Source organism: Panthera leo, chromosome C2, assembly GCF_018350215.1.
Source record: "Panthera leo isolate Ple1 chromosome C2, P.leo_Ple1_pat1.1, whole genome shotgun sequence".
In the NCBI taxonomy this organism is placed as follows: Eukaryota; Metazoa; Chordata; class Mammalia; order Carnivora; family Felidae; genus Panthera; species Panthera leo.
The window spans coordinates 1788405-1916681 of NC_056687.1; the positions used below are offsets into that span (position 1 = coordinate 1788405).

The 128277-nt window shown below is 56.5% G+C and overlaps 5 protein-coding genes across 7 annotated transcripts; 3 read left to right on the plus strand and 2 right to left on the minus strand.

The window, feature by feature from the left end:
• The first annotated feature begins 8803 nt into the window (after positions 1-8803).
• On the plus strand, positions 8804-20586 carry SUMO3 (small ubiquitin like modifier 3). Its single transcript, XM_042954730.1, has 4 exons — positions 8804-8904; positions 13491-13619; positions 17218-17289; positions 19223-20586. The coding sequence occupies exons 1-4, from the start codon at positions 8884-8886 to the stop codon at positions 19298-19300; spliced, it is 300 nt and encodes a 99-aa protein (XP_042810664.1). The 5' UTR covers positions 8804-8883; the 3' UTR covers positions 19301-20586.
• A 2206-nt stretch (positions 20587-22792) lies between these two features.
• UBE2G2 (ubiquitin conjugating enzyme E2 G2) lies at positions 22793-62948 on the plus strand. 3 transcript variants are annotated; one of them, XM_042954727.1, is made up of 6 exons: positions 22793-22921; positions 40320-40355; positions 40450-40495; positions 55088-55206; positions 58737-58877; positions 61308-62948. In XM_042954727.1, the coding sequence occupies exons 1-6, from the start codon at positions 22879-22881 to the stop codon at positions 61418-61420; spliced, it is 498 nt and encodes a 165-aa protein (XP_042810661.1). In that variant the 5' UTR covers positions 22793-22878; the 3' UTR covers positions 61421-62948. The 3 variants fall into 3 exon arrangements, with proteins under 3 accessions (XP_042810661.1, XP_042810663.1, XP_042810662.1); XM_042954728.1 differs by lacking the exon at positions 22793-22921 and adding an exon at positions 23571-23820; XM_042954729.1 differs by lacking the exons at positions 40320-40355; positions 40450-40495 and having other exon boundaries at positions 22847-22921.
• Positions 62949-107300: 44352 nt separating this feature from the next.
• Positions 107301-108062, minus strand: LOC122198587 (keratin-associated protein 10-7-like). The gene has a single exon (XM_042903293.1). It carries the CDS (start codon positions 108060-108062, stop codon positions 107301-107303), a length of 762 nt encoding a protein of 253 aa, XP_042759227.1.
• A 4020-nt stretch (positions 108063-112082) lies between these two features.
• LOC122198578 (keratin-associated protein 10-7-like) lies at positions 112083-113288 on the minus strand. The gene is made up of 3 exons (XM_042903280.1): positions 112771-113288; positions 112359-112698; positions 112083-112286 (listed from the first exon to the last, which is right to left on the minus strand). Exons 1-3 carry the CDS (start codon positions 113271-113273, stop codon positions 112083-112085), a joined length of 1047 nt encoding a protein of 348 aa, XP_042759214.1. The 5' UTR covers positions 113274-113288.
• A 10445-nt stretch (positions 113289-123733) lies between these two features.
• On the plus strand, positions 123734-124220 carry LOC122198588 (keratin-associated protein 12-1-like). Its single transcript, XM_042903294.1, has one exon. It carries the CDS (start codon positions 123795-123797, stop codon positions 124218-124220), a length of 426 nt encoding a protein of 141 aa, XP_042759228.1. The 5' UTR covers positions 123734-123794.
• Positions 124221-128277: the final 4057 nt, after the last annotated feature.

The following is a 128277-nucleotide window of genomic DNA, read 5'->3' on the forward strand; positions in this document are numbered from 1 at the left end:
CACTCATCCACCCATCCACTCACCCATCCACTCGTTCATCCATCCATCCACTCATCCATCCATCCATCCATCCACCCACTCACCCATCCATCCACTCATCCACCCACCCACTCGTCCATCCATCCATCCACTCATCCATCCATCCATCCATCCATCCACTCACCCATCCACCCACCTACCCACTATGTACCTGTCTACCTCCTACTACCTCCCATCCATTCATTCATCAACCCATCCATCCACCAACCTAGTCCACTCACCCACCCACCCACCCACTCGTTCATCCATCCCTCCATCCACTCATCCACTCATCCATCCATCCATCCATCCCTCCACCCACTCATCCATCCATCCCTCCATCCACTCATCCATCCATCCATCTACCCACCCACCTACCCACTATCTACCTATTTACCCCCTACTACCTCCTATCCTTTCATTCATCAACCCATCCATCCACCAATCCAGTCCACTCATCCACCCATCCACTCACCCATCCACCCACCCACCCACTCGTTCATCCATCCATCCATCCATGCACCCACTCATCCATCCACTCATTCATCCCTCCACCCACCCATCCATCCATCCCTACATCCACTCATCCATCCATCCACTCACCCATCCACCCACCCACTCATTCATCCATCCATCCACCCACTCGTCCATCCATCCATCCACCCACTCGTCCATCCATCCATCCACCTATCCATCCATCCATCCGTCCATCCATCCATCCATCCATCCATCTATCCATCCTCCCATCCATCCATCCATCCACCCACCCACCCACCTACCCACTATCTACCTATCTACCCCTTACTACCTCCCATCCATTCATTCATTCAACCCATCCATCCACCAATCCAGTCCACTCATCCACCCATCCACTCACCCATCCATCCACCCACTCATTCATCCGTCCATCCACTCACTATTCACCCACCCATGCATCCATCAACCCACCTTCATCTATCCATCCATTCATTTCACAAATGCTTTTGTCATGAAGAAATCTTGGATTCTTATGTAGTCAAACATCAGACTTCCTTTATGGCTTTTGGGTGGCTCTATTTGGCCTTTCTTCATTCCAAAATTATGAAGCTACATTGCCTATGTTTTTTCGAGAGACTTTTTAATTTGGATCCTGCGTCTAAGTTTTTCATCTCTCTGGAATTTTCATTGGTGTAGGTGTAAAGTATGAATCCATTCGTATGTTTTTCCAAGTGGCTCCCCAGTGTCTCAGCATAACTCAGTCTGGGTCTGGAAAGAAGCCCCTCTTGGACTTGCTTCCTCTGGGGACGTGCACCCTCCTTCAGGCACGTCAAAAACCCCAGGAGAGGGGAGAGGGATGTGTGCTGCTGCAGGTGTGGGGGCCGGGCACGGACATGAGCGTTCCTCCGTTGTGGGGCCTGCCACCATCTGCCCACAGAGCCTGGCGGGAGAGAACAGCTCTGCCTGTGACCTTCACCCCCGAGTCACCCCGATGGAATCTGCTCGGGTTAGTCCCAAGTCCCCAGTGCAGCTGGGCCCATGGGACGGTGCTTGTGTTGGGCACTGCACGGACGCATCTCCAGAACCTTCTAGGCCTGGTCAGGAACAGAGACAAAGAGTCTGGCTGGGGAATGCCAGGCGTCCAGGCAAGTCGGGACATACTGGGAGGGAGCAGGCCAGGGCAAGAAGGCAAGGGTTGTTCCAGAAGAGGCCTGTCAGAGGATGGCCACCTGTGTCTTCTCTAGGTATGACCACCGTCATCTGTGAGGCTTCCTGGAGGACCGTGGTGGCTGCCCTCTCTCCTGGCCCCTTTCAAAGGTGATAGAGCAGAGAAGATGAGGTCTGGAGGGCGGCTGGGTCAGAGGCTGCGACCAGGTGACCTGGGTGTGGGTGTCCAGGTGGGTGGCCGGCTGGGCATTGAGAGAGAGCGGGCAGCACTCAAGGGTAGACACTTGGGGCCCCGTGGCCCAGCTGATGGTTTGAGGACTGGCCACTCCAGTGAGAATCGTTGGGCTCTGGGCAAATGACCTGACCACTTGGCTGTTGAGTCCCAGCTCTCTGGAACGACGCCAGCACCAGCTGGATGCCCACACGACGTCACCTGCTTGCGGCTTCTGGCCCAGTCTCTCCAGGGAGGTCTGTGAGTGATGTGGGCTGCGGCCAGTACACCTGCCTGTCCTTTTCCCCAAGGCCACCCCAGCATGGCTTCTCTGAGGGTGTCACAGTGGCCAGGAGCTGCGGTACAGCCGGACCCAGAGGTGCAGCCAGACCGGCAGGTAGCGCTGGCCGTGCCCCAGGCCCAGGGCAGCCCCTCCCTTGCTGTCCCGTGGGCCACGCCACACAGCTGGGTGGGCTTTGTCATCCCCGCGTGTTAGCACCACATCAAACACCCAGTCCCTCAGTTTGCTTTGGTGAGGCTGGTTGGGAGAGGAAAGGGCTCCCCCGTGAAATCTCAGAGCAGTGGGAGGGGGTCCTCTTGGGAGTCTGTGGTCCCGCACTCCACACCAGGACCGTGTTTCCTTTGGGTGAGCTGCAGAGTGACGCGGGGGCAGAACGGTTAGGGTTCCTTTTCAGCACACTGAGCGTGCTGCCCCAGGCCTCTGACAGCTAGAAGGACGTGACCCCTGCCTGGTGGGGGTGACGCTGGTGCCCCTGGGCCTGGAGGGCAGAGCATCCGACCAGTGGGAGGTTCGAGCCTCAAGGACTAAGGGAATCTGCCTTGCTGGGTCTGGACGTGTTCGGGACCTGCTGTCCCATTCTTCCTGGCCCCGAGGCATGTGCGTTTGGTGACCGGCTGATCAGGTAATACACGATCCATGACGGGCAGTTGAGGCAGGGACCCTGTGCCCAGATCAGGCAAGGAGCCACTTTCCAAGTAGAGAATCGTCCACACAGGGCGCAGCCTTCCTCCCAAGGACTAGACAGGGGCTGCGTGTGGTTCTTCTCTTGGGGCCTGCCAGAAGGCTCACACGCTTCCTGTATCACGGGCTCTGCTGGGTCACCAGGCCCTGGGCGGGCAGCCCCGGCCTCTCCGTGCTTCAGGTGCTCCAGGCCCCACTCAGTCGTGGTGGCCTTAAGGACAATCCCACACGTGGGTCTGAGCAGCACATCCACACGTGGACCACGTCACCTCTAAAACCCTAAAAGGCCCAGGTGTGCAGCACACCCTTCACGGGGCCCAGCGCATCGTGCAGTGACCGTCCTCTCTGGAGGGACAGTCTGATGTGTTCCCGGCAGCCCCCTCCCCAGGAAGGCCCCCAGGCGGCATGACCCCAAGCGGGGTGGGGTTCAGCCCCCACCCTGGGGCGCACAGTTACTGACTAAGCTTCCAGCCTTCTCCCTGTCCCCATCGGCCTAATGAGCTTAGTGTGAGGTCACCGTCACCTCGGCCTGAGGACAGTGACAAAGTGGACCCACCCTGAGGTCAAAGTGAAGGCATTCTGCTCCGCAGCCGCGCGAAGGCAAAGGCAGGATCTGGAGACACGGAAGCAGCCTGTGTCGGGCCAGTGGGTACAGCCTGGGGGCCAGGGCCTCGGTGCCTTGGCTGCATCACCTTCACGTAAGGCTTTGGTTCCTGCAGCCCGCCTGGCTTCAGCGGGTTGGGGGAGCACCGGCCTGCTTTGGCCACCACGACAAAGTGCCACAGCGGGGCGATTTGGACAGCGGGCACTCATCTCTCATGGTGCCGGACGCAGGACGCCCCCGACGCAGGCGTGGGCAGGCCGGGTTCCCCCCGAGGCCGGTACACGGCCATCTTCTCCCGTGTCCTCACACGGCCCCTCCTCTGTGCCCACATTTCTCCCATCTCTGTGTCCCAATGTCCTCTCGTTAGAAGAGCCCAGCCACCTGGGGTTAGGGCCCACCAAGACGGGCTCTTTTAACCTAACCACCTCGTTAAGGGCCCCGTCTCCAAATAAGGCCACGTTCCCAGGTGCTGGTGGTAGGGCTTCTGCGTTCAAGTTCCGGGGGTCACGCTCGAGCTCCTAGCGTCGGGGGAACACGGGGTCTCCCAAGCCTTGGATGGTGCCTCCCGGCGCCGCCTGCTCCCGGCAGCAGGTTCGCCAGGTCGTTAGCGGGGCGGGCGTGCAGGTGCCCGGGCCTCACTCTGCCCGCCTCCAGCCACAGATGTCCCTCCTGCAGCCCGTGGGGACACTGTCTGCGGCCCCTGGCTCCCACCCGGCCCGCTGTGAGCCGGATTCGGGGCAAGACCCTTTCTCCTCTGCCTCCGTAAGCCCGCTCCAAGAAGCGCGCCTCCGTGGCTGAATGGGGCCTCTTCAGAGCCTGTGTGGAATACCCCGGAAGGTCCAGGAGCTCCCTCTGCTCCAGGACGCGGCAACCCTTGAGAATGGCCACAGGCGCCTCTTAAGAAGGTTTCAGGGCCACTTCATGGTCTACACCTGTGTCCAAATTGCAGGGCCCTTCCTTACCAGCCCCAGGGACCGGGGAAGAGGTCAGGAGGCCCCATTATGGCGGCTAGAATTGTCCTACTGTAGCTTAGCTGTGTGCCGACGTCCTTCCTAGGCTCCCCGTGATCACTTAGCCCGCACGATCCCCGTGGCTCAAAGAATTCGGATTCCCTCTCCCCCTGGGTGACTTGTGGTGTGCTCTTTGCTCCCTCTCTGCATCCAGCGTTAGGTGCTGACATCGGTACCTGGCGCACGGGGTGACCTTCACCTGTGCACTTCTTAGCCGCTCGGTGCAGAGTGTCCTCACTGCGGCTCGGGAGAGGTGGGCAGGGTGCACGTGATAGACCCGCTCCAGCACTCAGCCCCGGGGGCCTCAGGCTTTTCCTCCACACCCACACTGGTGATCCTCCGCTGTCCCTGCACCTTAGGAATCATGCTTGTTTAGAGAGGGGCAGAGAGAGAGAGAATCTTTTTCTTAAGTTTGAGAAAGAGCGAGCGAGCAGGCGAGCGCACACACGTGAGCAGGGGAGGGGCAGAGAGAGAGAGAGAGAGAGAGAGAGAGAGAATCCCAATCCACTCACAGCGCGGAGCCTGATGCAGGGCTTAGTCCCACAAACCTTGAGATCGTGACCCGAGCTGCAATCAAGAGTTGGATGCTTAACCGAGCCCCTCAGGCGCCCTGAGACATTTTTAAGCCCATCGATGCCAGACTTCATGGGTGCAAGAGGGTCGCTTCCGAAATGCACCTGGTGACTCAGGCACTGCCGAAGCAGGAGGGAGGGTGGCGTGGCCCAAGATCTAGCAGACTGTCCTCACCAGGGGGCTGGAAGAGAATGCAGAATGTCAGCCCCTCCCCCTCCGGCCGCACCGGGACCTGGGGCTTGACCAGATTGCTGACGATTCGTCCAGGCAGCTTTGCCTGTCCAGCTCCCAAACGCTAGCAGCACCGGAATCACCCGGCGGGCTTGTGAAGACAGGCTGCCGGGCCCCGCCAGTTTCTGATCCAGCAGGTCTGGAAGGGGCCCAAGAAAGTGTATTTGTAACACGCTCCTAGGTGATGTGGATGCCGCTGGTCCAGGGACCAGATTTTGAGAACCACCGCTCTACAGAACGCAGAGGACGTTTGTCATTTCAAGCTAACCGACCACGGCGAAGTTCAAGATTCTGTGAGCGGGGGCGCCTGGGGGGCGCTCAGTCAGCGAGCGGCCGATTTCGGCTCAGGTCATGATCTCACGGTTCATGGGATTGAGCCCCACGTCAGGCTCTGTGCTGAGAGCACAGAGCCTGCTTGGGATTCTCACTCTCCCTCTCTGAGGAAGAGGGGGACAGAAGATCTGCACTGACAGCAGAGACCCATGCAGGGCTTGAACTCACAAACCACAAGATCATGACCCGAGTGGAAAGCGGACGCTCGCCAACTGAGCCACCCAGGTGCCCCTTCTTTTTTTAAACGTTCACTTATTTATGTTGGGAGAGAGGAGCGAGAGAGAAAGAGAGCACAAGTGAGGGAGGGGCAGAGAGAGGGAGGGAGGGAAAGAATCCCGAGCAGGCTGCACACTCAGTGTGGAGCTGACACAGGGCTGCATCTTGCGAACCGTGAGCTCCTGATCTGAGCCGTAACCAAGAGTCAGACACTTATGCGACTGAGCCACCCAGGTGCCCCAGGATGTTTTATGTTTGGTTTTTGCCAGCTTAGACAGGGCTCCCAGTGTGCCTGGTACATGTAGAAATCCCAGGTGAGTTTTCTGAATCTGGATCTGTGCCATGATGTCTTAATTTTTAGAAAAACTGAGCCACTATTATTACTTTTTAAAGTTTCTTTAGAGAGAAACAGAGGGTGTGAGTGAAGGAGGGGCAGAGAAGGGGACACAGCACCCGAAGTGGGCTCTGAGCCCAACAGCAGAGGTTCGGGACAGAGCCCGACAGCAGAGAGCCTGATGCGGGGCTTGAACTCCCGAAGTGTGCCATCATGACCTGAGCCAAGTCAGATGCTCAACTAACTGACTGAGCCACCCAGGCGCCCCCAGCCCTTATTTCTACAAATATTTCTTCTGCCCCTTTTCTCTTCTTCTGTTCCTCCAGTGACACACATTAGACCGTGTGAAATGACTCATTCCAGGGCTTCTGTTTGCTGTGTTCTCTTGGGTTCTCAGGGGTTCCCACCTGTTTCCCTCTGTTTAGTTCGGGTGATTTCTACGCACTTATCTGGAAGTTCACGGCGTCTGTGTTGACTGCGTTCGTGAGCTGGTTGAGAGCAACTTCTCCGTCATGCTGCTCTCTGTTTCCAGCATTTCCGTTGGACTCCCTCACGGCCTCCATCTTTGTGCTGGCATTCCCCACCTTTTCCTTCACGTCACTTACCTTTTGTGCCAGAGCCTTCACGCAAATCCTGTTGGACAATCCTAGCTTCTAGGTCGTATCTGGATCTGGTTCTGCTGATTGTCGTGTCTTGATTATGGGTGTTCTCCTCTGTGTGTGCGTCTTGTAGAACACCGATATTGCCCGCCGGACAACAGAGACTGAGGTTACTGGTATTTCTATCTGGAAATGGACATCCCTCCTCTGTTCGGCTGCCTCCGTAGGGGGTGAGTGAAGCAGGTGGGAGTCGAGTGAGTCTGGGCTCGGTGGCCGTTACGGTTTCTTTAGTGTTCACCGACCTCAGATTCCTTTGGCGTCCCCTGTGCTGCAGGATAAACTCACGCTTGCTTCTTGGTGCTGTCCTGGCACAGGGTGTGTGTATGCGGTGGGCAACGGGGAGACTCTATCGCCGAGGTCCGGCCCCATGTCCTTGGATCTTGGCTGGGACTTCTGTGGGGACCCCGTTTCCTTTCCAGGGACAGGAGACCTCCAGAGGGCCGGGCCCAGGATGTATTCCGACAATGTGGACAATGAAGGGACACCTTCAAAGACTTTAAGCTCAGATTTCTAGACCTAGAAAAATATCTTCCCAAACTGAAGGAGAGACGTGAGGTGCAGGCAGAGTGGGCGGCCGTCCAAGGACTCTGAGAGTCCCCGAGAGCAGGCAGATTGGAGGGGCCCGGACTCAAAGACGGGGAAGCTGCAATCCCAGCTCGCCGATAGTTTAAGGAAAGCTATGGTTTTATAGGTTTTCCAGCTTCTCGTTTTCAGACCGGGATAATTATTGTTCCAGCTTTCTGCGTCCTCAGCGGAACCCTCCCCCTGTATGATTTCTTACAACTTAATGACCTTCTCTTAGAGACCTAATATGTAATTAATCGTGTTGTTCAGATTCTCTATGCACTCGGTTTCTGTTATGTAGCGTGCATTCCACAAACCTCAGGAAAGCGGTCACAAGACAGCCTCCTGCACCCACCCCACCAGCGCCCCCAGGGGCTGGGCCTCCACTCACCAGACTCAGAAGGCCGTGATGGGGACTGGTAAGGGGAGAAGGGGGACGCAGCTAGGGGTGAAGCCTGGCTCCACCAGGAGATAAGTGGCCATAGGAGAAGGCCCTCCACACGCCTCTGTCCATCCTCTGTCCCGGTGAAGGGCGCAGGCTCTGGGGTGCGTGGGGGCTTGCTGAATGAACGCCTGCAGGCGGTCTCTAGCGGTGGCGCAGAGAGGTGGCTCAGCCTTGGGTCTCCTTCCTTCCCCTGCGGCTCCTCTTAACTGGACGCGTGGCTCCTCACCTTATCCAGGAGTGGGGCTGCCTTGTGAGGCAACACTCACTCACCAGGTCCCCTGTGGTCACCAGAGATGGTTCACCAGACTGGCCTTTGCTTCCTTTCCCTCTGAAAAACCGTGCTGCACTAGCGAAACGAGTGGGCGTGCCTGGGCCTGGCCGGCTGAGCAGAAGCAGGCCAAGGACCAGGTCGATGGACGAGGGCACCGAGGAGGCGGAGAGGCCCTTCTCAGGCGCCAAGACAACGTGTCCATCCTGGTCCCTGACCCCTGCCTGTGGGCGTTCCCCTGGGCGCCCCCGCGCTCCCGTGTGTGCCCTCGGAGCCCCTCGGTGCCTTGTGCTCGCCCCTCCCTTTCCTGTGCGCCCGGGGCCCCTGCGTGTCCTGGGCGTCCCCCTTCCCTGTGCGCCCCCGGAGCCTCCCCCCAGCCCCCCCCCCCCCCCCCCCCCCCGGTCTTGTGCTCGCCCTCCCCTTTCTGTGCGCCCCAGGGCCCCTCAGTATCCTGGGCGCGCCCGCCTTTCCCGTGCGCCCCCGGGCCCCTCGGTGCCCCGTGCTGTCCCGCTGTCGGAACGGCCGGATGGCGCGGGGCCGCTCCGTGACGCATTTCCAACCACCAGGAACCTCGGCCCGGCCGAGCGCGCGCCCGACGCCTCGGGGCACGCGCCTCGTGCACGCGCGCCTCCACGTGACCCCCGCGCCGGCCAACCGGCACGCAGGGATTTGGGGGGCAAAGCGCGGCCCCGCGAGCAGTTGCGGCGGGAGAGCGGCGGGCCGAGAGCGTGACTCGCCCGCTCCGGCGCTGCCTGCTTCCCCGCCGCCGCCTCCCGCCGCCGCGCGCAGCCATGTCCGAGGAAAAGCCCAAGGTAAGGGCCGGCGGGCGCGGGGCCGGGGCCCCTGGGTCGGCCCCGCGCTCGCGCCGTCCCCGCCGCCCCCCGCCCCGGTCCGCGCCCGGCACCCTCCGCCACCTCGGGATGGAGGGGGAAGGGGAGGCGGTGTCTGCGGGGTTTCCCCGCGCCCTGGGCCTCCTGCCCCTCCCCCCGCACGCCGCGCCGCTCCCCTCCCCCTCCTACACGGCTCCGCCCCGCCCAGGCCCCGCCCTGCTGCTGCTCCGCCCCGTCCAGGCTCCGCCCCGGCCCGGCCCCGCCCCGGCCCCGCCCCGAGGCGCTCCTCGCCCCACCCAGGGTCCGCCCTGACGGTCCGGGTCCCGCCCCTCGGCTCGTGGGCGCCTTGCCGTTCTCGGAGCCTCGCTCGGGCGGACCTTGGACACAGCGGCGGGGGGCGCGTCCCCTTACCGGACCCTCCCCGCCGGGACCCCTGAGCCACCTCCGGATTCACCCTCCCTCTCCTCCCATCCGCGACCCTATCCGGGACCTACCCCTAGCCTTGACCTTTGCCCCACTACCCCTTTCTCTCCGGGGCCGTGCTTTCCCAGGACCTTTCTCGCTGAGCCCTTTCCCGGCTGCTGCCCTTTCGGACCCCGCGGTCCGCGCCTCCTCCCTGCGGGGTCTGGACGATCCCCTTTATGTCTTCGTAGGGCGCGGAGAGGGCGCACGCTGGGTACCCGCGGCGAGCCCGCCCCAGCCGCGTCCTGCTGCGCCCTCCAGTGTGTGCCCTCCCTTATTCATCGACGTCCTCGGAGTGTGTGCCCGCCCACCTCTCCATCACCTCCTCCGGTGTGCGCTCCGCCCTCCCCGTCGCGTTCTCTACTGTGCACCTCCCCCTTACCTACCGCGTCGGGGTCGCTGTCCTGTCCTCCTCCCCATCACACCCTCTGACGTGTGCTCCCCCCCTTCCCGTCGCGCCCTCTGCGGTGTGCTCCCCATCCTTTTGGGGCTCCCTGGTGTTGGCCCCTCACTTCGGTGCGTTGGCAGTCAGTTCTTAGGAAGATCCGACGTTATGTTACCTGCTCTTATTGTGTGTGTGTGTGTATTTTTTGTCTGCACTGTTGGGGTCTATTTTTTTTTGCCCAAGTGGAAGATCAGCTGAGCTGAGTGCTTTGCATATAGGCAGCCTGTTTGGTACTGGAGATGGCACCCCCTCTGCACAGAGACCGGAGCCCAGCCTCCGTACACACAGGAGGCAGAGCTGGGGTTGGGTGGACCCTCCCGGAGCCCCCGTCAGGCCTTGGTGGAAGCTCGCACCGTCCTCGCTGTGACTTGAGAAGAGGTCACACTCCCGCACAGCCTCCTCGTTCCAGATGTGGTCGGAGCCTTTGCTTTTTACCAGCTCAGCCTTTATACCAGTTTCCCATCTTGGGCGGATTGTCTTCAGTGAGGCAAATATTAAAGGCCTTTACGGTTCTCTGGGGCTTCCTCTGACTGACGCGTAAATACGTGCGGCACTCGGTGGCTTTGCTGTACTTAAACTTTACTGTTAGGTGGTCGCCTTCTATGTTCCAGTTCAGTTGAGTGAACTTGTTTTAACTACTACTTTAAAGAAAAGATGTTTACTTATTTATTTTGAGACAGAGCATGCAGGGGAGGGGCAGAGAGAGAGGGAGAGAGAGGACCCCAAGCCGGCTCCGCACTGTCAGCACAGAGCCGGACACGGGGCTCAAACCCATGAACTATGAGATCGTGACCTGAGCCGAAATCAAGAGTCGGATGCTCAGCTGACTGAGCCCGCCAGGTGCTCCTGTTTTCACTACTTCTGAACTGAGGCGGGGCTGTGCCCTGTGAGCCTGGAGAGGGCAGGAGGCACGCTCCCGAGCCATCACGGTGCTGGGATAAAACCTTGTGGGTCAGTTGGGAAAACAGCCCCCTCTGGTTGAGGCAGAGGGTTGACCTTAGTGATTTGAGGTCATTGTTTCTTTTCTTTCACTCCTGTTTACTAGGAACTCGCTAGGGGTCTGGGACAGGCCATTGGTTTAAGCAGGGAGAGGGGCTTGTGACCTTCCCTGCCCCCACAGCCCCCGAGGGAGCTGGTGCCCCCAGCACCCTCCCCGAGCCCCTCCTGCCATGTTCCTCCACCTGGACTTGCAGCCACCGCCTGGCTTGTTTGCGTCCTGGACGCTGTGTCTGTTTGTTTTGACACGTCGATATCTTTTCGTTAAAAAAGCAAATGAGTTCTCTATCCACATGCAGAAGAATGAAGTTGGACTCTTACCTCACACCATGCACAAAAAAGCAACTTGAACTAGATCGAGGACCCAAATGTAAGACCCGAAACAAAACTCTCAGGAGAAGACCTAGGACGAAAGCTTCCTGACATTGGACTTGGCAACGACTTCCTGGATGTGACAGCACAGACACAGCAACAGAAGAAAAAAATAGACAGATCGCACTATTTGAAAATTAAAAATTGTGTGCATCAAGAGACACCATCCGTAGAGTCCGAAGCACCCCACAGAGTGGGAGAAAATATTTGCAAATCATCTGATAATGGGTTAATATCCAGAATATGTAGATCACCCTTAACAACAGCACCAAAATAGAACCTTATTCAAAAATGGACCAAACTCTTGAATAGACATTTCCCCAAAGAAGATCCACAAATGGCCAAAAAGCACGTGACATATGCTCAGTGTTGCTAACAGGGAAACGCAAATCAAAACCCCAGTGAGATACGCCTCACACCCGCGGGGTGGCCGCTATAAGAAAACAGAAACACGCGTCGCTGGTGAGACCGTGCAGCTGTTGGGACGCTTGTGCCCTGATGGTGGGAATGTAAAATGGGGTGGTCACTGGAGAAACACTATGGGTGTCCCTAAAAAAATTAAAAATAGAACTACCGCATGCCCCTGCGATCCCACTTCAGGGCGTTGGCCCCCAAACCCCGAAAGCAGGGACTCCGAGCCGCCCTTGTTCATCCACGTTCACTGCAGCGTCCTTCGTAATAGCCACAATGTGGAAGCAACCCAAGGGTCCTCAGTTCCACGGGATGAAAAGGGTTCCGGGGATGGATGCGGTGAAGGTTGTAGGACATCAGGAGTGTATTTCATCCCAACCTAAAGTGGTTAAACAGTAGATTTTATGTTCCGTGTATTCTAACACAAGACAAATTGAAAAAAAAAATTCTCTCTCTAAGCAGGTATGAATGCGGTACCCCGGATTGGATCCCAGAACAGAAAAGGACCTTAGTGGGGGCATTGGGAAAATGCCAGGAAAGCTTGGCGTCCCGTTCCTAGAGACGCACGCCAGTGCTGGCTTCTCAGGTGCCAGATGGGTGTGGCGTGTGGGGTGCTGAGGTGAGAGGGAGCCGGCGAGGGGGGTGTGCGGCTGGAGCCCGGTTCTGCACCTTTTCTGTAAATTCCAAAATAAAAGCTCTATTTGAAAAAAAAACAAAAAGCGCTCAACAAATGCATCCTTCGTCTCTGGGGAGAGGGGGATGCTCACGGGAGCGCCCCAGCTCCCACCTTGGACACCCCGCTTGCACTGCCCGCTTGCCCACAGCGGAGTCCATGTTCCGGAGAAGGAGGCCGCCAGTGCGTCCACCTGTGTCCTGGGGCTGCTGCTCTTCCGGAGCCCTCCGTGTCCCCAGCAACCCGCGTGCCTGGGCACCGAGGGAGGGATAGGAACGGCCGTGGAGGCAGAGGCAGTACAGAGGAGCCCTGCCCCCTGCCCTCAGCCCTCGTGGGTCGGATCCCCCCACAGGACGTGCCACAGAGAGGCGGGGGTGTGTGACAGTTGACATTAAACTTTATCTCTGAAAAGGCTCAGGCCAGCTTCGTCATTTTGTTCAAAACAAACGACTCCTGTCTTCCCCGGCAGTACCAGATAAGTGAGGTGGCCCTGTGCCCACAGCACCTGCCGTGGCCGCCCTCCATGGCTCCGGGCAGTGGCTCGGGGACCCAGGCATCCCCAAGAGCCTGCTGCTCAGGGTTCTCCTTCGTTGTCTTGTCTTCGTGAACCTTCGTTGTCTTGTCTTCCCAGTCTGTATAAGTCTGTACAACCTGTGAGTGTGTGGTTTAAGAGTAATCTTATAACAAAGATGGAATTTTTTTCTAGATTTATTAAGCAGATTTTTTCCTTTGAATTTAGAATCTGAAAATTTTTTAGATTTGTGCTGTTTCCTCTCAGATGCTTAACAAATACAAGTTAAAAGTGAATTGTGTGTAAATATGAAACAGTCCTAGGAGTGACTCTAGATCGCAGGAGAACTTTAAGAGTTCAGTTTCATTTATTTATTAAAAAACTTTTTTTAACATTTATTTATTTTTGAGAGACCGAGCGTGAGCAGGGGAGGGGCAGAGTGACAGGGGGAGACATCTGAAGCAGGCTCCAGGCTCCGAGCTGTCAGCACAGAGCCTGACTCAGGGCTCGAGCTCACAATCCGCGAGATCGTGACCTGAGCCGAAGTCGGACGATTAACCGACCGAGCCACCCAGGCGCCCCTAGAATTCTGTTCGTTTTAAAGACTTACACCCCAGCAGTTACCCCCAGACTCGCGTGTGAAAACGGCGGCTATTTGGAGATGTGGTCCTGAGACCCGGTTTTGCGTGTCTTTGCAGGAGGGGGTGAAGACCGAGAACGACCACATCAACCTGAAAGTGGCCGGGCAGGATGGCTCCGTCGTCCAGTTCAAAATCAAGAGACACACGCCGCTGAGCAAGCTGATGAAGGCGTACTGCGAGAGGCAGGTGCGTGCAGCCCTGCCGAGGGCCAGGCCGTGCGGGCGTGTGCAGTGCGTGTGTCTTGTGTGTGCGCGCGGGTGTGTGCAGTGCGTGTGCATGTCCTGTGTGCGCGGGGGTGTGTGCATCGCATGTGCGTGTCATGTGTGTGCATGGGTTTGTGTGTGCGCGTGCCCTGCGTGTGTGCGTGCGCGTGGTCTTCCTCGGGGGCAGGCAGTTATCCGGTGCCCCTGTCGGTCACCGCCATCAGCTCTTCCTCGTGCGCACCTGTCACACCGCCTGCCCTTCCTCCGGAGTCTGGCGGGTCCTCCTGATGCAGCCGGGGTCACGTTCAGCTGCAGAGCAGTGAGCGCGCGTGCGGTTCTGCGGCAGCCGGAACACGTGTGTGCGCACGCCGCCCTCCTCACTGCGGTTTGCGGAAAGTGCTTGATTCCCTCCCTTTGCTCGGCCGTGTGCGCAGCGGAGCGATTGGCCGGCACCCCCCGCGCGGTGGCGGGCCGGCCGCTGTAGCTGTCCTCCGGGTCAGCAGCGTCTCTACAGACTTGGGGCTCACACAACGCTTGTGCTTCCCGCCGCCGTGTCCCGTGTCCTCGTTCTCGCTCGGGGGCTCCCTTCGCCCTGGGGCTCTGCGCCACCCGAGGACCTACGTGGCGGCATCGCTGTGGCATCGCCGTGGCGCGTGGCCCGCCCGGCCTCTGCTCCCTTTGGTGGGAGGCGGCCTTGCTCCAAATGCTTTGCAAATGCTGGTGGTTGGTTGGTTCCCGTCTTGGCTCTGATGATGCCTTGGGCTTGTTCTAAAAAACACTATAAAAATCCTACGTGCCGTCCTCTTTTTCTCCCTTCTTTTCAGACTTGCTCCTCGGAGGCGGTCACTCCCAGCCCCTTCAACTGTTTCTTTCGCTCTTTCTTGGTAAATAGGTTTCTGTTTCTGTTGTTTCATGTTTTTGGCCGTGGAGATTATTTTCCCCCAAGAAGGCTGGAAAGTCATAGCTCTCTGACCCTGCTGTCTGTTCACGTCCCTGCCCCTGTCCTTCCAGTAGATTGCCCTGGAATGTGCCGGGTGCTGCCCCGGGGCCCGGCTCCTGTCCACGTCGGGTTTCTGTTGGTCAGGTGGTGGTTGTGTGTGATTTTCTGGGTGTCCGTCAGTAACGTGTCAGCCACGGTCTCCACAAGTACCGTACCTCCACAGGACCTGGCCTTGGGCACTGTGGGCACATCTTTGGCGTCCGGCCGCCCTCCTGCCCCTTCCTGCCCGGGCCACACCGGTGGCACAGCTGTCATCGTGGAGCCACCCTGGAATCCATCTGGAGGCTTCTTGTGTGTCTTCTGGATGAATCTTCATCCCGTCTCCCAGCATCTTACTCGAAGGGTTATCAAGGGCAGCGTCTTTGAGACTCTGTTCTGAAAATGATTTGCTTTTCATGAACCTTCACGCTTCACTATTTGGCTGCACGTAGATTTCTAGGTTGAATTTCTAGAAAAGTCATTTTCTTTATTTGGAGTTATCACCTCGAGTTCTTCTAATGTTGGTGCGGCGAGTTCGGGGACATTCTGATCCTCTGTCCTTTGAATGCACTTTGCTTTTCTCTGAGAGCTTTTGGGACCTCCTTCTCCTGTCTGGACACTTCGCCCTCATGTGCTTTGAGAGCACGATCGTCCCCTTCACTTTCTCGGTACTTTCTACTTTGTTTTGTCTAAAGTAATTTCTACACCCAACGTGGGGCTTGAACTCACGACCCTGAGATCAGGGGTCACATGCTCCACCGCGCCACCGACTGAGCCAGCCAGGCGCCCCTCCGGTACTTTCCACATAGAAACTTTTCAGTTCAGGAAACACGACTTACGTTGGTTCTTCCGTGACTGGCCTCTCCCGTCCTGTCCCCCGTGTTCGGAACGCCCACGCATGTTGGAGTCACCTCTTCTGGAGCTGTCCCTCGAGATCATCGCTGCCCACCTGGCACTGACCGGGCTTTAGCGTTCCTGACGGTTTTTTTTCTGGAAGCTCCTCTCGACTTTCTGTTCCCACCTTATGCGGACAGACCTGCTTCTGTCATGACGTCTAATTTCCAAATGGTCTTCATTCCTCCCTGTTCTCTGAGGGTTTCTTTCCCCAGTAGTCAGTAACGCTCGTTTTCTGCCTCCCGGAGGATTTCTAGTGTGTGTGACCTCTGGCCCCTCCCTTCCCCTGGGTCTGGTGCTTTCCTTCCTTGCTGGCTGCGTGTCTCACGTGCCTGAGCCTGTCTTCACACGGCCCCCCCGAGTCCTGGTGAACTGCTCATATTTAAGAATGCAGCCCAGACAGCTGCTGACCCACTCGCCACCACGGGGTGACCTGCCAGGACTGGTGGTTTTGTGGGGGGGCTCCCAGGCGTCGCAACCTGTGAGGCAGCAGATCTCCCAGAAGGGGCCCCCCCGGGCTCCTGCCTGTGCCCTGGGGGTGCAGCCGGATGGGCGAAACGGGGCTGGCGTCACTCGTCCCTCGTATCCCGAGTCCAGGGCTCAGCGTTGACCTCTCCAGGAAGTAGACCTTTTGCCCTTGGGAGGTGCCAGCTGCTTGGGGCTTGGGGGGCCCCGATATGGGGGTCCAATAGGAACTTTGAGGCAGTCATCCAAAATCAGCTGCGTGCTACATCTCTGCCTCCGGGTGCCCGTGTGCAGGTCCCTAGGCCTGGGGGGCTCCCTGTCTTGCCCCCACCGCCACCCTGACCTTGGGGTCTGGTGTCCACAGCCCCGCAGCCCCCAGCCAGCAGCCATGTCGTCTGCCTGCTGGCCCGTCTCCTCTCCTGTTTTCTTTGTCCTTCGTTGTTTTATGTCTTCCCAGGAGGTTCAGGGGGAGCAGAGATGCATGTTTTCATGCTGCCTGTTGTGTTCAAGCGAAGTCAGAATTGCTTTTTAAGAGGAGGTGCTTTTTCTCCTCGACCATGTTCGCCGTGCCCTGGGGACGAAGAAAGTCTGCCTGTGCTGCTCCCTGGACAGAAACGCTCTGCTGCAGCCCCTCCGGGCCCGGGGGTCAGGACTGCTTCCCACCCGCACGCGGCCCTTGACCACAGGCCTCATCCTTACCTGACGGCTTCTCTTGGAGGAGTTTAAAAAACATTTTTTTTTTTAAACGTTTATTCGTTTTTGAGAGACAGAGAGCATGAGTGGGGGAGGGGCAGAGAGAGAGGGAGACAGAATCCGAAGCAGGCTCCAGGCTCCGAGCTGTGAGCACAGAGCCCGATGCGGGGCTTGAACCCACGAGCTTCGAGATCATGACCTGAGCCGAAGTCGGAGGCTTAGCTGACAGAGCCCCCCCAGGCGCCCCTCTCAGAAAGTTTTCAGGGCGCCCCTCTCCAACAGTGTAGGATTGTGCTGGCTCCTCGAGGGAAATGAGGGGGTGGGTGGGGCCGGGCACTCGCAGCAGCTGGAGAGTGTCAGAGCAGTGGTTTCTGGAATTATCCCTGCTGGGGCATCACGTGAAAGAGATTGTAGGCCCACTGGCAAGCTTTTATAATCAAGTGGACCAAAACCCTCTATGTTCAGAATTCAGGTGTTTTGAGATAAATGTCTTATTTTTTGGAATTAATGTGTTATCTGGAAATATCTAATAATTGGTTTTCCTTTTCAGGGCTTGTCAATGAGACAGATTAGATTCAGGTTTGACGGGCAGCCGATTAATGAAACAGACACCCCTGCGCAGGTACGAAAGCTCCGTGTGTGTGCGCTTTCTGGCTCCTTCCCGCCGCGCTCGACCCGCTCCTGTTGGGAAGGGCTTGAAAGCTGCTGATGGGTGCTCATGCAGAATACTCTTCATTTCTTAATGGTTTTAGTTATTAGGTTATTTAACTTTTCTTGGTCACGTACATTTCTGAGAGAGAGCGAGAGAGAGACCGAGCGTGAGTGGGGGAGGGGCAGAGAGAGGGAGACACAGAATCCGAAGCAGGCTCCAGGCTCCGAGCTGTCAGCACAGAGCCCTACCTGGGGCTCGAACCTACAAACTGTGAGATCATGACCTGAGCTGAAGTCGGATGCTTAACTGAGCCACCCAGGCCCCCCTAGGTTATTTCATTTTTAAATTCTGAATGTTCTGAAGTTTTTGAAATGAGAAACGTGCACTTGGTCACATAGCATCCTCCACACCGGGGGATGGGGCAGGAGGACCGGGTGCTGAGCGGCTGCGTCCGGGTCATGGACGAGGGTCACGCAGACCCACCTGGCACCTCTCCCGGACGTGGTTTCCACCCACCCCCCGTCTGGACGCCGAACTTGCAGCTCAGTTACCGTCCTGATTCTCGTGCCCTTTCCGTATTTATGCACGCGGGGCATGGGTGCCAAGGACAGGCACAGCCGTCGTTATCAGCCACGCGGTTTCTCCTCCGCGTAGCCCCCACACCCCCGTCCCGTCACCGTGCATCACGCTGCGGTGAGGAGGGCTTCGGCCTTGAGGTCAGCAGGACGGCCTTGTGCTCGAGAGCCACTGACCCTCGCGGAGTCCCCACCTTCTGCGTCTGCAAAGTGGCGAGGGTGCCCGTTTTCTCCCCTTTGCGGAGTCGTGGGAATCGTGGGACTGGTTCGCGTGCGGGGACCGCGCAGCCAGAGGCTGTGCCTCTGCCCGCCCCCGGGTGCCACGCGGCTGGCACCGGGGTCGGGGCCGGAGGCCCTCCCCGCCGGCCCCAGCGCGCCTTCTCTGTGTTTCTGGGAAACGTTACCGCTTCCAGCCAAACAGCCTGTTTCAATTGGCAGAAGCTTCCTTGTGTTCAGAGAAGGGCGGACGAGGCGAGGTGGTCGTGTGCCCTCTGTGGGGGAAAGCAGCAGCAGGCGGGAAACGTTTGTGGCTTCCCTGCCCTGGTCTAGGGGGGAGAGGGAAGGGCCAGAGTGGGGCAGCCAGCGGTGCTCCCGCTTGTGCGGTTTAGATTCAGCCTGCTTTGGAGCTCACGGGCATGACCCCGCTGCGCCTGTCATGAGGTATGTGGTCCTGCTGGTCCCCAGGACTCCGCACCGCTCGTTAGAGGCGTCTGATTGGAAAACGATTTTGCGTCATGTTCAGTAAAAGTTGTATTTATTTCATTTTTTGTCAGAGAGGGGAGAGAGAATCTTAAGCGGGCTCCACGCTCTTGGCACGGAGCCTGACACGGGGCTCGGTCCCGTGACCCCGGGATCACGACCTGAGCTGAAACCAAGAGTCGGACGTTCGCCTGACTGAGCTGCCCAGGCGCCCCTCAGGAAAAATTTTAGACACTTGTTTATGTTTAAATGAGACGCGGTTTTTCTTTCTTTCAAAGGTTCTATTTATTTTTTTAAGTAACCTGGGCACCCAACATGGGGCTCGAACTTACAGCTGAGATCGAGTCTCCTGCTGTACGGACTGAGCCAGCCAGGCGCCCCAGAGTCTTACTTTTTCCACCAGCGTCCTTAGCTTTGCACGTTCTTTTGTAAGTTCCGTCAGGGGAGGCTTGGGGGTGGACAGGGCTTCTTGGAGATCCAAAACCAGCATCTTTTCCCTGCACGGGACACACGAGGACGGGTTTGGGGACGGCGTCCTCCAGGGTGAGGAAGACGGGTCCGTTCTGTGACAGTGAGGAAAGTAACCGCTGTCGCTCTCTCCCCGTGCCCGTCACGCCGCCCCCCGCCAGCTGGAGATGGAGGACGAGGACACCATCGACGTGTTCCAGCAGCAGACGGGAGGCTCGCGGGACAGCCGCTGTCGCTAAGGGCGCCGCCTCTACAAGGACCGTCCCCACCGTGTCTTCGGCCTTGCGTCTGCTGTTGAATAGTGAACAAGTGGCCATGCCAGTCACAAAGGAGTCTGCAGAGACCCGAGGACAGTCACCAAAATTACTTTCCTCTCTGACGTTTTGCGAGGGCAATTCAGAACTCTGTCTGCAGGGGGCCACCGCTGACACCCGGCCAGTCGCACTTGTCTTTGCGTAAGATGAGTTGCGAGGTTTCTTTTGGTTTGTTTTTGCTTTCATTTTCGTCCCCCCTCCCCCCGCCGCCCCAGAACATTGGCCCAAACTGTGGTCTGCAGGTTCAGTTTTCGTCTAGATGGGGATCTTACCCCAGGTATTGAGCGCCACCCCCCCCCCCCCCCGCATATTCCAGCTGAGAACTCCCAGCACCACAGTGGGGATGCTTCCGTTGGACAGGCTTTGGGGGCAATTTGGCGATGGAGACAAAGTGTCACTATTTCGTATAGGCACAGGTTTTTAAAATGCTAAGTGTTGCATTTTAGAATATGGTAAAGTTGAAGGGAAAATACTGGAATGTGTTTTTAAAAGGTAAAATGAAGGATAACCAGGTCCTTCAGTAACATGGCGCTGGGTGCCCCGCTCCTCGAGTGGCCCTGTGGTCGGGGTCTGGGGTCCAGGAGCCATCGCCACCCACTGCCTGGTGCCCGGTGCCACGGCACGGGCAAAGGTCAATGCAGCAAAAACCCTTTTCCCCTGAATAGAGACGAAAGGAACCCCCACATTTCTCACTTGGTAATAGTGCCGTGGCCTCAGATTTCTCCTCGCATTTGCTTCGGACGAATAATTATGGTCTATATATTAAAAAGCAAGATTCAGTATTGCACTTAACGTTTTTGTGTAAAAGACCTGCTTCCAAGTGTGTTGCCAGTGAAGCCCACGGAAAGGTGACCCCGCGTTGCCCTCCTGGACTTGGGCTGTGCTGCTTTGCAAACAGCTACGGGGTTTACGCTTTAGTACGTGATTGCAGTTCTGTGAGATGTTTTGGGATCTGTACCAATTAAGCCCTGATAGATTTCCTCCTGTCGTTCTGTATGGACCCACTGCTGCCTTGTTCTAGTCCCGGAGTGTGACCATGACCGTCCTCTCTTGCTTGCCTGAAATCTTGCTGAAGATGTTCGCATTTCCTTTGTGTTTTGCTGTTTGGGCATGGGTGGGACGTCTGCTGGCTCTGTTGTGTTTATTCCCCAATTTGTACATTATTTGTTGTCCTTTGCTACTGTAAACAGTAAATATAGTTTGGTATTCTGTCTCTTGGCTTGTCTTAAATACTGCGTTTGGCCATTGGGGCCTATGTCACAATTCCGTATCTGTACGGACCGTGCAGCGAGGCACGTACACTTGAAGGCCGGTTATCGAAAAGTAAGTATTCACCTGACGGCTGCCGTCCGCATCCTTGCAGCTAAACCCACTCCAGTCCCGGCATTCTCCTGCCGAGGGGGGCACCCCCTCATTCCTCATGAGCTCTGCCAGTCTGCAGCTGAACCAGCGGCATGGCACTTTTCCTCTCTGGGGTGTCGTGTGTAAAGACAGGGCAGATTTTGGGGGCAGATGAATATGGACGTTGGTCTGGGCTTCTCAAGTTTTTGGTGTTTGAATACAAGGCTACTTTCCTTTGTGCAGTGAACAGCCTACTTACTTACGATACTTTGTATACCCTTACTCTAAAATATGCGTACTTGGGAGGTTTGTTTGCACTGTTTAATTTCATTCAATTCAGTAAATACTGCCATGCCCAGGTACCAAAGCTGCATCCACGAACAAATCAGACAGAAACTCCTTGTCCTCGTGGAACATGTAAACTCTCTATTTACAGGAGACAGATAATAACAATAAATCAATTTTATATTATGCTAATAGATTATATGGGGCATTATATGGCAAGTTCTATAGAATAATAGGTAGGATGTAAATGTGGAGATGAAAACTTGTTTTTTAAAAGGCGTACATGTCTTTGCATGGGAGAGCCATAAAGGAGTAAATGTGTTTACTTTCTCTGAAGCCAGCCAGTGGGGTTCTAAGAAACATAGGTAGATTGCCAAATCACAGTGGGTCATCTGGGAATAGAACCACCATAGCATGAAAAAAAGGGCTGTTTATCCCCATGTTACACAATCGTGCAGAAGCCTGAGAAGCAAGGAGCTGGAAGGGGTGGCTGGAGAAAGCCACTCCTAGCCAATCCCAGCTAGGGCGCCGCTGCCTCAGGGCCACGCTGGTTGGCACGTGGGCAGGTGGGCAGAGGAGGAGTTGCTACTTTTCCCTCTTTGGCCTTCCTGGAGCTCCTCTCTTCGTGGAGGGGTTCCTGTGGGGCCACGCTGATGCAGAAGAAAACCACCCTGGCACCAGTCTTCTTCCAACCTAAGGCCTGTCTGAAGGAAGTCAGGGGGGCATCAAATGCCTTCTTTGTGGATCTTCTTGCTTTCACTGCATTGGGCCTGAAAGTCACTCTGAAATGGTCCTGTGCCACAGATGTAATTTTTTTTAAGTTTATTTTGAGAGAGAGGGAGAGTGCGAGCAGGGGAGGAGCAGAGTATCCTAAGCAGGACCTGCGCTGTCAGTGCAGATTCTGGATGCCGAGGTGGAGTTTGAACTCATGAACCATGAGATCGTGATCTGAGCCGAACTCCAGTCCCACTCTTAATCAACTGAGCCACCCCGGCGCCCCCCCCCCCCCCCCCCCCCCCCCCCCCCCAATGTGTACTTTAACGGATGGGTAGGATCTTCAATTTTTATCTCCGTTCTCTTTAAAGAATATACACCTGGAATGAAATCTGCTCAGGCATCAGTCTACCTGCCCTCGGTTCCCACCGAGTGATGGAGGCAGGATGGAGGCTGCTACCCTCCGTCTCCATACTTTGTCCCCGTCCTGTCCCCCAGGCGCCACCCTCCGTCTCCATGGACGTCCTGTCCCCGTGCTGTCCCCCGCCACGTCCCCCAGGCTCCACCCTCCATCTTCATGGACGTCCTGTCCCCGTGCTGTCCCCCGCCACGTCCCCCAGGCTGCCGTCCTCCGTCTCCATGGACGTCCTGTCCCCGTGCTGTCCCCGTCAAGTCCCCCAGGCGCCACCCTCCGTCTTCATGAACGTCCTGTCCCCGTGCTGTCCCTCGTCAAGTCCCCCAGGCCGCCGTCCTCCGTCTACCCGTCCCTCATTCCAGTTCTCCATCTCCATCCCTGGTCCCGATCCTTTAATCAGACCTTCCTGGGACACCACCGGTAGGATGTAACCCGCTCTGGGCGCCCGCGGCTCCGGGATCTCCCGGAAGACCCAGGCCCTCCAGGAATCTGGATCGCCGGGAGCGACGTTAACCCACAGAGGGGCCGAGGCCCTGGCGTTGGGTAGGAACCTCGGAACCCCGCGATCAGGCCGTCCCGGCCGCCGCGCCTGCGCCGCTCCCCGTGGCGACGGCGCCACCGCGCACGCGCACGCCGCGTCCCGGAAGGGTTTCCGGGTCCCGGCGTCGACCCGGAAGCAGCCCTGCGGTGGGCGGGAGAGGCCGGCGCTTGGGAGGGGAGGTCGCGCAGCATAGCTGTTGCCAGGACGATGGCGGGGACGGCGCTCAAGAGGCTGATGGCCGAGTACAAACGTGAGTGCGGGGTCCGCGCCTCCAGTCTGGGGACCCGCTCCTCCCCCCCCGCCCCGTCCGTCCGCCCCGTGTCCCGCGCGTCCCTCGAGCTCGCGCCCCCCCTCTGCCGACCCCGGGCCCTGCGCCCCCCTCCTCCAGTCCCCGGGCTCCCACCCGGCGGTAGAGTCCCTGCTCGGGGAGGCCCAGGGCGCACACGGCCGTGTGTGGCGGCCTGAGTTGGTGGAGATGTGGGAGCCGTGGACGCCGAAAGCACTGAGTCATGCCCGCTTGTTCCCGCGTAGGCGCGGGGACGGGAGTTTGGTCTTGGGAAACCGTGAGCCCTAACAGTCTGCGGTCCCCTTCCTCCGCTGCGCCCACTGCCTGCTCTTGACTTCATACACGAACTCGTAAAGGGAACCCTTGGAAAAGGACAGTCGGCATCTACTCCACTCCTACTACTCCACGAGTTTAGCAATGCGTCAACAGTTCCACGCAGCCTTTGTTTTTGTCTTTGGCTCCTTTAGTAATTTAGAGGACTCCCTCATTCCAGCCTTGCAGGAAAACCGGAATTGCCTACTGAGAAGCTGAAACCAAAAGCGTATGGAGAAAAAGCGCATTGTGATGCATTTGGGGTGAAAGGTCAGATTTGGCTTTCTCTTTAATAACGGAACAGTTTTTGAGTAGTGCCACCTGTCACGCTTCCTAGGTGGTGCCCAGAGAGCCTCCTTTGTGCTTTCCTCGCCAGGGAAAGGTTTTAATGTTTGGGGAAAGTAAAGGGAGAAACGAAAGACGAAGAACATTCCGTGTTCTGCCTTTTGACAGCCCCGTTGGGAGAGTTGCCAGGAGAGGTCATGGGTGAAACGGATGTGTGGCAGGTGTCGTGAGCTGCTGGTGGAGACGGGGTGGTCGCCCGCGTGTGGGTAAGAGAGGGTCTCTGCAGCCGCAGTCCCGGTTCAGCTGCTGCTTGTTAGCTCTCCGGCCCAGGCCTTGACCTCTGCACTTTGGTCCTCTGGGAAGGTTAATGCTTTTCAGGATACTTGATAGATAACTCTGATTTTGGTAGCTGGTGTTGTTAGGGTGACATTGAGAGTACTTTAGAAGAAAGTTGAGAGTAGGCCAGAATAATGACTGTAATAAAAATAATTGGTAAAAATGCACGGAGCTCAGTCCCGTAACCGGGTTGGTGGCCCTGCACGCGGAGGGTCCGCGTTCGGCGGGAGCACACCAGGGTGATTCACGTGTGGGCTCATGAAAGAAATGTTTAAACACTGCTCGCTGCCAGTGTCCCCTACAGTGGGAGTGTCTTTGAGAGACTTGGGGGCAGAGTATGAACGGAGGGTTGGGTGGGAGCGGGGCACCGTTGCCTGTGTCCTCACGGGAGACCTGGCCGGGGGTCATATGTGTGGGAACACCTGTCATTCCTGCCTTCCCCGTCCGTGCTTCGGTGTCTGTCTTAGGCTGTTTAGCCCTGTTTCTAGACTTCGAGAAAAGGTTATTTTCTTGTGTCTTTAGGGAAGGAATCTGTTAAGCCTGCAAGGGGAATTAAGTTCAGGCTGCTGCTTCAGTCCAGTCTCTTGCATTGTTGAACTTGTGTTTCCTAAGGATATTGGCGGTGGCCAAGGTTACTCTTCCCTTTACTGTACTTGCAGAAACTTCATCCGTTATTTCAACCATGTTGTCATTTTGCAGTAATAAAACACAAATAACACCTGACTTCCAAAGCCGTATCACAGAAGGGTATCGTATGCATTTTTATGTGTTAATGTGACTTCTCAGAGTCCGCGGGAAGGCAGAGCCCTGAGGAGGTCTCCTGAGCTTGCCCCCCTGGTGATCCTGTCGGACGCTAATCTGGGCGCTGCTGTGAAGGCCCCCCCGCAGGTGTCACAGGTTACTAAACAGCCGTCGTGCAGGTAGGGAGATCATCCTGGGTTACTGGGGTACAACCCGTTAACCACACGAGGCCCCGGAACAGAAGAGGCGGGAGAGGAGAGGCAGGAGGGGGCGTCTGAGACGCGCAGAGCACGAGGAGGACTCCACCTGCCGTGGCTGGCTCTGGAGAGGCCAGGAACAGAGGGGCGTGGGTGGCCCGAGAACGTGAGACCCGTCGCTGGCCGACAGCAGTGAGGACCGGGAGCCTCCGTCCCACGGCTACAGGGAACTGGATTCTGCCGCCAACCTGAGTGGATCTGGGCAGTGCCCTGCCTTGACCGCTGCCCTGTGAGAGTAGAACCACCTGCCCCTTCTGACACACGGAAACCGTGAGGTCATCGGTGGGTGTCGTTTTAAGCCGTTGGGTTTGTGGTGATTTGTCCCATCAGCGATAGAAGATGAATGCAGTATGTTACTGAGGGGGTTCTGTGGTTGCTGTATCTTAGAATCATCGTAAATTCCATTTAGTGACTCTCATCTTGTGTGAATGAGCATCCGGTTTGTCTTACCACACCGTAAGGTGACTCATTCATTGTAAAGGTGGACTTTGCAGGAACGACCTTTCTGTGAAATGGGGTTTCAGTGGATTGGGACAGGGTTCAGGCATACTTTATCGTATTTGGGAATAGTCACAGGCCTGCAGAAATTTCGAGGGGCGGAACCTTGGATATGATTCTGTACAGCCCCTGGTTTTCCAAATTGTGTAGGCAATTGAGTGACAGAGGCGAAACGATTGGCCTAGCTCCTTACGGCCAGGAAAAAGGAGAACCAGAAAAAGAACCCAGATATTTTAAACGGGTGTCTTTGCTTGACGTTCTGTCGTCACCCATCACCCAGCCTTCCCGAGAAGGTTCAAAAACAGACAGGTATTGGGTTCTGGGGGTTTCCTCAAGAAGGCTAAGTGGCTAACAACAGAAGTCTGCTCTGTCGCTGTTCTGGAGGCCTGGCGTCCCGACTCCGTGTTGGCCGGGCCACGCTCTGCAAGCTCTAGGGAGGAGTCCCTCTTGGCCTCCTGGAGCTTCCGGTAGTTGCCGGCAATTTTTGCTGCTCCTTGGCTTGTGGCAGCGGAACTCACATCTCTGCCTGTCTTCCCTCTTCTGGAGGTGCCCGTCATAGCTTTAGGACCCACCCCTATCCCATGTGACCCGTTTTAACTGCAGTCCATCTGCAAAGCCCCCATTTCCAGACAGAGTCACATCTGGAGATTCTGGGGGACATTATTCAGCCTAGTTCAGTGTTGAATAAGAACCTCAAACTTGCTCGTGTAAAACTGACCTCCTGCTCCTCCTGCACCATTGCTGCTCCCACAGTCCCCGTGTCTCTGTTGGTGGCAGTCGTGTTCTTCCAAGTTTTGGGGCTCAAACCTTAAATTCACCCTTGATGACTCACTTTTTTTTTTTTTTTTTTTAAGTGTATTTGTTTTGAGAGAGAACACAAACTAAGGAAGAGGCAGGGAGAGAGAGGATCTCAAGCAGGCTCTACAGCACAGACCCCTCCATCTCAGGAACCGTGACACCACAACGTGAGCTGAAATTGAGAGCTGGACGCTTAACCGACTGAGCCACCCAGGCACCCCTGTGTTTAACTTTTTAAAAAAATTTTTTTTATTATTATTATTTTTTTTAACGTTTATTTATTTTTGAGACAGAGACAGAGTGTGAACAGGGGAGGGGCAGAGAGAGAGGGAGACACAGAATCTGAAACAGGCTCCAGGCTCTGAGCCGTCAGCACAGAGCCCGACACGGGGCTCGAACTCACAGACCGTGAGATCATGACCTGAGCCGAAGTTGGACGCTTAACCGACTGAGCCACCCAGGCGCCCCTGTGTTTAACTTTTTTTAAAAAATTTTTTAAATGTTTGTTTATTTCTGAGATAGAGAGAGACCATGAGTGGGGGAGGGGCAGAGAGAGAGAGAGAGAGAGAGAGAGAGAGACAGAGAGACAGAGAGAGAGAGAGAGACAGAGACACACACACACAGAATCCAAGGCAGGCTCCAGGCTCTGAGCTGTCAGCACAGAGCCTGATGCAGGGCTCGAACTCATGGACTGTGAGATCATGACCTGAGCCGAAGTCGGACGCTCAACGGACTGAGCCACCCAGGCACCCCTGTGTTTAACTTTTAAAGGAGCAGCCAAGCTATTTTTCTGACTGGTTGTACCACTTTACGTTTCTGCCAGCAGCGTATTAAGGAGTTCCACTGATTCTGCTCCCCTGTCCACACTTCGTGTGCTGGGTTTTTACATATTTAGCTGTTCTAGAGTGGTATGGTGTCTCATTGTAGTTTTTATTTTAAAACATCTTAATTCTGCCATTTTCTGTCCTTGTTTTTCAAATTCAGTTTTTACCTTAAGTTTATTTACACTAAAAAACAAACAAACCATCACAGTTCACTCATTTCTCCCACCCTCCCACTGCCTTGCCTCTGGCAACCATCAGCCTGTTCTTTGTATCTATGAGCTTATTTTTTTTAATGTGTATATATTTTAGGTATGTATAATACATATATTTTGATATATATATATTTTCTTACCGTATATAACCGATTTTTTTCGGTTTTCCAGTACATATATAAAAGTATGTTTACACTGTACTGTAATCCGTTAAATGTGCAATAACACTATGTCTAAAAAGAACCAATGTACCTACCTGTGTTTGCCCCATCACATATCAGCTGCTTTGTTGTAAGTTGATTTGACCATATATGTGTGGGTTTATTTCTGGGCTGTTTTGTTTCTGTAATCCATGTGTCTGTTTCTATGCCATTTCTACACTGTTTTAACCACTACGGCATTGTATTATAGTTTGAAATCAATGAGCCTGATTCTCCAGCTTTGTTCTTTCTCACATTTGGCTACCCTGGGTATTTAATGGTTCCATGCAAGTTTTTGGAGTGTTCTATTTTTTGAAAAATGTCATTGGAATTTTGATACGGATTGTATTGAATCTATATATTGCTTTGTGTAGTATGGACTTTTTAATAGTATTAATTCTTCCATTCCATGAGCATGAAGTATCTTTCCATTTGTGTCTTCAGTCTTTCATTAATGTCTTGTCATTTTCAACAAACAGGTCAGTCACACTCCTTGGTTAAATATATTCCTGGGTGTTCTATCTTTTTAATGCAATTATAAAAGGGATTTTTTTTTTTTTTTTTTTTTTTTACTTTCTCTTTCTGATAGTTCACTATCAGTGTATAGAAATGCAACAGAGGGGCGCCTGGGTGGCGCAGTCGGTTAAGCGTCCGACTTCAACCAGGTCACGATCTCGCGGTCCGTGAGTTCGAGCCCCGCGTCAGGCTCTGCGCTGATGGCTCGGAGCCTGGAGCCTGTTTCCGATTCTGTGTCTCCCTCTCTCTCTGCCCCTCCCCCGTTCATGCTCTGTCTCTCTCTGTCCCAAAAATAAATAAAAAACGTTGAAAAAAAAAAATTAAAAAAAAAAAAAAAAAAAGAAATGCAACAGATTTTGGGGCACCTGGGTGGCTCACTCGGTTAAGCATCAGACTTCGGCTCAGGTCATGATCTCGCGGTCTGTGAGTTCGAGCCCCGCGTCGGGCTCTGTGCTGACAACGCGGAGCCTGGAACCCGTTTCAGATTCTGTGTCTCCCTCTTTCTCTCTCCTCCCCCACTCATGCTCTGTCTCTCTCTTCTCAAAAATAAATAAACGTTAAAAAAAAATTTTAGAGATGCACCAGATTTTTACGTATTGGTTTTGTACCGCTCAACTGTATTGAACTTATTTTAACGATTTTTGATGCCGTCTTTAGGGTTTTTTAATGTATAATATCTTGTCGGCCTCAGATAGTGACAGTTTTGCTTCTTTTCTTTCCAATTCGGATACTTCTTATTTCTTTCTTTTTTTTTTTTTTTTTTTTTTTTTGCCTAAGTGCTCAGGCAAGGGTTTCAAATACAATGTGGAATAACAGTGGTGAGGATGGGTTTTCTTGTCTTGTTCCTGGTCTTAGAGGAAAGCCTTTCAGCGTTTCACTATCGAGTATGGTGTTGGCTGTTGGATTTTCATCTATGGCCTTTATTATGTTGAAGTATGTTCTGTCTGTACTTACTCTGTGGAGAGTTTTTATCATACGTGGACACTGAATTTTGTCAAATGCCTTTCTGCATCGATTGAGATGATCATACGGTTTTCATCCTTCATTTTGTTAATGTGGTGGATTACATTGATTTGCAGATACTGAACTGTTCTTGAATTCCTGGAATAAATCCCACTTGATCATGGTGTATGATCCATTTAATATATTGTTAAATTCAGTTGCTAATATTTTGCTGAGGATTTTCACATCTGTGTTTACCAGGGATATTGGCCTGTGACTTTCTTGTGGCAATCTTGTGGGTTTGGTATTGTGGTGATCCTAGTTTCATAAAATGTTCCCTTCCTCCCCTCCCGTTTTCTTTCTTTCTTCTTTTCCTTTCCTTTCTTTTCTCTCTCTTTTTTGGGAAGAGTTTGAAAAGAACTGGTATTAGTTAATTCTGTTTTGAACATTTGGTAGAATTCACCAGTGAAGCCATCTGGTCTTGGACTTTTGTTTCTTGGGAGGTTTCTGATTATTGATTCAATCTCCTTACTAGCAATCAGTTCAGATTTTCTATTTCATCATGATTCACTCTTGGTAGGTTATGTGTTTGTGTATCCATTTCTTCTAGATTGTCCAATTTGTTGGCATACGATGGTCCATAGTAGTTTCTTATGGTCCTTTGTGTTTCTGTGGTGTCAGTCGTAACATCTCTTTTGTCACTTCTTTCTTTCTTTCCTTTTTTTTTTAAGTGTGCTCCATGCTAGGCATGGAGCCCAGTGCAGGGCTTGAACTCATGACCCTGAGATCGAGACCTGAGCGGGTGCGAAGAGTTGGACACGTAACTGACTGAGCCATCCAGGCACCCCATCATTTCTGATGTTTCTCTTCTCGAGTCTTGTCTCTGTCTTGGCGAGTCTGGCTAAAGGTTTATCACCATTATCTTTTCAAAGAACAGCTCTTAGCTTCATTGATCACTTCTATTGTCTTTTTAGTCTGTTTCATTTATTTCTGCTCTAATGTTTGTTATTTCTTTCCTTCTACTGACTCTGGGCTTTGTTTTTTTCTTTTTTCTAGTTTCTTGAGTTGTAAAATAAGGTTTAGTTGAGATTTTTCCTGCTTCTTGACAGAGGCATGTATCACTATGAACTTCTCTCTTAGAACTGCTTTTGCTGCATCTATAAATTTTGGTACGTCACATTTCCTTTTTTGGGGGAGGATCATAAGGTATTTTTTTATTTCTCTTGATTTCTTCTTTGACTTATTGGTTATTCAGTAGCATGTTGTTTAATCTCCACGTATTTGTGAATATTCCAGTTTTCTCCACGTAAGTAATTTCTAGTTTCATACCGTTATCAGAAAAGATGCTTTATATGATTTCAGTCCTTTTACATTTGTTAAGACTTATTTTGTGTCCTAACAGGTGATTTGTCTTGGAGAACATTCCACCTGCACTTGTGAAGAATGTGTATTCTGCTTTTGTATGGAATGTTCTGGTTCATCTGGTCTAATGTGTCATTTAAGGCCAGTGCTTTCTTATATTTTTGTACGTCAGTGGGATATTAATGTCCTCTACTGTTGAGTTGCTGTGTCTCCCTTTAGGTCTGTTAACATTTGCTTTGCATATTTAGGCGCTCCTGTGTTGGGTGTGTAAATATTTACAAGTGTATCTTACTGTTGGAATGGCTCCTTTAGCGTTATGTAATGCCTTTCTTTTGTCTCTTTGTTTTAAGTCTATTTTCTCTGATACGAGTATAGCTGCTCCAGATTCCTTTTGGTTTCCATTTGTGTGGAACAGCTTTTTTTTCTTTTCTTTCTTTCTTTTTTTCAATCCCTTCACTTTCTGTGTGTGTGTGTGTGTGTGTGTGTGTGTGTGTGTGTCCTTAAATTTGAAGTGAGTTTCTTATAGGCAACGTATAGTTGGGTCCTATATTTTAATCTGTTCAGCACTCTGTGTCTTCTGATGGGAGAATTGAGTGCATTTACACTTAAAGTAATTACTGACAGGCATGTGCCTGTTGCCATTTTTGTTGTTTTCTGACCGTTTCTGTAGTTTCTCTCTGTTCCTTTCTTCTTTTCTGTTCTCTTTGTGCTTTGATGACTTCGGTGGTATGCTTATGTTCCTTTTCTTTCTTTTTTGTGTATTTGCTACAGGGTTTGGCATTGTGGCTACCACGTGGCTCACATGTGACAACTTCTGTACAGTCTGTTTTCAGTTGATAATAAGTTTGATCCCATTCTAAAGCTCAATACTGTTGTTCTCCCTTCACCCCATATTTGATGTTTTTGATTCACACTTTACATTAAAAAAAAATTTTTTTAATGTTTTATTTATTTTTGACAGAGAGAGAGAGAGACAGAGAGAGAGAGAGAGAGAGAGAGACAGAGCATGAGCTGGGGAGGGGCAGAGAGAGAGGGAGACACAGAATCTGAAGCAGCTCCAGGCTCCAAGCTGTCCGCACAGAGCCCGATGCGGGGCTCAAACTCAACAGCTGTGAGATCATGACCTGAGCTGAAGTCAGACGCTTAACCGACTGAGCCACCCAGGCGCCCTGACACTTTACATTTTTTTAATGTGTGTGTCCTTTAACTAGTTTTTGTACTTACAGTTATGTTTACTACTTACTTTTTTTAACCTTCATGCTAACTTTGTAAGTGATTAACCCCGTACTTTTACTATATACTTAACCTTTGCAGTGAGATTTATTCTTTCACATGTGTTCTCGTGAACACCCTTTCTTTTCAGTTAAAGAATTCCCCGTAACAAGGCCGGGTTAGTGGTGATGAACCCCTTTAGCTTTTGTTTCTCCGGAGAGCCCTTTATCTCTCCTTCACTTCTGAGTCGTAACTTTGCCGGGGAGAGTATTCTTGGTTGGAGATTTTCCTTTCAGTGCTTTGAATGTATCGTGCCTCTGCCTCTGGCCTGAAAAGTTTCTGCCGAAAAGTCTGCCGATAACTTAGCATCACGTACGTGTACATAACAAGTGGTTTTCATCTTGCTGCTTTGAAGATTCTCTCCTGGCTTTTACTTTTTGGTAGGTAATTATAAGGTGTCTTGGTGTGGGTCTCTCTGGGTTCTTCTTCCTTGAAACTCTCTGGGCTTCTTGGATCTAGATGCCTGTTTCCTTCCCCAGATGAGGGAAGTTTTCAGCCATTACTTCTTCAAGAGATTTCTGACCCTTTCTCTCTCCTCCTCTGGAAGCCCCATGATCCAAATATTAGTCTACTTGATGTCTTAGGAGCTCCTAACTGTCTTCACTTTTTTTCATTCTTTTTGCTGCTCTCATTGACTGAGTTCCACTGACCTCGAGTGGCTGATCCTTTCTTCTGCTTCATCTGGTCTGTGTTTCAGTTCAGCCGTTCTGTTGTTCACTCTGCGATTTCTCTTTGGTACGTTCTTATATTTCCCACCTCTGTTGAGGTTTTGTGTCCATCGGTTTTTCTCCTGTTTGGTGAGCGTCTTTGTGACCATCACTTTGAACTCCTTATCGGCAAACTGTCTCCGTCTCACTGAGATCCTTTTTCCTGAGGTTTTATCTTGTTCTTTCCTGGGAACATATTCCTGTTTGTCCATTTCGCTGGACTGTCTGAGTTGGTCTCGATACCAACTGGGAACACCCCCCTCTCCCAGTCTGGAAGGAGCGGCCTCGTGTAGGAGATGAACCTCGTCATTCAGTCCCGTCCCGGCTTTCGGTTGTCACTCAAACCTTCGTGCTGTCCCAGCACCTGTTGTGTCTTTGATACCTCCCGCAGTGGAGGGTGTGCCAAGACTTGTCATTGTCCCGGAGCGGAGGGTCTCAGCACGCAGATTCAGGGTGACTGGAAGCCAGGCCCACTGGCAGCAGCTTTTTAAGGTGTGCAGATATGTACAGTCCTGTGGGGCCTTAAGCATAAGCCCCACTGGTCACCAGAGCTAGGCACTCTGCAGGTGTCCCCAGTATGGCTGTCACAAAAATCGGGACTCCAGATGAGTGTGTAAGTTCTTTTCTGGGCGATGCCAGTGAGCTGAGCTGGTGCAGGGCAGAGGGAGAGTGCCAAGGTGGTGCCATAGCCGTATTTTCGTAGAGAGCAGCTCTGTGGACCGTGGAATGTGTGCCAGACCTGAAGGCTACCTCTCAGCTCCAGGACACGCAGGGAGGCCTCCTTCACGGAAGGATGGGGGAGTGGGCCTCAGCCTGCCCTCTGTGCAGTGCCCTGGGGATGGCAGCCTGCCAAAAACCCTTTCTCCGACTGTGGTAGACCCATCAGACCCGGGAATGCAAGGTCCCCTGGCCACCAGCACCAGACGATCAAGGGACATCTCCCCCCGGTGGCAGCTGTAAAAAGCAGGGTGCCGGCTGTGTGTAAAACTCCCTTCTGGGAGACATCACACTCTGGATTTCGGCGGAAGGTGAACGCGAAGATAGCGGCTGCCCGCTGAGGTCTCTGGAAGGGATCAGGTTGGTCCCAAGATGCACATCTAATCAGAAGCACACCCCGCAGGCTGCAGTCCTCATGGTCAGCTGATAGCCCTCCTGCCCAGAAAGACCGGCCTCTTGCTTTCCCCGGGGGTGGTAGCTGTTTAAGAACTGCTTCTCTATTAGTTAGAGTCCTGTGGGACCCACAGCACGAGTCCGGTGGCCGCCAGAGCCAGGCGATGTGGAGATGTCCCCTGGAAGCAGTCGCAAAATGTGGGGCACCAGATCAGTTTGAGCTCCTCCCTGTGTGACTCTGATTGTCACAGGTTCATGGGACCAGCAGCTCCGGTCTCCCTGGCCTCCAGGGCCAAGCGATCAAGAGGTGTCCCCTAGGTGACAGCCACAGAAATCAGGGCACTAGATACGCGTAAAAGCTGCCTTCAGGTGGATGCTGGTGCCCGGGAGCACAGCGGAGGGAGAGGCAAAGATGACCCCCGGTCTCTGTCCGCAGAGAACAGTGTTCCGCCAGGCTCCCGATGAGTGTGATGAATCAGACGCCTGCGCCCCGGTGGCCACTCTGATGCCAGCAGGCGCACCTCCGTGAGTCTGGGCGTGGTCCACGGGCTGCCTCGGAGCTGGGCCCTGGGGAGGGCCAGTCCCCGCCCCGAGCCCTTGAAGGGAGGTTTCTCACATGGCTCCCGTCTTGGGGGTCTTGGGGGTCTTGGGATGCGAGTCCCATAGGGTCTCAAAGCTAGATGATTTGGAGGCTCGTCTATGCAAGCGTTCGTCTTAAAAGTTGGGGTGCTGCTGTTCAAACCCTTTACTCCTCAAGAAGCAGCTCTGGGTTTTGAGTTTCCTCCTGGTTGTGAGATACTGTGCGGGGGGTCATGGTGAGATTGTGTCCCAGCTTCTGTTGGCCACTTCGGTGTGGTTTTCTTCTCATTTGCTTGATGCGCAGTTATGACCCAGCCGGCCTTAGTGTGCTTTGGGGGGCAGATTGTTCCGTTTGTAGCTGTAGACTCCATGTTCGTGGGAGGAGGGGCGCCGAGGGTCTCACTGCATCGCCATGTTCTCCTTGTGGCTTTGATTTGCGTCTCCCTTGCGACCGATGACATTGAGTGTCGTTTTGTGTGTTTATCTGCCATCATAAGTGTCTTGAGTCTTTTGCTGATTTTTAATCATGTGTATTGTTTCCTTATTAAGTTGTAGGAGTTCTCCATATACTGTAGCTACAAGTCTTTTGTTGGATATTTTGTAAATATTTTCCCTTAAACCATGGCTTGCCTTGTTTTAAAAATTGTGGAAGAAAAACATGATTTTATCTTACCAGTTTGTTTTTTTTTTAGTTTATTTACTTACTTTGAGAGAGACAGAGACAGCGCGAGTGGGGGAAGGGCAGAGAGAGAGGGACAGGGACAGGGAGAGAATCCCAAGCAGGCTCCGTACTGTCAGTCCAGAGCCTGCGGCGGCTACTTTTTAAGCCACTATTAAAAATATGTTTTTAACGAATTAATATTCTCAAGGGGTCAGTGGCATAGTTTTTGCACATTTCTCTGATACTAGGATTTTGTTTTTCTTTTTGAAGCTGTTTTTGTGAGTAGACACCAAGCTGTCTGTGCAGGTGTGTATTTTGGAAATAAAACGAGTGTCGCAGAAACGTCCCCCGTGTTACTGTAACTTCCCTGACCACTAGGTGCCGCTGTCGAATAAGGATGCGGCTGGGACTGCAGCCCGCCGGCTGCCCCTCCCTGGAAGGCCCTGGAAGGAGGGCGCGGGAGGGAGGCTCCAGGGGTGGGTCCACAGATGAAGAACGAAGCAGCCCTTTTTGGAGGGAGCCCCCCCCACCAGATCCCTGGAGGATGAGTCCCCCACCCCCAACAGTTTATCAGTCCTCTGCTTTAATTTGTCAGGTGTTATGCGAAGGTCATTGGCCTGGATTTCAGATGACTGGGCGTGTAGCTCCTGGTGAGCTGGGTTCTGGGCTTCCCTCTCCCGGTGGTCGGCTGTCACGCAGACACCCGAAGGGGGACTGAGACGGTCGGAGTGTGTGTGACTGCGCCCGAGGGGCTCAGCCTTCCTGGCACTCGACCTCCGTTGCACTTGACTGCTGCCTCCTCGCAGTGCTGGCTGCCTCGCCGTTTGTCCCGCGGCACTGGCCTCGCGTTGGGGCCCTCGCTGCCCCTTCCTCTTCCTCCCGCGTGCTGGGCTCTGGTGCCCTTGGCGACAGACGGGGCTCTCCCCGTGCCCGTTCTTGTTTCCTGCTCAGGGTTTCTTAGCAGGTGTTACTGGTGCTTCGAATGAAAGAGTTGTCCTCGTGTGCACTTTCTTTATGGCCCCTTCCCCCTAAATGGCAGTAGCATTCCCCGGTCACCGCGGACACCCGACAGCGGCACCCGAATTTCCCAGTGTCCCCTGGGAAAACTCCAGCAACTGCCACCAGGTCCCCGCGGCTCCACCTGTCCCTGTGCGCACAGCCCCCAAGTTTCTCCTGCTAGTGTCCTCTCTCCCTTGAGCTTCAGACTCGTCTGAGGTCTCTCCGCTGGTGTGTTTTCTAGTCTCCACCTTAATGTGTTTAAATGAGAATTCTTGCCTTCCCCTCAGACCTGGCTCCTTCCCCTCCCGTCCCGGTAATAGTGCTGTTCGCTTAGTTGTTCGGGCCGGGGACCCGGGACCAGTCCTCACATGTCACGCCCATTTCGTCCCTGTCTGCGGGACAGACCCCCAGAGTCGCCACTCTGACTCAGGCTGTCACCTTCCCTGCCTGGACTGTCACAGTAATGGCTTAAAACTGTTTATTAGCCTGAACTACAGCCGGCATAGGGTTCAGGTTCAGGTTCAGGTTCAGCTCGGTGAGCTTCTCAGAGAGAGCATCACCACCCAGGTGAGCAGGAAGGCTGCCAGCCCGCCAGAACCCCACTGTGCGGGGCCCCCACTCCACCAGAGCAGCTCTGTCTTCATGGGGTAATCACTGCTTTGCTCTGCTTCCACCAAAGCACGCATTCTTAAACATTGTCGTTTAGAGTGCCTGTTTTTTAATGGATGTAATCCATCTATAAATGTAGTTACATGTTGTCTATTCTCTTTTTTTTCTTTTTAAAAATTTATTTATTGTTGACAGTGTGAGAGCAGGGGAGGAGCAGAGAGAGAGAGAGAGAGAGAGAGAGAGAGAGAGAGAGAACTTTAAGCAGGCTCCATGCTGTCAGCACAGAGCCCGCTGTGGGGCTTGATCTCAAGAGCTGTGAGATCATGACCTGAGCTGAAACCAGGAGTTGGGCACTTAACTGACTCAGCCACCCAAGCACCCTGTGTTGTGCATATATATCTGGGTGTGTACGCATATGTGTGGTGTATTATGTGTCGTGTGTAGTACGGGGCTGGTTTCTTTTGCATGACTGTGTCGCGTGTAGCTGTGTGTCATTTATTTTCACTTTTGTTCCACTGTATGAATTCACCACGGTTTCTTGACCTCTTCTGTTGCTAGATATTTGGGTGTTTTCATTTTTTTTGGCTGTTACGAGTGATGCTGCTGTAAATATGCAGCAAAGACACGACGGAATATTTCTCAGCCATAAAAATGAAATCTTGTCATTTGTGACAACATGGATGGACCTTGGGAGCATTACGCTAAGTGGGATAAGGCAGAGAAAGACCGATACCAAATGGTCTCACGCATGTATGGAACCTTAAAAACAACTCACAGAAGGAGAGTACAGGTTGGTGTAGCCATGGGGGGTTAGCAGGTGGACAACATGGGCGAAGGGGTCAGAATACAGACTTCCAGTTATAAACTAAGTCCAGGGGATGTCACGTACGGCCTGGCGATGATGGTTAACAGTGCCGTGTTGTGTATTTGAAAGTCGCTAAGGGGCTGGGTGTTAAAAGGTCTCATCAAAAGAGAAATTTGTGATTGTGTGTGGATGGGTGTTAACTTGCTGGACTTTGCTCATTGCAGAATATATACGAACACCGGCTCCCTGTGTTGCACACCTGAGACTAATAGGACAGTGTAAGTCAATTCTGTCTCAGTTGGAGAGAAAGGAGCCCCCCTCCGGCATCACCTTCACCCTGAGGCCTTTCTTGCCTCAGGTGGGCGTGTGTCTTTGTATCACTTTGCCACCTCCCTCACTACGTTCTTCAGTATGTCTTTTCGTGTGTGTTTCCTTACTTACTGGCTGTCTTCCTTCACTGGAACGGAAGGGAAGCCCGTGGAAGGAGGGGCCTTGTCTCTCCTTCACCACTGCGTCTGCGCTGGCCGGAGGAGTGGGGCCTGGCGGCCGCGTGGGTAGCGGCTGGCCCCTTCTAGTCCAGCTGGCCGAGGGGAGTGTGGACACCGCTGCCCCGGGGCTTCGTGCAGCCCCTCAAAGCTTCAGATAGGACCAGAGGGCAAATGTAAGTAAATACCATTTGGATGACTGATTTCTGCGATTAGAATTGTAGCTGGGCACTTTTCAGGACATCAAATTATGTGGCAAAACAGAGACGTGACACGCTTTCAGGCCAGCGGTTAGAGCGATATTTTGATGACACCGGTGAAGTATTTAGTTAGAGTGTCCTGTGTTCACAAGGTGTAGATTCACCGTGGCCCTTCTCTCGGCCTCTCTCGCTTAAGCTTTTACCCACGGGGGGGGAAGTGTGGTCTCTGTCTCTTTAGGGAGAGTGTGAGCTGTTACAGCGTCAGACCCTTACTTCCATCCAGTGACATTTCGTCCCCGTCTTCCTCCGGAGACTGATCCGTAGGGCGGTGGCAGGGGGCTAGAGGCTGCTGCGCATGCGGCCAGGTGGTCGGTACCTGGCTCTGCAGCACTTGTGGTCAGGTGGCAGGTTAACTCCCGGTGCACGCGTGCGCGTGTTTCTGTGTGCTTGTCCTCCGGAGAGGGTCGCGGGCTCCCGGCGACTCCCGGCGGCCTCCTTTCCCACCCGGTGGTCCCAGTTTACATTCGTGCCCGCAGGGTGTGTCTGTGGCTCCTCGGCGGGGGTGGGGGGGAGGCGGCCTTCTGTCCCATCTGGAGGCTCGGGCTCCTGGGCTGCTCCGCTGGGGGCACGGTCATCCCATTGTGGCCTTAGTTTCCCCACAGTTAATGAGTTGAGCACCTTGTGACATGTTCCTTTATTTTGTGACGTGTCTTCAAGTCTTGTGCTTGATTTTCTTTTGGGTGGTTTATGTATTTTTATCGATTCTGAGAAGTTTCGATACTAGCTCTTTGCTGGTTATGTCTGTAGCAAATACCGTCCTCTCTGGGGCTTCCCTTTTCATTCTCTTAAAGGTCTCTTGATAGCAGAGGTTCTTAGTTTCAGCGCTCTTAATTTTACCCATCTTTTCCTTTGATGGTTGGTGCTCTTTGGCTTTACCTTTGTAGTTAGTCTAAATTATTTATTGTTTTATGTTTCATAAAACAACTGAAATTAATTTTGGGGGGAGTCAGCTTTATTGAGATAAAATTTGCACACAATTAAATGTGCTACTTAAAATATTTTTTTTAATGTTTATTTTTGAGAGAGAGAGAGAGAGAGAGAGAGAGACAGACAGAACGGGAGTGGGAGAGGGGCAGAGAGAGAGGGAGACACAGAATCCGAACAGGCTCCAGGCTCTGAGCCGTCAGCACAGAGCCCGACGCGGGGCTCGAACCCACGGACTCTGAGATCATGACCTGAGCCGAAGTCGGACGCTCAACCGACTGAGCCACCCAGGCGCCCCTCAACTTAACTCTTTTTCAAGAAGTCTGGGCTGTTCTCAGTTGTTTGCATGTTTGTGTATCTTTTAGAGTTATCTTGTTTGCATTCAGGCAAGAAGACCTGTTGGGATGTTGGCTGAGGCTGCACGGAATCTGTAGGTGCAGTTTGAGGAGGATTGAGAACTGTAATTTTGAGGCTTCCATCCATGAACTTGCTCGAGTCTCTGCTTGGGAAGGCCTTCAGAGCCGTGGCGGTTCTCGCAGGCTACAGGTCTGCACAGCTTTTAAAAACTTACCTGTATGTGTTTCCTAGTAGAGTTGACGTCTTTTTAAGATTATTCTAGTTTGCTCATACATAGAAACACATTCAGTCACATGTCTGGACCTCGTAGTCAGCAGTGTTGGCCAACTCACTTCTTCTAGTGTGTCTTCTGATTCTTTCGGACTTTGGGCGTATGTGACGTGGCATCTGTGAGTAACGATGGTTTTACTTCCACTTTTCGGAACCTTACGGCTTGTAGTTATTTGGCAAGGGTTTGGCAATTTTATGGCCCTTCAGAGAACCAGTTTTTGGTTTTGTCTGTCTGTCTGTTTCTTGCCACATCAGCGATGTCTTGGGCGCCTGGGCCCGACAGGAAGTGCATCTCTGGCCCGATTTCCTACTCCCGGGTGGCCACCCTTCTTGCCCAGGACTGTTCTTCTCTCGTCACTCGTCCGCGTCTGTGTGCGGGTTTGGGTTCACTCTGGAGCCTTCCACATAGAAGACGAGGAGGCCAGGACTTGGGACGGCGTTTCTCGGTGGCGGGGCTGGGCCTCAGTCTCTCGGCGGCCACTGGTCTTCGGCGGTTGCCGAAGTGCCGCCTGCTTGCTTCTTCCTACTTTCGATTCTCGGCGCTCGGGCCTGACGCTCCGTGGGGTGCCACGTCGGGGGCTCACAGATTGAGTAGAGTGGCGCCGGGGACCGACAGCTGTGCCGTGCGTGCTCCGAGTCCTGGTTCACGAGCGCCGGCCGGTCCCTCGTTTCTCACGCTCAGAAGGGCCCGTGCCGCCGCTCACAGCGCCAGGAAGCACCATCCCGTCGGAAAACCGGACGCTGTGCTTGACGTGTGAAGTTGAATCGAAACAACCGGCAGGGGTATTTTTGAAAGATAATTGACCCCTTCGGTTTCTTCATTTGTCAGATGAAAGGGTTTATAGCTCCAGAATTCTGCGTTTTGCTGCCGTAAAGAGCCGCGTACGTAGTCGTTGTCGGAAACGTAACGGGAATAGGCGTTCGCTTTGGACAGACGGGGTTTTAATCTGTTAATGTATATACTCCACAGTTGTTGTTTGGTTACAATGCCAGCCTGATACTCGTTCTGTTTCATAATGCTTTTGCTTTTTCATTTTGTAGAACTGACGCTGAATCCTCCGGAAGGAATTGTGGCGGGTAAGGCACTAAAGTTAGCTTCTTTGTAATTTACTTCTAATTGCCAAAGTGGCCTTCTAAGTTAATTGTGGAAATTTTTTTTTGTTTTTTGCAGGTCCCATGAACGAAGAGAATTTCTTTGAGTGGGAGGCGCTGATCATGTAAGTTAGTTATATGTGCTGTTAGTTTCCAAGAGTTATTGGACATCAGACCCCGGAATCCAGCTAGCAGCGGGGCTGTGCTCAGAAGTCTCCATTCGAAGAAAAGCCTTCATGCACCTGTTAAATTGAGCTCTTTTTTAGCCTGCTGGTCTGAGTAGAAAACAGCAGAGACGTATATCCTGAGAAATGAAAATGTTTCCAGAGAGTCAATAAAAAAGTTTTGTCATACTTTATATTTGTAGAGTTTTAAAATAATAAGTTTTGAACGTTGAGTGGCAGTGCTGGGTTAGCCTCAAACGGTATCGGTGGCTTTGACTTCGGGAAGTCCCTAGGAGCCCACGGGTTTTTTTTGGTTTATTTTTTTTAAACTTGTATTCATCTTTTGAGAGAGCGAGAGAGAGACAGACGGAACACCAGCTGGGGAGGAGCAGAGAGACAGAGACAGAGACAGAATCCGAAGCAGGCTCCAGGTCCGAGCTGTCAGCACAGAGCCCGACACGGGGCTCGAACCCACGAATTGTGAGATCATAACCTGAGCTGAAGTCAGATGCTTAGCTGAGCCACCCAGGTGCCCCAAGGCCTGCAGCTTTGAAGGGGGAAAGGCCCCCGGGGTGGGGAGGGGAAGGTCCCTTGGGTGCAGGTGAGCCTCCGGCCCTGCCCCCTGTGCACCTGCGTTTTCCTCTTCCTCCTGCTCTGTCTCCATTCAGCCCCTCCTCTGCTGCTGCTTTCTTCCTGTGCGTTGCATGGCCTTCCATTGTCCCTGACCCCAAGACGTGGCTTTGTTCTAAGGAGAGCAGTGTGACTCCTGGCCCTGTTCTAGAAAGATCCTGACTGGATCTCGTGATCTTGCACCTGGTGATGTTGCTTAGAGCCGCAAATGGACCCCCTATTCTAGAGTGTTCCAGGGCCCTTTGAGCCAGGCCCTTCGATTGCCTTCTGTCCACTTCAGATGTACATTTTTGACCATTCTTAGATTCACTGTATTTTCAAATAAACGTGGTTAAGTAAAAGTTAGGAAGTTGGGATTTATCCTCGGTCTCTCAGGTTTCTCTTCGGTACGATGAGACCTCTCAGGTGGCCAGCACGTGTCGAGGCTGGGTTCTGGGGGGTTGAGACGTGCTCTCAGGGGAGGGACCAGGGCTGTGGCCGCACACGTCCTCGCACTGTCTGCGCATGCCCGGTGCGTCCGCCACGCGAGTTCTTACCGCTTCCCGTGTTCGAGAACCACATTGCTGGCAAGTGTTGTCTGTGGAGGTGAGATTGATAATGTGGAAATGGATGAGAAAAGGAGGCTTTTCTGATAAGCAGGATATTTAAAAATCATCAGTAAACATTGTCCAGAGGAAATACAGCACGCCTAATGTTCCCTGATAATTTGTAATACCCTGATCGCTTGGGCCTGTGGTACCTAGTTTTTCCTGTGTTTAAATGTTTCTGGCATGGGGACGTCTTTACAGCCTATCTGGGCACGTAAAAGGGTGTTGTAGCTTTTGTCCCCTAAAGCAATTCTAAACGGGACGGGGCGTCTCCTGGTCAGCAGCGTCCCGCGTCTAATGGGACATGGCATTATCTGCTGTGTCGGCTGTAGGTCCTTTGATTTTTAAGGAGACAGGAGATTACATCATATGAACGTGATTTGTCACGGCCATTTTTCACGTACCGTGTCACGTGTGTCGTTTCTGTGCTGACGTGGACACAGGTGCACGGGTTCCCATCAGCGGGCCCCCGTCTCACACGACACTGGCCTCTGACATCAGCAGACTCCTTTAGAAGCCCTTTAAGGGACACGTCAGGCCCTCGGAATGGTTTCTAAAAAGGTGTTTGTTAAAACCTGTTGGCATAACCGTTACTAGCTTTAGATCAGCACTGTAAAACGAATATTTTGAAAACCCATGTTAGCAGTTAGATGCAAAGGCAGCAAAAGCAAAAAGTAAGCAAGTAGGACTGTGTCAAACGAGGAAGCTTCTGCTCAGCAAAGGAAACCACCAACAGAAGGAGGAGGGAGCCTATTTGCAAATCACCCGTCTGATTAGGGGCTAATACGCACACGATAGAAGCGCCTCGTACACCTCAAAAGCAAAAGGAGAAACAGTCTGGTTAAACGGTGGGCAGAGGATCTGAACAGACGTTTTTCTAAGCAAGGCCTCCGGACGGCCGACGGGTCCGTGGAAAGATGCTCAATGTCACTCATCACCAGGGGAAAGCACACGAAAACCTCAGCGAGATTCCGCCTCACGCCGGTCAGAATAGAATGGCTGTCGCCAACAAGACAAGAATCCGAAGTGTCGGTGAGGGTGAGGGTGAGGGTGTGGAGAAGGAGGAGCCCTCGTGCGCTGCTGCTGGGAACGCACACCCGGGCAGCCGCTGCGGAAGACCGAACGGAGGTTCCTCAGAAAGTGAAAACGAGAGCCACCCTTCCACCCGGCAGTTCTGCTTCTGGGCTTTATCCAAGAGGAGGAAACCACCGGTTCGAAAGGACGTCTGTACCCCCGTGTGTACCGCAGCGTTACGTGCGACACCCGAGACACGGAAGCGGCCTGAGTTGGCGTCCGCCGGTGGATGAATGGATGGAGGAGATCGGGGTGCGTGAGATGGGCGGAGGCGGACAGAAGGTACCGCGTCCGGCTCCAGGCGTGTCCCGGACGTGCTGCCGTCACCGACCTCGTGGTGCGTGTTGGAGAGTCTTCGAGACGGTGACTCTTGCGAGTTGTCGCGAGAAAAAGATGGGTGGCTCCGTGTGGTGACGGATGTTCCCTGGCCTCACCGGGGTGCCCGCGTTGCGGCGTCTGCGGATCCGGAGTCCTCGCGCCCCACGCCCGGAACAGAACGCTCCCGGTCAGGCCTCGGTTTAAGAGGAGGTGATGAGGCTTTCTCAGCTGGAGCGCTTTTGTGTTTGAATGGGGCTTTTGCCTTCGCGTGGGATTCCCCTGCTCCAGGGTCTGCCGAGCCTGTGGGTCTTGGTCCCGTTCCAGACCCTTTTACAAACAAGAGGCCGTTTACAAATGTACTTAAAACATCTATTAAGGAATTAACTGTCCTCCTGGCGATTGGTCTCACCCTGCTTTTTGGCAGACAGCTGGCTGGATTTCACTCCTCAGTGATCGCTGTGCTTTGCTTTCTTTTTATTCTTTGATTGTCTGCAGAGTTTCTCTGTGCCCCGGCGTTTCTAAACCCGTACCTGCCCCATTTTCTGGGAGGGAGGGAGGGTGCCGCCGGCTTAGCCGCCCTGCTCCTCTGCCGGGCCTCCGTCTCTTGTCAGTTGTGCGGCGGGGAAAACCGCTTTTCAGGGGCTCGGGCCACAAGCACGGGGTGCCCGTTCTATTAGGGTTCCCGTCTGAGGACGCGGGTGCATCCTCGGTGACCCCAGATCTCCCCCGAGAGAACGGGAGGGAGGCTGTAGGATGGGAACGGGAGAGCTAAACGGTAAAATTGCCCCCGCCGCTTCTTTGATTGAAAGTAGAAGGTAACCCCGATGGCTTTTGGCTGAGCCGAACGGCCAAGAAGGGGGCCGGGGCTGCTGCCATCAGATGAACAGACGTGGGGGACACTGCTCGTAATTCGTGTCGAGAGCGGTCTGGCCCGGCAGCCCCAGCCTTGGGGGTCTCTTCAGCAGACGGTGTTCTGAAGAGCTCTGCGTGAGGTTTATTTCTGCACGCACTGCAGTAATTAGAAAATGGAAACAACATTGTCCAACATAGTTTATGAAACATCCGTACTGCCCAACGTCGGAACGCCGTGTAACACCGACAAGGTTCGGGCAGAATCTCCATGCTGGCCTAGAGAGGCGTCCCTCGTGTGTCACCGGGTGGAAAGAGCAGATGAGGGAACAGCGGGCCGAGACCAGTGCCGTCCGTGGGGATGATTTCCTGCCCCCGGGACACTCAGTGGCATCTGGAGATAGTTGTGGTTGTCACAGCTGGGGGACTAGGGGAGTCCACTGCCAGCGTCTGGGGGGAGCCACGCAGACAGCACAGGCCCGTCGGGCCCAAGATGCCGGTGCTGAGGTCGAGAAACAAGTTTTGCCTGCATTAGGTGTATAAGTTGAAGATTCTGGTAATTTTATAGTTTTGAGGCCACTCCCACAACAGTTTTACAGCATTTCCTGAAAGGTCTTCGTGCCCCCGGTCAGTCCCCATTCCCACCCTGAGCCGTAGGCAGCCTCTCTTCTTTTTGACCCTCGAGATTGGCCGTCCCCGGACTTCTCCTGCACATGGAATTCTAAAGCAGCCGGTCTTGTGTGTCCGGCTTCTTTCACCCTCCTGTGCATTTGCGATTCTGTCCCCTTGCCGGGGGTGTCACGCCTTCGTCTTTGCCACTGACCCCAGCCCCTGGGGGGATGGGCCGCACCTTCTTCCCCACCCGCCAGGCCAGGGGCCTTTGGCCGCTGTGACCAGTGCTGCTGCGGTCCCTCGCGTACGGCGTGCACCCCGGTGTCGCTGTCGGTGCATCGCTAGGTCCACGGGAGTGGGGGTGCTGTGACACAGAGGAAGCTGATGTTTTAATGTCTCCAGAAGCTGCCAGGCCGTCTTCCACAGGAGGTCAGAGTTTTACGTTGCCACCAGCACGGAGGAGGGCTCCCTCACCCACGCCTGCCGTGTGGCTGGAGCTGCCCTGGGCGTGAGGCCACACCTCACCCTGGACTTGGCCTGCGTTTTCTAAGGACTAATGGTGTTGAGCATCTCTTCATGGGCTTATTAGCCATTCATGTATCTTGGGTGAACTTGAGAAGTTTTGCCCATTTTTAATTGGCTTGTCTTCTTTTTCTTAATTTAATTTTATCATTATAAAAATACTTATTTTTGAGAGAGAGAACAAGCAGGGGCAGAGAGGGAGACAGAGAATCTGAAGCAGGCTCTGAGCTGTCAGTGCAGATCCTCCTGTGGGGCTCGAACCCACAAACCGTGAGATCATGTGGATTGGTGTCTTTTTGAGTCCTAAGAGTTCTTTATATATTTTGGATGCAAGGCCTTTATCAGACCCGTGATTTTCACGTTTTCTTCCAGTCTGCAGCTTTCCTGGTCGTCGTCTTAATGGAGCCTCTTGAAGCTCACAGGTTTTAATTTTGATGAAGTGCAACCTCAATGTTTTTCTCTTGTGGGTCATGCTTTTGGTGTTGCATTACCCAAGGTTACAAGGGGTTTCCGTTTTATATTTGTGGTTCTTCTATTGACCTTTTAAATTTTGATCCATCTTGGGCTGATTTTTTTTTCAATATATGAAATTAATTGTCAAATTGGTTTCCATACAACACCCAGTGCTCATCCCAAAAGCTGCCCTCCTCACTACCCATCACCCACCCTCCCCTCCCTCCCACCCCCCATCAACCCTCAGTTTGTTTTCAGTTTTTAAGAGTCTCTTATGCTTTGGCTCTCTCCTACTCTAACCTCTTTTTTTTTTTCCTTCCCCTCCCCCATGGGTTTCTGTTAAGTTTCTCAGGATCCACATAAGAGTGAAACCATATGGTATCTGTCTTTCTCTGTATGGCTTATTTCACTTAGCATCACACTCTCCAGTTCCATCCACGTTGCTACAAAGGGCCATATTTCGTTCTTTCTCATTGCCACGTAGTACTCCATTGTGTATATAAACCACAATTTCTTTATCCATTCATCAGTGGATGGACATTTAGGCTCTCTCCATAATTTGGCTATTGTTGACAGTGCTGCTATAAACATTGGGGTACAAGTGCCCCTATGCATCAGTACTCCTGTATCCCTTGGGTAAATTCCTAGCAGTGCTATTGCTGGGTCATAGGGTAGGTCCATTTTTAATTTTCTGAGGAACCTCCACACTGTTTTCCAGAGCGGCTGCACCAGTTTGCATTCCCACCAACAGTGCAAGAGGGTTCCCGTTTCTCCGTATCCTCTCCAGCATCTATAGTCTCCTGATTTGTTGATTTTGGCCACTCTGACTGGCGTGAGGTGATATCTGAGTGTGGTTTTGATTTGTATTTCCCTGATGAGGAGCGACGTTGAGCATCTTTTCATGTGCCTGTTGGCCATCCGGATGTCTTCTTTAGAGAAGTCTATTCATGCTTTCTGCCCATTTCTTCACTGGGTTATTTGTTTTTCGGGTGTGGAGTTTGGTGAACTCTTTATAGATTTTGGATACTACCCCTTTGTCCGATATGTCATTTGCAAATATCTTTTCCCATTCCGTTGGTTGCCTTTTAGTTTTGTTGGTTGTTTCCTTTGCTGTGCAGAAGCTTTTTATCTTCATAAGGTCCCAGTAGTTCATTTTTGCTTTTAATTCCCTTGCCTTTGGGGATGTGTCAAGTAAGAAATTGCTGCGACTGAGGTCAGAGAGGTCTTTTCCTGCTTTCTCCTCTAGGGTTTTGATGGTTTCCTGTCTCACATTCAGGTCCTTTATCCATTTTGAGTTTATTTTTGTGAATGGTGTGAGAAAGTGGTCTAGTTTCAACCTTCTGCATGTTGCTGTCCAGTTCTCCCAGCACCATTTGTTAAAGAGACTGTCTTTTTTCCATTGGATGTTCTTTCCTGCTTTGTCAAAGATTAGTTGGCCATACGTTTGTGGGTCTAGTTCTGGGGTTTCTATTCTATTCTATTCTATTCTATCCTATTCTATTGGTCTATGTGTCTGTTTTTGTGCTAATACCATGCTGTCTTGATGATTACATCTTTGTAATAGAGGCTAAAGTCTGGGATTGTGATGCCTCCTGCTTTGGTCTTCTTCTTCAAAATTACATTGGCTATTCGGGGCCTTTTGTGGTTCCATATGAATTTTAGGATTGCTTGTTCTAGTTTCGAGAAGAATGCTGGTGCAATTTTGATTGGGATTGCATTGAATGTGTAGATAGCTTTGGGTAGTATTGACATTTTGACAATATTTATTCTTCCAATCCATGAGCACGGAATGTTTTTCCATTTCTTTATATCTTCTTCAATTTCCTTCATAAGCTTTCTATAGTTTTCAGCATACAGATCTTTTACATCTTTGGTTAGATTTATTCCTAGGTATTTTATGCTTCTTGGTGCAATTGTGAATGGGATCCATTTCTTTATTTGTCTTTCTGTTGCTTCATTGTTAGTGTATAAGAATGCAACTGATTTCTGTACATTGATTTTGTATCCTGCAACTTTGCTGAATTCATGTATCAGTTCTAGCAGACTTTTGGTGGAGTCTGTTGGATTTTCCATGTATAATATCATGTCATCTGCAAAAAGCGAAAGCTTGACTTCATCTTTGCCAATTTTGATGCCTTTGATTTCCTTTTGTTGTCTGATTGCTGATGCTAGAACTTCCCACACTATGTTAAACAACAGCGGTGAGAGTGGACATCCCTGTCGTGTTCCTGATCTCAGGGAAAAACCTCTCAGTTTTTCCTCATTGAGGATGATGTTAGCTGTGGGCTTTTCATAAATGGCTTTTATGATCTTTAAGTATGTTCCTTCGATCCCGACTTTATCGAGGGTTTTTATTAAGAAAGGGTGCTGGATTTTGTCAAAGGCCTTTTCTGCATCGATTGACAGGATCATATGGTTCTTATCTTTTCTTTTATTAATGTGATGTATCACGTTGATTGATTTGCAAATGTTGAACCAGCCCTGCATCCCAGGAATGAATCCCACTTGATCATGGTGAATAATTCTTTTTATATGCTGTAGAATTCGATTTGCTAGTATCTTACTGACAATTTTTGCATCCATATTCATCAGGGTATTGGCCTGTAGTTCTCTTTTTTTAATGGGTCTCTGTCTGGTTTAGGAATCAAAGTAATACTGGCTTCATAGAATGAGTCTGGAAGTTTTCCTTCCCTTTCTATTTTTTGGAATAGCTTGAGAAGGATAGGTATTATCTCTGCTTTAAATGTCTGGTAGAACTCCCCTGGCAAGCCATCTGGTCCTGGACTCTTATTTGTTGGGAGATTTTTGATAACTGATTCAATTTCTTCGCTGGTTATGGGTCTGTTCAAGCTTTCTATTTCCTCCTGATTGAGTTTTGGAAGCGTGTGGGTGTTTAGGAATTTTTCCATTTCTTCCAGGTTGTCCAGTTTGTTGGCATATAATTTTTCATAGTATTCCCTGATAATTGCTTGTATCTCTGAGGGATTGGTTGTAATAATTCCATTTTCATTCATGATTTTATCTATTTGGGTCATCTCCCTTTTCTTTTTGAGAAGCCTGGCTAGAGGTTTGTCAATTTTGTTTATTTTTTCAAAAAACCAACTCTTGGTTTCGTTGATCTGCTCTACAGTTTTTTTAGATTCTATATTGTTTATTTCTGCTCTGATCTTTATTATTTCTCTTCTTCTGCTGGGTTTAGGCTGTCTTTGCTGTTCTGCTTCTATTTCCTTTAGGTGTGCTGTTAGATTTTGTATTTGGGATTTTTCTTGTTTCTTGAGATAGGCCTGGATTGCAATGTATTTTCCTCTCAGGACTGCCTTCGCTGCATCCCAAAGCATTTGGATTGTTGTATTTTCATTTTCGTTTGTTTCCATATGTTTTTTAATTTCTTCTCTAATTGCCTGGTTGACCCACTCATTCGTTAGTAGGGTGTTCTTTAACCTCCATGCTTTTGGAGGTTTTCCAGACTTTTTCCTGTGGTTGATTTCAAGCTTCATCGCATTGTGGTCTGAAAGTATGCATGGTATGATTTCAATTCTTGTAAACTTATGAAGGGCTGTTTTGTGACCCAGTATGTGATCTGTCTTGGAGAATGTTCCATATGCACTCGAGAAGAAAGTATATTCTGTTGCTTTGGGATGCAGAGTTCTAAATACATCTGTCCAGTCCATCTGATCCAATGTATCATTCAGGGCCCTTGTTTCTTTATTGACCGTGTGTCTAGATGATCTATCCATTTCTGTAAGTGGGGTGTTAAAGTCCCCTGCAATGACCACATTCTTATCAATAAGGTTGCTTATGTTTGTGAGTAATTGTTTTATATATTTGGGGGCTCCCGTATTCGGTGCATAGACATTTATAATTGTTAGCTCTTCCTGATGGATAGACACTGTAATTATTATATGATGCCCTTCTTCATCTCTTGTTACACATCTTGGGCTGATTTTGGATATGGCGTCAGGTAGGAGTCCAAAGTCATTCATTTGCGTTCGGCTCTCTGATTGCCTTGATGCCGTTTGTTGAAAAGGAAACCCTTTCTGCATTGAATTGCCGCGGCGCCTGGGTCCAACATGACCGTAAATGTAGGGGTGTATGTTTCGGCTCTGAGTTCTGTTCCCTCGAGCTGGGCCCATCCTTGGACCGCTACCGCACGCACAGTCTCTGTTCTTGTAGCTTCCCGGTAAGTTTTGGAATTGGAAAGTGCAAGTCCTCTGATTTTGTTCTTCTTTTCCAAGATTGTTTTGCCTGTTCCCGGGTCCCTTGCAATTCCGTCTGAATTTTAAGATCGGCTCCTCAATTTCTGCAGGGAAGCCAGCTGGCATTTTGATAGGGATTGTGTGGATGAGGACTTTGACAGTCCTGAGCGTTCTCATCCGGGCATGTGGCATGTGTCTCCATTTAGCGAGGTCTTTGAGAATTCCTCTCAGCAGTGCAATGATACATTTTTAATTTGAAAAACCCAACTTTGTGGATGAAGGTATGTGGGTTTAAGCACACGGAGACAGGCTTGGAGAACCCACACTTAACCTGTGTCTGCCTTGGGGAGGCGATTCCGGAGGGAGCGGAGTTTTCTATACTTCACGTATATGACTGTTTTCCAAAATATGTTTCTCTAGTTGAAGTCCGTTCGTGTTGTAAAAGTTGTGTGTCAGAATTGACTATGAAATTCTTGTAATGATGGACTTATTTAGTGTGCTTTTAATACAGTTCAAGCATATCTGATTGCAGGTTTTTTCAGAGACGTCCGTATCGCAAAACAGAACAAAATACACCAAACCCAGGGTATGACTGCAGCCTCCTTCTGGACAGATTGAATCCGAGAAGACTATATGGGAGAGAACCCGAGTTTGCTACTGCCATGGTTTCCCAAGGCGGAGGCCACCTGTCCTGTCCCCGTCCTTCCCGCGCTTCTCACCGTTGGTTTTGTACCTGGGAATTAGTGGGCAGCACAGAGCACAAGGAAAAAAAAGCAACAAAATCGCAACAAACCCACCGTCTGGGTCGATCCCAGAGACCCCCCCTGGGCACCTGCTTCTGGGCGGCCGAGCCCACCTGCTCCTTTCCCCGGGGCGCTCCCTGCAGGTTGCGCTCCCTAGGGCACCTGCTGTCTGTCCTGCTGGCGGCCCGCGACCGGGTCCCTCCCTGCTCACTTTGAAGCGGCGAGGGGCCTTCCTGTAGCTGGTGCTCCTCCCGCACTTGCCTGGCTTGAAGCCCAGTGGCCGGGAGCTCGGCCTTCAAGAGCGCCCCGCACGGGTGTGTGGCTAGCCTCCTGCCCGGGTGAGCGGGGGGCGCCGACTGCAGAGCGTGAGGGCAGGAGGGACGTGGCGCCCCTCCTGGCCCGCCTGCTGGGTGCCCTGTGCACGTTCAGCGGCCTGAGGGCCACGGGGACCCATCCCTTGCCAGTGGAGGGTGTCTCTGAAGCAGCGTACCTTTCCCTCTTAGGCCTCAGGTGGTCGTGACTTTGGGGAATAATCGTCCCTTAGTAATCCAGTTCGAGTCCAAGTGCTGACGAGTGGTTTACAGTCTCCGTTACTTAGAGCCTTGTCATACGTGTGTCGTGTGTATTGTCCTTGTGCCGTGACGGACTTGGAAAGGAGAACAGGCAGCCTCTTCAGCACCTGCCACAGCCGAGTGACGTGCAGGCCGCCGTCCTGGAACACGCCCCGTGGGCACACGGCTCACTCACACCCGGACACACCTGGGTTGCACTGCCGAGCCCGCTGGTCTCCCTGTGCCTTCAGCGTGCTGCCCGCGGCATCTGTTGTTATCCGGACACGCTCTGAAGTGGAAAGTAAGGAACGACGGTTTTCGTTTTAATTTAGTGTCCGAGACTAAAGGAGCATCTCTCCGATTTTCACGGACTCTGCAAGTAACATCGTTTTCGACGGTGCGTGATTGCTGGTGCCACATGGCCCTGGGCGCGGGGCGGGGCGGGCAGTCGCCCCCTCAGTACTCGCTGGGTATGCAATTCACCCAGGCCAGCAAATCAGCGCGAGCTGTCGGACGTGCGGTGTCCTTTCCGGAGCAGGGCGCGCGCGTCACGCCCTGCTCCGATTCTGGTCTCAGAAAGTGAAAGTACGTCCTTCAGGAACGGCGTAGCCATTATTTTAATTCATTGGTGGACGGCAGTTGGCAGCCTTTGAAGAGTTCCGTTTGCTTTAGATAAATCTGTTTCCTTTCGTCTTGTGCTTTCCTTTTTCTCACCTGAGGATTTCTGAGACGAGGCCTTCAGCGAGAGAGAGTGGGGCCGCCTGGAGCGGGGGCGCCAGGGTTTGTCCAGAGAGCGCACCGGCTCTGTCTGGGTGTCGTTTCGGGAGTCAGCCCGGTGGCGTTTTCCGGAGTCGGCAGGCACGCCCCTGCACACGCGGGCCCCCTGCCTGCTTGGCCCAGCAGCGGGGCGGCCTGGAGGAGGAAGCCCTGGTTTCGAACCAGCAGCCGACCGGGGACATTTGAAAACCGCTTCGATGCTTGAGGTGTGGGAGCGCTTCAGGAAATGTTTGGTAGCGCTCCTGAGGCCACGGACGACCCAGTGGGCTCTTTTAATGTTGAAGGAAGCCCTATGGTGAGAAACGCAGCCCTGAGCGAATTCCGTTCGGTTCATTCCAAAACGCCACCCAGACGTTCCCTCTTCTGACTCGGACGTGCCAGAGTCCCGAGGCGCGTGGGCAGGCGTTCCCGACGAGGACGGGGTTCCTTTCTAGGGGAGCGTCCGCCCAGCCTCCCGGGTTAGCCGTTCAAACTGCCTTCTACCCCGGACCTCAGCTCTGCCATCCGCTCGTCGAGCCTCCCAGCTTTGCCTCCCGGGCGTCGGGGGGCGTGAGTGCCACGCTTCTGGGCACCTTCCGTCGGGGGCCTGGGGACGATGAAAGGGGGGCTCTCATCGGCTGCCTGGGGCTCCTCTACCGGAAGACGGACGCATGGGGTGGTCTCCTCCTCGGTCCGTGCCAGGCCCGCGTGCAGAGGAAGGGGCCTCCAGGACGTCTGTTCAGGGCGCGGGGCGGCCTGGGACCGCCTCGTCTGGCAGCCAGGCGGTGGCCCTTGTCCGGCAGCCAGGCGGTGGCGGTGCTGGCTCCCCGTGCCGCCTGCAGGCCCTGCCCTGGACGGACACCGTCCCGGCACCGGAGCCGGCCCGGCCCCACACTCGACCCTCTTCACGTGGCTTCGCCTGTCCTGCTTTGACGCCAGGGCTCTGGGCGCTGTCGTGACCCCCTCCCCCCCGTTTCACTATGGTTTCTCCAAAAAGTAGCAAGGATGCGGTTTTCAGAATCATGGTCGGTCTCTTAAGTTGAAAAAAATGGACTCCAAAAAACACTTTTTACCTTGTTCTTTTTTTTTTTTTTAAGTTTTACTTATTTTGAGATAGAGCATGTGTGTGCATGCCGTTGGGTGAGGGGCAGAGAGAGAGAGAGAATCCCAAGCAGGCTCTGCACTGACAGTGCAGAGCCTGATGTGGGGCTTGAACTCACAAACCGTGAGATCGTGACCTGAGCTGAGATCAGACGCTTCACCCACTGCATCACCCAGTTGCCCCCTCCCCCCTTTAACAGGTTAGACCTTGTTCTTGTTCTGACTGTTTTGCCGCAGCCCGGCCCTCTTTCCCCTGGGACGCAATCCTGGCATCCACTGCGGTGGTGCCAGTGGAAGCTCTGAGTGTCCTCACCAAATGGTAGAGAAGCCCTCTGTGCGGCTTCTTCGGGGATTCTTTGTCTTTTTTCCGTCAGTTGTGGAGAGAAATATCGTTCACGATATTTGCAAGTTTATATTTATTTTACTGAATCGAAATAACATTGACTTAAAATTTGTGCTTTGAAAAAACGATTTTAAAAAAATGAAGGTTGTCTTGGAATAAGCGTATTTCAGTTATCGTCTCCCGCGCCACGCCTCGCATTCATTCTTGAAAGGCAGCGTGTCTGCCACGTCACGCCTCCTGCAGCGACTAGGGCCCGGTCTCCACGCCGTGTTGACGTCGTAGAGCTCGTATTACAGGTCGTGGCTTAGACAGGCACTCAGTCGGGCCCAGCAGCTCACACGCGGCCGGCTGTCGCCACACATGTTCGGTGTCTTATTTTCGAGGCTTAGGTAACCTGTCAGCCGCTCTAACGCGTGTTCCCTAGGGGAGGTTTGTAAGGGGGAGTCTTTCTGTCTTGAGCTGGGGCTCTGCCTCTCTGCTGCCCTCCTGTCGTGCACACGGGCCAGGAAATAGTGTTAATTTACACATACGGTTTTAAAATCTGATGGGGCTTAGAAGCGGTTTATTCCATTTCTGCCATTTTCCACGTGACGAGGCCATAAAGCCAGGCAGACAGGCGTGCCGGTGACCGTGTGGCGTGGGCTGCGTGACAGGCACCCATTGCAGGCCCGCGGGTCAGGGCTGGCCGTGCGCGTGGGCCTGTCGGGGATCACCTGTGTGCTTTTCATCCGGTCCTTGAAGGTTACAGAAACCCCGTTTCTAAGGCACACTTGAGGGCGCCTGGGGGGGCTCAGTCGGTTAAGCGTCCGACTCTTGGTTTTGGCTCAGGTCATGATCTCACGGGGCTCGTGGGTTCGAGGCCCGCATCGGGCTCTGCCCTGACAGCTCGGAGCCTGCTTGGGATTCTCTCTCTCTCTGCTCCTCCCCCGCTCATGTGCTCTGTTTCTGTCTCAAATAAATAAACTTAAAAAAAATAAGAAAAGTAAAAATAGCCTTTGAAGTAAAAAAAAAAACTCTTAACCCTTATCATTTAATATGATAGTCTTTCTCTAACGGGCATAATCCATATCCTTACTTGAAGGTGAAATGACGGCGAACATACAGGAAGTTTACAAGGTCCTTGGGTTTTGCAGCTTTGCCCGGAGCCCTCTCCTCCGATCCCGGCTCTAGAGAGGCTCTGTCTGCTGCCCCGCCCTTACCTTCGTGAGCGCAGAACCTGTGCCTGAGGCGTGGTCTCTGTGCTGGTACCTGGGACTCCAGCCAGGTTGGGGCGGGACAGTGAGCGTCATTTTCCACTCAGGAAAACATATCGGCGGGGCACCTGGGTGGCTCAGTCTGTTGAGCGTCCGACTTCGGCTCAGGTCATGGTCTCGCGGTCTGTGAGTTCGAGCCCCACGTGGGGCTCTTTGCTGACAGCTCGGAGCCTGGAGCCTGCTTCGGATTCTGTGTCTCTCTCTCTGTCTCTGCCCCTCCCCTGCTCACATTCTGTCTCTCTCTGTCTCAAAAATAAAGATTAAAAAAAAAAAAAAAAAAGAAAAACGTATTGGTTCATCACTGTCATGTATTTATTCATTCATTTACTTGTTTTTAATGTAGAGGAAGAAACTTTCAATATAATTTATTGTCAAGTTGACTGACCTATCGTGTATCCAGTGAGCTCTTGGTTTTGGGGGTAGACACCCGTGGTTCGTCGCTCACTTGCCCATCGCTGTTACTTAACCTTTCCACGCGCGTTTGTGAAACACTAGGAACTTGCTCAGCTGGCCGCTGCAGTGAGACGCTGAGAAGACTACTTGCACTTGTGTTTCTGTCTTCTAGGGGCCCAGAAGACACCTGTTTTGAGTTTGGTGTATTTCCTGCCATCCTGAGTTTCCCACTGGATTACCCATTAAGTCCCCCAAAGATGAGATTTACCTGCGAGATGTTTCATCCCAACAGTAAGTGCTCTGGGGAGTGGCTTTGATGGCACCGGGCGAGGCACGGGGTTGTGCGCGTGGGACAGGTGCCCTCAGCGATGGTGCCACGTGAGGGACGTTGTGTATGTTTTGAACTTCCGTCGCTTAGTCATGGTGGGATTGACATCAACCGAAAAGCAGGGTAACGGAGATAAAACAAAATGTGGACCTAACACTGGGTGCCATTTGACCCTCCCGCTCCTTCCAGTGGGCCAATGAGAGCACGTGAGCACGGGCGTGCACAGAGCGCTTTGCGGGCCTCCAGCACGGTGTGGTGTTCGACAGCGGGGGCTGGTCAGAGCAGACTAGGTTTGCAACAACACATGCCTGGTTAGTCCGTATGTTAGAGCGCTATAGAGAGACTTTAGATGCTCTAGAATAATATTTAATGATATGGAATGGTATTTGGTCTATACTGAATGAGAAAAGCAGGTCAATCAGGCTTATTACAGTTTACTTTTTTTTTTTTAATTTTTTTTTAATGTTTATTTTTGAGACAGAGGGAGACGGAGCGTGAACAGGGGAGGGTCAGAGAGAGAGGGAGACACAGAATCCAAGTCAGGTTCCAGGCTCTGAGCTGTCAGCACAGGGCCTGATGCAGGGCTTGAACTCACGGATGGTGAGATCATGACCTGAGCCAAAGTCGGACGCTTAACTGACTGAGCCACCCAGGCGCCCCTACAGTTTACTTTTTTGAAAAAAAATTCACATGTAAATATGTATAACTGGAAGTGTAACACAAAAATGTTGAAAGTGATTCTCTTTCCATAATGGGATCTCTTTTTTATTTGTTTTTGGTTAATCTTTTTTCTAAAATAAACGCATATTTTAAGAAGAGGGGAAAATACGGTCACTAAAGAAATTCACTGGACTTAAGTTGGAAAAGTGTCTAGTAGCAGGAATTGGAATTCCTCAGTAGCTGTGGTTTTTATTTCTTCCTGGAGGATTAGTAAGAAAATATGTTGTATTTTAAGTGATCATATTTAGGATAATATTCTTCTTTATAAATGATTAATTTTACTAAAAATCGTGATCTTCATAGTTGAGAAGAAAAGTAAGATACACCGTTTTGTAGAAATATTTTATTTGAAACGAATTCCTTTTCCTATGCTTCTCTGCACATAAGATAGCTGACGGCTAATTGAACTCATGAGAGCATTTCTAGAACTTTCTGAGCCTTTGACACCTCTCAGCTTACAAATGAGTCCACTTTGCACGGTCTCCCCTGGCCCGCACCTGCTTGGGCACCTCCTCTTGGGAGAGCTCTGCCCAGATCCCGCCGCCCTCAGTGAAGGGTCTCAGGATTTGCCCGCCTGGGGAAGCGCTTCCTGCCGCTCCTTTGAAACTTCTCACTTCACTGATGTTACGTGTGGGTCATCAGTTCCCTCCTCAGATCGTTTTCAAGTGCTCTCTCATGTTAATGCAATTCTGCCTGCCTGGTAGGTACCCAGGACTACCCCTTCCTTTGCGAAGGCTGGCCACGAGGTGGCAGGGCTTTGAGGCCGGGTGACGCGTGCACGTGGGCATCCGTCACGCTGCTGTTGACTTTGGCGTGTGTTCAGGGTGTTCTGTAATGCAGAATTAAAAATACGTGACAGTAGATGGAGTCAACTGAAGAAGTCCGCGATTTCAAATCGATTAACCAGAAAACGGAACTATAACGAGGATTGTGGGCAATTAAAAAGTAATACGGTTATATCGAAGATACGACACTCTAGAACCGTGCTGGTGACGCGGTGTTAGAGGGCAGATGTGGCTGTGAGCTGACAGTTTGATGTTGTGCTGAGGAGTTTGTCACGTTCAGGTAATTCAAGTAGTTTTAAACTTTGTTCTCTAAGTGGATGGGTGTTATTTCTGTCTTGTGAAAATCATTTTTGAGAACTATTCAGGTTTGCCAATGACACGAATATTGATAAGTCCCTAAATACTTTGAAAGAATAATTGAGTACCTCTACTGACACTTGCTGGGATACAGGGGTGAACGGATAATAGAAGGTGGGGGCCTTGACCATCACGAGCTGCCAGTCTGAGGGCAGAGGTGAACACGGTCGGACGAGTCCTACAGGTAAATAGGAAGTCACACCAGGAGGCCAGGGAGGGGCCCCGGGCAGGTGGTGGTCAGGCTCACGTCTGCAGGAAGAGCCGTGGGAGTTAACCCAGTGACGTGTGAGAGGCGGAAGTGTGTCTGACTCGTGCAAAGGCCCTGTGCAAGGAGTGAAGGGGCCAAACCGGTTCAGGCCCTCTGGCCAGGAAGAAGGATCCTGATACTTGTGCGGGAGGAGTGGAGATCCACTGAGGGCATCAGAGTGAGGGAGGGAGTCGTGTGGCCAGTGTGGTCTTGGAAGGGTCACTGGCTGTGGTGTAGAGGACAGACCGCAGGGCTGGGACACAGACGCGGCGGCCTGGGGAAAGAGAGGCCAGCCGTGCGGAGCCCAGCACAGGCGCCGACGAGGGAGGGATTGCAGGGGGGCGCCCGGTGAGAGAGGAGGCGGCAGGGACGCCGCCGCCTCCGTGTTTCTGGGTTTGTGCTGTCACCGTGTGTTGTGACACACTGTCACCGTTCGGTGCCACCACCAGGAGGAGGTCCGCTGAGATTGGACACCTCGCGGCAGGGATGCCGTCCGGAGCCTTGGGCGCCCAGGCCCCGGGCGTGGGCACCGCCGCCGGGCCCCCTGACGCCCACAACAGCTGCGCACGCGCTCTCCGTCCGAGAAGCACCGACTGTAGGCAGCTGGGAGCAGAGTGCCGCGACGGGGATGGATGGACGCGCGAGGAGTGAGGTGCCACAGGAGGGCCGCCCCGACCCACCCGGGCTTCTCAGTGGTCACGGGGTTGTGAGCTCACGAGCAAAGGGGAATTACTAAAACTCGTCCTCAACTGTCTGCTGTTCGTGTCGTCATAACCGGAGGGCCTTGCGCTTGGACAGTTGAGGGTGCCCGACCGGACTCCCCGTGTCTGCGTATGCGCTGTGCCGCCTCAGGACCCGCCCCGTGTGCCGGAGGAGTGACGGCGCCTGCGGCACCCTCGGCGGGACTGGAGACAACCGCGAGCCGGAGACGCGCTTCCTCCCCAGACCGTGGGCGTCCGGTTCATGGCGCCGTGCGCGGGGGCGGGTTAGGTCGGACACAGCTGACCTCCAGAGGCGCAGACGGCCGTCCGTCTCTCTGTTGGAGCGAGTTCCCTGGAGAAGTCGGGACAGCTTCCTCCTTGGATGGCACGGCCTTCGTCCTGGCTCTGCGGACGTAGGTCTTCGCGGCCTCGCTCAGGGCTTTCGGGGCGGAGTTAGGAAAGTCGCTCTGGAACCAGCTCTGGAGATTACGTGCGTTCGTTTGGTGAAATGTCTCACGGCCGATAATCCTCCCTTTCGTCCTTGGGGAGCGAGTGGGGCCTCGTGGCCGTGAGCGTGGCGCCCGGGGCCCTGCTCTGCTCCAGCCGTGCCCGCGGCTTGCCGTGCGCGTCCGCCTCGCCCGCTCTCCGCCGCGGGGCTCACCCGGTGTGTTTTGACCCCACAGTCTACCCCGACGGCAGAGTCTGTATCTCCATCCTCCACGCGCCGGGCGACGACCCCATGGGCTACGAGAGCAGCGCGGAGCGGTGGAGCCCCGTGCAGAGCGTGGAGAAGATCCTGCTGTCGGTGGTGAGCATGCTGGCAGGTAAGGCCCGCGGCCACACGGCACGGCGGCTGCCGCCGTCTCCCGTGCACTTCGCTCCTGCGTGCGGTGTACGGACGGGGCGGTTTTCTGCTTCCTCGCCGAATTCTTTGTACCTGCTCGTCCGCGTGTCGCACGCCTGTCATTCTTACGGGTCTCAAGGATGCCTTCCCGTTGTGTGTATCGTGTGTTGACCGGAACTAACCGCGCCCCGATCCACGGGCACCGCGCTCACGCGGTGGGTGTTTATCGGGGGGCCTGCTGTGTCGCAGACGCCGGGCCCTGGGGGGTCCAGCTCGGTGCACCCTGGGCCCCACTTGAAGGCCTAGCTTTCTGAGGAGACTTTGCAGGCCCAGCAGTGGTTGCCAGTCACCGACGGCTCCTCAGATGCAGGGACTGTGGCGCCAGCTCCCGCGACGGGACTGGGTGGGAGGAGTTGAGAGCACGTGGGAGGTGACCGGGGAAGGGAGGCAGCTGAGCCTCGAGAGGGCCCTGCCGGGACCGCTTACGGCCCGAGCTCAGGCGGGGGCAGGGGCCAGGGCGCCCTGTGGAAGTGTGTGCTCAACTGGGGCCCAGGCCTCCGTGCGGGTGTTAGACCGTGCAGCGGTGCCTTAGAACGACCGTCCCTGCAGCCGGGTGCCCGTTGGGCAGGTGTCCCCGTGGCCCGGGCGAGAGGACGAGGGCTTCGAGCAGCTGCAGGGCCAAGAGCCAGGGTGTGTCTGGGAGACACGGGCTCACGGACGTGCAGGGTGACGCCTGTGTTTCTGACCTGAGTGCCTGGGTAGAGGAATGCTGTTTCTGGGGACAGGAATCTGCGGGGGGGGGGGGGGGGGGGGGGGGGGTGGCAGGAATGGGAGGAGAGTCCGGGATGTAAGTGTCCATCCTCAGTGGCCGTCCCCCCTCAGGAGCCGCTCAGCCAAGGCCAGGAGTGGGAGCGAGGGTGCGGGGTCACGTCTGGGGAAGACAGTGGGTGGTGGGCAGGACAAGGGGGATGAGGTACAGAGGGCGGGCGGGCGGGAGGAGAGGAGTCCTCAAAGAAACGTAGGGAGGAACGATGCGGAAAACCGGGAAGAAGGGGAACGGAGGCGAGTCGGGGGAGGGCCGACGGTGCCGTGGGTGGCCCGGAGGAGGAGGCCGGCGGGTCCTCGGTGGGCCCCTTGGGTCCCCGCGAAGTCGCGGACGTCAGTTTGAAGGTGGAGGCGCTTCGGCCTCTGTTCACACGCCGAGTGAATGACCAGGCGAGAGGCGACGTCGTCTCCGGCCGTCCGCGGTAAGTTGCACCCTCGCAGACGTCGTTTCTTTGGAGGTTTTGGTGTATTCCTCACACGCTTCTCTCACAGCACGTGTCCTCTGTCCCGACCTCCCTCTTCTCCGCTCTGTCCCCACAGCCAGCGTGGCCACGGCCTGCCCCGCTCGGCGCCCTCCGGCCCGCTTCAGGAGACCGAGGCCCCCCCCCCATCCACCGCGAGCCGTGCGGGCCCTGGGGTTTCCGCGTCGCAGATGCGGGGCGGGGAGCGGGCCCGGCCAGGGGTCCCCTGAGCGCACGCCCTCCTTGGGGCCTGTGGGACCGCCGGTCCTCTGCCCCCTCCTCTCCCGCTGCCCACCTGGTAGCACCGAGTCTGAGACCACGCGTGGTCATTTGCGTCTGTAGGCCCACTAGACGGTGCCCTCTGAGGGCCCGTGTCGCCGTGTTCTCCGCACGCCCGGTGCCCTGCACGAGGCCTCACGGCACGGGACCCGGTGGGGAAAGGCTTGTTGAGTAAAGGGAGGAAGAAAGTCATTGTGGCTGGAGGAACGGAGGCGGCGTGCCCGCAGAGGGAAGCCAGGCCGGGGCGCTGGGGAACCGCCCGGGTCGTGCTGGCGGCCGCGCCGGCCTCTGGGCTGCCTTTTCTGCCTCTTCTGATGCAGCGCTTCACGGCATTCCAGTCCCCTGCCCCACAGGCCCCGCTGCCTCTTCGTGTGCGTTCTGATTTGTCCGGAGCGCCTGCCGGGCTCAGGCGTCCCCCTCGGCCGGACGTCGGCCTCGCAGGGTCCTTCGGCGGGAGCCGGGTGGGCGGCGGTGGGGAGGAGTGGGCCACGCGGAGCACCGACCGTGAGGCGCGGTGGGGACCCGGTGTTCCCGGAGCAGGACTGAGAACGCAGGCTGGCTCTTGGAGACCCTCGGGAGGCAGGGGTCACGAGGGCGGGTCTTCACGCGGTGTCCCCGACCTCACGCCGCCTCCGGCCTCCCTGTCTCGCGGGTGAGGAGGCTCCCGTCCGTCTTTCAGAGAGCTGATCTCCTTCCCTGGCGGTTCACAGACACCAGCACCTGTCCTTCGTGTCTGGGACACGGTTCCAGAAGGATCGCGGGTGTTCTCGAGGGAAGCGGGAGACCTCGCCGGGCCCTTGCTCTCTGGCGCCCTTTCACACGGAGCGCGTGTCCTTCTCTTGCAGAGCCCAACGACGAGAGTGGCGCCAACGTGGATGCTTCCAAGATGTGGCGGGACGACCGGGAGCAGTTCTGCAGGGTCGCCCGGCAGCTGGCGCAGAAGTCGCTGGGGCTGTGAGGCCCCGGCACGCACACGGACACGCGCAGTGACAGTGACACCCTGTGCTGGCACCCAAAAAGGCGAGCTTGCAGAAGCACAGCGTCTGGTTTTCCCCTGCCTTTCCCGCTCCAAACAGGCTTCTCTTCTGAAATGGTGATTTATGTAGGATGATGACGCCGGGCGCAGTTTTCCCCGTACTCGGGTGGGTGGTCGGAGCCCTCGCCACTGCCCCTCCCTGCCGGGGCCCCGCCCGTCGGTAGTGGCTTCCCTTCCGTCTGCCGGGCAGGGGGCGGCCAGAACCAGTTGTCCTTCTGAAGAAGCAGCAGAGGGTGGGCGGGACAGCTCTGGCCTTGCTCCCCGCGTGCCCCAGGGGGACGGCTGTCTGCGTCCCTGCTTTCTAGTGCTTCAGGGGTGTTGTCCTTGTCATCTGGTTACAGCTTTTTGTTTGTCGTGCATTACAAACTATCACACTTAGAAATGCTTTCAGGAAATAAATACTTTTTAAAAATGTGGATTAATGAAAAACGGGGTGTGTACGAGAGAGGTTTACTGCTGGTCGTAAGGACTGACCGCTTCTTCCTGGTCCCGTTTAGCGGGGAGGTACACCGATGGCCGGGTTTACTGGCGCATCACAGGGCGGGAGCACGCGAGACTGGACGTTTTGGTCAGTGTCTTCAGGACGCACGGGGGTCTGTCTTTTCCACATAAACACGGGGAAGTTCTGACGTTCTGTACGTCGTGGCCGCAGCAGGAACGTTCATTATTGAGACAGTTCTTTTCACTTGGGGCTGGAAGGGAATGTGCACCCCTAGTGAGCGCAGAGGCGTGCCTTATCCCAACCTTGACCGGGGCCGGGGGCGGGGGCGGGGCACTCAGTGTGGGGTGTGATGTCCCTGCCCTGGCACCAGGGGCTCCGTTCTAAGTAATAACAGATCTGTTGCAGAATCAAGGATTTGGCCTGTCAGACAGGTTACATCTAAATAGGAATTTCTATTTTTGAAGTGGGGGACAGTCTACAGGACATACCATGGGTTTTACTTCTCATCCTTCTCTCCTCAGTCGCTGTCCAGTGGGCGGGAATCCGTCTCACTGACACCTGACACAGGGTTGCTTGGTGTTCACGAGACTGGTGGACGGGGCTCCGTCCATGCTGGCTCTGTAAGGAAAGCAGATTCTTTCTTTCTCAGAAGGGAACCATTTCAGATTTGGAACTCAGTACGAGAACTTGTATTTGGAAGGGGATCAGGAAGGGAGAGGGGTTGTACCTGAATAGTATTTGCGGGCGTATGAAATGAGACGCGGCCCTCTCCATGGAGAGGGAAGGACTGGTCCGTGGGGGGATGTGGTCCGTGGACACGGCTGGTGTGTGGGCGCTGTGGCCACGGGGTTTCCATGAAATCTGGAGAAGGGAGAGGCGATCTCTTTGCAAGCAAAATATTTTTATTCACTTGTATTTATTAAATGGAAACAAAGAGAATCTCATGTCCTTACTTTGTGGTGGAGTTTAATTACTATGTTAAAAATAAAGTTATATATTTTCCCCCTATTCTGTACCGTATTTTTCCTTGTGGACTTTTATGTAACGCTCCAGAATTTTGTGTAATCCTAGAAAACCGAAACTGTTTGTGCCCGGGGTCGGTGCCAGAGGCCTCGTAGCGAGGCGTGGCCGCAGCTGGAGCCCTTCGGAGCGCCCCTTTATTCTGGGGACCCGTGCCCTTCTTCCTCTCCTCCCCCTGCTGTGCTCCTTTGCGGGAGTTCTGGGTTCCCTAAGGGGCCCGGGTGTGCGGTTGGCGGCGGGGGCACGGGGGTGTGCGTGGGGCATGGGGGATGTGTGCGGATGTGCGGGGGCACGTGGGGGTGAGTGGGGGTGTGCAGGGACATGGGGGTGCGTGGGACACAGGGGGGTGCACTGTGGGCATGTGGGGGTGCATGGGGGAATTGGGGCACATGGGGGATGTGCGGGGACACGCTGTCCCCAGCCTCTCCCTGGATCCCGGTGCTTCCTGCCACTGGGCGGTGAGGAGAAGCCGGGGTGACGTTGAGACCACACGAGTTCTGCAGACATCAGAAGGCAGGCGACTCTGGCCCGAGCCTGCGGTGACCGTCGCTGTCGAGCTGGCCCTCGACTCTGGTTACTTACCTGGTGAGTGGAGGGCACAGAGGCCTGTTGGGAGGCTGGTCACTGGCCGGCTTCTGCCCTGGTGCTGCCCTCCCAGCTGCCTCACTGGCGGCCAGAAGCCCTGCTGTGTCCTCCACTGGGTGTGGAGTCCTGCCGACCCTCAGCTCGGAGAGGGAGTCCCACGGCGGCCGCCCGCAGCGCCCCGTGCAACCCAGCCAGCCTCGTCTCCTGGACCCCAGGTGGGTGCCAGGCCCTCACCTCCACCTCCTCCTGCCCGCCAGCCGCTGCTGCCTCTGGCTAAGCTACTCGGAGTGTCTGTGGCCCCTCTCCCTCTGGCTCGTGCTTCTCCTGCTTCCGAGGGGGGGCCCGGGAGCCCTCACTGACCTGCCCCACCCCCCCCCGGGCCTCCTCACCTGAACCAGGAGATACTGATGTCTGGGGCTGGGGTGGGGGGCGGGGTCAACACCGGGACTCCACGGAAGCTCGTGCATGTGGCAGGTGGCTGTGCTGGACGTGGGACACGTGTGGCAAGGCTCTTGTGCCCTCACTTTCCCTTTTGACTGAAGTGTATCATCTCACACTGGGACACTCTAAATGAAAGGAACCGGTGTTTAAAACACGAAGGGCGCGAAACGCACCGATTCCCAGTGGAGTCGGGTCTCCTGGCACGGTGAGGGGGGCTGGGCCTGGGGACCCTCGTGGGCAGCAGCCCCGCGTGCCCCCCCCCCCCCCGCCCAGTGGATGCACAGGTCATGGATCCCCTGCCTTAGCCGCACACGAGGGGGCCCCTGTAGTTCTGGCTTCTCCCTTGGAGTCCCAGGGCGTTGGGTCCTGCTCAGAAGGGGCTCAGTGCTTGGGGCTGGGAGAGGCTGGGCCACGGCCTGGCGAGGGCGGGGGTCTCAGTTGGTGGGAGATGGCGGGACCGTGCTGTCTCTCTTGAGGCGGCTGCTGCTGCCATAGCCGTCGACCTGCGTGCTGGCCTCGGGAGGTGCTGAGCCCCTGTGTCGCGCCGGCCCCGCCGTGGGCAGGCAGTTTGCGCAGCTGTGGGGCCACCTGCCTTGTCAAGGCGGGGAGCGGGGCCAGCGGGTCTCAGAGGGGCTGGGCCCTGCCGGCTGGGGGTCGTGGCCCTGGAAGCTGCCAGGGCCCCGCCAGGGTGACGGCGCAGGCTCTCCCACGCGGGGCAGAGGGGAAGGGTCTCCCACGCTCCAGCGGCGGGTGCTCGGGGCCTGCCCCTCCGGCCCCCGTGGTGAGCTGTGTGTGCCCGCCGTGGTCCCCGGACTCCTGCTTGCTGCAGACAGGCAGTGCTGACAGGTTCCTTCCGTGGCGTGCGTGTGCACGGGTTCACCTTTCTGGCAGCGGACCTGCTGTTGGAACCCATTGCGCTGGACACGAGAGACTGAGGGCCCGTCCCCTGCTGACGGCTCTTGAAACCCCGGGTAATGCGCGAACGGACTGGAGCACAGCCCACTCGGGGACTCTCCCGGGTTTCTCCCTTGGACCAGTTCCCGCCCGCTGGGCCCTGGGCACCTCCTCCCCAAGCATGCCCCCGTCTCCATCAAGACCTCCATCAAGACTCGTTCCTGCACACGCGCTCACCCACCGCTCCTCCACGGCAAGCAGCCCCTGGAGCTGTGGGGGCTGGTTCCCAGCCATTTCCCAGGAAGCACGGTCCCCGGAGGGATGGCAGAGGCCGCGCCCGCCTGGGGGTCCCGCCGGGGGTCCGCCCATCTGGGACCCCAGAGCAGCAGAACCCGGCGCCTGCTGCCGGACCGTGGTGCTGTTTGCTGCCGTGGCGGCAGCTGGGACGCACCTGTGGCAAGAACACCACCCCTGCGACCCGCGGGGCTGGGTCATGACGACTCGTGCCCTTAGCGTTTCCTCATCGCGAGCCTGCCTGCAGAGGCCGCGGGGCTGGGTGGCGATGCTGTGGCCCCGGGGGCCTGGGGAGCTGTGTTCCTGGCTCCAGCATGGGGGCAGGGGTGGTCATGTCTCTGCGGTGGGCCGGCCCCCCCCCCCCCCCACCTGTGGCACGGGTCCTGACCGTCTGTCGGCACCCGGCGGGCTCAGCAGAACCACTAGAGGTGGGCTCGGTCCGGGTCGACGTGCCGCGCCCTGGGAGCAGGACGGGGCGTCACAGCCAGCGGCCTCCCGGCCAGAGACCCTGCAGTCAGCCCATCTTCTCGGGGCTTCTGGCGAGAGACTGGCAGGCACAACCCCCGTTCGGTGTGGTCGGGGAGCCTGGCCCCCGGCACCCGCTGGACACGGCCCGCGGACGCGGCTGGCTGTCACAACGGGCAGGTGTGTGCGCCGCGGATTCCATCGGCAGAGGTAGGGGTGCGGCTCAACTGCCTCAGGCACGACCCCTCCCTCCCTCCCTCCCTCCCCCTGCTGTGGAACAGATGGGGGAGGGGCAGTGGGCCAGGAGGGGGGCGGGGCGGGCAGAGACAGGGCTGTGCTTGACAGGTGGGCCCCGGGCCCAGGGGGCTTCGTGTGCACACATGCACCGTGCACACACACGCACACCCCCTCACACGTGCACACTCACACCTGCACGCTCGCACACGTGCAGACCTGGTTGCGTAGCTACGTGCATCTGGTGTCGGGTCACAGCAGACACGCAGCAGGACCCTGTCCCAGTGCCGCAGGGAGCGTGGCCACCGCCTTCTGCGACGCTGCTGCCCCTCAGGGAGCGGCCGGGGCTGCCCGGGGCTGAGGGGACACGTGCAGAGGGGGCTGTAGGCAATCTAAGTGGCCCCATAAAGCACAAGCCCCGCTGCCTCACCCCACCCTCCCAGGAGCCACAGGGAGCCGCCTTGCTCACCCCCGGGCGAGTCCCGGGTACCCCCACTCCTGGTCTTTCCTGGGGAGCGGCTGAGACGTGGCTCTGTGACGCGTGCCGTCCTGCCAGCCTCCCCCGCCCGCGTCCCGCAGCCCCTCGTCCTCCTGGTTAACCTACCAGTGGGTTGGTTACACCTGCGGGTGTTCTGTGTGCAAGCCGTCCTCCTGTTTCTGGAGTCGTCCAGCTTGCTTGGGGTGCGTCCTCCCCGGAGCACGCGACCCACGTGAGCCGGCTCGTGTCCTGTCGCGTGGCTGTGTCCGTCCGCACCGGTGAGTGTGGACTCGGCTCTTCCCGGCTTGTCGTGTCTTGGTTTTGGCACCGGAGTGGCACGGGCCTCGGGGAGTGACGTTCGCTCTTTGCTCCTGCAGGACAACCCGTTCCCGGAGAGTTTATAGGACTCAGGTGTGAACCCTCTCGGCTCTGCTCTCTTTGGGGAAAAACTCCTTAACACTTAAAGCATCTATAGCCTTATAGTTAAAGTGGATTTCTTATAGATAGCGTAAATTTGGGTCTTTTAAAGCTCTTTTGTTTTGGGACACCTGGGGGGCTCCGTCGGTTAGGCGTCCGACTTCGGCTCAGGTCATGATCTCACGGTTCGTGGGTTCAAGCCCCGCGTCAGGCTCTGTGCCGACGGCTCAGAGCCTGGAGCCCGCTTCGCATTCTGTGTCTCCCTCTCTCTCTGACCCTCCCCTGCTCACGCTCTGTCTCTGTCTCTGTCTCTCTCGAAAATAAACATTAAAAAGTACTAAAAATCTTTCATTTTTTTCTTTGAATTTTTAAGATGTATTTTTTAAGTAAAATCCATACCCAACGTGGGTCTCGAACTCACAGCCCTGAGATCAGGAGTCACATGCTCCACCGACTGAGCCAGTGGGACACCAGTTTTTATTACTTTTTTGCAATCTGACAATCTCCATCTTGTAACCAGTGTAATTATGTTTAATGTAACTATTGAGATGTTTGGATTTGGTCTACTGTTTTATTCTTTGCTTTCTGTTTGTTACTTTGTTCTGCCTTTCTTACTCTCTTTTGGACTATTTCAATAATTGTTAGTATTCCATTTAGCTTATTTGTTTTTTAAATGTAACTTATTTGTATTAGTAAATAAATAGTGTTTTATTGGGTGTTGTATTGATCTTGTAGCGGTTGCTGGAGGGATTAGAGAAATTTTTCACAGTTCATATAGAGTCGCTATTTTACCAGTTTAAGTAAAACCTAGGACCCTTCCAGCCACACAGGACCCTTTCCTGCCTTTGGATTTGCCACATCTGCGCCCACCGGGCCACCCCAGAGGATGCTCTGGCTTTCCCTCTCAGTGATTATTTTAAAGAATCTGAGGGAGGAAGGAGCATATTACACTCACTGAGATATTTGTGATTTGTTTTCTTCATGTGTGTCCGAAGGCCAACACTCCAGCGGGGTCACCATGCTGGGGTCGCTGTGCTGGGGTCCCCGTGCTGAGGTCCCTGTGCCGGGGTCGCCTTGCCAGGGTCCCTGTGCCAAGGTCCCTCTGCTGGGATCCCTGTGCCAAGGTTCCTGTGCTGGGGTCGCCTTGCCAGGGTCCCTGTGCCAAGGTCCCTCTGCTGGGGTCCCTGTGCTGGGGTCACTGTGTCGGGGTCCCTGCGCTGGGGTCCTTGTGCTAAGGCGCCTCTGCTGGGGTCACTGTGCTGGAGTCACCGTGCCGGGGTCCCTGTCCTGGGATCCCTGTGTTGGGGTCACCATGCCGGGGTCCCTGTGCTGGGATCTCTATGCCAAGGTCCCTGTGCTGGGATCCTTGTGCTGGGGTCACCGTGCCGGGGTCCCTGTGCTGGGATCTCTATGCTGGGGTCTCTGTGCCAAGGTCCCTGTGCTGGGATCCTTGTGCTGGGGTCTCGTGCCGGGGTCCCTGTGCCGGGGTCGCTGTGCTGGGCCTGCCGAGCGCCTTCAGCATGGGAACAAGCTGCCAGCGCAGATTCTCTGTGCTTCGTCGACTGGGACGGGGCTCGTTTGCCTTTCTTCCTGCAGGTGTCTCCCTCCGGGACTGGGGCTGCCCGCCTTCATACCGCGGTGCTGCAGCCCGCTGCCCGCACTCAGCTGGTTTCGGATGAGAGACGCCCGCGGACTCCGGCGGCTGCCCCCTCGGTGTAATCACCCTGCCCGCCGACCGCTCGCAGGCCGCCTTCCTTGCTTTGGGTTTCAGGAGTTGGATGATGTTTCTGGTCGTGGCTTTCGGTGACTTTGTCCTCTTGAGGTTCCGCTGGGCTGTGTCAGTACATAGGCTTCTGTGTTTGCCAAGTTTGGGGAGTGTTCAGCCATCGTTTCTTCAACGGTTGTTTCTGCACAGATCTTTTCTGTTCGCCTGGGGCCCCTGTGCGTGGACGCCAGGCCCGTCGCCTGGAAGCCTCTTCTCGTCCTTCAGGACGGATGCTTCATCCCGACGGTCTTGAGTCCGCTGACGCTCCTCTGTGCCGTCTCCACTCAGCCGTCGAGTCCTCAGGGTAAAATCTTTGTTTCACGTGTTGTGTTCTCTTTTGCTCTAGCATTAGGGGTGTGTATGTGTGTGTGGCGAGAACATCTCTCTCGGCCCCGCTCAGCATGTCCCCTTGAGTGGCCCGAACGTGGAGCATTACATGTCCTGCTGGCGGGAAGGTTTCAGTCGTATGAGGATGTTCTGAGCGTCGTGTTTGCTGACTCTGGTTCGGTCAGGGTGTCTGGGATCTGCTGCTCCAAGGTGGGGAGTCGGCCCCGCAGGTGCGCCCTGAAGTCCCCCCAGCCTCTGGGCACTGGCTCCGGGGCCAGCCCGGGTCCCACGGCCTTGGCTGTGCGGCCCGGCCGTGTCGGGGGCAGAAGGGGCCTGGGGGTGGCTGGCATCCCACGTTAGGGCTCGCAAGATTTTCTGTGCTTCAGGCCCGCTCTGTGCGTGGCATCGGGGTGGGGGGGCAGGGCCTGGTCCAGCAGACCCCCTGCTCCGGCGCCCTCTCTGCCGTCCCCACACCCTCCACGGGGCCCCCCGCGCCCTCCTGGCACAATCCGAAGTTCCGGGCGGCCAGCTTCCTGGAGCGGCCGTCAGGCCAGGGAGTGGAGGGGGCGAGGGAAACAGCAGCTCCCTCACAAGCTTGGGCAGCCGCAGCCCTTTCTCCTAGTCCCTGTGGCCAGAGATGTGGGTGTTCTCCTGGGTTCTGGGCTGCTGGGGCTGCAGGGGGGCCGCCCCGGGGCAGGGTGGGGTGGGACGAGGAAGGAGAGGAGAGGAGAGGGTTCCCCTCGTTCCTTGGCCCGTGGCCGACTTTGCCTGGACCTCTGCCTGGAAAGAGGGTTTGTTTTGGGGGATTTGCTGACCTGCCCACCCCGCCCGCAGTCCTGCTGGGGCGTGCCTGGTGCGGGGGGAGCGGGAGGGAGCCGGGCCCGTGAGTGAGTGGGTCCCGGCTGAGCCCGACTCCGTCCTGGTCCGTCCACCCGGCTCTGCTTCGTGGGTCCAAGGCCGCTTCTCCCGTTCTGTCTGGGTGAGGTTGGGGTCGTCATCGGGGGAGAGGCCGTGGCGGCTCCGTGCGGGTGCCTCCCGTGCGCACCCTCCCGGCCTCCGGCTTCTGAGCGGCGCCCTCGTCCCACCAGTCAGCCTTGCTGCGGGACCCGCGCTGTGCCCGCCAGTTGTCAGCACCTCGCAGGGTCCTCCCCGTGCCCCCCTCTCTCCTGGTGCCTTCATTAAGTTCTCCATCAAACTGGGGAGGTTTTGTTCACGATCTCAGTATTTCTCTGTCCCGTTCGTATTCCCTTCTCCTTCGGGCACACCAGCCACACGAGGGATGCGACGTTCAGGATCGTCCGGGTCCCCAGGCTGCTTACTTGTCACCGGCCTGGTTTCCTCTTCCTCAGTTGGCTCATTTGTGTTCACCTGTGTGCCGGTCAGGCCCACCCCGTGAGTTCTTCATTTCGGGTATTCCGGACCCGAGAAGTGGAATTTTCGTTGTTTTAGCTTCTCTTTCTCTGCCGAGATTGCTCGCCTTTGTCTTAATGCTTCTCCTTTCCGTTCGTTATCTGGCCGTCCTCAACACCTGCTTCCGGTCTTCCTGCACCTGTGCCATCTGGGGGTGCCTCTCGCCCACCCCTCCGTCGGCGGGACGCTCCCTCCACACGCGTGCCCTGAACTTGCTGCTGAGACGGTGCCGGCCCTGGGATCTCCTCCCCTGACGGGTGCTGACGCTCCGTCACGCGGGTCCCCGTTGGCCGGAACTCGTCCTCAGCCGAGGACCTGGGGCCCCGTCGCCCTGCAGCTCGTTCTCCAGTGCCCTCCGCACTCACTCTGCCCCGACCCCTGCCTGGCGCGCTCAGCCTGGAGTCCAGCTCCCTGGGAAGGGACCCGGGCACCCGCAGCCTCACGCTCCCGTCTCTGGGGCTCACGGCCTCCCGACCTCGTCCGCTGTGCCCGGGCCCCTCGTGCCCGGTGCCCGCCCCGTGTGCCGGCGGTTTGGGGCACAGGCACCGGCCCGGGACCGGTCGCCGTCACAACCGTGGCGGGAACCCCGGGGACGGTCGTCTTGGCTTGTTGTGGCTGATGCGTGTTGTCTTCATAGTTGGACAGACACAAAGATCCAGGCCTTGGTGCAGCTGCTGCCTGCCCTGTGCTGGGGCATCTCTGCCCGGGTTCCAGGCTGCTGGGCCGGCTCACGCGCCTCCTCGCAGACTGGGTCTGGGAAGGGGGTACCGAAGTAGATGCAGCTTTGTTTTCTTACTTGTTTTTAAGTTTAAAATCTTTATTTTGAGAGAGAGGGCACGTGAGTGGGGGAGAGGGGCAGAGGACGAGAGAGAGCGAGCGAGAACCCCAACAGGCTCTTCACTCCGTGTGGAGCCTGACCAGGGGCTTGATCCCATGACCCTGGGGTTGTGACCTGAGCCGAAATCAAGAGGCAGATGCTCAGCTGTCGGAGTCCCCCACCTCCCCGGCGCCCTAAATACGGTTTTGATTCCAGTTTTTCACCCTGTAGAGATCACTTTTTTTTTTTAATGTTTATTTTTGAGAGAGAGAGACAGAGCATGCGCGGGGGAGGGGCAGAGAGAGAGGGAGACACAGAATCCGAAGCGGGCTCCAGGCTCCGAGCTGTCAGCACAGAGCCCGACGCGGGGCTCGAACCCACAGACGGAGAGATCATGACCTGAGCCGAAGTCGGACGCTCAACTGACTGAGCCACCCAGGTGCCCCTGAGATCACTTTTGAAGTATATTTCACACAAATGTTTGGCTTAGACTGTCGTCTGTATGAACTCACGCTGTTCTGGGGCCTCACACAGACGTATTCAAAGAGGCAAAGAGGACCCGAGCCCCAACATGGCAAGGCCACTGAGCGCCTGTGCCTGGCCCGCTGGACCATGGGGGGCGTGGTTAGTGGACTGCACAAAGGGGTTGTCCGCCATCCGGGCCAGGCCCCCCCGGGAGGTGCGGTCCTGGGGAGCGGCACGGGGTTTCCGGCCACTCTGCCGGCATGGCTGGGGGAGGGGATAGATTGGAGCACAGAGGGCGTGCAGGCCCTGGCTGTGTGTGCCCCTCAGAGCTGCTCTGCAGGGAGCTGGGCTGAGCCAGTGTGGGGTGGGGGTGGGGGGCAGGGGGAGGGGTGGTGCTGAAGCCTCCTCACAGGGGCCAGGTGAGGGGCTGGGGTGCAGAAGGGGTTGGGAGACTGCGCTGGCAGTCCAGGGTGGGTGTGCCCTGTCCCAGCGTTCCCAGATCCACCTTCTGGAAAGTCCCCTCGTGCTGCTGAGTGGAAAGGTGGGTGGGAGGAGGAGCCGGAGAGAGGGAGCTGGGAGAGCACCCGGGCAGGGGCGAGGGGGCCCAGCGGCCAGCTGGTGCCACGGGAGAGGCCACCCCAAGGTGGCTGGACAAGGAGGCTGGACAAGCAGGCAAGCTCCCTGTGCACGGATTCACGTCTGAGCGTCCGAAAGGCCCGCGCGGAGGCCACCACTTTGCGTGCCGGACGAGAGACGCACGACGGAGGCTGCCTCCGGCCAGCCGGCCGGCCGCCCCTGTGCCCGCCACCACCGCGCCCGGCTTGGTGTCCAGTCCCCCAGGTAGGGCCTGACCGCCTTCAGGTGTTTCCACGTACCCTCGAGAGAATGATTAAAAAGTAATTAACCTAAATTTAGCCTGCTTGTCGTAATAAATCAGCCACATGAATCATGTGCAGCGTGCCAGCCTGCACACGCTCGACTTCCAGGGGAATGTCACCGCAGGGGAGGGGCCCTGCCGCCTCCATCGGGGGAGGCGGACCCCTGCGCACACCTGCCTGCATCTCGGCAGACCGCGGGCGGCACAGGGGTCACACCCGAGGCTCCTGCCCGGAGCTCCCGCACGACAGGGGGTCTGCCTTGGGCACAGGCCAGCCCTCCGCCCGGCCAGTGTGGCCCAAGGAGCCTGCATTCCAGGAAGGGGATCCTCTGGTGTAGAACCCGGCGGGGGGGGTGAGGGTGTCTCGGGGCCCAGCCTCGGTGGCCACCCGTGCTGCCGTTGGGTGTCCCCAGACTGCGCGTGACTTGGTGGGGTGTCCACAGCGGGACCTGCTTCTGTCAGCCAGGGTGGCCTGGTGCCGTGCGGAGGCACCCCCAAACCTCAGGGCTTTGTGCCGGTGCAGGGGTCCCACAGGACCACGTGGACCGGCTGGTGGAGCCCCTCGCTCCACGTGGCCCTCCAGGGAGACGGCAGAGGGCTCAGAGGCAGCGCACAAGGGGGCTACCGCAGGGGCACGTGGGGAGACCAAAACGCTGGGCTAACAAACTATGAAATAAGTTCCCATCCCCCATCTTTTTTTTTTTAAATTTTTTTTTTTTAATGTTTATTTATTTTTGAGACAGAGATAGAGCATGAGCAGGGAAGGGACAGAGAGAGAGGGAGACACAGAATGTGAAGCAGGCTCCAGGCTCCGAGCTGTCAGCACAGAGCCCGACGCGGGGCTCGAACTCGCAAACCGTGAGATCATGACCTGAGCCAAAGTTGGACGCTTAACCGACTGAGCCACCCAGGCGCCCCCCCTCCCATCCCCCATCTTGACGGAGATACTCCCGGGCCTGACAGCAAAACGTGAAAACACACGGAGTTTAACTGTTACCGTGCGCGTCTGGTTTTCTGTGTGTAGATGAGCATTATTTACATGTTATATATTTATCCCATAAAATTTATATTCCTTACCCTTATTTCAACACAATCATTAATTATATTATTTAAGAATTTCATTAAATATCTATTAACAGTGTTGGTCTAAAATATCTTGGGGCGCCTGGGCGGCTCAGTCGGATGAGCGTCCCCCTTTGGCTCAGGTCACGATCTCGCAGTTTGTGAGTTCGAGCGCCGCGTCGGGCTCTGTGCTGTCAGCGTGGAGCCTGCTTCAGGTCCTCTGTCCCCTTCTCTTTGCTCCTCCCCACCTTTGTTCTCTCTCTCTCAAAACAAATAAAACTTAAAAAATTAAAACATGTTTAAAAACTATAATTATGTCCAAAGTATACCAAATGCGAATACGTTTCCATGTACTATGTAAATTAAAGTTAGATATAAAAATTAAAAAGTATTTTTCAGTGTTTTCAAAGTTATTTTCTGCTAAAGCATTTAAATGCCTATCCTGAGATTAAAAACGCAAATTATAATTTGTAAAACACAGATTACATTAATGAATATAAAATGTAAATAAAAATTACTAAATGTAACCTTTTGATACTCTCAAGCTTTTGAAAATGACTTGGACGTGCTTTAAAGGGACCGTGTGTGATCTGAATGTTCTGCGTGAGGGTGTCACCGGCTGTCGTGCGAGCCGGTCCCGGGGGTTTCAGGATGTGAGTGCCCCCAGGGTGACCTGAGGTCCGCCCCTGAGGACCGTCGAGGCCACGGGCTAGAATGCTAAGTGGAGCCGAGATACGGTGGCCCCGTGCCGATTCGTCACCTGCGCGCAACCCCGCACGACCCTCCATCAAGCGGCTCCGACACGGCCTGTGGCCCCGGGACCTGGGCGGTAGCCGTGCGGAGAATGCCGCAGAGGGCCTCGGGGCGGGCGCGGCAGCCAGTCCCTGTGATGGGTCCCCACCCTGCCCTGCAGTCGGCGTGTTGTTGGTGACCCGCAGTCTGACGTGTGGGCTTCTGGGATGGGGGTCACTTCGAGCACGGCCTGCGGCCAGGAGCGATCGCACTGGAGCTTGGTGCCAGGGCGTAGCCTCCCTGGGCCTGGAAGGCTTGGGGACCGGTGGTGCCCACACGGGTCTTAGACCGGGGCTCACCTCTCGGGGCCCCCCTCGCCTGGCTGTGACACCCCTACTCGCGGGGTGCGGGCGCACCTGCAATCGGGGTGTCTTCCAGCTCGGAGTCCGCCAGCCCGGATTTTGCTCAGCTGTACTTAAAAACCAAACGGGGGCGCCTGGGGGGCTCAGTCGGTTGAGCGTCCGACTTCGGCTCAGGTCACGATCTCGCGGTCCGTGAGTTCGAGCCCCGCGTCGGGCTCTGTGCCGACAGCTCGGAGCCTGGAGCCTGCTTCGGATTCTGTGTCTCCCTCTCTCTCTGCCCCTTCCCTGCTCATGCTCTGTCTCTCTCGGTCTCAAAAATAAATAAACGTTAAAAAAAAAAAAAAAAACCAACCAAACAAACCCTATCGTTGCCTTTTAAATTTTGCAAGCGCACGTGACAAACGTGGCTCTTTGGACCAGTCCCATGTCCCCTCCCCCTGCCCAGGAGGTCAGAGGTCCATGTGGAAGAGGCGTGGGCCGCCCTCCCTGGGGGCCGTCAGGAAGTGAAGAGTGGTTTCCCAGCCACTTTTCGAACACAGCAAGCCCGGCGGGTTACAGGGTGCGTCCGGCGGTTCTGTGTCCCAGGTCTAGGCCGGTCGGCCTCCACCCCGCCGGCCGTCGTCTCTGCGGGTCCTGGTTCGCGAGGCCTCCCCGCGCGCGCGGTGTCCCGAGTGCTCCCCGGAGGCCTGTTCCTCCGGCCCGTGCTCGCCTTCGCTTCTGTGGGTGCGGGCGCACCACTGGCTCTGTTCCTCCTCAGACGAGCCTCGGTGCCCCTGCCGGCCCGTTTTGGCCTGGACAGGTTTGGTTCTGATCACCCAGAGGATGCGTGTGTGGCACACCCGCTCTGCTGGCCGCTCCCCCAGGCTCCCCCGGCTCTGCTCAGCGCAGGGGCCGCTTTCCCAGGCGCCCCCCGCCGTTGGGGCTGTGGCCGTGAAGACGCGTCGCCCTCGGGGCATCCCAGCTCGCCCGGGGTGTGGGATCTAGGGGACATCCCGTCGCGGGGGCCCTGGGACCCGCCTTCTGTCTGGTGGGCTCGGCCAGGCCCGGAGCCCAGAAGCCCTCAGGAGCCAGCGGGGTTTCGCCTCCTCTCCCCGACGGCCTGGGGCTCCCACCCAGGGGTCGGCCTCGGACGCACGGAGGAGGCCGATTGGTTTTGCAGCCGCCCTGCCCTCCTGGGCATCGGGCCTTCTCAGACTCCCCCCCCCCCCCCCCCCACCGCCTCCCCGGGTCCAGCCTGGCTCCCGTGGCCACCTGCTCCCCGGGCACCTGCCCTCCAGCTGCCCGCCTCCAGCTCTTCTGCCCCAAACCTGCGAGCCAGGAGCAGCCCCTGCGGCCTCGGAGCCTGCCACCTCTCACACGCGCCCCGTGTACTCAGACCACTCCACTCCCTCCCTACCTCGCCCTCCCTCTCCTGGACCGTGACCGTGGCCTCTAGAAAAAAAAAAAAAAGTGAAAAAAGTTTAAAATGCTTAATGCAAAATCAGTTTGTGTTCATTTTGGAAACCCAGTTTGAGCGACCGGGAAAGGTGAAGGTTAGCACAGCGGGAGCTGCGGTAAACCCACCCCCCGTCCAGGCTCTCGCCTCCTGGCCTGCCCTGCGCTGGTCCCTGCACTCACACTTTAGTTCAGGCAAGTGCACGGTCCCCCTCCAGGGGAGCCCCGTCTGCAGCAAGCGGGGGCACTGCCCTCAGGGCGCTGCACCTGCGCCCTTCCAAGAGAGCCCTCCCGCCCCAGAGACACCACCGCCGCTCGGCCAGGCCTCCCCGTGGAGCCCCGGCCTCTGCTCCCACAAAACCCGGGGGGAAATGACACCTTTGTTCGCAGTCCTGATCGTACCTAGGGTGAATGGGCCGTGCCGCGGGCAGCTCGGAGGCCGAGGCCCCTGAGACCTCGTCTAGACGCCCCGGTGGGAAACGGGTCTTGAGGCCCTGGGGAGATGATCGTGGGTGCCTGGGCCTTGGCTGGCATCCAGGACCTCCCTACTCGTCCAGGGGCTTGCATACTCCGGCCATTGGCCATCTAGAACTTTCCCACACTTCTGAGCTGCAGTAGGAATGCCCACCCCTCTTCTCCGTCACTCCAGTCCTGCTCATTTAAACGTGAAGTTTGAGGGGCGCCTGGGGGGCTGTCGGTTAAAGTGCCTGACTCTTGGTTTCGGCTCAGGTCACGATCTCACGGTTCATGAGTTCAAGCCCCGAGTCAGGCTCTGCACTGGCAGCATGGAGCCTGCTTGGGATTCTCTCTCTCTCCACTCCCCCCCCCCCCCCCCCCCCCCCCGCCCCGCTCTCTGCCCCTCCCCCACCCATGTGCACATGTGCATGCTCTCTCTCTCTCTCTCTCAAAAAAAGCTTTGAAAAAACTGTAAAGTTTAAAAATTAAAAAAGTAACTTGTATTTTGGTTGGGGAATCTCAAAGAAACGACGGGCAAGTCAACATGGTAGTTCTAATCCATTGCAAAATACTGAAAACCATCCTGCCTCTTCCTCGGGAGCCTGGCTGATTTTCAGGATGCAGCGCACCCCAGGGCCTTTGCTGTTTCCCCGCTGAGCCTGTCTTCTCTGCACACCCAGTGGTCGCTCCCTCGCCTCCTTCCCTCCAGTGTCGTTGCGGGCTGTCTGACCTCACCACTCCTAGATCGGACCCTCCCCAGCAGCCCCCATTTGTCTTGTTTGTCTGACTCAGCTACGTGAACAGGGGACACGTGTCTTAGCTCAGGCTGCGTACGGAGCTCACAGACCGGCGGCAGCAAGGCCGAGATCAGGACGCCGCACGGTCGGCTTCTGGTGAGGCCTCCGTCCCGGGCTCGCCGGCGGCCTCCTGCTCACTGTGTCCTCACGCGGCACAGAGAGAAGCAGACCCAGAATCTCTTCTTTTCTGTAAGGACACTAGTCCCATCACGGGGGCCCCTCCTTCATGACTGCATCTAAACCCACGTGCTGGGCGTGGGGCTTCGGGGGACACGAGCATTCAGGCCCCACGGCGTCTCACCCGCCTTGACACAGGTGCCCGGCTTGGAGCCACTGCTGTGTGCGTGTTCGTGGAGGGAGTGGTGCCCTCGGGTGACGGCATCTCGGGGTCCCCGCTTTCCGAGCCAGCTGCCTCACGAGGGAGAAAGTCGTCCAGGGCACCAGCGGCGGGCGGGCGGGAGCTCGGCCCCGGGGACCCGTGCTCCCAGCTGTGCGTTTCTGGGGCTTGTGGATCAGTGCACCTCTCTCTCTTTCCTCCTGGACTCTACAGAAGCCGCCGCACGGTGCCCTCTGTCTCTTTCTGCCCGGTGCCTTCCGTCCCTTCTTCGTCCGCACGTCTTTCTGGACGTGTTTTCTTCTCATCTATTTCCTACTCTGCTACGTGTCTTTTCAGCTGTGATTTAAACTCACTGTCAGACCCATCCGTCAAGTCCCTGTCCTGTGACTGAGTGAGGGGGAAGCTGAGGCGGGCAGGGCAATGTCTCCGAAAGATGTCCACGCCCCAGCCGAGCCCTGTTGAACGTGCCGCCTCCCCCGTCTTCACATCTCACACGAGTGCGATTCACTTAGGGGTCTCAAGCTGGGAGGTGACCCTGGATTGTCCAGGTGGGTCCCATGCATCACCGGGTCCTCATAAGAGCGGGCGGAGCGTCCGCGTCAGAGGAGACGTGACGGGGGCCGGGGAGCTGCTACGAGGGATGGGGCGCCTCTAGAAGCCTCTAGAAGGAGACGGAAGTCTCCTGGGGCTCCTTGGCTTTAGCCCCGGCACCTCGTCCAGAGCCCAGAGCGCGAGTCCTGTGACGGCTCGTGTGCTGCTGTGGGAAGCTAAGAGAGTCCCTGTGTTTTGGGTCGTGTGGCTCCCGTGTGGCTCCCGTGTGGCTCCCGTGTGGCTCCCGTGTGGGGGTTTCGAACATGGACATTTCACGTTCCACGGTTTCTGCTTTCCGGCAGGACCTCCGACCCGGTCCCGGCTTTCACGTCTACCCGCTGCTCCCACGGCGGCGTCTCTGAGGGCCCGTCTCCGCTTTTTGGTGACTTGGCCGGTTTTGTTCACGTGGCGGTGTGGCCTTGCGTGTCTGTTCCCTTCGTCTGTTGGGCACTTTGTTTTAAGATGTGTTTGGAACAAGAGTTTGAGGCCCGGGACGTTACCCTGCGGGCAGGGCTTTGGACGGCCGTGCTGGGCCCCTGCGGACAGTAGCTCTGGGGGTGCCGAGCTCCGGGCCGAGGCCAGACGGGGGCGGGGGGTGCTCCCCTGGGGCCCCTTGTGGGGCGGGCCTGCCTGCCGTCGTCAGAGCCGGGGCTCCCGGCCGCCCCCCCCCAGAGCACAGCGGCTCCGAGCCCCGGCCTCCCTCTCTCTCGTTTGGTGCCCCCCACGGGTCTCGGCCTCGTGCTGCCCTGTACTTGTTGCTGTGCGGTCGCGTCAGCGAGGCGTTCGTCCCGTTTTCCTAGCCGTGAGCCACCCCCGGCGTGCGGAGAGAGCAGGCCACCTGGCTGCCGTGCGGAGGCGGACGCGTCCCCTCCCTGCAGCCGCGCGTCCCGCCTCGCCTCCCTCACACCCTTGGCAGCCTGGGGCTTGCGTCCCGTGTCGAGGGCGCCCCGAGGAGCCGGCCTGTCGGGGGCGCCGCGTGACCAGAGAAGACTTGATGGAGGCTCACCCGACGGCCGTCACTCCGAGGTCAGACCACGGCGTTGGCGGGGCGGCCCGGGGCCGGTCAGGAACTTGGCCGGGGGACCGGCGGACCCGGGTCTGGTTCTGGCCCCACCGCTAAAAGGCTGCGTGCGCGACGGACGGAGCTCGTTATTGCTGCTGCCCTTGTCCGCCACGCTGCCCCCGCGGCGCACAGAGCGGGACCCCCCGAGGGCTCGGGGGCCCGGTGCGTGGACAGTCGACTTCCCACTAAGCTGCTCCCTCGTGCTGCCCACCCCCCCACAGCCCGATGACCGGCTCCGGGAGCAGCCCGCCGCCGGGGACGCCGGGACGGGCCCGGGCCTCCGAGCGGCGCTGGGGTGACGTGTGAGCCCCGGGGCTCCTCTCTCCTCCTGTGCGGGAGACGCGAGCCCGGACCAGTCGTGAGCTGCCTCATTAGCGACGGCGCACGGCGGTGTCGCTCCCGGTGCTTCACCCTCGGAGCCAGAGCCACACTCGGAACGTGTCCAGCCTCCTCCCATTCAGCCACCTGGAGATGCGATCATCCACCGTCCGCCTAGATCCTGCCTTCCTGCCCCCAGCTCGCATTCCCTGCGGCGGGAGGTGACTCAGACGCAGCCTCGGAGTCTAGTGGGGCCGCTGTCCCTGCTGGCTGGACGGCCACGCACACGCACGTGCACGCACACACACAAACTCGCACACACGCGTGGGCGCGGCACGTGCCCCCATCATGCACACACATCACATACACACAGCCGTGAGCGGCGGCTTCCCTGGGCGCGGCTGCGCGGGGACAGGCCACCCCGTCGCACTGGCTGTCACTCTGTAGGCAGTGGGCCCGCAGGAGGTTTAGGGGTGGGGTGGGGCGGGGCAGGGGGTCAGCTGGGAGCTGTGGGGGTGGAGGCGGTGGGCGCACCCGAGAGGCTTTCAGGGCAAAGCGACAGGGTTTGCCCAGGGGTCAGGAGCGGAGGACAGGGCAGGGGCCCGCTGGCTGAAGCCGTGGTCGGTGCCGGGGCCGTGCGGTCCGGTCCGCAAGGGGCCTTGCTTCCCCGGGGCCTCCCCCAGTTCCCTCGTGGGGGTTGCCTGTCTCCACGCGTCCGGCCCTGGGAAGAACGTCACCGGCACGGGCAGGTGGACCCCAGGGAGCAGCGGCCGGGCTGTCATACGCGGTGCCCTCGCCGCAGCTCGGCTTGCCCGGCGTTTGCTTCCGGCGCGGCTCCGTCCAGCCAGGCCGAGGGGTGACGCTGCTCTGGAGCTCAGCCGCGCTGGTGAGGCCGGACGAGATGCACGTGACAGTAACCGTTCTCCTGGGCGCCTGGCTCAGTCGCTAGGCATCTGACTTCAGCTCAGCTTGCGATCTCTCGGGTCGGATCGCGACTTTGAGTCCTGCCCCGGGTGACCCCGCTTCTCCCGCCGCTTCCCCTCCCCCTCCCTCCCCCTCCCCCGCCCAGGAGTCTCTCTGCCCCTTGCTCACTTGCGCCCTTTCTCTCGCTCAAAAAAATTAGCCGCTTTATTGTGAACGGCTCAGCGGCTTTCAGTGCATTCACACTTTTGTGCAGCCGTGGCTTCTATCAGTTCCAGAACATTCCCGTCACCCAGAGGAAGCCCCGAGCCCGCTAGCGGTCCCCGCATCCCCTCCCCAACCCTGGCACCCCCCAGTCCACCTCCCCCCTCCCCCCCCCGCGGCTTTGCCTGTCCTGGGTGTTTCATGGGAGCCAAGTCCCGCGCTCTCTGCTCTTTGGGGTCTGGCTTCTCTCGCTGCTGTGGCTTTGACCCCGGGACGGCCTGGTTGTCCCGAGCGTGGGTTTGTGAACAACTAAGCGTTTTGTGGGAAATGTGGGTGCGGTGTGGCCCCCGGGCAGGGGCTGCATGTTGGGGAAATGGTTCTTGACCTTATTTTGTGACGTCTGCTCCCTGACGTCATGTGGAGCACGGCGTTGTCCTGTCCGTGCACTACGGGCCTGTGGGTCTGGGGGCTCTGACTTTGTGTGGAAGTTTCCACATCCTCCTTCCGCCTCTGCATCACCCCGGCTCCCGGGACCCTCCTCACCACGGGCTCCCCTTCCTAAGCCCCCATCACCGCTGAGTTTCCTTTCAACCCTCCGCGGTTCCCAGCCCTCACCCAGCACCAGAACCACCCAGAGGGCCTCCAGGGTCTGGCGGGGACTGAGAATTTGCCTTCTCAGGAGCTCCCAGCCGATGCCCATGTGGCACAAGGAGGACCACCTGCTGGCAGGAGCCGCGGGGACCGGCCCCAATGATCTGACGTGGTCCCACCAGGGCGGGGACTTCCCGTGGCCCCGCAGAGAGCAGCCTTGTCTAATGTGAGAGAAGGACGCTCCGAGACCCAGAGACGAGCAGACGCTGGGGGGCTGGTGTCCCAAAGACGTGCTCGTGTGTGTTGCCTCCTGCACAGACAGGAGGCTGTGGGGAGGGGCAGCGGGGGTGGGGGCGGGAGGCCTCTCGCTGCCTGGAACAGGGATGACACCAGGTGCACTTTGCACGCATGGGTCTCCTAGCTCTGAGATGGACGGGTGGCCAGTGGTTGGGCGAGGGGCGGGCACAGCGACCCCCATGGCCACACCTTGGGGTTCTTCTTGGCATTGTCCTCACTCACACAGGACCGTCCCTGAGCCATACAGCCTCCCCCTGCAGCCCCAGCGCCCCCGTTCTCACACTATACTCTCGCTCGATGGTTCCCAGGGATGAGTCTCTCCCTTGAAGCTCCAGGACACTTGAGGACGTTGCTCCAAGGCTTCATCTCTTGTCCAGCTGTGCTGTCCCCATCTCCTCTGCTGCTCTCTCCCTGGGGTCACTGCTGCCTTCTCTGCAGGACTGTGTATGGCCTTGGCCCCTCCCCTGTGCCCTGCTAGCTGCTGCCTGCTGGCCTCGGGCCCCACGCCAACCAGGGGGGTCAGGTCCAGCCTCCTGGCCCCAGGACAGGAGAAATCTCAGCTGCAGGATGGGTCCTCCTTCTTTCTTGTGGGCTGAGTGGGTCTTCCAGATGACAGGCTGGCCCTTGTGGAGGGACATTGGGCAGCTGCACTCAGAGGTCTCTGCAGGAGGGCCACTGGTGCCTCACCTGGTGCCTGTCAGGCTCAAGGCAGTGCATGCACACGGCCTGAAGTTGCACAACACTGAGTTGTCCCTACCAGCGTCTGCCAGCTGCCCGCTTTGTGCATTCACCGGGTGGCTGGTTGGGATGTCCACTGCCCCTGTTCCTCTTGAGGACCTGTCTGGGCTCCTGTGCCGTGGACAACTTGCAGATGTACCTCTCTTCTCTTAGCGTCTGTAGTGTGTCCCTCACATGGACGTCCCAACCTTTCTCGAGACCCTTGATTGACGGTCACCTTGTTTCTATCTTCTGCTCTCGGACACAACACCACCATCACAGCCCTGTTCGCGCATCGTTGTGCAGATGTGGGAGTAAATATGTGACCGTGTCCTAAACGGGATTTGCTGGGTCAGAAGGGATTGCTGCTGTAAATACTGAGAGACTAGCCGTGGGCCTCGCTCCCGCCAGATAAAAGAGCACCAGCGCCCCCTGGCGCAAACAGCAGTACCGCTTGCCCCCCCCCCCCTTCCCCACAGTTGGTGGTGAGCTCTTAAGGCCTCTACTGGACTTTCTGATGAGAGGCGGCTTTTTTGTGAGCATGTCTGGATGGGACACTCCTGCATGTTCTCCACCTAGAGTTTCTGTCCCCTCCTCTCTCCACCCCCACACACCTTCTCATCCTTCGAGGCCTGGCTCACGTGCCTTCTCTTCCAGAAAGCCTCCAACCTTGTGCACAGACTCTGTTACAGTGTGCCGTTCGGCAGAAGGGGGCTGCCTCTGCTTCTCAGGTCGGGGAGCCATGCAGGACTGGGGGGTCATTTATTTCCCACATCCTTCTAGAAACATCTTCCTTTATTGTTCAAAATGCTTTATCTGGAATATGACCCCTTTTAAACTTATTTCTCCCCAGATCACTCTTTTTTTTTCAATATATGAAATTTATTGTCACATTGGTTTCCATACAACACCCAGTGCTCATCCCAAAAGGTGCCCTCCTCACTACCCATCACCCACCCTCCCCTCCCTCCCACCCCCCATCAACCCTCAGTTTGTTCTCAGTTTTTAAGAGTCTCTTATGCTTTGGCTCTCTCCTACTCTAACCTCTTTTTTTTTCCTTCCCCTCCCCCATGGGTTTCTGTTAAGTTTTTCAGGATCCATATAAGAGTGAAAACATATGGTATCTGTCTTTCTCTGTATGGCTTATTTCACTTAGCATAACACTCTCCAGTTCCATCCACGTTGCTACAAAGGGCCATAGTTCATTCTTTCTCATTGCCACCTAGTATTCCATTGTGTATATAAACCACAATTTCTTTATCCATTCATCAGTGGATGGACATTTAGGCTCTCTTCATAATTTGGCTATTGTTGACAGTGCTGCTATAAACATTGGGGTCCAAGTGCCCCTATGCATCAGTACTCCTGTATCCCTTGGGTAAATTCCTAGCAGTGCTATTGCTGGGTCATAGGGTAGGTCCATTTTTCATTTCCCCAGATCACTCTTGACACAGTTTTTGACCAAAGTGAGAAAGATACAGAGGCCATGTGGTGTCACCGTGTTGTCCGCAGTCTGGCTGAGCAGAGGTGTGCAGGGGAGGGCCCTCTCTTGCTTGCCTCCCACACCCCTGCATTCTGCCTGCTTGGCCTTCAGAGGGTGTCTGTCTTATGTGGCCTCTGCTTCTGTCATCCCAAATCCTCCTCACAGGCTTCCGTCCTTGCCCCCAAGTCTCAGATTGTGCCCCGAACTCTGCTCAAAGCCCCCCTGGCTCCCTGTTGCCCTGGACTAAGACCTCACCCCTTTCCCTGGCCCACAAGGATGAAGGCCCTGCAGACTCCTGCCCCCCTGCCCCTCTCACCCTGCCCCTCCCCCTCTGCCACTCCTCTGCCCCCGCCCCTCCCCTCCTTCTCTTATTTTGCCCCTGCCCCTCTCCCTCTCCCCCTCTCCCAGCCCCTCCTCCTTTCATCCTGTCCTTTGTCCTCTCCCTGGCCCCTCCCCTCCCCCTTCCCCCACCACTGGCCCTTCCCCATTTCTCCCCCTTTCCAGCTGTTTTCTGGAAACTTGAGCCTTGTTCCTCTTGTTTCACGGACTCCTCTGTCAAGTCACTTCTCTAACCCAGCCCATCCATCACTCTCTGCTCCCCATGTGCAGCCCTCCCCTCCCCTTCCCTCTGGGACACTGGTTTCCATCACCCAGCGGGACAGGGACCCTGTCCTGGGCTGTGCAGGTGGGGCAGCCCAGAGAAGGCTTGCAGGCGGAGGGGTGACATACACGCAGGTGCGGGTTCCTGCAGGCCACCTGTGCATGCAGTGGCCCTGACCTTGCCGGCTCCTCCCCCTGGGCCTCCAGAGGTACGGCCTCCTGCGTGTTCCTCGTGTTTGCTCCTTGTGCGGGCGCTCGGTGGGTGGTGAGGCAAGGGGTTTGCTCTTCACGGAGGGCCAGCGTCTCTGGGCTGGTACCCAGGGGCAGCCCTGCAGGGAGGGCCATGTGCCCAGGGCCTCACGGTGGCTCCAGAGGATAGAGTTGGGATGTTGGTGGGCCCAGGGACCCAGGGGCGTGGAAACGGGGTGACACACAGCTCCAAGGTGACGCTTTCCTAGAGAGCCTAGGAGACTCAGGGACGAGGCCCTCGCTCCCTTGGAGAAGCCCCTGGCTCTCTGCCTAAGCTGCCCAGGATGGACCTCATGACCTCTCAGGTCAGCCTGTAAAAGCACCCATGATTCTTGGTGGTCACCTACTGTGGTCGGATGGTGTCCCCCAAAGAGATGCATCGGAGTCCTGAGCTCTGTGCCTGTGACTGTGACCTCAGCTAGAACCTGGGTCACTGCAGGTGTGATTAGTTAAGAAGATTTCACACTGGGGCGGGGTGGGCCCTAATCCAGTGGCTCGGGTGGAGGCCGAGTGATGACCCAGAAACAGGGAGAAGCCACGCGATGATGGAGGCAGAGCAGGGTGACGTGACACAAGCCAGGGGGCCCTGGGGCCACCAGAGCTGGACGAGGCAGGACGGATCCTCCCGGAGCCTTCAGAAGGGGCCCTGCCCCCGCGATGCCTTGATCCCTGGACTTGCAGCCTCCGGAATGTGAGAGAATAAATCCACGTTGTTCTAAGCTGCCCCTTTGTGTGCGTGTAGTGGCCCCACGAAGGAAGTTATACACCTGTCATCCCGAGCCACCCAGGCCCACCTGGCCATCACGTGGACAGAGCTGGCACCTCTCTCCCCTGGGGTGCCTGCCTGTGGTACGCCCCCATGCCCCCGTGGGGGACAGAGACCCTGAGAATTACGGGGGCCCGTGACACGCCCGACGGAGAGAGCCTGTCACCCTTCCCCTCTCGGCAGGCGAGCTGCAGGTTTGGAGCTCAGCCAACGGCAGCAGTGGGGGTGTCTCAAGAGAGTCCCCGCCGTCTGCTGTGGGACGGAGCCAGAAAACGCGGCGTCTTTTTCTTGCCTCTCGATGTTAAGGTGCCGTCAGAAGGCAGGGCCTCTGTTGGCTAAAGGTGTCCGGGGAGCACGGGGTGGGGTGCGCCCAGAGTGGGTGCTGGCTGGGCAGGCTGGCCGGGTGGGCTGCAGGCGGCTGGACAAGGGAGCCCTGGCGCCCCTGGCAGCCCCCAGAAGCAGGCCCCGGCCCGTCACTCGTTCTCCGGCTCAGAGCGCCTAGTGCCTCTTACCTGCCGCGTGTGCTTACAGCTCCGGCCCCCCAGCTCCCGGGCCGCCCGTCCCAGCGCTGCTGGGTCTGAGGGCAGCAGAGGGGGGTCCCGTGAGCGGCAACGTCCTGGCTTCCGTTAGAGTGAGGGGCTCGGAGAGGGTCAGCACTGCCCGGCCCCACGGGGCAGGAGCGGGCCGGGCACCCCGGGGGCAGCTCCCCTCCTGTTACTGAGCTGTATTGACGAGGCTGGCCGCCTGAGAAGGCAGACTCTTGTCCCAGAGCCGTCTCCGAGCTTTGCGCCTGGCCCAGGGGTCGGGCCGGCCCAGGGGGCGCCACGGCTGTGATTCCTCATCACCCGCAGGCTCCATGGTGCCGGCCCTGGAGTCATCTCAGTGCTCGGGGGTGTGCGGGGTTCCCGTTCTCGTGTCGTGAGGCGCAGGAAGGCTCGGTTCTCGCTACAAAGGGGAGCCAGGTCCTCAGATGTGCAAAGAGAGGTCCGTAGAGCCATCTGTGTGCCCTGAAAAAGAAGACATTTTGCTAGAAGATCGCTGGGCTCATCAGAAAGCTGAAGCCTGGCACAGGAATGGACAGGCACCTCAGTGGACGGAACACAGGACGCAGAGATGGGCCCACACACGTATGGGCAGCTAATCTTAGAACAGGAAAGAGTATCCGATGGAACACAGACAGTCTCTTCAGCAAGTGGTGCTGGGAAGACCGGACAGCGACAGGCAGAAGAATGGACCTGGACACTTTCTTACACCAGACGCAAAAAGAAACTCAAAATGGATGAAAGACCTCAGTGTAAGACAGGAAGCCATCACAATCCTCGAGGAGAAAGCAGGCAACAACCTCTTTGATCTCGGCCACAGCAACTTCTTACTCAACACGTTTCTCCAGGAACAAAAGCAAAAATGAACTATTGGGACCTCATCAAGATAAAAAGCTTCTGCACAGTGAAGGAAACCATCAGCAAAACTAAAAGGCAACCGATAGAATGGGAGAAGATATTTGCAAATGACATATCAGATAAAGGGTTAGTATCCAGAATCTATAAAGAACTTCTCAAACTCAACACCCAAAAAACAAATAATCCAGTGAGGAAATGGGCAAAAGACATGAAGAGACACTTCTTCAAAGAAGACATCCAGATGCCCAACCGACACGTGAAAAAATGCTCAACATCATTCATGTCTAGGGAAATACAAATCAAAACCACAATGAGATACCACCTCACAGCTGTCAGAATGGCCAACATTAACAACTCAAACAACAGACGTTGGCGAGGATGCGGAGAAAGAGGGTCTCTTTTGCATTGTTGGTGGGAATGCGAGCTGGTGCAGCCACCCTGGGAAACAATGCGGAGGTTCCTCAAAAAACTAAAAACAGAACTACCCTACGACCCAGCAATTGCACTACTAGGCATTTATCCACGGGATACAGGTGTGCTGTTTCGAAGGGACACAGGCACCCCCATGTATAGCAGCACTATTGACAATAGCCAAAGGATGGAAAGAGCCCAAATGTCCATCGATCGATGGATGAATGGATAAAGAAGATGTGGTGTGTGTGTATATATATATATGTGGATGGAACTGGAGGGTATTATGCTAAGTGAAATTAGTCAGAGAAAGACAAAAATCATATGACTTCACCCATATGAGGACTTTAAGATCCAAAAGAAATGAACATAAGGGAAGGGAAGCAAAAATAAGATAAAAACAGGGAGGGGGACAAAACAGAAGAGACTCTTAAATATGGAGAACAAACAGAGGGTTGCTGGAGGGCTTGTGGGGGGGGATGGGCTAGATGGGGAAGGGCCATTAGGGAATCTACTCCTGAAATCGCTGTTGCACTAGATGCTAACTAACTTGGAGGTAAATTAAAAAAGAAAAAAGCCAAGCAGCTTCAGCAGGCGTGGTGGCCTTTGCGGCCTGGGAACGTTCCTCGGGGCCGTGGTCAGCAGATGTCAAAGAGAGTAAGTTCTGTGACAGGTCGGGGGCCTCAGGTCAGCAAGCGAGGCGTGTGTCAGCGTGAAGCAAGTTCACCCTAACGACAGGCCGGAGCACTAACGCGCCCCGTGTCCCCTCGGGGAAGGGGCACGCCTCCTTCGGTGAGGGTGGGCCAGGGCGGCTGTGCCGGCAGAGGGGCCCATACGGTCAGCTGCAGCACCGGCTCCGAAGAGAGGGCGGAAGAGACGTGTGTGGGTCCACGTGTAGCTGCCTCGTATGTTGTGTGTGTGTGTGCGAGAGCATGTGTGGTGTGTGTGGTGTGGGGGCGTATGTGGTGCGTGTGTGTGCATTTGTGTGTGGGTGTGGTGTGTGTGCGCGTATGCATGCGTGTGCAGGTGTGTGTGCACATGCATGAATGCACACGTGCGTGGTGTGCGCGTGTGTGCGTGAATGTGCATGTGCGTGTGCAGGTGTGTGTGTACATGAATGCACACGTGCATGGTGTGCGTGCGTGTGTGTGTGTGTGTGTGAATGTGCATGTGCGTGTGCAGGTGTGTGTACACATGCATGAATGCACGCGTGCGTGGTGTGCACGTGTGTGCATGTGTGTGTGAATGTGCATTGCATGTGCAGGTGTGTGTGCGCATGCATGAATGCACGTGTGCGTGGTGTGCACGTGTGTGCGCGTGTGTGTGAACGTGCATGTGCGTGTGCAGGTGTGTGTGCACATGCATGAATACACACGTGTGTGCTGTGCACGTGTGTGCGTGTGTGTGAATGTGAATTGGGTGTGCAGGTGTGTGTGCACATGCATGAATGCACGCATGTGTGGTGTGCACGTGTGTGCATGTGTGAATGTGCATTGCTTGTGCAGGTGTGTGTGCACATGCATGAATGCACGCGTGTGTGCTGTGTGCGTGTGTGTGTGTGTGTGTGTGTGTGAATGTGCTACGTTCCTGCTGCAGCATATACCAAGGTACCAGGCGATTCTCCCTGACGGTAGGGTTATGGATACTTTTTATTTCCTCCTTTTTGCCACCACGTGATACGAAGTTTCAACAATGACCCCATTTTTCCTTGTGTAACGAAACTACAGTCATTTTTAAAAGCAAATGTGTGTCTAAGTGATGTAACTTGTTTGCTGGGGATAATGGCCCGTCAGGTCTGTCCGCGGAGAATAATGCCGAAGCGTGCGGTGGCCCTTCTGTCACTGTTGTTTTCACAGAGCACACAACACACGAGCCCGTTCCCGTCAGCACGAGGGGCGTTGCCTGGCGAGGTCGGGCCCGGGCCGCGGACGTGCGGATTCCCGAATTCTGCCTGAAGAAATGCAGGTGTGCGAGTCCCGTGCGACCAGTGCCGCGACGCGCTCGGACGCCAGCCAGCGCCCCGCCAGGTGTGAGGCCGAGGCCGGCGCGGGGCCGGCGCGCCCACTCGCCCAGCCCGCGTGCCAGCCCGGTCCCCACGCGGAGGGGCGCGCCGGTCCCGCGTGTGCTTCCTGGGTCTACTTGTATTTTCAGTAAATGGCACCTTGTGTCTCGTACGAGGGGCTGCGTCCCCCAGAGTCTTACGTTGGGGTCCTGACCCCCAGGACCCAGGAGGTGTTTGGAGTCGCGGCCTCGGAGAGGCGACTGAGGCCCAGGGGAGGCGCGGCTGGGCCTGGCCCCCAGGGCTGGCATCCTCCTAGGAGAGGAGGACCCAGACTCGGGGAGAAGCCGTTTTCCTCGTGGCTCACACCCCTGCACCGTTCGCCCATGGCCTCCCACCCCCTTCCCGGGCCCGGCCCCGCTCCTCCTCCTGTCCTCGAGCGTGTGCCCCCCAGACAGCGGGCTGCCCGCGAGCCTGTCCCGGCATCAGCGCATCCCCACCTGGGGGCGGGTGGGCGCTCACACACTGCGGGGTGTGCCCACCACCGCGCCTCTTGCGGGCCCCCCCCCCCGGCCCTCCCTCAGCCCCCCAGCTCGGTGCCACCTGCCCGCGGTGGCTGCGGCCCAGCGCCTCGCCTGGCACCGTGCAGACGCTCCATCGAGACGTACAGAGCGCGTGACGGACGCCAGTTTCAGGTTATTGGCAACCTTGCTGGAAAGCCTGGTACCTGAGGGGCCCCCGGGTCTTGGGACGGGAGCGCCTGGTCCCGGAGGACTGCAGTCAGGCCTCGCCGCACAGCCCGGCAGGCGTGTCCACACACTCGGCACCTCCTTGGGACAGCGAGGGGCTCCCGGTCCTGAGACGCAGGAGGAGGGGAGGAGGGGCGTGGAGGGGGCACAGGCACAGGGCTCGGGCAGGAGAGGTGCCAGCTGGAGGCAGAGGAGAGGGCTGAGCTGGAGCGGCTCCCCCAGCGGCGTCAGGACACTGGTGGCGTTTCTGGGCCGCAGACGGACAGCAGGGCTGCCCGGGAGAAGTCCCTGAGCGCAGGGAAGAGGTGGCCGGCTGGGGAGGCGGGTGGACCACGCCCGGGTGGCTGTGTCGAGCACGGCCTGGGAGGGGGCGCAGCCTCGTGCACAGGACCAGGGGGCCGGGCAGGACGGCAGGTGTGCGGCCGTGTGGGGGAGGCAGCAGACGCCCACCTCCTGTCGGACGGGGGACCAGAGGGGACAGTTCTGCGAGCCGCCTAGGAGAGCACAGGGGCCTCTGCTCACTGGGCCTCACAGGCCAGCAGCAGGCGGGGGTCCGGGAGAGGCAGGCGCCTGGCATGGTGTTGGTGACTGCACGAGGCTCCGGCCCCGGCAGCAGAGAGACTCTCCCGGGGCCACAGGCAAGGAGGGGGACGTTGCCGTAGAAAATCTGGGCTCAGGACTAAGAAAATTCCCAAATGCCCCCAACTCTCTTTCTATTGGAGCTAACAAATTATGCCCGAACTAATTATAGAGCCCCGCCGTCACCACCGGCCACAAAACACAGTTTTCCATTGGACGCGTGGGTGCCTCAGTGACAGCATTCACACACCCTGAGTCCTTGCAAACACGGTTTTACAGATGTCTTAAGATAACAAGGACAGGACACCAACACGGAGGCCAGAGTGGCCATTGGGAATCCCACACTTCCTTCTCTCTGGGGGTGGGTCCTTCTGGGGGCTTCCCTCCCCAGCAATCAAGGTCCCCTGCTCTGCGGGCACCCAAGGGCATACCCAGCCCCGGACGGGTGCTGTGCAGACTGGGCCCCGTCCACGAGGGTCCCCCGGTCCCACACGTGTGGGCGCTCGGGCCGCGTGCGTCTCCCTCCTGCCCGGGGCCGTGGGTCTCCGCAAAGCCTGGCCTCCGGGTTGCGTCCCTGCCTCTGCAAAGGGAGGGCGCCCCGCGGGGTCTCCGGTGCAGGGTGAGGCCCTCGCCTCGCTCTGCCCGACTCCGGGTGATTCACATCAAACAGTGGGCGCCTTTGTTCCCGCCGGCTCTGCGTGCGCGGGGCTCCCGGTGCTAATTATAGCCCTGCCCGCGCCCGCCCGCGCGCCTTTGAAGCGGCCGCCGCTGCCCGTCGGCCTCGCACCCGGGTAATTGCAGCTTCCCTCCGGGCCGAGGCCGGTTGCTAAGTTTCCCTGGGTCTTTTCAGCAGGTTGTTGGGGAAATTACAATGCAGCTCTCAGGAGAAGGTAAAACCTATGCTTTTATCGGGGTTAGATTAACGTAGGTTAATCTGTAAAGAATTTTAAGAACATGCTTTGCCCGGAGGTGGCACCTGGTGCCGTGGGCAAGCTGGAGATGACAGGCTCGGTGAGGGGAGGAGGCCGCGGCTGTGCGGTGGCCCCGGAGCAAACGTGCCCCCTGCCTCCTGCGCCTGGAGAGCGGAGCCCGAGGCGGAGCCTCGCCGGCCGGCCCCTTTTGCATCCCCTCTCTTATAACCAGTTAATAAAACTCACTTGAGTGATGACAACGGATACGAGTGCTTTTGGTATTTGAAACAAGCCCAAGGCCACTTGGTGGGGAGGGAGGGAAACGTTTCCTTCTTCTTTTTTTTTTTTTTAAATGTTTATTTCTGAGAGAGAGACAGAGCATGAGTGGGGGAGGGGCAGAGAGAGAGAGGGAGACACAAAATCGGAAGCAGGCTCCCAGCTGTCGGCACAGAGCCCGACGCGGGGCTCGAACTCACAAACCGTGAGATCGTGACCTGAGCCGAAGTCGGACGCTCAACCAACCGAGCCACCCAGGCGCCCCGGGAAACGTTTCCTTCTTGCCCCCCTCTGTTCGGTTCTCCGTAGGAAACAAAGCAGGTGGGGCCCCTTGGAGCGGGCCGTGCCAGCAGTAAATGTGCCCCTGGACGTCCTCACGGGGTTTGGTGTTCACGAGGTCAGAAAGTCGACGTGCCCCGGGACGGCCCGCGTTTGCTCTCCAAACAGCGCGTCGAGACCCACAGTGAGCAAACCTGGCCGAGCCCAGCGCCTTCAAAGGGAAACTCCAGGGCCCTCCCGGAACCGCAAATACGGCAGTTTCCTGAGCCCGTGGACACCCAGCTTCGTGTGGGTGGGGTCCAGGCCGAGAGTCTCATGGGATGTTATTACAGGGCAGGATTGTGTAGAAAACAGTAAATAAATGCCTAAGGCATGTCATAACCTACTCGGGGAGCGGAGGGGCCCAAGGAGACAGATCCTACCTGAATCCACAGAAAGGGAGCACGGCCAAAGTCCCGGGAGCGGTGCTGGCACTTCGAGTTTAATTGAAGAGAACCTTTCCCGCTGAAGCGAAGTTCCGTGGAACCCCGGGTTGCAAGAATAATAAAAGCAGAACTGTTTGCAGAGAGGTCAGCATCCAGAGCCTCACTTCCCCAGCACAACTTCCCGCTCTCCTTCCTCCCCCCTCCCCAACTTCCTGCCCCCTCCTCCTCCCCCTCCTCCTCCAGCCGGGTTCCCTGCCCCTCCCCTTCCTCCTCTCCCTCCCCCCCTCAACTTCCTGTCCCCGTCCTCCTCCTCCAGTTCCATTTCCTGCTCCCTTCCTCTTCTTCCTCCTCCAGCTCCACTGCCTGCCCCCCTTCTTCCTCCTTCCCTTCCAGCTCTACTTCCTGCCCTCCCCCACCTCCCCCCTCTCAACTTCCTGCCCCCTCCTCCTCCTCTTCCTCCTCCGGCTGTACTCCCTGTCTGCCTTCTTCCTCCTCCTCCTCCAGCTCCATTTCCTGCCCCTCCTTCTCCTACTCCCCTTCCTGTCCTCCTCCTCCCCAGTTCCTGACCCCCCCTTCCTCCCCCCACTCCCCTCTGCGCTTCCTGCCTCTCCCCACCCTGGTGTGCCTGGAAGGTCATTTCAGAGGCACCGTCCTCACTTTAGAAGGGAGTTCTCCGGAGGAGGCACATACACACTCAGAGAGACAGACAGAGGCTCAGGAGTCGGCTCACGTGATTGTGGGGCCAGCAGGTCCCCAGCATCTGAGATCTGCAGATCCCGCTGGCAGGCGGACCCCCGGGGGGAGCTGGTGTCGCAGATGGAGTCTGAAGACAAAGTTCTGGCAGAATTCCTTCCTTGAAGGAACCTCGGTCTTTCCCGTAAGGCCTTTCACAGATGGGGCGAGGCCCTCGCGTGTTTCGGCGGATAGTAGATGGTAATCTCACAGAAGAGCAGGCCTCCAGCAGCACCCGGATTCTCCTGACTGCGGTCCCGACAAGTTGACGCACAGAATTAACCGTCACGCTGGCAGATTTCAGAGCATTGTTCATTTCCCGGATGAAGGCACTCTCTCCGGGGGTGCTTCCGGTGGGCTCTCCGAGCAGGGAGGCCCGAGCCCCGGCCGACGGGCACCCCGCGGACTCGGTTGGGGTCGCGGCGAGGCTTTGCAGGACCGCCCCCACCGTCTCCTTTCTCGTGACTCTCTCGCCACCTCCCCGAGGGGAGGGCCCTCCGGCCGGCTGTCCCGGTACTTTCCTGGCCAGGCGGCAACCCGTGTGGCCGTGGCCATCAAGCACCCACCCGGGTGTTGGCGCGGAGCGAGGGAGGGCCCCTGCTGAGAGGGCCCCCGAGGAGCTTTGAGGGACACCCTGGGCTTCGCACGTCCCTACCGTCCCTCCCGACCGGATGGCTCCAGGGGCCAGAGCAGAGACAGGAGGGAGAGCTGCCTGGAGGAGGAGGCAGGGGAGTTTGTTGTGGATGGGGTCCTGGGGCCCGCGTGTGCTCCCCACCAGCCTCGTGTGGCTCACGCCAGAGTGAAATCACTCAGTACCTCAGGAGCTTTGTGTCTGGGGCCCTGAAGGGCAGCGCTTCGGCCCCACTTGCAAACTAATGGGTCCGCCTGCCACAGTTTTGTGGGTTCTGACACGAGACTCCCGGGTCAGAGGCAAAGGACCGTCCCTCCAGGGTCTCAAGCCCCATTTCCACAGGGGACAAGAAGAGGGCCGGTGACGCGGCTACCCAAGTAGCAAAACCCGCTCAACAGACTTCTAGAAATGTAAGCACTTGTGGTGGAGAGGACCGTTAAATGCCAACCGGGGAGAGGCATGCTGAGAGCACACAGCGGCCACAGACACAGATGTGCCGACGAGCTCAGGTGCGTGTAGGGGGGACGGGTGGAGTCACGGGGACCGATGGGGCAGAGCTCACGAGCCAGCGCACACACCACAGGAGAACCAGCTGCTTTATACGTCATGTTGGTAAAACGGTCTGCCGAATAGCGGGGAAAAGCGTTCTCATATGCTTGAAAATGTATAAATGAATTAAAGCCCCAAACTGGAAAGAAGTATTATAAATCAAATAAAACGTCAGGTCCGTGAAAAAAAAAGGAAGAAAGAGAAAACGAAAGGCCTGGGGAAGCAGTGTTAATGAGGCTCTGTTGTACGTGCAGAATAAAGTTTGGGTGTTCAAGAGACCAGTGAGTTGCATGACTTCGTGGCAAACCTTCAGAGATAGGTACAGAGTGCCGAAATACACAACATGGAGACGGGAAAGGAATACAATTGCAGCTACAGAAGAGATTGATTTTATTTTAAGAGAATATCATGTTAGTTCTTTGCCAGTAAATACGAACACTTGCAGGAAGTGCGTGATTTCCCAGTAAGATGTAAGTCATCAGGGCACCCAGCAGTCTCAGTCAGAGGAGCATGTGACTCGTGATCTCAGGGTCGTGAGTTTGAGCCCCACGTTGGGTGTAGAGAGCACCTGAAAGAAAAAAAAATAGAAGCCATCAATATTAAGCTACGAAGGAGAAGGAAAACAGAACAAGGAGAAGAAATGGAAGTCTGTTTGAAACATTTACCATCAAAAGAGGCTCCTCTGGAGCTTGAATCTGGTCACTGTGTTAACTATCCTTATTGGATTAACGGTATTTTTCTTGGATGCGGTGATCTTCTTGCGGAAGTGTTGGAACGTGTCTTTATTTTAGGAAACACATGCAGAGACGGCTGGAGTGAAGGTCATGTTAACAATTTATGTCCAAACGGCTCAGCAGAAGAAACGTTTGCACAGACGCCTGCAGATGTCTCACAGAAGCCCAGGGATAAGCTGTCACCAGCAGGTGCATTAAGGCAAAACAAATGTTTGGTTAAATTTTCTGTAGAGTTGAAAAGGCTTTTTAAATTTTTTTAAAAAGATGTTCATTTATTTTTGAGAGAGAGACGGAGTGCAAGCAGGGGAGGAGCAGAGACAGAGGGGGACACGGAATCCGAAGCAGGCTCCAGGCTCTGAGCTGTCAGCGCAGAGCCTCATGTGGGGCTCGAACCCACGAGCTGCGAGATCATGACCTGAGCTGAAGTCGGACCCTTAACCGACTGAGCCGCGCAGGAGCCCCGAAAAGTTTTTTTTAATGTTTTTTTTTTTTCAATGTTGCAAGAAGGCTCAGATGTTCTTATAAGCGAAGCCCAGTTTGCCTGCAGAAAACAAATTGTTAGCATAGTTGAAGTGTTCTTGAGCCTGGGAATGAATGGAAAGGACTTGAGCTCATTTCATAAAGCCAGCATCACCTTGACATCACCCCACACTCAGGAGAGTGAGCTCACTAATAGATTACACGTTACTGAATGCCGGGATACGAGGCTGAGCCCAGACGGGCATGGTCTGGGCACCCGGAGTTTCCACCCTGGGGAGGAAGACAGATGTCATTCAAAGGATCACCTGAACTGCGATCTAACGGGCCCTGAAGGAGACGCGGAGGAGGTGTGCTGAGAGGCCCTAACAAGGAGGCTTTCCCCAGAGGAGTTAATTAGGAGAGAGGAGGGTGCTGGGGAGAGGGCCCGGCCTGGGAGCAGCCCCGGTGGAAGGAGGGACGTGCTGGATGTGGGCCCGAGAGAGGCGCGCTGGAGCCTGGAGGGAGGGTGTGTGTACGTGGGGGGTGACACTGCAGCTGGGTGTGGGGCAGGGTTGAACCCAGTGCCTTCTTGGCCACAAGGCCAACGTTGTCTTTATTCCAGGAGAAACTGGGAGCGGCTGAAGGGGGGCCGGTCTGGCCAGGTTTGGGTTCTGCAGAGACCGCTCCAATCAGGAGGAGGCCCAGAGGGGTGCAGGAGACAGTCGGGCAGTGACAGTGCAGAAGGGAGGCGGCCGGGGCCAAGGAAGGCGGTAGGGTGCGGGTGGCAGGGATGATTGGGGGTAAACTCAAAGGGACTTCCGAGGGAGGTGCCAAGGACGAGCTCTGGGTTTCTGGCCTGTCGCCCTGGGTGGGGCCTTTTCTGAGTGGGGGGGGGGGGTGGATAATGCGTTTGCAGCACCCAGGAGCATGTCGGGTGGGTGGCCTGATGCTCAGCGCCCTCAGCGGGGGCCACGACACACATTTTTCAGCCTTCTACCTCCAGGGGAAGACGGGCCTGAGGGGCTGCCTGGAGGGAGAGTGAGACGAATGTGAGCAGGAGAGCAGCCTCCTGGACGAAATGTTGGTCTGAGTCCCACAACGCAGTACCAGGAAAATGCACATGACCCCCGTGCTTTACAGCAGGGGAGTAAGTATGGCTCAGCACTGGGAACAGAGCACCGTAGTGAATTCCACCGACAAGGTGAACATCCCATCAACTGATGTGCACAAGCCTTTGAGAAGATACAGTGGTCATTCCTACTCTAAGTAAAAGAGGAGACGAGCTTTTCAGGGTGGTGATGCTCCCAGCTGTTCCCACTGAAATCAGGGATGAGAAGCCCACTCTCCTCGCTGTTGCCAACATTGCTCTGAAGGCTCCAGTCCCTTCTACGAGGAAACAAATTGGTACACACATTAAGACAGAAGAGCCAAAAGTATTCTTTTCTAAAGTTTATTTATTTTTGAGAGAGAGACCAAGCATGAACTGGGGAGGGGCAGAGAGAGACACACATACACAGAATCTGAAGCGGGCTCCAGGCTCCGAGCTGTCAGCACAGAGCCCGACACGGGGCTCGAACCCATGAACTGTGAGATCGTGACCTGAGCCGAAGTCGGACGCTTAACTGACTGGCCACCCGGGCGCCCCAAGCCAAAAGTATTCTTATTGGCAGACAATGTTTGTTTATCTAGAAAAACGGGAGATTCCAAAATCACTTAGTGAATCTGAGGTTGAGAGATACAAGATAGTTGTACTAAACCAGTTTTCTTTATACCACCAATAACTAATTCAAGGTACTACCAATAACTAATAACCTGTGGAAATAGGGGGGTTGTGTTCATAAAGGCGTAAGTAAGTGTATGGACGTTTACAGGGATAATTTTACCGAACACGTGTTGGGCCTCGGTAATCACACTTTTTTGATGAACTTAATTCAAGGTTGAAATAAACAGAGAGATACCCATGTTTCTGAGTGGGGAAGACTTCATATCATAGAAATGTCCATTATCTGAAATTAATCAGTAAACTGGTTGCCATTCCAATAGGTATCCCTATAACATTTTTGCTCGTTTGATTTTGGTTTTGGAGATGGAAATGAGAACCAATAATTTTTGAAGTTCACATGAAAGAGAAAATATGAAAGAGAAAAAGAGAACAGTTAATATGTTTTTGAAGTGAGAAAACTAGTGAGTTTGCCCTTGATCTGTAGGTATGAACACTTACTATAAACATTCACCCAAATGACGTGCTGGTAAAGGAAATAGACAAAGAGATTAGTAGAACAGAGACTGATGGAATAGTTCAAGTATTCGTGAGGCCTAATCCATCATAAATGTGACATTTTAAGGTGGTGGGGAGAGGTGAGGTATTTAATAAATGGTGCGTGCATAACAGCTTTCTGGAAACACAGCAACTCACTGCATTCCAGATATCCAAGATCACACCCCAGATGGCACGGAGAGCCAAATATAAACAGACGACATAACAGCAGAGAAATTTAAGAGTTGTATTTGAAGACGCATAAGGAAAATGCTGCTGACTAGATGATAAATTTAAATACCTGGCAGAAGACAAAAACATCACAAAATTATTTAAACTAAGGATCAAAAAAGAGGTGATCGGGGGAAAAATATTTGCAAAGAATGAATTAAAAGTGCTGCTGTCCAAAGGGGTCATCACACGACAAGGCAAACTCTCATTCTCATTCAATAACAAGCCCTCTCCTATTAGATCACTCTCGGAACGGAACTCTAGCCTGCGTTTCTGGAGACGGTGGGCCAGTGGCCGACAGGCGAGCGCTGGGTGCTGGGCGGGGGCCAGCTTGCCAGGTGCTCCCGAGTCTGTCTGGACTGCGGTGAGCCAGGCGCTCTCTTCAAACATCCTTAGAACTGTGTTCATTACGAGTCAAATTATGGCATACGTTCTGGAGGAATTTTCGAGTCTGTATTGAAAGCCCCTGTGGTTCAATAGTCCCCCCCCCAGGTGACAGGCTGTTCTCCCCCACAGGTGACAGGTTAGGTGACAGGTTAGGTGACAGGCTAGTCTCTCCCACGGGTGACAGGCTGGTCTCCCCCATAGGTGAGAGGTTAGTCTCCCCCACAGGTGACAGGCTAGTCTCCCACGTAGGTGACAGGTTAGTTTCCCCCATAGGTGACCGGCTAGTCTCCCCCACAGGTGACAAGTTAGGTGACAGGCTAGTCTCCCCCACGGGTGACAGGTTAGGTGACAGGCTAATCTCCCCCATAGGTGACAGACTAGTCTCCCCCACAGGTGACAGGTTAGGTGACAGGCTAATCTCCCCCATAGGTGACAGACTAGTCTCCCCCACGGGTGACAGGCTGGTCTCCCCCGCAGGTGACAGGCTGGTCTAATAGAACCAGCTGGGTGATCGATCGGCTGATACGACGTCTTACTTCTCTAACCTGGAGTTTTTGTGTCCCGTTGCTCCTATTTCGAGTTCTCGTCTTCCTGGAGAAAGCACAGTTCCCTCCTGGGACATGTGGCCCAGCCCCTGGAGAGAGGCAGACACGCCGCGGCCACACTGGGATGCTCCAGGGCTATTGCTGCCACTTGAGGAGGCCCGCGTCCCCAGCGGAGCGAATGAGGCCCTCCTCTGTCACCACAGCGGACAAGGGGCGTGAGGGTGTGCCCAGAGTTAAGGAGACGTCCCGGGGACCTCCCGAGGCAGTCAGCAGACTGGTAGGTAGAGCGGCCTTCCGGCCAGTTCCAGGCTGGCGGGGCCCGCGTCTCCATAGCGATCAGGGACCTACCCGGCCTCCCCCGGGTGAAAACCCGACCCTGGGAGGCTCGGACAGGTCCCCAGCAATCGCGGAGCGGCCCTGGTCTGTGATGCGGCGGCGGGGACCTCTCTCTTACACACGGGTTGTACGTCAGCGTGGCTTCTGGGCCGGTGGTGAGGCGTCTCTGAGGCGAGGGAGCCCTTTCTGGCCCCGGCGGGCTTGGGGTCCGAGGGAGGGGAGGGAGGGACGTGGACCCCGGGCCTGCGCGTCTCCTGCTTGCTGAGCGTCTCAGAGCCCGTGTGCAGCTGCGGCCCGACGTAAACGACACCCGGCACCTGCTTTATAGGCTCCCACCCTGAGGGTCTCACCAGGTGCGTCTAGGCGGCTGGTCCGGGGTGCCGTGGGAACCGGTCCGGAGGAGGAAGTTCTGCGCTTTGTTTTCTGCGTTGAGGCACGTGTTTTTGCAGTTGTAAATGTGAACCGGATTTCCACTAATGAGCCCTTGTGTGTCGAGGGAGTGTTGCTAGTGTTAGTGGGTCAAAGGTAATAGAAGGAGACTTTCCCGGAAGCCTCAAGGTAGCAGCATATCGATTCTTCAGATCTGCGCGTTAAAGAATGATACATACGTGATCATTTACCAACCAGCCAGAGACTTGGGGTCAGAGGTCGGTGTCAGGTGGGAGGGGTCAGCAGGAGTCACAGTGATGCTGCCTGGGTCTGTGTCCCCTGCCCTCCTGACCCGTGACCACCCAGGGCCACCGAGACCCACAGAGTTCTCATCAACTGGGAAAGAAGAGAGGGCGACTGTTGGGTTCAAACCGCTGTCCTTCCTCCCACGGTGAGTTCCTCTCTCGCTTCGGGGGGGCGCCTGTACCGGTGGGGTCAGGAAGGCTGCGTCCCTGCGCCGTGTGCCGCGGGCCTGGGCTGGCGGGGGACCCGGAGCAGGGGTGCGGGAGGCCACCCCGGGGCCCACGGAGGCTGCTGTACGTAGTCATGTGCCTAACGAGCTTTTCCAGGCTTTCCTCCTGTGACCTCAGTGAGCTGAAACGTGCGACTAGGGTGGCGGCCGTCTGTTAACCTCTGTTGGAGATGTGTGTCTAGAGACAGAGACAGAGGGGCAGATGTCTGTCTAGAGACAGAGGCGGGGGAGATGTCTGTCTGTCTCTGACTGTCTAGAGCCAGAGACGGTGGGGGAACAAAATCTCTCCAGTCACATGGTTAGTTTCATGCAGAGAGGCTTCAACATCCTCTTTCCCTCCCGTCCTCTGTCTCTGTATCTCTCTGTCTCTCTCCCCTCCCCCTTGCCGGCCCCCCTCCCCCCAGCAAGCCCTACCCCAGGGGCTGGGCCCCCCTCACAAGCACCTGTGTCCCCCGCAGCCTCTGCCCAGACCCGGGGGCGGGGGCTTCCCTGGAGGGAGTGTGGTGTTTGCAGCCACGGCAGAGTCATTCTGCGGCGAGGAAAAAGGTCACCGGCGGCCTACAAAAGGGTCCTGCGGATCCCGGGAAAGGGCCCAGGACGAAGTGTCTCCGCACACAGGCCATCGCCCCCCGCCGGCCCTTGGTGCTCTGGAGAGGGGCGGGCCGGGCAGGGCGTCATAAACGACAATAATCGCGCTTAAAAGCTGTCCTGCCTGGAGCAGCCTTTCCCGTCTGCTACCCTGCCCGCTGCAGTTTGGAGAGGTCAGACCCAAGTGACCCTCGGCCTCGGTGAAGGGCTGCTCCCGCCGTGAGCTGGGCCTCGGCGCTCCCCGCCCCCGGGCCGTCTTCCCGTGTCTTCTCATTAGCTGTTCCCGCGGACTGGCTTCCCTCCGGAGGGGAATTCCTGAAACCCACACACCCTCGGGAGGGCTGGGCACCAGATAAAAGCCGTCCTCAAAGCCCGGCCCCTCCTGGGACCCGGTGGCTGTGCTCGGCGCGCAGCTTGTCCTCCTAAGGCAGGGGTCTGCACCCACGGAAAACAGGTTCTCGGAGTTTTTCTGGTTTGCTCCCAGCTCTCCACCGGCACACCTATTTCTGTCTTTCCTTTGGGAGAAATGTGCTTTGCCAATGACTAACCGCAGTTGTGCTGAGATGCTATCACCTGTCACCTGCACGGCAGGACCCGAGCCCATGCGGAAATGAGATAGGCCCGCGCCACCTGCCTCCCCCCGGCAGAGCCCTGAGAAGGTCTGTGCCACCCGGGGCCGCCTCTGTCCTGTCTCGGGACTCGGGCATGTGGCCATCACAGTGACTGCCCCAGGGGCCCCTGCTGCCATCCTGAAAGGGCCCACCTGGGTGTCGGACGAGCAGCTCCCTCCCTGCGGGCCGAGGGCGGAGCCCCTGGATGGAGCTTGGGACCTATACTCCTCATGTCTGTCCTGCTGATGCTGTGTGTCCCGCTCCTGGCCCTGGCGACCCCGGGCCGAGGCACCCGGCGATGGGAACCCTGCACAGGTAAGGGGGGTATTGAGCTGGGGGCCGGGAGGGGGGCAGCTGCGCGGGTCAGTGCCACTTCCCATCCCCCGGTCAAGGTCACTGCGAGCCGGGTTTGCTTCGGGGGCACCGGCAGGTAGAGAGGGACGGGCAGAGGCAGAGATGAAAGGGGTGGGGGGGGGGGGCGGCACAGTGGAAAGCTGCTGACAGGGTGGGGACTCGGTTCAAAGCCTTAACCAGCCTCCATCCAAGGGCTTCACAAGTATTTTCCTGTGCATCCTGGGGAAAGGCCTTGCACCTGCTTCAGGAATGAGCCAGCACCCCCCCCACCTCCGCCCGCCCCCCTCAGGCCGCAAGCTCAGAGAGCCCCAGGTCTGCGCTTAGTAAAGCACAGCCCCAGACACCCACGCCAGCGCTGGGGAGAGTGCCACCGGCTGGCTCCCGGCGGGGGTGCGGTTCTGCTCCCCCTCTTTCGGAAAGGTTGACTAGCTAACGGCCATGACATCACTCTGTCTTTCTGGAGTCGCTACCAAGAGATTTTACTTATCAGAGCTAACATTAAACACAAAGTAGCCAGAGGAGGAGGCCCAGCAGCTGGAGACCCGCCGCAGGTGGGTGAGTGAGGTCCGCGGCGCGGGGCTGGGCGGGGGGCAGGTGCCGGGGGATTGGCAGGGCCCTTCCAGTTTTACGTGCAAATTACTCAGCCGGGGTCCCTTCCATGTGAGGGCTCTCTGCTCTGATGGGCCCTGGTTCCAGTGACAGGACCGGCAGATGACTGATGCTGACCCAAGTTTGGAATGCTGACCCACAGGGTGGACGGGTGCCCCGTGAAGGGGAGCAGCCAAAGCCCTGGGGTGGGGGCAGGACTGAAGCCCCCTTCCCCTACCCCCGCACTCTGGGCTCCTGTCCGCAGTGACTGCCTTGGGACTCGTGGTTTGCGAGCAGTGCAGGATTTGAAGGTCACCTGTTGCCAGGCAAAACCCCCTGCACGGAGGCCACCGCGCGGTCCCGGGGGGCCCCGGAAGGACCCCCAGGCAGCGCTGCTGTAGCCGCTGCCTTGAGTGCGGCAGTCTCCCCGGTGGGGAATGAATCACTGACGTGTACCTTCACGTTCCCTTTAGCCCTGGGAACAGAGTCAGCCCGCAGAGTAATAATAAAGGTTATTTATAAAGCCCGCCCCCTGTGCCCTAAAGGCTTGTTGCAGATAGTTAAAAGGTGACCCAGTTATAAACACCGGGACTCAGGAGGAAAGATAAAAGTCGGGTGCATTTGGAGTGCTCCCAAGGCACTCGTGCTCGGCTGTTCGGGACTTCAAATGGTTAAAACAATCGCTTTGATTCCTCTCTGTTTTGGAAGGCACCTGAGTTTACAATGCAGGGTTGTGTGAGTGTGCGGGGGGGGGGGCGTTTCGCCCGCCTGGGGGCCTTGTTCCTGGTCTGTGCCACCGTGTGCACGCCAGGTGCCAGGAGCCTTGGCCGCCGCAGCCCTGGGCTGTCATGTCCTGCCCCGAGTCTGGGAGCACAGATGATACCAGCCTGGGGTGGTGACCGTGGGTGCCGTGCTGTCCGCGAGGGCTTTGGTGCCCCTGGGCGTCCCACCCCGTTCTGTGGAGGGTGCCGTGCTGGGGAGACGGGGCGGCTTTGGCTCCCAGTGCTGCCGTCGTCTGCCTCTGCTGCGAGGCTGTTGGGGGACTATGGGCTGGATTTGGGGGTATCCTCACCCCAGCGGGGCAGTAAAGGTACCCTTACGCCTGCACTTTGGGAAGAGGTAACTCAGTGCTGGCGATGGCAGGGCGGCCAGAGGGGCCCAGGAGTCGGCAGAACTGGGAAGTGGATTTTGGAGGACTCTGGGTTCGCCGTTGGGGCGGTGTGGGCAGGACGGTCCGGGAGGCTGGGGGTGTGGGGGGAGGGCCGCGTCTGGACGGTAAGCGGGCCACTTCTGTGCGGCTTTTGTGGGAACGGGATGGCAGGGCCGTGTGCCGGACAGCCAGGGCGGGCACGGGGTCCGGGCGGGAAAGCTGGCAGGGGAAAGCTGGCGCTCACGTTGGCGAGCAGCTCACTAGTGCTCTTTGGAGGGGGGGGCTCACCACTCCCAGGGTGACCCAGGGTGCCAGACACCTTACGGTCTACCTACTGTTTTAGTGGTAGGGCAGTTGGGTCACGTGTCTGCCCAGGAGACCACCTGCCGAGTGGCGGGGCCTGGGGCCTGGCCTTTCTGCGCAGGTGTGGGTGCAGGTGCGTCCGAGGTTGGGGCAAGTCTCAGAAAGCCTTGGCCAAGCGGGACAGAGGGGCCGGCGGGCAGGCCGCACGCACGAGGCCACCAGGGGGCAGGTGGGAGGTGCAGGCTGGGGAAACCTACGTGGTGGCCCTCGGACAGGTTTCGGGGCTCAGGGGCGCAGGGTGTGCACGTGGTGTTGGCGTGGCCTCCCGGGGGGTGAGTGTGGCCGGCAGGATTCCGGGGCGACATGCCTCTTATAAGCCGTTGGCCTCCCTGGCTCCAGGAGCCAGCCCGTGTCTCCTGACCCCTGACCCCCCGGCCGCTCCGCCAAGCGGGGCCAGCTGCTTTGGGACCAAAATGTTGAGGTTCGGGTCCCTAAGGTCCTTCCTGGGTCCTGTAGGACATCCGTGGTTCTGGGCTGCGTGCCGGGAAAGTGGCTGGGGCCGTCCTGGGGGAGACGCCCTGATGGGCTGTGCTGTGGACAGTGGGGTGGGGGGGACACTGGGCGGAAGTCCCTGGCATCCGTCACACCCAGCTCACGTCCACGGGGACGGGAGGCCGAGGTGGAGGGACGCGGCTGGACCCTCCCGGGCTGGCCCGCTGGGGGGCTCCAAGGGGCTGGGTACGGAGAAGGGGTGGGGGGCACAATTGTCAGCTGCTGCCGGACGTCAGGGTCACGGTGTCTCCCTTTCCACTTCTTCCCCTCCTGCTGCCCCCAGAGCAACCGGGGGTGGGCTCCTCGCCAGGGCTCAGCCTTGGTGTCACTTGCAACCTAGTCCGAGTGAATCCCTTCACTCACCCCTTCTTCCCCCTTCTTCCCTCCTTCATTCACTCCATACCCAGGCAAGGGCGGTGCTGTGCCCACCCCTGGGGACACTAGAATCACAGAGCCACCAGCAGCTGCGACATCCTCCAGAGTGGGAGGGGCCCGGGGGGGGGGGGCTCAAGAAGAAACCTTGAGGGTGGCAGTGGGGGACCCAGGGTGCCAGGGACCCCAGGCTGCCAGTTGCAGGAGCAGGTGGGGTGGTCAGACCTGGGCTCTGGGTGCCTGCGGGGGCCCTTCATCCCTAGAGCTAGAGAAAGTACTCACGAAATGACAGAACAGATCCACATTTTATTTTATTTTATTTTATTTTATTTTATTTTATTTTATTTATTTATTCTTTTTTAATTTTTTTTTCAACGTTTTTTATTTATTTTTGGGACAGAGAGAGACAGAGCACGAACGGGGGAGGGGCAGGGAGAGAGGGAGACACAGAATCGGAAACAGGCTCCAGGCTCCGAGCCATCAGCCCAGAGCCTGACGCGGGGCTTGAACCCACAGACCGCGAGATCGTGACCTGGCTGAAGTCGGACGCTTAACCGACTGCGCCACCCAGGCGCCCCTTTATTTTATTTTTTAAAACGTTTATTTATTTTGAGACAGAGACAGAGAGAGAGTGCGAGCATGAGCAAGGGAGGGGCAGAGGGAGGGGGAGAGAGTCCCAAGTGGTTTCCCTGTTGTCAGCGCAGGGCCTGCCTCCAGTCTGGAACTCACAAACCCGTGAGATCGTGACCAGAGCCGAGCTCGAAAGTTGGGTGCTTACCCGACGGAGCCCCCCAGGTGCCCCCAGACCTGCATTTTAAAAGCTACCTGGCAGTAAGGAGGCCGGGGAGCTGGCCCAGCGGGCAGCATCTGGCCTCTTGCGCGTTTGGGGGGCAGGAAGCCTGGATGGCTCTCTCGGCCACCAACTTTGTCCTTGCACTTGTTCAGCCAGAAGCTTGCAGGAGAGTGGTGCTTTCCAGCCTGAGTTCTGGGGAATCCTGGCCCCTGGGAGAGGCCCTCAGATCGGTTCCTGGAGACCCTGTGTGGGCACGACGCCCCCTCCTGGCGGCTCACGGAGCATCCTCCCCCAGGAAGAAGAGGCTTCTGTACCGCCGTGTCCTTTGTCCAGGGGGGGACTTCCCACTGGGGGCTGGGGGCCTCCCGGTGGAGCGCAAGCAGCCCGAGCCCCAGGTCTCATCTGAGCGGCGCGCCCCCAGGAGACCCCTCCACACCCCTCACCTTCGTCTCCCCAAAATCACACCTCAGAGAGAACCACCCCACTCACTCCCCAGTGCAGAGGAGGTGAGATGCCAGCCAGGGCCCCGCACCGCCACCAGGGGAGGCTGACTCTGTCACCCTGACGTCGTCCTCTTTAAAAATTCTCACCCATTAGGCCAGGGCACTTTTTGTTTGCACGAAAGTTAGGAAGCAAAGAATATTAATTGAAAAAAAATTTTTTTAGTGTTTATTTTTGAGAGAGAGAGAGAGAGAGAGAGAGACACACAGCACGAGCAGGGGAGGGGCAGAGAGAGAGGGAGACACAGAATCCGAAGCAGGCTCCAGGCTCCGAGCTGGCAGCACAGAGCCCGACGCGGGGCTCGAACTCACGGACCGTGAGGAAGTGACCCTGTCTGGGACTGAGGCCTGCTATGGGGAACCCTGGGAAACGTGGGGGCCCCATCCAGACAGCCTCGAGGGAAGTGCCCTGGAAGGCAGCACCCCTGGGCCTCAGATGCCAGGGTGTTGGAACTCAAAGTGGCTTAGCCTCTGGGGTCTTCCTCTTGACCTCTGTCACACCGGGCGGGGTCTGCGGCCGGGGACGGCATGGCACATTGGCATGTGCAGGCAGAGGCGGGAGGACATTTGAATAAAACACTGAAGTTCAAGGGCAGATGGAGAGAGAGAGACTCAGAAGGCAATGCCCCCTTTAGCTGCCTCCCGGCCCAGAAACCACCTTGGGCCCTGCATCCTGATGCTGGACTGACCGGGGAGAGCGAGGCCTGGGGCAATGGGGCCTTCTTGCCAAGGGGCCCGCTGTCCGGGTGGCTGTGGCCACCTGAGGCCCGAACCTTCCGTCCAGCCACCCGGAGCCGCCTGGAGGTGCAGTTGGTGACCACCAGGGTGGGCCTCAGAACTCACTGCCATTGAAAGTGTTCCCAAGATGTGGCTCGTCGGCAGGATTGCTAAAGCCGGGGTTCCGTTAGCCCGGAGGCTGGGAGAGAGGGCCAGTGGAGGCCAGGACTGCAGGTGTATTCGCTTAGCTCCAGATGTGTGCTTGGGAGGAGGCAGACAGCTTCTAGGGCCAGGAGCCCCAGTAAGACTGCAGAGCTGGGGGCCGTGGCTGCCAGAAACAGCCTGGGGGCCTTTCAGTAACAGGGGAGGGCTGTCTCCGGTTCATCTGGTCGTGATGTGAGGCTGCGAACCGGCTCGGCCCTGGTTATTAGGCTCCGAAGATGGTGAACATTCACGCTGACCTGTGTGCCCGAGATTGCGCTGGGTTAGATCCTGAAGGAGGCAGGGAAGAGCCGGGGGTCCCCAGAGTGCTCAGCTGGCCCTGGGGGGACGTGCCCATCAGAATGGTGGCCTCAGCAGGCAGGGCGGGGGCACACGGGGCGGCAGAGCAGGGACACGCAGGAGGCCGGGCGGCAGCAGGAGGAGGCAGGGGTGCAGCAGGCGGGGTGGGGGCACGCGGGGCGGCAGAGCAGGGACACGCAGGAGGAGGGCCTGCAGCAGGAGCTGGGCTGGCAGCAGGAGGGGGCTGAGCAGGGGGAGTCCTCGCAGCACACAGGGGTGCAGCAGACGGGCTTGCAGCACACAGGGGTGCAGCAGACGGGCTTGCAGCACACAGGGGTGCAGCAGGCGGGCCTGCACACGGGGCGGCAGAGCAGGGACACACAGGAGGAGGGTCTGCAGCAGGGGCTGGGCTGGCAGCAGGAGGGGGCTGAGCAGGGGGAGTCCTCGCAGCAGACAGGGGTGCAGCAGACGGGCTTGCAGCACACAGGGGTGCAGCAGACGGGCTTGCAGCACGCAGGGGTGCAGCAGACGGGCTTGCAGCAGACAGGGGTGCAGCAGACAGGGGTGCAGCACACGGGCTTGCAGCACACAGGGGTGCAGCAGACGGGCTTGCAGCACGCAGGGGTGCAGCAGTCTCCCTGGCAGGGGGAGGAGGGGCCGCACAGGAGGGTCAGGCAGGGGGCCGGGGCGCGGCACGGGGGCTCGCAGCAGCTCTCTGGGCAGTCGTCCACCTGCCAGGGGGAGTCGGGGCAGGAGTCCGAGGCCCCGGGCAGGCAGACGCGGCTGCCATAGCTCAGGTCGCTGGAGCAGACGGACAGGGTGGACGCGGCCATGGCGGGGGCGGTGGGTTGGAGGAGGGAGTGGGTGTGGGTGTGTGAGTGTGTGCGTGAGTGCGGGTGTGCGTGCCAGCTGTTCGGGCTCACTTTTATAGCCCTCTGTGTGTGTGTTTTCCCAGCAGAGGCTCGGGACATTTCCCCTTCCTTGTTGGTGTTTAGAGCCAGTTTTCAGGGACCCCTCATTACGGCTTGTTTATTTTCCCGGAAGATGCCACCCAGCTCGTAAATGTGCCCCTGTGTGTTGGGTCCTGAGCGAGTCTGCTGAGTGGGCGTGGGGCCATCAGGCCAGGCTGGAGCTGAGGCAGGTGGATGTGGTGTGTGGGGAGGGGTGGGCTCTCAGCCGGTGGACAGTCGTCTTAGAGACATGGTAACAGGGGAGGTGACTCGGATTCTGGCCTCAGGAATAGCTCCTGATGTGGGTGCCCGTCTCTGGGGCACGTGGTCCCCATTCTTTTGCATTTGTCACCAAGTGCAAAGAGATGAAGGGAGGGTAGAAATGCCTGAGAGGGCTCTGGCCGTGGTGCGGGCTGTCTCTGCCTGACCACTGCCTGGGTGGAAGACTGTGGCCTGGGGACGAACGGGCTGTGTAATGTGGGGTCAAGTTCATGGGAAGGGGGAGGGGTGGGCCTGTGCCTGGCCAGGCAGCCGCCATAATTCTCCTGGCGTGTCTCCTTTCCAACTTCTGGGCTCCCAGGGCCCCTGTGGCTCTGGCCACAAGGTGGGCGTGGTGGGGCAGGGCATGTGGTGCCCCTCACCTCCCCCGGCTGGGCTGTGGACCGGTTTCGCACCCCCCCCACCCCCCTCCAACCCCGCTTGCTTGCCGAGCAGCTGGTTGCGTTTCCTTCTGCCCCTTCTTCCTCCTCCCTCCCCGTGCCACTCATTCTCTCCCTGCCATTGTATCTTTCCTGGGGCTGAGCCTGGAGTCCCCTCTGTGGGCCCCCGGGATGCCCCTGTGGGATATTCAGGGTCCCGGAAACAGTCACTAAAAGCTCTTGTGCCAGGCACAGCCAGGGGCTGGGACAGCAGGGGGTGGGGGCGTGGAGGGTGGGGGTGGGCGAGCAGATGTAGATCAGCCCTGGGCCAGGGCCTCTGCTGGAGGAGGGGGAGGGGAGACACAGACAGGTGGGTAACCAGAGGCAGGGTGCCTGTGGGGCTCAGGGAGTCAGCGGGGCCAGCACGCAGAGGTTCTGTGATATCTCAGTCACTGTGCAGGGGTGTGGTGGCCGTGCGAGGGGTCTGGGGTGGTGGGAGGGCAGCCGACTCTCAGAGGCCGTACACACGCGACTGGGTTAGAGTATCTGCCAGGTTTGGGGGTGGCTGGACCAGACTCCTTAGAAGGCTGAGGGTTTATTTTATTTTTTAACTTATTACCGCTATTTTACATTGTCTCGGCGACATTTCAAACCAGAATCCTTAGAAACGATGAAAGCTACGTTCATCACACAAACTTGACCGTGCACGTGTGTATTTGCTTCCTGGGATTGGGTGTAACAAATGACCACACTCCCGATGCTTTAAAACAACAGAAATTTATTCTCTCAGTTCTGGGGACCAGAGTTCTGAAAGCAGGTCTCTCAAGCTGAGATCGGGGTGTGGGCAGGGCTCCTGCCCCTCGGGAGACTCTGGAGGAGGGTCTCTCCTGCCCTTTCCAGCTTGGTGACTCCCCCTGGCTTGTGGCCACAGCGTCCCGAGCTCTGCCTCCCGTCACATCGCCTCCTCCTTGTCTGCCTCTCTGGTGTAAGGACCCCAGACGGCCCCTGGATGTCTAGGGCCCACGTGGCTGGCCCGGGTCACCTGCCCACCGTGGGATTCTGCATTTAGTCAGCCATCCACAGTTACCCTTCGAAGTCCTTTTTTTCCATGCAAGGTCACAAGTGCCGTTTGGGGTTCTGGTGAAGCTGTCTTTGGGAGCGTTATGTGGCCTATCGCCGTGTCCCTGCAAACATACCTATGTTTTACCTGCACTGCCCACTGCCCACCACTGCTGGGGCTTGAACCACATCAGCTGGGCACTCTGTGGGCCTCTGTCCCCTCTGTGGCAAGATGGGCTCATAGTCGCTTAGACTAAGCTTAGAGAATGATGCAATCAGCTAGAAGGTTCTCAGCGGCTGTCAGGCACGTGAGTATGCCCGGAAGGTGCACAGCAGGGCCCGAGGCTTCAGGTCCCGGAGGGCGGTCACCGTCTGGCCCTGTGGTAAGGTTCAAAGCATGGATTTCTGGGACATAGGTCCTGGTGAACTGGACGGCCTTGTCCTGCACCCACTGGGGCTTCCCTTTACAGGAGACCACGTGCAGGCCCTCACTCCCTAGATGCTTTGGATCAAAAGGGGGGCTCCAGGAGGTCCGTGCTGGCTCTTCTCACTCAGACTTAGCTGTTCCACAGGCACAGAGCTGCAGGGCGAGGACAGGACCACACGGGGACGGGCAAACGCTCTGCCACGTGACCTCAGTGCCGGCGCTCACCGGCCTGCCCTGCCCATCGGCATAAGGGCGCGGGGCCCCGGAAGGCAGAGTCCTCTCGCAGTCGTTGAGTTCCCATCATCTTTCTGCAAGGGCGGCGTCTCCTACCGGACCTTCCTTAGAGGGATGTGCACGAGCCACGGGGGGCCTCCAAGCAGCGGGCCTGTCATCTTCTGGCCTGGCCCCGTTGCAGCTCTCGGTCCCCGTCTTATCTGCCCAGTGTTGTTTAGCAAACGAGGGACCCCTGTTGCCAGAACCAGGGAAATGGAGGCAGGCACAGACCCTGAAGGCCTCTCCCTGGAAGAACCGCCAGCCGGGCAGGGGGTGGGGGTGGGGATGGGAGGGCCACGGCAGGAGCCCCATTCCCCTGGAGGGGGGGCCAGTTCAGCTCAGATGAGCCTAAGCTCAACTTCTGCAGGTCCTGGGGGGGTCACATCTGGAGGTGCACATGTGGCCTGGAGCCCAGGAGAAGCCGGACGTGTCCGGAGAGAGAGCCAAGGTGCAGGGGGAGGGAGGTCAGGGTGGGGCCCTGGAAAAGTCAAGAGCTGTGTCCTAGAGGCCGGGGCCAGCTCTGCAGGGACAGATGCACAGGAGAGGGAGCAGGAGTGACACTAACGGGAGCACGGGGGCCTTTGGTGGCTGTGCCAGGCTGGGTCAGGGGCTGGGGTGTGGGAGGGTGGGGGGAAGGGGGTCTCCGTGGAGGGTGTGCAGCAGGAGGTCACTGAGAGCCGAGGCTCTGCTCTGAAGGGGACAGACACAGGCTGCTCTGGGCCGGGAGCGGGGTGGGCGCTGTGCTCTAATCATCACTACAGAGGGAAAGGCGTTTGGCCCTGTGTGTGTGGTCGGAGGACGCAGCTCCGGAGACAGGAGGGTGTTAGGTGCTGGAGAAGGAAGGAGGGGCAGGAGGGCTCCGGCGGCCAAGGGGGTGCTTGCTGGACGCCTGCACCCCCCCTTCCCCCCCAGAGTACGCCAAACCCTGCGTCCTGCCGGGCTCCCTGCAGAGGGGAGAGATGCCCAGGGTTGCTGCGCCCGGGATGGCTGCCACTGAGTCCCTGAGGGTCTACCCGCCAGGGCCGCGGCCACGGCCACCATGCCTGTGACTGGCCCAGATCTTGCGGGACGGGAGCCCCGTGCCAGGCCAGTGAGAGGCGGGGCCCTGAGGAAGGGCTGGTGTGGCCGAGGACCACAGGGCAGCCGGTCCTCACTTCTGCGGGGACCGGCTGGGTGTTCAACTAGGATTGGCCCCGAGAGAACCAGGTGACACGGGGTTAATGCAAGCACGTTTATTAGGTTTCCCCAAGCAGCTTCCGAGGAGGGGAGGCCATTGTGGCCTGCGCTTCGGACGTGGTCGCAAGTCATGACCATTGGGACCCCGGGAGGAGTGTGGCAGGGAGGTGGGAAGAGTCATCCTGAGTTGGGTGGGAACCCCCTCCCACCCAGGCCTGAGAGGAGGGGCTGCTGTCTATACTTCACAGGGGCCTAAGAGACAGACCCCAAAGCAGCTGGGAGGCTGGTAGGTGGGAGCGCTGGGGGTCCCCACAGTGACGGCTGGCCACATCACTGGCAGCAGGACTTCTGGGCCGAGGCAGGGCGGGAGCAGGCAGGGCGGGAGCATGCGGGGCGGCAGAGCAGGGACACGCAGGAGGCCGGGCGGCAGCAGGAGGAGGCAGGGGTGCAGCAGGCGGGCCTGCACACGGGGCGGCAGAGCAGGGACACACAGGAGGAGGGTCTGCAGCAGGAGGGGGCTGAGCAGGGGGAGTCCTCGCAGCACACAGGGGTGCAGCACACGGGCTTGCAGCACACAGGGGTGCAGCAGACAGGCTTGCAGCAGACAGGGGTGCAGCAGGCGGGCCTGCACACGGGGCGGCAGAGCAGAGACACGCAGGAGGAGGGTCTGCAGCAGGGGCTGGGCTGGCAGCAGGAGGGGGCTGAGCAGGAGGAGTCCTCAGAGCAGACAGGGGTGCAGCAGACGGGCTTGCAGCACACAGGGGTGCAGCAGTCTCCCTGGCAGGGGGAGGAGGTGCAGCAGGACGGCTGGCAGCATGAAGAGGTTGTGCAGGGGGAGTCCTCACAGCAGACAGGGGTGCAGCACACGGGCTTGCAGCACACAGGGGTGCAGCACACGGGCTTGCAGCACACAGGGGTGCAGCAGACGGGCTTGCAGCAGACAGGGGTGCAGCACACGGGCTTGCAGCACGCAGGGGTGCAGCAGTCTTCCTGGCAGGGGGAGGAGGTGCAGCAGGATGGCTGGCAGCATGAAGAGGTTGTGCAGGGGGAGTCCTCACAGCAGACAGGGGTGCAGCAGACGGGCTTGCAGCACACAGGGGTGCAGCACACGGGCTTGCAGCACGCAGGGGTGCAGCAGTCTTCCTGGCAGGGGGAGGAGGTGCAGCAGGACGGCTGGCAGCATGAAGAGGTTGTGCAGGGGGAGTCTTCGCAGCACACAGGGGTGCAGCAGACGGGCTTGCAGCACACAGGGGTGCAGCAGACGGGCTTGCAGCACACAGGGGTGCAGCAGACGGGCTTGCAGCACGCAGGGGTGCAGCAGTCTCCCCGGCAGGGGGAGGAGGGGCCGCACAGGAGGGTCAGGCAGGGGGCCGGGGCGCGGCACGGGGGCTCGCAGCAGCTCTCTGGGCAGTCGTCCACCTGCCAGGGGGAGTCGGGGCAGGAGTCCGAGGCCCCGGGCAGGCAGACGCGGCTGCCATAGCTCAGGTCGCTGGAGCAGACGGACAGGGTGGACGCGGCCATGGCGGGGGCGGTGGGGCTGCAGGAGGGAGTGGGTGTGGGTGTGGGTGTGGTGGGTGCTCAGGGTGTTTGGGGTTTATATACACCTCGGGCTGTGTGCTGTTCATCACGAGGCCTGAAAAGCCTGTCCGCTTGTTGCTGGAGCGCGTCCCTGAGGAAGCTGGTCAGGGGCCCGCGGCGGGTAGCTTAGCCCATTTATGACCTGGGAGGGTCAGTCACCCCTGAAACCCGCCCTCCGCTCCCAGCGTCCGTCTGCGGCTCCTTACTGTTACTTCCCGTGCCTCTCAGCACTCAGAGAAATCATGGGCCTATTTTTTCATATTGTCTTTATTTGGGGAAATAACTCTGTTCCGAATGCATCAACCAACGGATAGCTTGGGAGCTGCGTTTATTTTTGGTGTATGTGCAAACAGGCGTGTGTAATAGCTCTTCTGTGCCCGCAGCTATTTGGAACAAGTTTGTGTACATTTTTTTAAATGTTTATTTTTGAGAGAGACAGAGCACAATTGGGGAGGGGCAGAGAGAGAGAGGGAGACACAGAATCCGAAGCAGGCTCCAGGCCCGGAGCTGGCAGCACAGAGCCCGACGTGGGGCTCGAGCTCACAAACCGTGAGATCACAACCCGAGCTGAAGTCGGACGCTTAACCGACCGAGCCACGCAGGTGCCCTGAAAGTCTGTACATGTTAACTCCGTGACCCTTAACCTTGTGAAGTGGGAACTGTTGTTCCCATTTTACAGATGGGGAAACCGAGGCACGAGTGAACACCAACACCCATACAAAGTGAGCAGAAGGGCCCGGATCAGAAGTGGGGGGCCCGTGTTCTCAGGCCAAGACTCTGCTGCCCCAGAGGGCGGAGAGCAGGCTGGCTTCTGGGAGATGCGAGGGCACAGGATGAAGGCAGATTGAGAGGTGTCCGGGAAGGTGTGCGGTGGGTGCCGGCCGGCGGGCAGCACCTGGTCAGGCGGTGCTTCTAGAACCTGGGAGAACGTGTGCTCAGTGGCCGCAGGATCGTGTGCACGGACTGTGGGGCGAGGTTGCGGGAGGCAGGTGGTCGGTAAGAGCAGGACCTTGTCCGGCTGAGAGCAGGGAGCGTGGGACAGGGTGAGTGTCCCACGCGGGCTGAGGCACCGGCCTGCAGGAGCCCGGCAGGTGGCGCTGGTGAGCCATCAGCTGGCGCAGGCGGGGATGGGGACCGGGGGGCGGAGCCATCGCAGGTGACCCTGAGGGAGTCCGAACCTAGTTGGGGCGCCGCCAGGGGAGGCCCTGCGCACGGCCTGACTGGGACTGCCAGCTTGGTGATCGCCCCCCGACGGTCCACACTCGTAGTGGGAGGGACCACTGCCCTCTGTGCGGGGAGGCCAGCCTGCAGTGGCCGCTTGGGCTCCGAGGGGAGCCTGGTGTCAGCAGGAGAGCAGGGATGCAAGGGTGGGGGTGGGGGGGCAGAGCCCCTGAGCGCCCAGAAGCCTCAGGGGTGGAGGGAGAGCAGGTGGGTCCCCAGGGTTTGGGGGGCCCCTTCTGGAGGGGATGCGGGGCATTTCTGGGGAGCGTGGGGGCTCCGGGGAAGCAGGCTAGAGGGCTGTGGTGGGTGTGGCTGGTGCCGGCCAGACGGGCCGCCCTTCCTGAGCCGAGGCAGGTGCAGGCACCGGGGTCTCTGCTCATATGGGCACGGATGGGCCACACGTGGCCAGACGCCAATGCCCCGCAGGGAAGACAGATTTGATTGAGGATGACACGGCGGGGCCGAGACTTGGGCATGGAGCTGAACGGGGTGCCCCGTGCAGGCAGCAAGGTGGTTGGCCAGAGGGGAGCAAACGGTGACATGCAGAGGGTCTAGACTTGGGGGGGGGCATCCGGGTTTGGGACTGGCAGTTTGGGGTGGGCCCCTTTCCTTACAAAGAGACAGGCAGGCCCACCTTTCCTGATGACGCTTCAAAGGGATGGCGCCCTGCTTTCCGCGAAGCTGGGCTTGTGCCAGGCGCGCCTCCGGGGGATGGGGTCTGTAGCTGCTTTGTGGGGACGCCTCTCGAGCGGGGGGCTGGGGCTGGGGTCGGGGGCGGCCAGGCTTTCCGGGCACGTGCTTCTCCAAATGCTCGTGCGCTGAGAGTGAAGGCAGTGCCCGCCTCGCTCGCGGCCGCCCACCCCTCTGACGCCTGCCCGGCCGCACACTCGGTCCCCTGGGACGCTGGCGCTGCTCGCATTCGTGGCCGCCCAACAGGCGAGTGCTCTGTGGGCCAGCGGGGAGCCGTCCCGCCCTTGCCGCCGGAGCAGATGCCATGAAGAGCCACACGGTTATCTCGAGTCTCCCCGACCCGGTGCTGCGCCCACTGGCGGGGGCTCTGCCCATGTTCCCTCCGCTCACTGCCTCCCTGAGACGGCCACCTGCGGCCTCCTGTGCGCGTGTGCAATTATGAGCACGCAGGGGACCACTGGGTGGCTCAGTCGGTTGGGTGTTTGACTCTGCATTTTGGCTCAGGTCATGACCTAACTGTTCGCGAGTTCGAGCCCTGTGTCAGACTCTGTGCTGACGGCAAGGAACCTGCTTGGGATTTTCTCTCTCTCTCTCTCTCTCTGACCCTCCCCTACGCATGCTCGCTCTCAAAATAAATTTAAAAAGACTAAAATTATGAGCATGCAGTGGTTGTTATATGTTATTATTGCAGTTACCATTACAAGTATGACAAAACCATATTGTTCTGTTTGACTTTCTTTAAAAAAGTTTTTTAATTGTAGTAAAACAGAAATAACAGAAAATCTGCCATTGGACCCATTTTCAAATGTACAGTGTCGGGGCACTAAGTGCATTCGCGATTGTGCAGCCGTCTCCACTGTCCAGCTTCAGGACTTTTGCCATCATCCCGAACTGAAACTCTGTCCCCATGGGACACTGCCTCCCGTCCCGCAGTCCCCCCAGCAACCCCCTCCCCTCCATCCTACTGTTTCTGAGTCTGGCTGCTCTTTCTTTCTTTCTTTCTTTCTTTCTTTCTTTCTTTCTTTCTTTCTTTTCTTCCTTCCTTCCCTCCTCCCTCCCTATCTCCCTTTCTTTTTCTTTCTTTCTTTCTTTCTTTCTTTCTTTCTTTCTTTCTTCCCTCCCTCCTTCTTTCTTTCTTTCTTTCTTTCTTTCTTTCTTTCTTTCTTCCTTCCTTCTTTCCTCCCTCCCTCTCTTTCTTCCTTCCTTCCTTCCTTCCTTCCTTCCTTCCTTCCTTCTTCCCTTCCTCCCTCCCTCCCTCCCTGCCTCCCTCCCTCCCTCCCTTCCTCTCTTTCTTTCTCTCTCTCTCGCTTGCTTTCTTTCTTTCTTTCTTTCTTTCTTTCTTTCTTTCTTTCTTCTTTCTTTCAATTTTAGCCATCCTAGCGCATATGAAGTAGTGTTTCGTTGTGGTTGTGATTTGCATTTCCCTGATGACTAATAATGTGGGGCATCTTTTTGTGTTCATGTTGGCCCTCTGTACAGCTTTGTTGGAGAAATGTCCATTCAAGTTCCTTTCCCATTTAAAAAAAAGTGTATTTATTTTGAGAGAGGCAGAGAGAGTGTGAGTGGGAAAGGGGCAGGGAGAAGGAGAGAGAATCCTAAGTAGACTCTGTGTGCCATCAGTGTGGAGCCTGACACGGGGCTCGAACCCATGAACTGTGAAACCAGGACCTGAGCCGAAATCAATTTGGACGCTTAACTGATTGAGCTACCCAGGTGCCCCTCTCTGCCCATTTTTAAATTGGGTTACTTGTCTTTTTGTTGCTGAGTTGTATGGGTTCTTTATGTTTTCTGGTTATAAACTCTTATCAGACATACGATTTGCAAATATTTTCTCCCATTCTGTAGATTGTCCTGTCACTTTCTTGATGGTGTCTTTTGAATCACTAGAGTTTTTAATTTTGATGATGTCCAATTAATTTTTTTCTTTTGATCTTCATGCTTTTGGTGTCATAGCTAAGAACCTGTTGTCAAATCCAAGGTCACGAAGTGATTCCCCTAAGTTTTCCTCTAATACAGTTTGGTTTTAGCTCTTACATTTAGGATGTTTATGACTTTTAGTTAATTTTTGTATATGGGGTGAGGTAGGGGTCCAACTACATTATTTTGCATGTAGAAATCTGGCTTTTCTGGCACCATTTGTTGAAAAGATGATGTTCTCCACTGAACAGTCTTGAAATCTTTGTCAAAAATCAGTTGGCCATAAATATATGGGTTTATCTCTGGACTCTCAGCTTTACTCCGTCAGTGTGTATGTCTGTCCTATATGCCAGATACCACACTGACTCAATCACTGTACTTTCGTAGTAAGTTTTGAAATCAGGAATTGAATCCTTCAACGTTCTTCATCGTTTTCAATTTTATTCTATTCTAGACTCTTACCAGTTCCATATGATTTTGAAGCTCAGCCTTTTCATTTCTAGAGAAAGAGACTTTGGGATTTTGATAAGGATCACACTGGGGAGTACTGTCACCTTCACGTTAAGCGTTCCCATCCATGAACATGGGATGTCCTCGCTCTTATCCTCGTCTCCTTCAGTTCTTTCAGCAGTGTTTTAGAGCGATCGGTGTACAGGTCTTTCACCCCCTTGGTTAAATTTATTGCTAGGTGTTTTATTCTTTTGGATATGATTTTCACTGCCTGAAAAAGTGTTGAAAAGCAGATGACCACGCACACACAAAATACAGCCACTTAGTTTTAGAAAAACACTCCTGCTTATTTAATACGTCTATTGCCAATAATGTGCTGTCATGTTTATTACTCACTTAAGCATCGTTTACGTAGTTTTCTACTCATCTGTTTACTTACAGCACACCCGTGTTTGGAAACACAGGTTGGATTGTCGCCAGGACTTTGTGAGCACTGCTCCTGAAGTTTGCTAAAGCGTGCAGTGCTGTTGATGGCAAGTCTGATGCCAGTCAGATTTTTACTTTTCCGTAGGTGACTTTTTTTGGCTTGTTTTGTTCTCTGGAGACGCTTTTGGGAACCACCTATTATCCATCCCATTCTGCAGTTCCAACAGGATGTGTCTGGGTTTTCCCCATTCCTTTTCTTGGTGTTGCTTAGTCCTTTAACCTGGGGACTGTGTTTTCCACTGTGGGAAGTGCTCCTCCCCGGGGATGCATTTCCTCATCCTCCCTGTGTCCTGACTGCCTCTCCTCCTGGAATCCCACACACCAGAGGCTGCAGCCCCCAGATGGGTCCCCAGGCTGGTTTCTTTCCTCTCATACTTCCTACCTCTTTGATGTTTTGTTCTAAGTCCGAGAGACTTCTCAGCCTCACTTGCAAGGCCCTTTGTTTAATTTCAAATACCAACAATAGACCTTTTTTGGGTACGTTTGCTAACCGTTCCTTTTCAAAGCCTCTCCCCCCTTGCTCTATGGCTGTGACATCTTCTTGAATGTCTTTGAGTGTATTTAAGATTTGTTAAAAGGTGATTTCTGCTTCATGAGCTGTCTGCCTGCTCTGGGGTGTGTTTTATGTTTGCTACCCCAGGCTGGCCTTCTCACGCCACTGGCTTTGCTCATACGCTGGGGTGAGTGTGGGAGTGGTCATGGCGGCCGGGCTCCCCTTCCTCTGCGTGTCTGTGCTGAGTTAGAGAAACCTCACCCGTGTGGGGAAGTTGACATGGTGCTCCGGGATCGGGGGTGGGGCCCTGCCAGGTGGCGGGGTTACCTGGGAATAAGAAAGTTGGGAGCCCAGAAGCCAGGATGAGACTTATGTACATGGGGTGTCAACAGCCCCCCAGGAGCCTTAGCCTTTCCCGGGTGAGGTGTTAAATTGTCCTAGAGATACACACCGGCGGCGTTCTGGGGAGGTGCAGAGCCTCTGGGCACTCTGCCTCCGATGGCCCCGGGTGCCCCCTCCCCTGTGGACACAGCTTCCTCCACCGGGCCTGCCCATGGGGACCAGGTGCTGTCGTGCTCCAGGGCCCAGCCTGCTCCACCCTGCCTGGAGGTCGGCACATCTCTGCTTCCCGTTGGCTTTGTTGCGTCCCTCACCCGTTGTAGGCTGACTTCTCCCCATGGCGGGTCTTGGGAGGGTTGAGATGGGAACAGTAGGCCCAGGCCGCCCTCTTGAACGGAAGCATCAGCTCTCTTGGAGTGCTGGCTTTGCCACAGCCCCCCTGGCGCTCTGGTTTGGCTGACCCACAGTCCTCCTTATTTCATTTGAATGCTGGGTCCCCAAATTCTCTTTGCACCCCAGTTCACGTGGAATATTAGGCTGCCACAGCATGAAAGCTCTTGGTTAAATTTCCCATCCAAAGCAGGAATCCCATTTGTGCCTTCTGTTTTCTTTTCTTTTTTTTTTTTTTTAATTTTTTTTTCATGTTTATTTATTTTTGAGACAGAGAGAGACAGAGCATGAACAGGGGAGGGGCAGAGAGAGAGGGAGACACAGAACAAGAAGCAGGCTCCAGGCCCCGAGCTGTCAGCACAGAGCCCGACGCAGGGCTTGAACTCACGGACCGTGAGATCATGACCTGAGCCGAAGTCGGACGCTTAACCAACCAAGCCACCCAGGCGCCCCTCTGTTTTCTTTTTAAAGGGAAATTTTATTTTGAACTACTTAGCTCAACTATTATTTTCAACTATTTTTATTTTCATTTTATTGTGAAAAAAATCTCAGACATACAGAAAAACTGAATCACTCAGTGTGTAGCCACATACCCCGTCCTACAGTCAACAACTCACATTGTGCCTCACTTCCTTTCCCAGATTCTTACCCATCAGACCGTCCCTCTACATTGCCAAGTCAGTCGCAAACAACAGTACGCTTCACTCAAACACTCAGGAAGCATCCTGTTAGCAGGAGTTTCTGAGCTTTTGTGTGTGAAGTACCGTGCCTCTTACGTGTGTCATTTGATGGCTTTTGACAAATGCGTGCATCCGAGTAAACCCTCTTGGGACCCACCACGGGACTGTGCACCCAACCTTATCGGGGCCCTGGACGCAGCCTGTGCCCAACCCTTTTGGCCCCGGCCCTAACCGTCCTCCCCAAATGTCCTCTTCCCCCTGGTCAGTTTACCCGAACCCCCCAGAAGCAGCCCGTGTTCTGGCCGTTAAACATCTAACGTGGTTCAGCTTGTCGTAGAGCCTCACTTAGACACAGTCGTGTGGCGGGCGCTGTCTGCCCGACTCTGCTCACCAGCACCGTGTTGCTGAGACTAAACAGTGCGGTCCTCTAACTGCTGATTCGTGTGACTGTCGTGGTGTTTACCCATCCCTGTTGATGGGCATGTGGGTTGATTGCAGTTCTGTCTGTTATTGAGAGAGTGGAAGAAACAGACCTCGTCTTCAAGGCTTCGGGGCCCGGAAGCCAGGACGGTCCCCAGGTGCTTGTTATTTTGCAGGCAGCTCTGGCTTTTAGGGAACTTTTTGTTCTCTGAGCTGAAATCTGTGTCCCTGTCACCTTGGCTCTCTGGTGCAAACTTTTTTTTAGTATAGTTTTTTTAATGTTTATTTTTGAGACAGAGAAAGAGCGTGAGCAGGGGAGGGGCAGAGAGAGAGGGAGACACAGAATCCGAAGCAGGATCCAGCCTCCGAGCTGGCAGCACAGAGCCCGACGCGGGGCTCGAACCCATGATCCGTGAGGTCGTTACCTGATCTGAAGTCGGAGGTTCAACACACTGAGCCCCAGCCCCCCCCAACCCCCCAGGCGCCCCTGGTGTCTTTTTTTAAAACCAGGTTTTGGAAGCTTGTCCATCGTGTGTTCAGCTCATTGTTGTGCTTCGATTTCCTTCCCTCCTCCCGAGGGTGACCTTACCTGTGTGTTAGACTGTCAGACACCGGCTCACAGGCTCTTCTCATTTTTTCCTCACTCTCGCTTCTCCTGCAGGTCAGATAATTTCCCTTGACGTGGATTCACTTTCACACACTATTACTTCCGTCGTCGGTCCGCCGTCGGGACCTCCCAGTGGATATTTCCTTTCTAAGTGCTGTGCTTCTCGGCTCGAATTCCCGGTTTTTAAAGCAGTTTCCATTTACCTGCTAACATGCCGTGTCCATTCACTCACAAAAGTAATATTTTCCTTTAATTCTTCGAACACCCGTTCCTTGGATTCTTGAAACATCTACAGTCGCTGCTCCACAGTCATTGCCCAGCCACTGTCCGGGCCATCTCGGGTTTCACGACTATTGATTGATTTTTTTCCTTAACTGGTGGATTGCATTTTCTCTGCCTTTTGTGGCCGGTGGTTTTGTTGTTGTATATTGCAATTAATTATGGTGATACATTTAGAAGCCCTGCATTCTCTTTTCCTGCCTATTCACTTTGGTTCTGGGTGATCGCCAGTTATTAACTGATCATGTTGAACTTGAGCGAGTTTTACACCTGCTCAGGGTGGATCTGTGGGAAGCCCAGGGGGATTACTAAGCTCCTTGTCTTGGTGGGGATCGAATTCCAACCGTCTTCTCTGGAAATGTTGCCACCGGTTGGCTTTGTTGGGGCAGGCCCAGAGTAGGGCTTCCTGTGGGTCTGGTCGCTGCTCCGGACGCCTGACTGTGTGGGGTCCTAGCAGCACATGGGGGCTCCCCCTCCGTCCTGTGGCACACGCTCAATGTTAAGCCTCCGGTGGTGTTGCCCCGAGCACAGACAGCCCTGCCACCTTGGACAGATGTACAGCAGCGTCTCACGCAGACTCACGCACGTTCCCTCCCTCCTGATGCCCCACTCCTGGGATTCTAGCTGCTTCTGCTGCCCGAGCGCGGGGGGTCTTCCTCCTCGGCAAGCGGGCCGTCGTGTTCTGCGAAAACCCCAGCCCACTGAACGGCCTTCGGGACGCTGGCCTGGGCAGAGCCGGGCGAAGGCCGAGCGTCTTTCGTGTGCACTCTTCCTCTCCGCAGCCGGTCTGTGCCGGTCGGACCGACCGCAGCCCGAAGACGGAAGGCTCGTCGCTGTTCTTGGGTCGTGTCATTGAGGGAGCGCTAGACTACCGGCGCTCCGCGGGTTTCCCCGGTATCGTTCCGTTCTCCAGACTCAACACTTGTCTGTTCTGGGAGGTTCCTGGTCCACACAGCAAAGGCTGTGGCTTGAGGAGCCCTGCAGGTGTCATTCCTGTCTGCCTCGGTGTGGGCCCCACGGAGACAGGCAGCTACCAGGCTCTCTTACCCACCTATTGCTGCTAGAACGGTTGGAGGACGTGGCTAGGTGTGTGGCTGCTGAGACAGAACCAGGCAGACTCCTGTCAGGGACAGCCTGTCCTGGAAAACCGTAGATGACACCCCCCGCCCAAAAGAGGTCACGGTTTTACGCTGAGATTACCCCGTCCAGGCAGACCCCAGCCGGCGCTCTCTGCAGGCGGGCGGCCCCAGAGTCTGCAAGCAGAAAGGAGTGGAGCGGGGGGGAGGGGGGTGGGAACACTGACGGACGTCTGTCCTCCCGGAGGAGACCTCGGAGTGGGGAACGGTGTCTCCCTAACAAACAGGGAGGCCCACGAGTGTTTGTCTGGGCCCGGATGTGTGTGCCTCTGTGGGGGTGCCTGCACCTCCCTGAGCTGTGTGTCCATCTTTGGGGCCGTGCGCCAGAAAATTCTCGTAAACCGGTCCTGAGTCTTGTGATGCAGCAGCCTCCTGCAGAAGCGTTTTCAGAAACGCCATCAAGTTCTCGGGGTGTTCTCACTGTCGGCGGGGCGGGGGGCATGCAGGTGGCAGGAGAGACCTCGGATTCTTTGTAGGAAAGGTATGGAGGTCATCCAAAGGCGATCTCTGGAGTTCACAGGCCAGAGCCCCGAGGAGGGTGGGGAGTGCTCCTCCAGGCCGGCTTTCAGGCCCGAGACGTCAGGCGAGAGCCCCAGGGAGGAGAGGAAGACCCACCGCTGACTCAGCCCGTCACCCGGGTCCCCAGTGACCCTGTGTGTCCATCCGCGGCCCCCCGGCCCTCACGCGCTTCCCGGGGACGCCCCTGCTTCCTGTAGGGCCGCACCCCTGTGCAGCGGATGCCCTGGCTTTGTGCAGCCTGCTTCTCTAATGATGAGGTTTTTCTCACGACGAGGATCAGAGGTCACTGCCCGCCAGGAGTTCTCCGTGACCCGTGCCCTCAGTCCACACCCGTGCTGTGGGCCAGTGGCCACCGTGTCCTTCCCGTGTACCGGCCGCTGCGTGACCTCCAGCTTCTGGGACACTCGGACGTGAGCCCGACTCTCTCGATCTCCCCGTGTCTGCCCCGGAGCCTTCCTGACGGGCAGAGGCTGTTCGGGGACGTCATCGCGCACAGAGGCAGGTTGGGAGGTCTGCGTTTTCAGATTCACGCAAACGTAGCTCGTGTGAAATCGTGAGGAACGAGGCTCCAGTAAGCCACTCGGGCAGGTTTCCAAGTGCAACACGAGCGTGGGGAGGGGCAGTTAGTCACGCGGGCGAGCGCCAAACAAACAAAACACGTGCAACAGAAAACTAAGTTCTGGGAGACGGCCCGGAAGCAGCTCAAACCAGGAAGACAACCGTTGTGTCCCGTGTTGCCAGGACGCCCACGGCCCGGTATAAAGGCGGCCCAGGCAAGGAGCCTCCAGACGTCCCCGCCCTCCTCCCTCCCGGACACCGGCCGAGCCCCACGCCAACATGTGCCACACCAGCTGCTCCTCGGGCTGCCAGGCTTCCTACGGCTCCTCCGGCCCCTGCCAGGCGTCCTGCTGTGTGCCCGTGAGCTGCAAGCCCGTGTGCGTGCCCGTGAGCTGCAAGCCCGAGTGTGTGCCCTCCTGCCAGTCCTCCACGTGCGTGCCCATGAGCTGCAGGCCCGAGTGTGTGCCCTCCTGCCAGTCCTCCGTGTGTGTGCCCGTGAGCTGCAGGCCCGAGTGTGTGCCCTCCTGCCAGTCCTCCGTGTGCGTGCCCGTGAGCTGCCGACCCGCCGTGTGCGTGCCCGTGAGCTGCACACCCGCCGTGTGCGTGCCCGTGAGCTGCAAGCCCGCGTGTGTGCCCTCCTGCCGGCCCTCCTGCCCCACCCTGGTCTGCAGACCCGTGTGCTGTAGCTCCCCGCGCTGCTTCTGACCAGGGGTCTCCTAACACCTGCTCCGGGGGCAGAGGGGGCCCCGCCCGTGCCCCTCCGGTGAGGACCAAGTCTTCGCCGGGCCTCCAGTTCTGCGCGCGGCAGGTCAAACACTCCCGATGAGTCGTCTGAACCCTGGGGCGAGGAGGAGCAGGACGAGCCGGATCCCCCCGTGACCCTGCGTGTCTCCGCCGGGGTCCTTCTCTGTCTCCGGCAGGGAACCCAGCCCCTGTGAGCCCAATAAATCGTGCCTCCCTGAGGCAGCTTTCTACTCCTGTCTCTCTGTTTCTACGTTTCCTGCCCACTGAGTCGGCGCTACGGAGCGGGGAGGGCTAATCCCCTCCTCAAGGCGGCTCGTCCGCGCTGGGGGCTCCCGGTGGAGGGAGTGGCCGCCGGCCTCAGGCCCCCATGATCCGTGGCCCGGTGCGTGTGGCCGCGGCCAGCGACTCGCCCTTTTCCAAGGCTGCTCTTGCTTCCCCTGGCTGTCAGTTCCGGCCCTCAGTTCATGATCCACTTGTGTCGCTGGTCCACGTGCGGCCCAGTGTTAATTGATTGATGATCAGTTATTATTATAATAAACCCCACGAACCCACTACCCCACGTGGAAACTAGAGCACCGTCGGTAATTCACCCCGGGCTTCTCAGGGAAACCGCTGTTAGAATCGTGTGCTCTTTGCTACCTTCTAAAAAAGAGAGCGGAGTCACCTCTGCGTGGCCCTGAAGCGCGTGTTTTCTCACGCAGGGCCCTGAGGGACGTCGGAAGGTATTGTCCTGCACTCTTGGCCTCGGACTCACTTTCTTCACTCCGAGCACTGTTGCTAGGATTTCTCTCGGGTCCCGCGTCGTGTCGTGTGTCCTCTTGACCCTTCCCGCCTGCTCCATGCTGGGGCTGTTTCGGGTGAAACCTGCTCCCGTAGATGGGCAGGTGTGGGTGCCGAGGGAACGGGGGACCGGAGGGCCTGGCCGCGGACTGTCCACGCCCTCCTTTGGCACCCGTGACCTTTCCGTTTGGGGCAGCCGACCGCCCGTCCCCCGGCAAGGCTCTCTGTCTGTCTGGCAGTGTCTCAGGCTGGTGGGCAGGTGCATGGGAGCCTGCCCCCCCCCCCCCCCCCAGGAACACACACCTGCCGCAAGCCCCGGGCGACGGCGGAGAGGCAGAGACACCGGCTTCTCACCCACCTTGTCTCCAAAGCCACTGCACCTCCATGCCTGCTTTCTGGGGGTTGTTTTGTAATGAATTTTCTGAGTCAGAGAAGTGGGTGCATTTGAGACCCGCCGGCAGTCTAGTCTGCCTCCACCTCCCCCCCGCGCCCCCCGGCTTTGCTCCCAGCTGAGGTCGAGAGGCCTGCACTGCAGACAGGAGCCTGGCTGCCCTCCCACCCCAGGGATGGCCTCCGGAGCCTCAGTCCTTCCTCCTCACCCAGCTCTGTGGTGACTAGATGTCACGGTACCTGGATCCTGCCCGACCCCACCCCCAGGCCCCGTTGTCCCTGAGCTCCCGAGGAGGCCAGTGGGGGCCGGGAGGCAGGTCAGCTCTCTGGATGTGGCTCTTTTTTTTTTAATTTAAATTTTAGTTAACATGCAGTGCAATATTGGTTTCAGGAGTAGAATTCTTTGATTCATCCCTTACATACAACACCCAGTGCTCATCACAAGTGTCCTCCTCAGTGCCCATCACCCACTTAGCTCCTCCCCCACCCACCTCCCTCCATTCTCCCCCAGCTCGTTCTCTGTCATTGAGAGTCTCTCGTGGGGGCGCCTGGGGGGCTCAGTTGGTTAAGTGTCTGACTTCAGTTTAGGTCATGATCTCCTGGTTCATGGGTTTGAGCCCCTTGTCGGGCTCTGTGCTGACAGCTCAGAGCCTGGAGCCTGCTTCGGATCCTGTGTCTCCCTCTCTCTCTCTCTCCCCCTCCCCTGCTCATGTTCTGTCTCTCTCTGTCTCTCAAAAATGAATAAATGGTAAAAAAAATTTTTTTAAAGAGTCTCTGTGGTTTGTTTCCCTCTCTTCTCTTCACCCCCTTCATATGTGTTCATCTGTTTTGTTTCTACATATGAGTGAAATCATACAGTATGTGTCTTTCTCTGACTGACTTATTTCACTTTGCATGATACACTTTAGCTCCATCCATGTAGTTGCAAATGGCAAGATTTCATTCTTTTTCATTGCTGAGTAGTATTCCATTATATATATACATATCTTCTTTATCCATTCATCAGTGGATGGACATTTGGACTCTTTCCATAATTTGGCTGTCGTCAATAGTGCTGCTATAAATATCGGGATGCGTGTGCTCCTTTGAATCAGCATTTTTTTGTGTCCTTCGGGTAAATACTCAGTAGTGTGATTACTGGGTCGTAGGGTAGGTCTATTTTTAACTTTTTGAGGAACCTCCATACTGTTTCCAGAGTGGCTGCACCAGTTTGCATTCCCACCAGCAGTGCAAGAGGGTTCCCCTTTCTCCACATCCTCGCCAGCACCTGTTGTTTCCTGAGTTGTTAATGTTGGCCGTTCTGACAGGTGTGAGGTGGTATCTCGTTGTGGTTTTGATTTCTATTTCCCTGATGATGAGTGATGTGGAGTATTTTTTCATGTGTCTGTTGGCCATCTGGATGTCTTCTTTGGAAAAGTGTCTGTTCATGTCTTTTGCCCATTTCTTCACTGGATATTTGTTTTTTGGGTGTTGAGTTTGAGAAGTTCTTTATGGATTTTGGATACTAATCCTTTATCTGACATGTCGTTTGCAAATATCTTCTCCCATTTTGTCGGTTGCCTTTTAGTTTTGCTGATTGTTTCCTTCACTGTGAAGATTTTTATCTTTTTTTTTAAGGTTTTATTTTATTTTTGAGACAGAGAGAGACAGAATATGAATGGGGGAGGGACAGAGAGAGAGGGAACACAGAATGGGAAGCAGGTTCCAGGCTCTGAGCCTTCAGCCTGGAGCCGGACGCGGGGCTCAAACTCACGGACCGCGAGATCGTGACCCGAGCCAAAGTCGGACGCCCAACCGACTGAGCCACCCAGGCGCCCCCAGAAGCTTTTTATCTTGATGAGGTCCCAATAGTTCATTTCTGCTTTTGTTTCCCTTGTCTCTGGAGACATGTCAAGTAAGAAATTGCTGAGGCCGAGGTCAAAGAGGTTGCTGCCTATTTTCTCCTCTAGCATTTTGATGGTTTCCTGTCTCGTATTTAGGTCTTTCATCCATTTTGAGTTTATGTTTGTATATTTTTATTTTTGTGTAAGAAAGCGGTCCAGGTTCATTCTTCTGCATGCCGCTGTCCAGTTTTCCCAGCACCACTTGCTGAAGAGACTGTCTTTATTCCATTGGATATTCGTTCCTGCTTTGTCAAAGATTAGTTGGCCATACGTTTGTGGGTCCATGTCTGGGTTCTCTATTCTGTTCCATCGGTCGGAGTGTCTGTTTTGGTGCCAGTACCATACTGTCTTGATGATGACAGCTTTCTAATACAGCTTGAAGTCTGGGATTGTGATGCCTCCAGCTTTGGTTTTCTTTGTCAGGATTCCTTTGGCTGTTTGGGGTCTTTTCTGGTTCTGTGGATGTGGCTTTTGAGTCCTGGAGGCACCAGTACTTCCAAGGGCAGTCTCACTACTGGCCGTCTGAGATTTCCAGCCCCTTTAGTCTTCCTTAGGGACAGGTGATAAACTTAGAGCTGCAGAACTGCTTTTACGACCTTTTAGCTGCACGGACTGGAACCTATTACATTCTTTGAATTTGGGGGACTTTGGTAAACTGAGCCAGTTGACTCGGATGTATGTAGACATGCACCCACATACTTGCATATGATGTATGCACACACACACACACACACACACACACAGTATATATGTATGCACCGTGCACACACCAGTGTATATCCCTCCTACACACACGCACACACATGCACGAGGCATCTGGTTTCCCCAGCCAGCAGTGGGAGGTGAAACCCACAGAGTAGAGATGGGGTGCGGACAGTGACATAACAGCACCCCCGAAGCTCCTCCCCAGAGGCCCCACTCAGCCTGCTCAGAGCCTATGGGACCCTCAGGCCACTCGGAGCCTC

Bases quoted from the DNA above. Each gene is read 5' to 3' on its own strand.
- SUMO3 (XM_042954730.1), top strand. From the start codon at position 8,884: ATGTCCGAGGAAAAGCCCAAG. The intron at 8,905-13,490 runs GTAAGGGCCGGC...GTGTCTTTGCAG, and splicing joins TGTCCGAGGAAAAGCCCAAG to GAGGGGGTGAAGACCGAGAA. The intron at 13,620-17,217 runs GTGCGTGCAGCC...TTTCCTTTTCAG, and splicing joins AGGCGTACTGCGAGAGGCAG to GGCTTGTCAATGAGACAGAT.
- LOC122198587 (XM_042903293.1), bottom strand. From the start codon at position 108,062: ATGGCCGCGTCCACCCTGTCCGTCTGCTCCAGCGACCTGAGCTATGGC.
- LOC122198588 (XM_042903294.1), top strand. From the start codon at position 123,795: ATGTGCCACACCAGCTGCTCCTCGGGCTGCCAGGCTTCCTACGGCTCC.
- UBE2G2 (XM_042954727.1), top strand. From the start codon at position 22,879: ATGGCGGGGACGGCGCTCAAGAGGCTGATGGCCGAGTACAAAC. The intron at 40,356-40,449 runs GTAAGGCACTAA...TGTTTTTTGCAG, and splicing joins TCCGGAAGGAATTGTGGCGG to GTCCCATGAACGAAGAGAAT. The intron at 58,878-61,307 runs GTAAGGCCCGCG...CTTCTCTTGCAG, and splicing joins GGTGGTGAGCATGCTGGCAG to AGCCCAACGACGAGAGTGGC.
- LOC122198578 (XM_042903280.1), bottom strand. From the start codon at position 113,273: ATGGCCGCGTCCACCCTGTCCGTCTGCTCCAGCGACCTGAGCTATGGC. The intron at 112,699-112,770 runs ATCCTGCTGCAC...CGTGTGCTGCAC, and splicing joins ACCTCTTCATGCTGCCAGCC to CCCTGTCTGCTGCAAGCCCG. The intron at 112,287-112,358 runs GTCTGCTGCAAG...GTGTGCTGCGAG, and splicing joins GGCCCGCCTGCTGCACCCCT to GACTCCCCCTGCTCAGCCCC.